This window comes from Mobula birostris, chromosome 21 (genome assembly GCF_030028105.1).
Source record: "Mobula birostris isolate sMobBir1 chromosome 21, sMobBir1.hap1, whole genome shotgun sequence".
In the NCBI taxonomy this organism is placed as follows: domain Eukaryota; kingdom Metazoa; phylum Chordata; class Chondrichthyes; order Myliobatiformes; family Myliobatidae; genus Mobula; species Mobula birostris.
This window is the reverse complement of record NC_092390.1, coordinates 21,358,649-21,502,827: the sequence shown is the minus strand read 5'-3', so window position 1 is coordinate 21,502,827 and position 144,179 is coordinate 21,358,649. Positions and strand designations below refer to the sequence as shown.

General features: G+C 42.1%; 2 protein-coding genes across 8 annotated transcripts; both read right to left on the bottom strand.

Moving 5' to 3' along the window:
* Positions 1 to 47,402: 47,402 nt before the first annotated feature.
* Positions 47,403 to 50,898, bottom strand: LOC140185905 (neuropeptide Y receptor type 4-2-like). Its single transcript, XM_072239710.1, has 3 exons — positions 50,820 to 50,898; positions 50,440 to 50,653; positions 47,403 to 49,268 (listed from the first exon to the last, which is right to left on the bottom strand). The coding sequence occupies exon 3, from the start codon at positions 49,123 to 49,125 to the stop codon at positions 48,010 to 48,012; it is 1,116 nt and encodes a 371-aa protein (XP_072095811.1). The 5' UTR covers positions 49,126 to 49,268; positions 50,440 to 50,653; positions 50,820 to 50,898; the 3' UTR covers positions 47,403 to 48,009.
* Positions 50,899 to 59,730: 8,832 nt separating this feature from the next.
* Positions 59,731 to 118,998, bottom strand: hells (helicase, lymphoid specific). 7 transcript variants are annotated; one of them, XM_072239152.1, is made up of 22 exons: positions 118,898 to 118,998; positions 111,761 to 111,941; positions 110,475 to 110,597; positions 109,604 to 109,648; positions 106,444 to 106,483; positions 101,898 to 101,962; positions 100,920 to 100,958; positions 96,198 to 96,428; positions 91,173 to 91,355; positions 90,934 to 91,077; positions 89,614 to 89,810; positions 88,321 to 88,417; positions 84,355 to 84,513; positions 83,153 to 83,298; positions 80,209 to 80,347; positions 77,930 to 78,013; positions 73,029 to 73,148; positions 71,915 to 72,031; positions 68,995 to 69,154; positions 68,110 to 68,206; positions 66,857 to 66,933; positions 59,731 to 61,295 (listed from the first exon to the last, which is right to left on the bottom strand). In XM_072239152.1, the coding sequence occupies exons 2-22, from the start codon at positions 111,929 to 111,931 to the stop codon at positions 61,189 to 61,191; spliced, it is 2,541 nt and encodes an 846-aa protein (XP_072095253.1). In that variant the 5' UTR covers positions 111,932 to 111,941; positions 118,898 to 118,998; the 3' UTR covers positions 59,731 to 61,188. The 7 variants fall into 7 exon arrangements, with proteins under 7 accessions (XP_072095253.1, XP_072095252.1, XP_072095250.1 ...); XM_072239151.1 differs by lacking the exon at positions 118,898 to 118,998 and adding an exon at positions 118,685 to 118,763; XM_072239149.1 differs by lacking the exon at positions 118,898 to 118,998 and adding an exon at positions 118,679 to 118,742.
* Between the last annotated feature and the right edge of the window lie 25,181 nt (positions 118,999 to 144,179).

The window sequence follows — 144,179 nt, the reverse complement described above, 5'->3', positions numbered from 1 at the left end:
ACAGGAAGGTTTAGAATGAACCTGAGACAACTACCTATCTGTTGAAGTGCAGCATTTTTTTCTTCAGCAGGGAAGAAAGGCATTCAAGTTGGATGAAATTTACAAGCACCAAGTACAGCACAGGTTCATAGACAGTGAGTACCAAGTGATAATAATAATTAATTTTAAGAAAAGCAGAAATAGCTGGCTGCATCAGAAAGATGGACACTTTCAATTGCACAACAGATAACTGGATGATGTATACTGAGCAAATTGAGCTGTATTTTTGAGCAAATAAAATGGCCAATGATAAGCAAGTGCCAGAGTTACTGAGCACAATGGGTGGAAAAGCAAAGTCTGCTTAGAAGTTTAACTGCTCCAATCAAACCAGCCAAAATGAGCTTTGCTAATATCATGAAGATTTAGCTCTGATTTCATAAGCAGAATCAAAAGGAAGGGGATTCCAGTTCAGCTTATGTGCCTGAATTAAAGAAGTTGTTCGAGCATTGTCATTTCAGTGCTGGGCTTAATGGTGCCCTGTGAGATTGCTTTCTTGTAAGATTCCACAAAAGAAACATTCAAAAACAGCTCCTAATTGAAGCACAACTCACATTTAAAAGAACACTTGAAATCACTGTATCAATGGAAACAGCAGCCAGAAACATAATTGAGTAGCAGTCAGAAAATAAAAGTGAGCATGAATAAATTGCATGTCTAAACCAAGGGTTCCCAAGCCAGGGTCCATGGACCCCTCGGTTAATGGTAGGGGTTCATGGCATTAAAAAAAAAAGATTATGAACCCCTGGTCTAAGCAGAAACCTGGCTGGCTGAATAAATTGTGTTGCCATTGTGACAGGGGCTCACATATACCAAACCAATGCAGGCTTACAAGTGAAATTTGTAGAAAATCCAACAAAGTAAGACAACCACAAAGAGCATATCAAGTAGACAGAAATAAATGGTCTGCACAGGGAAGAAAAAAGGATTAAAAAGGTCAAGTTGCAGTTTCAAAAAGAGCACAAATCTGCATGCTGTTGATGAATGAGAAATCTGAGGATAACGAGAGTGACACAGTACTGGGTAGCCTTGAGATTTACAAGGTGAAAATTAACAAAAGACAAGCAATATGGCTTACACCTGAAGTAAACAGTAATTTAATTAAAATGGAATTGGCGTGGCTGTTTCAGTCATTCCATAAAATGAGTTTGAACAGCATTTCAATGATACTGAACTGAAGCCTGCAGATATTCAATTAAAAACTTATACTGGAGAAAAGATAACAGTGGGGATGACAATCATAGCAGTGAAATACAACAACCAACAAGCCACATTAGGCTTTTACATAGTAAAAGCAGGAGGACAGTATTGTGGGGCTGTGATTGGCTGAAACAGCTACAACTCGATTGGAGATCCATCCACTATTTGCATGCCACACCCCCTGCAACAGAGTCAACTGGAAGTGAATTAAGAAAGATACTGGATGATGCCACTGCGGTGATCAAGGATATCATTGAAAATTCAAACATCTCAAAGGTAAAATAGTGTTAAATGAAAATCCAAGCAGTGTATGCTCCAAGGCCAAAGGACATGTTTTTTTTTTGGAATTGTCTAATACTCTAACAGATCCCTGCCAAACATGGCTACTGTGCTCCACCCCTTGAGCTCATCACTACAGATCAGGAAGCAGAGTGAGGTGGCTTTCAAAAAGCTAAAGGAAATGGTGATGCTTGTCACTGTACTCACACATTATGATCCACATCATCCGGTGAAGCTTGTCTGTGACACTTCACCTTATGGTATAGGTGCTGTTGTGCCTCATGTTATGAGTGATGGAAATGAATGCCCCACAGTCTTAGCTTCACCCTCCCTTATTGCTGCAGAGAAAAAAATATACAGATTGACAGAGAGGACTTGAGTCTGGTTCAGTGTGTAAAATGATTTCAACTAGTACTTGATTGGGAGAGAGTTACTGATTATCAACCACTAGTGTCCACTTTCAAATCCACAGAAGCGTGTTCCACTCGTAGCAGCAGAAAAATGCAGAGATGGGCTCTGTTTCTTGGAGGACACAATTACAAGATCAAATTCAAGAGGACAACTAATCATGGAAATGCTGATGGGTTGTTCTATTTTCCTTGGAAAAGGAAACACTTGAAAAGTTGATAAAATAGACAATCCACCTGACGTATTCTCCTTAAATCAAAAGTCTCCCTATTACAGCAGAGATGGTCCAAAGGGAAATCAGAAAAGACCCGACACTATATCAAGACTACATGGCAACCCAATTCAGCTGGAACATGTAGCAGAAATTCTAGCTCACCCATTTTTACCAGTGCTGGGATGAACTTGCCCTTGACAGGAGTTGCCTTGTGTGGAGTTGAGAGTTGTTGTACCATCCAAGCTGAGAGCTAACGTGTTGGAGGAGCTACATTCTGGTCATTTAGGCACAGTCAAAATGAAAGTGTTGGCTTGAAGCTTTGTCTGGTGGCCTGTGGTAGATCAGCAGACTGGCAGATCAGCTTTTTCACCCAGTTACAAATGGCTTGCAAGAAGTTTTGACAGGGTCTAAAGAATGCACTGCAAGCAGTGTCAGCAGAACACCCTACACTAAGTCAGAAGCTTGCCGATTTCCTCTCTGTATATCGCAATGCAGCACACACCACAACCATCAATTCACAAGCTATGCTCTCCCTGAGCCAACCTTTGAGCTCACACTTGGATCTCCTCAAACCCAATCTCAGAGGAATATGCAGGACAAACAGCTGAGACAAACTGAGGGCTCCTCAAACAAAGAGAGTTGATGTTTCACTCCTGGACAAGCGGTCCTGGTGAGGGACTACAGTGATAATCGAAAGATTAAGGACAGAACTGGACCATTCTCCTACACAGTTGAGAATGCATTTGATGCCATCAAGAGAAGACACATCGATCAGTTGAGGAGAGCAGGGTCAATTGTTAGAGAAGAAAGGTGTCCAGATCTCTCAGAACCACTGCCTGCAGTCCCAGAGTCAGCTCCTACAACCGTCAGGGAGGAGGCCCCAGAACCTGAGATTGTTTCACAACCACAAGTCTCACCTGAAAAGCAAAGTGATCCAGCTTGACAGGAAAGATGTTATCCTACAAGAGTAAGAACTCCTCCACAGCAATTAAGTCTTTAGACCTAAATAGGACAATTTAAAATGTACTATGCTGTGGATGTCTATATAGTATTTTGCATATGCATATATTAAAAAAAACAGGTAGTAGACGAGTATCCCAGCTCCTGTCTTTCTTTTGATTAGTTTCTCAATTACAAAACATAGCAGCACCCAATACCTGTACTGGAATTCCAGGTCACGCCACATACCAACAGAACACAACAAAAGCAACAATGGACAAGCTATAATTGCCTAATGTTTCACTTGTTCCTTGTGTTGTGCAATTGAAAATCATTGTTTCCATGCTGACATACAAGAATGAACAATTCTGGATTTCTCTTGTATCACTTATAGAAAACAACCACGCACTCCTGTCATCCATCACCCTTATAACCCCAATCTGGTTTCCACGGCAACATCATACTGGATGATATCATTTACTCTGCACTGCTCCATCCAGAACACTGCAGTGAACAGACCACATTTTTTCCAGGAGCACCCCCACGATTCCCCCAAATTTCCAGGTCACACCCTGATTCATCCAGTCTGCTCCATGAAGCTCTCCTTTGCTGCTGGTGCCAACTCTCCAGCAATCTAATGGTCTCTTCCCCCGCTCCCCTCTGAACCATTCCCTGAAATCCAGTACCCCCAATTCCCCGTAACAATGCTTGGGTTCCTACTTATCCCAAAAACAACAATGGCTGCAATGCACTCCCTCCCCTAAAGTATAGGCCCAGTTTCTGTTCTTGGGAAAGGAGAACCAAGCATCATTTATTTTGGCACTTGCAATGTTCCAGGATGCTTCTATGAGTTTTTCCTTCACCACTAAGTGGAGAAATGTAGAATAACTGGTGCAAGTTTGTGGTGGTAAATAGCAGTGGCCTGCAAGGCTAGTGTATTACTCCCAGCATATCCTGCAGAGGAGTGGGGTTCTAATCGGTGAGTGGACGCTCCAGCAAATAGAATACATTCCTGTGAGTGGGCAAAAGTTTGTCCTAACCGGTATCATTACTGCACCTTCCAATCTGCCAACCGAGTGTGCCTGATGGATAACAGAACTCTGTGTGTGACAGGAAATCTCAGTAATTGCTTTCACGGTGCTGCTTCATGCAACTTAAAAACTCAACGCTACACCAATCAATTTCTAGGCAGTTTCCGCAAATCGGCAAGACCAGTGTTCCAGACCCCTCCTGTTTTCTTTCCGACTGATTGAACTCGCGTTTTCGTTGTGGGTGCATGTGATTGATCAGGAATTCGGGCAAATGTGTGGACTTAATACATATGGCCAGTTAGTATTCTTCTGTAATTAAACTGCATTCAAATTAGAGAGGTTGACGGGAACCGGGTTTTCAGCTCCATTCTGTCCCAACATTGAAATATTGAACCTTAATAGACCATAACATCACAACATTGTAGGAAAAATACTTCAGCATCCAAAGTAAACAACCACATTTGTACAACTCAAGTGCAAGTTGCCAATAAGATAACAATAAATTCACATACTCTCATGGAGGAAGATTAATTGATTTTGCACACTTGAGCAGTTGTCTGGCCACACTCCAGATAGAAGTGAAATCTGAGGCATCATCTAACTGTCTAATCCACAAATAAAAATTAAAGTTTATGGTAAAGTATTCCCAGGTTATTTGCAAGATGATCCTTTTTTATATTCTTGAGTATGACTGTATATTTTATTGCTGTCTTATATGGGCTATATGTGCCTTGTACTGTTATTGGTGTTGTGTTTTGCGCCTTGGTTGTTTCATCTGTCTGTATTCATGTAGGGTTGAATGATAATTAAACTTGAACTATCCCCTTTGTATCACATCAGTAAGTAACTTAGCACTGTAATAGTGCCAAAACTTAATTAATTATCTATGATCAAGATTGGGTTCAATTCACATCACCCTTGCTTTTGACAAGGTCCCACACAGGAGATTAGTGTGCAAACTTAAAGCACGCGGTATTGGGGGTAAGGTATTGATGTGGATAGAGAATTGGCTGGCAGACAGGAAGCAAAGAGTGGGAATAAACAGGACCTTTTCAGAATGGCAGGCAGTGACTAGTGGGGTACCGCAAGGCTCAGTGCTGGGACCCCAGTTGTTTACAATATATATTAATGACTTGGATGAGGGAATTAAATGCAGCATCTCCAAGTTTGCGGATGACACGAAGCTGGGTGGCAGTGTTAGCTGTGAGGAGGATGCTAAGAGGATGCAGGCTGACTTGGATAGGTTAGGTGAGTGGACAAATTCATGGCAGATGCAACTTAATGTGGATAAATGTGAGGTTATCCACTTTGGTGACAAAAACAGGAAAACAGATTATTATCTGAATGGTGGCCGATTAGGAAAAGGGGAGGTGCAACGAGACCTGGGTGTCATTATACACCAGTCATTGAAAGTGGGCATGCAGGTTCAGCAGGCGGTGAAAAAGGCGAATGGTATGCTGGCATTTATAGCAAGAGGATTCGAGTACAGGAGCAGGGAGGTACTACTGCAGTTGTACAAGGCCTTGGTGAGACCACACCTGGAGTATTGTGTGCAGTTTTGGTCCCCTAATCTGAGGAAAGACATCCTTGCCATAGAGGGAGTACAAAGAAGGTTCACCAGATTGATTCCTGGGATGGCAGGACTTTCATATGATGAAAGACTGGATGAACTAGGCTTATACTCGCTGGAATTTAGAAGATTGAGGGGGGATCTGATTGAAATGTATAAAATCCTGAAGGGATTGGACAGGCTAGATGCAGGAAGATTGTTCCCGAAGTTGGGGAAGTCCAGAACGAGGGGTCACAGTTTGAGGATAAAGGGGAAGCCTTTTAGGACCAAGATTAGGAAAAACTTCTTCACACAGAGAGTGGTGAATCTGTGGAATTCTCTGCCACAGGAAACAGTTGAGGCCAGTTCATTGGCTATACTTAAGAGGGAGTTAGATATGGCCCTTGTGGCTAAAGGGATCAGGGGGTATGGAGAGAAGGCAGGTACAGGGTTCTGAGTTGAATGATCAGCCATGATCATAATAAATGGCGGTGCAGCCTCGAAGGGCCGAATGGCCTACTCCTGCACCTATTTTCTATGTTTCTATGTTTCTACCTCTGGTATTATTCTTGGCTCAGCCTAGCAGAAAGGGCTACATGTGTATCAGACTATAGAACAGCATATATACAACAATGAGAAGTATGTCAATAGATCTGTTGCTTAATGCAGTGGTTCTCAATGTGGGCCATATGGCTCCCACCCCAGGGGACCAAGTCAGATTTCACAGGGGCCACGAGTTTTAAAAGAACTAGCTGGAGGGCACAGGAGTTTGTGAGCGTGCCATGATAAGTTTACTGCTTTCATGAAATTTAGAATATATGAGAAATTAATATATGTAATTTACCTTTGTAATTGGAATCCTAAATGAAATGAATGTGAAAATATGCAACGTGATGCAAGTGAGGCAGCAGAACAGCTTAGTCTGTATGTCGGTTGTGTCTGTGTGTTGGAGGAGGGTGTGACACATCAATCATTATCTCTGCTCCAGCCTGACCACGCACAAATCTCCGTTCACACCCTGCAGGCTGGCTACACACACATCCACCCCCTAATCACCAACTACATACTGGGCGGTGGTGTGTACAGCAAGGCCATTCAGTGAGTATGTAGCTGGAAGCTGCTTTTGTTTGCCTCCCACTGACTGGTCCATATTATAATAAGAGCTCTGAAATAGCTTTACTTTTCATCTATACCTCTAACATTACATTTTACATATAATAAAACCAGTAACCTGTTAAAACATAAATATTGACTGCATATTAGGATCATTACTGCGGTTAACCAAAAAAAACTACAACTAGCGAAGACTATGGGAGGGTGGGAGCCACAGAGGTAAATGAAAGTCACAAGTGGGCCACATGCAGCAGGTGGTTGAGAACCACGGGTTTAAAAGATACTGTACCAGGAAAACCAATGGCTGACAAATTTTCCTGCCCAGTGGGGAGGGGGGGGGGGGCGCGCAGGAATCACTCAGTTCCCAAACTGTTGAGTAAACTCACATTGCAAACTAGTGTCATGAAGTCATAGAGCACTACGACACAGAAACAGACCCTTCAGCCCATCTAGTACATGCTGAACCATGAATCTGAATGGACTATAGCCCGGCAAACCCCTGACCAAGCCTTGAGAACCAGAATCAGGTTTATTAGCATTATAAAAATGTCATGAAAATTGTTGTCTTGCAGCAGCAGTACAGTGCAATACATTAACAAATACTATGTTACAATCAGAAATACATAAAAAATATGAATAATTAGTGTAAAAGCAGAGCAAAACAATGAGGTAATGTTCATGGGTTCGTGGGTTCAGAAATCTGATGGTGGAGGGGAGGAAGCTGATGGCTGTAATGAGAAGAAGTCGTTTCCTAGCTGGTGGGGTCCTTAATAATAGATGCTGCCTTTTGGAAGCATCACCGCTTGAAGATGTCCTCGATGTTGGGGAGGCTAGGATCCATGATGGAGCTGGCTGACCTACAACTCTCTGCAGCTTGACTATCCAAATGACGTCCCTCAGAATTCCCTCCAGCAACATCCCTACAACTGAAGTCCAGCTCGCCAGCCTGTGGTCATCTCACTACCCTTCTTGAACAATGGAACATCAGGAGGCACGATCCAATCTTCCAGAACTGTGCCAGTGGCTAACCGGTCCTCCCCAACAGTGCATCCTGTGGAAATGAGGTCATTGCACTGAAAGGAGAGTAACACATCCACATCCAAATTCCCTCCCTGTTCCCCCAGGACAGACTAGATTTCTGACGCTGCCTTGTCTCTAACATTCAATCCACTCCTCTGTCTGCACCCATCGGCGGCTTGCCCAAGGTTATGGGCCTGTCTCTGTGCTGTGTGCCTCTATGACTCTGCGTTTTCTTTGCATAAGCAGCCAAGGTGGTTTTTAAGCAAAAGATTTTGTGGGGCTGCTGACCGAGTTACGGAGTAAGTTTAGCAAATCTTAATCTTTATCTCTGCAACTCGTATTCATTCCTGATCCAGGAGACAGGATTGAAACCTTCTGTCTCTCAGCTTTCTGGCAGACTGCGTAGAAATGTAACCTGAGGTCAAAATCGATTGGGTTAAGTTTGAAATCCACTTGAAGCTCTGAATGGAAAGCTGCCCAATGGACCTTGAATGTTCACCAAGGTCAGAAACGTACATCCTGTTAGAGTGATTGGAGATAAATGGAAATTAGATCAGAATGATGTGTCACTTGGCCGAGAGAAGACTGAGAGTGAAATAAAACTCTCTCTTCCCTGTTAGTTAGTTTTCCTCCCATTCTAACCTAAATGTGCAAAGGCATCAGCCATTCTGTGCTCATAGAGTATGATTTGTCATTTATGCCATGCAGTAATGATGCTAATATAAATGACTGAAGTCATGGCAATGCAAATAAAATCTCAGAAAGCAGCACTGAAATGATAGTGACGGGCCCATTGTCAAAGCAATTTGTTGGTATCACTCATCGGTGAAAGTAGTGGTGAAAAAGTCGGGGGGTGTGGATTTTCCTCTCTTGGATTTAAATACTAGAGAGTTGAAGCCAACAGAGAGATAAACTATTCAGTTTAGCAAGGGAAACTTGCCTGTGTTGACTTACCCAGAGAAGGATGAGGGTGAATGTAAAGGGAGCATATTCTTCCTGGGGGTCAGTGATGTGGGGTGTTCCACAGGGATCTGTTCTGCTCTTTGTGAGTGTTATAAATGACTTGGCTGAGGAAGTGGAAGGGTGGGTTTGTAAGCTTGCAGATGACATGAAGGTTGGTGGAGTTGTAGGTACCGTAGGTGGGTGTCATAGGTTACACCAGGACATTGACAGGATGCAGAGTTGGACTGAGAAATGGCAAGCCAAGTTCAACCCAGAAAAGCGTGAAGTGACTCACTTTGGAAGGTTGGATTTGAAGGTGGAGTACAGGGTCCTTAGCAGTGTGGAAGATCCTTGGGATCTTGGGGTTCATGTCCACAGATTTCTCAAAGTTGTCAAGCAAGCTGAAAGGATTGTTAACAAGATGCATGGTGTATTGGTCTTTATTAGTTAGGGAATTGAGTTCAGGAACCACGAACTAATGTTTCAGCTCTATAAAACCCTGTTTAGACCACACTTAGAGGGCTGTGTTCATAGTCATACTTTATTGATCTCGGGGGAAATTGGTTTTTGTTACAGTTGCACCATAAATAATAAATAGTGATAAAACCATAAATAGTTAAATAGTAATATGTAAATTATGCCAGGAAATAAGTCCAGGACCAGCCTATTGACTCAGGGCTCACCTCACAAGACCATAAGACAAAGAACAGAATTAGGCCATTTGGCCCATCCCATCATGATCATTTATTACCCTCTCAACTACATTCTCCTCCCTTCTCTCTGTAACCTTTGATGTCCTTAATAATTAAGACCCATCAGCCTCCACTTTAAATTTACCAAATGACTTGGCCTCTCTGGTTCTAGAATCTCCCACTTCAACAACATCCTCTGCACATCCACGCTATCTAGACCTTTCAATATTTAATAGGTTTTAGTGAGATACACCATCATTCTTCTCAAGTACAGTGAGTACAGGCCCAGAGCCATCAAACACTCCTCATATGTTAACCCTTTCATTCCCAGGGTCATTCTCGTGAACCTCCTCTGGACCCTCTCCAATGTCAACACATCTTTTGTTAGATTATTATGATTATGACTATGAGGACACGCAGTCCCCTTTTATTGTCATTTAGTAATGCATGCATTAAGAAATGATAAAATGTTTTTCCAGAATATCACGAAAACACATGGCAAACCGACTTAAAAACTAACAAAAACCACATAATTATAACATATAGTTACAACAGTGCAAAGCAATAAAGTAATTTGATAAGAACAGACCATGGCACAGTAAAAGTCTCAAAGTCTCTCGAAAGTCCCATCATCTCATGCAGATGGTAAACCTCCAGCGCCACCAACTTGCTGGTGCAGCATCCCGGAATCCGACCACAGTCCGACTCCGAGTACGTCCGAAAACTCCGAGCCTCCGACCACCTCCCGACACCAAGCACCGAGCACCATCTCTGCCAAGCGCTTCAACCTCGGCCCCGGCAACAGGCAATAGGCAAAGCCGAGGATTTGGGGCCTTCGTCTCCGGAGATTCTCAATCGCACAGTAGCAACGGCAGCGAAGCAGGCATTTCAGAAATTTCTCCAGATGTTCCTCTGCACTTCTCACGGCTGTCTCCATCAAATCCGGATTGTGAACGGCACCCCCAGTTACACATATCCATATGATTCGGAATGGCCGTGCGCGCTGTGTCGCACCACCATCTTCTCCTCCCTCCCTTGCAGGACAAGATAAAGAGCCCAAAACAGCTCACAATACTTCAAGTGCAGTCTAACCAATGTCTTATAAAGCCTCAGCATTACATCCTTGCTTTTATATTCTAGTCCCTCTCGAAATGAACATTAACAATGCTTTTGCCTTCCTTACCACTGACTCAACCTGCAAGTTAATCTAAGGGGTTCTGCATGAGTACTCACAAGTACCTTTGATTTATGAACTTTCTCCCTGTTTAGAAAACAGTCTATTCCTTTATTCCTTGCACTAAAGTACATGACTATGTACTTCCCAATGCTGTATTCCATCTGCTATTTCTTTGAACTTTCTCCTAATCTGTCTGTCCTTCTTCAAACTCCATGATTCCTTAAAGCTACCTGCCACTCCACCTATCTTCATTTCGTCTGCATACGTGGCCACAAAGCCATCAATTCCATCACCCAAACTCAGGTCCTCAAGTCCTGGCAAAATCCTTGCAAATTATATCTGCACTGTTTCATTCTTATTTACATCATCCCTGTACAGTGCCTAAAAAAATATTCTCCTTCTTGGAAGTTTTCCCATTTATTGCTTTACAACATTGAATCACAGGGGATTTAATTTGGCTTATTTTGGCACAGATCAACAGAAAAAGATTACTTCATGTCAAAGTGAAAACAGAACTCTACTAAGTGATCTAAGTTAATAACAAATATAAAACACAAAATAATTGATTGCATAAGTATTCACCCCTTTAATATGACACAGCAAGTCATCACTGGTGCATCTATTTGGTTTTAGAAGTTACATAATTAGTTAAATGGAGATCATTGTGTGCAGTCAAGGTGTTTCAATTGATTGTAGTGAAAATACACCTATACTGTACCCGGAAGATCCAGCTGCTGGTGAGTCAGTATCCTGGCAAAAACTACACCATGAAGACAAAAGAACATTCCAAGCAACTCCGCGAAAAGGATATTGGAAAAGCACAATTCAAGAGATGGATACAAGAAAATTTCCAAGTCACTAAATGTCCCTCGGGATACAGTTAAGTCAGTCATCAAGAAACAGAAAGAATATGGCACAGCTGGAAATCTGCCTGGAGCAGGCCATCCTCGAAAACTGAGTGACCATGCAGGAAGGGGACTAGCGAGGGAGGGGACCAAGAGACCTTTGACAACTCCAGAGGAGTTACCAGCTTCAGTGGCTGAGCTGAGAGAGACTTTGCATACAATAACTGTTGTCCGGGTGCTTCACCAGTTGCAGCTTAATGGGAGAGTAGCAAAGAAAAAGCCATTGTTGGAAAAAACTCAAGTAAAATCTTGGCTAGAGTTTGCCAGGGGCATGCCGGAGACTCCGAAGTCAGTTGGAAAAAGGTTCTATGGTCTGATGAAGCTAAAATTGAGTTTTTTAACCACAGACTAAACATTATGTTTGGCATAAGCCAAACACTACATATCATCAAAAACATGCCATCCCTACTGTGAAGCATGGTGGTGGTTGCATCATGCTGTGGGGATGCTTCACTGCAGTAGGCCCTGGAAGGCTTGTAAAGGTAGAGGGAAAAATGAATGCAGCAAAATACAGGGAAATCCTGGAGGAAAACCTGATGCAGTCTGTAAGAGAACAGTGACCTTGGAGAAGATCTGTTTTCCAGCAAGACTATGGTCCGAAGCATAAAACCAAAGCTACACAGGAATGGCTTAGAAACAACAAAATTAATGGCCTGGAGTGGTCAAGTCAGAGTCCAAACCTCAATCCAATTGTGAATTTGTGGCTGGACTTGAAAAGGGCTGTTCATTCCCGATCCCCATACAATCTAACAGAATTTTTGTAGAAGAATGAGGAAAAACTGCAGTGTCCAGATGTGCAAAGCTGATAGAGACCTATCCACACAGACTCAAGGCTGTAATTGCTGCCAAAGGTGCATCTATTAAATACTGACTTAAAGAAGGTGAATACTTATGCAATCAATTATTTTATATTTGTAATTAATCTAGATCACTTTGTGGAGATCTGTTTTCACTTTGACTTAAAGAGTCTTTTTCTGTTGATCAATGTCAAAAAAAGCCAAATTAAAACCAAGGTTCTCTAAGCCTCTTATCTTTAACTTTTGTTCTGACACAAACATACAAACCCTATGCTACCAAACTTTCACTTTTGAAGACCTCCTACTTACCAAATACACCTTGCCAGAAAACAACCTGTCCCAATCCATACTTGCCAGATTCTTTCTGATATAATCAAAATTGACCTTCCTCCAACTTAGGATCTCAGCCCGAGGCCCAGACCTATCCTTTTCCATAATTACTTTGAAACTAATGGCATTATGATCACTAGATGCAAAGTTTTCTCCTACACAAACTTCTATCACCTGCCCTGTCTCATTCAGGTATCACATATTCTCTCGCTGGGACTTCCGCATATTGATTAAGGAAACTTTTCCGAACAGTTTTGACAAACTCTTCCTCATTCAACCCTTTTACAGTATGGGAGTTGCAGTCAATATGGGGAAAGTTAAAATTAACTACTATCCCGGATGGTATGTTGGGAGGCAACATACCATCCAGGAATCATTCCCATATCAATGAATACAGCTCACCTCTTCTTCCCCTTTCCTTCTGAGCCACAGAGCCAGACTCATTGCCAAAGATCAGTCTGCTTTGGCTTTCTTCTACCAGGTCACCCCCCTCCCCACCCCCGCCATTAGTAATCAAAGTGATACCTGTTAGTAATCATTAGTAATATCTGTTGTTGAGGGAAATGACCACAGGTACTCTGTACTAGTTGCCTATCCCCTTTCCCCCCTCCTGACATCTTGACAGTCACTCAGTTACCTGTGTGCTGCACCTTGGGTGTAACTACCTCCCTATAATGTCCTGTCTATCAACCATCCAGTTCCAGCTCCAACTCCTTAACGTTCACATTCTGTTAAAGCCTCAGCTGGATGCATTTCTTGTAGGTGTAGTCATCAAGGACACAGGAAATCTCCCTGCCTTTCCACATTCCAATATCTTGCCTGGCGTCCCCATTGCAATAAGAAATAAAGAAAGAATAAATAACAAAAACAAAATCTACCGATGACTTACACTTCTGCTCACCAAAGCCTCAACTCCCCACTCCAACACTGGCCCAGTCACACGATGGCCACTTTGCTTAAACCTTAATTCTTTCTATTTGACCTTGCCAAGTGCCTAGTTATGCGCAATCCAATGTCTCTGCAGGAACTGTCTCGTGCAAAATGTGCCAACTGCTCCTGCTCGCTTCTTTTAAACTCTCTCTCCATCTACACAATCCAACGTCTCCTCAGGAACGATAATGTGCAAAAGTGTGCCAACTGCCCCCACTCATCTTCTTTTAAACTCTTGCTTCTTTTAATCTCTCTCTCCCTCTAATCTAATCTAATTAAGTTCAAAGGTCAGGAAGTTGTGTTGCAACTTTATATAACTCTAGTTGGGTCATTCTGGACTATTGTATACAGATCTGGTCACCCCACAATAGGAAGGATGTTGAGACTTTGGAGAGGGTCCAGAAGAGGTTTACCAGGATGCTGCCTGATTTAGAGGGCATGTGCTATCACGAGATGCTGGGTAAACTTGGGTTGTTTTCTCTAGAGCACCGGAAGCCGAGGGGAGATCTGTTAGAGGTTTATAAGATTATGAGAGGTGTGGATAGAGTGGGCAGGAGCATCTGTTTCCCAGGGTCGAAATGTCTTAATGCATGCATTACTAAATGACAATAAAAGGGGACTGCGTGTCCTCTAATCTAACCTATGCAATCCAATGTCTCCCTGAACTATAAAGTACAAAAATATGCTGAATTCTTTTAAACTCTCTCTCCTTCTACGCAATCCAATGTCTCCTTTCTCTTATTTTAGCCTTGTTATGGTGCCAATGAATAACATGACCAAAACCACTTCTTTTACTTCTTCTATCAAGTATGATTCTGCGTGTGTTTGGAATCTGTGATACATTTTGATGATGTGTTTTGGGGCCATTTGAGCGATCTGGAGTCTTGATGTCTCCGAAGGAGTCTGCTGAGGTTCGGAGCGGAGTGCGTGGCCTGGAGCCCTGGAGGCCTGGAGACAATGCATGTGTCCATGATCGGCTCCATTGCCATTCTCCAATTGAGGCGTCAAGCAAGGTTGAAGCTGACGAGGATAAGAGCGGCGCACAGGCAGGTGTTCAGCGCCATTGGCTTACGTTTGACCAGTCTTCTTCCCCCTGCTAATTGCTGTTGGATGAATGTGCAGGAGTCTTGGGATCAATGTTACCAATTGGTCAGCAGGGTGGTGGACTCATTTTGGGGGGTTTTGTGGTTCATATTGCATGTGTCCCTGAATTCTGGTTACTATTATTTTTTGCTGTTTTGAGCAGTTTAACCGCTATAAAGAACGTGGACTGGGGCGCTTCAGTGAAGAATGGCTCAGTGGCTCTGCACTGGCTAGCAGTATGGCACTGAACTGAACTAAACTGAAAACTGCTGGACGCCTGGTTTGGCATTTGATATTCTATCTGTTGTTTGCCTGCTCTTTGCCATTTGTGTAATTTGACCCTTTTTCATGCATTGCCTGTTTCTTTATTTCATGACTGCGTACAGGGAGGTCAAATCTCAGAGTTGTATTCTGTATATATAGTTTGATAATAGGTGTACAGTACTTTGAATCTTTGAACTACAGTGCACAAAATATGCCAACTACCCCCGCTCACTTCTTTTAAACTTTCTCTCTTTCTATGAGGAAAGAGTGGAAAATGCCTCAGGAACTGTAACATCAATTATATGTCATAAGTTTTTAACTGATGAACTGGCGTTGTTGATTTGTTCTGGTGGATTCCAGTTTCTGAGTAGAATGATTGGAGCTCCTCCTTTTAGAGTTATAGAGGCAGGGACTTTATTCCCTGGAACATTTGAGAATGAGAGGAGATTTGATAGAGGTATACAAAATTATGAGGGGTATAGATAGGGTAAATGTAAGCAGGCATTTTCCACTGAGGTTGGGTGAGACTAGAACTGGAGGTCATAGGTTAAGAGTGAAAGGTGAAATGCTGAAGGGGAAACATGAGGGAGAACCTCTTGACACAGAGAGTGATGTGAGGGGGGATCAAGATGCCAATGGAAGTGGTGGACTACATGGATGGGAGGAGTATGGTCCAGGTGCGGTCAGTGGGACTAGGCAGAGTAAGAGTTTGGCATGGACAAGATGGGCCAAACGGCCTGTTTCTCTGCTGTCGTGCTCTATGACTCTAAAAGGAGGAATTCCAATCATTCTACTCAGGAATCAGAATTCACAACAACCTGCAACAACACCAGATTATCAGTTAAAGACTTACAACATATAAGTGATGCTAAAATGGCGACCGACAGTATTGCTGGAGACAATTGCTTTATTCCTCAGATACCACTTATTCCATCTGATTGCCTTCTTAATTCAACTGACTCCCTGTTCAGCTTAGATTTGCTATAGTAGTGTTAAAACGAACCTAAGTTGAATAGTGTTTTCAATTCTGTTAGGAAAATTATTAACACGTGCCTTGAAACTAGAGTTTTCCTAAACGCCGTCAAACTGCAGCTGTCAAACCCCTACTTAAAAAGGCAAACCTAACTACGGGCCTGTATTAAATCTTCCTTCCTGGGCAAGATTATTGAGAAAGTCATTTTCAAGCAACTTAACTTTCTGAATGAGAGTACTATTCTAGAAAAGTTTCTGTCAAGTTTTGGAGCAAATCACAACATGAAGACGGCCCTTAGCAAAATTGTCAGCAACCTTAGGCTCAACACTGATGGCCATCAGAGTCTCAGTTCTAATTGTCTAGATCTAAGTGAGCATTTGACACAATTAACCACAACATTCTCCTAGATTGCCTTGAGAACCGGGTTGGCCTTTCTGGTAGTGCCTTTAATTGGTTTCAGTCATATATGCTACAGAAAAAAAAATTGTCTCTCTTGGAATCCAATTTTCTAGGAGATATGATGTACCCTTTGCTGTTGCTCAGGTCTTAGTTCCCTTCTCTTCTCCCATATACATGCTCCCCTTAGGAGACATCATTAGAGAGCATAATGTTAATTTCCACAGTTGTGCCAATGACACATATTTGTATATCTCAGTTGAGCCTAATGAGGATAACACCCTATTTTCTCTGACTTCTGGTATGGCTACTGTAAACAAGTGGATGAGTAATTATTTCCTAAAACTAAATGAAGATAAAAGTGAAATACTTTTAGTTGGTTCCGAAGCCAAAAGAGATAAACGTCTTGATATACTTGGAAACTTGACTCCCCTTGTAAAATCAGAAGTAGTAAGCCTGGGTGTTATCCTTGATTCAGATTTGAATTTTAAATTCCACATGTAGAAAGTAGCCGTAACGGCATTTCTACACTTGAGAAATGTTGCAAAGATACTTCTGTTTCTGTCGCATAACGATGCTGAGAAACTAATTCATGCCTTTATATTGAATAGACTAAAGTATTGCAACATTGGCTATGTAGCTACCTGCCTCTTTTTTGGCTACGTAGAACAGTCCATGTTCCAAGCCTTCCCCAGCAATGCTCCCCAACTCTCTTCTGCTACATTGACAACTGCATTGGTGCTGCTTCATGCACCCACGCTGAGCTCGTCAATTTCATCAACTTTGCTTCCAACTTCCACCTGCCCTCAAATTCATTTAGTCCATCTCTGATGCCTCCCTCCTATTTCTCAACCTCTCTGTTTCCATCTCTGGAGACAAACTGTCAACCAACATCTTTTATAAACCTACCGATTTCTACGGTTATCTCCACTATAACTCTTCCCACCCTATCTCCTGTAAAAATGCTATTTCCTTTTCTCAGTTCCTTCACCTCCACCTCATCTGTTCCCAGGATGATGTGACTTTCCTTTCCAGGACATCAGAGATGTCCTCTTTCTTCGAAGAATGGGGTTTCCCTTCCTCCCTCATCTCCATTCGGGGCCCCAGTCAGTACTTCCAGGTGAGACAGCACTCCAGCTGTGAACCTGCTGCGATCATCTATTGTGTCTGCTGCTCCCGTTGCAGCTTCCTCTACATTGGAGAGACGCTTAGTAAATTGAGGAACTGCTTCGTCGAGCATCTCTGCTCCATCAGCCAAAAGTGGAACTTCCCAGTGTCCAAACATTTTAATTCTGATTTCCATTCCCATTTCAACATGTCAATCTATGGACTCCTCCTGTGCCAAGATGAGGCCACCCTCAGAGTGGAGCAACACTTTATATTCTTGTCCCAGTAGCATCCGCCCTGATGGCATGGATATCGGATTCTGCTTCCAGTAAAAAAGTTTGCCTCCCCCTCCCCTCCTCGGCTATTCCCACTCTGGCCTCTTATCTCTTCACACCTGTCTATCACCTTCCCTTTGGTCCCCTCCTCCCTCTCTCTCTCCCGTGGTCCACTCTCCTTTCCTATCAGGTTCCTTCTTCTCCAGCCCTTTATCTTTCCAACTTACCCGGCTTCACCTATCACCTTCCAGCTAGCCTCTTTCTCTCCTGCCACCTTTTTATTCTGATGTATTCCCTTTTCCCTTTTAGTCCTGATGAAGAGTCTCAGCCCAAAACATCGACTGTACTCTTTTCCATAGATGCTGAGTTCCTCCAGCATTTTGTGTGTGTTGCTTGGATTTCCAGCATCTGCAGATTTTCTCTTGTTTTTAAAGTTCTCTTACCTGTTTTTAAAGCTCTTAATGGTCAGGGACTGAAATACATCACAGAATCCCTTTCATTTTAGAATCCTGCTCGAGCTCTCGTGTCTTCTTCCACCAGTCTCTTAGATGTAAACCATGTCCCTCAAAAGATAATTGATGTCAGTCTTTTGAACTATGCTCCTAAACTGTGGAATTCAATACTTAAAACTATAAAGGACGCAGACTCACTTTTAAATGCCAGCTCAAAACGGGAGCTAAAGATAACGCCGGAGGGCGATTTCTCCCAGATCATCACCGAAATAGTTAAATTCTTCCTACTCTAATGTCTCTATTTTCCTTTTTAGGGTGGCTGGGGTCCCATCAGGATCTTGATCTACAGCAACATTCAAAACTGCGGTTCTGCACAATGGCGTGTTCTTGTTCTTGGAGCTCATCGAACGGCCATGTTTCCGGATGTCCAGGTTCAGCCTGAAGTCTGGCTCCTTCGGGGCCTGCGCAGCCCAGTGGACACAGATTCTCACTGGTGTCGTGAACTGAAGCTTAACAGGAGCTGGGACATCGGAGACAACAGGAATGGCTGTTGGGGGGTGGGGGTCTGCATTCAGTAATTGAACAATCTCTCTCAATGGTGAGGGAGAATTTGCAGCCTATTCTGGAGTCAGGGAACTTGAAATAAAAAGCAATGATTCAGACTGACTATTATTGAAATAGTGACTGTTGTCTCCCCTCTCACCATGGAAGGAGCAATATTTGTCTCTTAGTGAGGCTACGTCCACACTACGCCGGATAATTTTGAAAACGCCGGTTTCGAGTAAAAACGACAGGGGTCCACACTAAGCGTTTTTCAAAATATCTCCGTCCACATTAGGCAGATATTTGGGCGAATCTCCACCTACTGGGCACGCGCAGGACACACAGAAAACAAGCGAAGGGAAATGGTATACTTACTGCGCGTTTGTCCAGTTATAGAGTAGAAAAACTTTAAATGAATTGCTCTTGGCTCCCGCGCAGGAGGACTTAAAACTTAAAAAAAACAAATACTGGAGCGTATGGAGGCAACCGACAAGGAGTTCACGGACAGTATGACCCGGCTGACGACGAACATTGAAAAACTGACTAACTCTGTTGCATTAATAAAGCACCTTGTTAAATGTATAAAACATGTCTGCATCAGTGTTATCTTGTATTTCCATATAATGTTACATTAGGCTGTTACACATCTATTGTCAGAGAAGTACTTGCATAAATAGGTAAAGCACCTTCATACAAGCAAGGACAGAAAACAGGGCAAAGTGAGTATACTTATTTATTCAGTAAGCTATGGGTCAAAGTATTTGGTGAGTATACTTCTAACCCTTCTGGCTTCAGTCTCGTCCACCTGTTCTGAAATTGTTAGGTGGTTGCGTTCAAGAAAACAACGAACATCTGTTCCGGCACGTCATGACAGTGTTTTTAAATAGTCAAAAAAAGCTCACTTTACAATTTAACTCTCACGCCATTCACACCGACTGCGCGTTATAACAGCCGTACGGCAGTGCTTGCGCAGTACCAAGCAGAAGCAGAAAAAAGCATTGTTGTTGTGGTGTTGTCATGACAACATTTTTAAATCTCTCTGTTTACCCGGTACACACTACACCGGATATTAAGCGTTTTCAGATTTATTCACTCTGGAGAGTGTTTTTGAAAATCTCCGTTCCCGGGGGCTGAAAACGCCAGCTCAGTGTGGACGGGAGGGCAAAACGAAGAGAAAAAGCTTCGTTTTCAAAATTATCCGGCGTAGTGTGGACGTACCCTAAGAGAGGGAACCTGTGAGATGTTGAAATGGTGGAGTGAACTGTTAGTTTTTGATGGACTGTAAACTATGATCTCTCTTTGGGGGTTTTGCTGGTGCTTGCATGTTGAGTGGTTGGAATGCCAATGCTTTATGCTCAGATCAGAGGGGGCGGCTGCTGCTGATTGTTGATGCTTTTGCGTGGAAGGGCAGCAAAGGGCTTTGGGATTTATGTTTTTTTCTGTCATTCATACTTTGGGGGGGTTTCTTCTGTTTCAAGAATGTCTGTGAAGAACAAGAATTTCAGGTTGTATATTGTATACATTCTCTGATAGCAAATTGAACTATTGAACCTATTTAGTTAACCTTGCTTTTAACTAACATCTTTTTGATTTTACTTTCATACCTATTTTTATTTTTTATTTTATTTTCATTTCTGCACTTCACACTTGTATCAAAGTGTAAAGCACTTTGAACTACCGCATCTGTATGAAAAGTGCTCTGCAAATAACAGCTATTATTATGATAATGAGAATTAACAAGGCACAAGTTGGCCTTCATCTCAAAACACATTGCTTTCCCCATGGTCAGCGATTTATTGATTGCTCAGCTGGAGATGAAAATAATCTGTACCTTTTTACACCCTATTCGAAAGAAATAAATATAGCTTATTCTGAAGCATTTCAACTTTGAGCGGAAAAACTTTATAAAAGTAAGCCTAATATCCATGGCAGGTAAGTTACTTGAGAGGTTTCTGAGGATTAAGATACACAGCATTTGGAAAGACATGGGTTGATTAGCGATACTCAGAACAGCTTCCTGTGTGGAAGGTCATGCCTCATGAATTTAATTGAGATTTTAGAAGAAGTAGCCAAGAAAACTGATGCTCCAATGCAGCAGGGAGGGGGAGGATTACAGTAAGTATTCATTTGTGTATTAAATAATTAAATTAAAAATAGTGCAAAACAGAAATAATGTATATAAAAAAGTGAGCTAGTGTTTATGAATTCAATGTCCATTTAGGAATCGGATGGCAGAGGGGAAGAAACTGAATGTGTGCCTTCAGGCTTCTGTACCTCCTTCCTGACAGTAACAATGAGAAGAGGGCATGTTCTGGGTGATGGGGGTCCTTACTAAAGGATGCTGCCTTTCTGAGGCACCGCTCCTTAAAGATACTAATGTAGTTGCAACTGGGGATAGTATAGACACAGTTCTCTTTTGCAAGGATCAAGAACGCCAAAGGCTGTGTTGTCTGCCTAGTGCCTTGGTTCAGGATATCTCCTCTGACCTGCTGAGGAACTTGGAGTAGGAGGGGAATGATCCAGCTGTTGTGGTCCACGTGGGTACCAACGACAGAGGAAGAACAAGGAAGGAGGTTCTGCTGAGGGAATTTCAATAGCTGGAGGCTAAATTAAAGTGCAGAGCCAAAAAGACAATAAACTCTGGATCGTTAGAGCCACACGCAAATTGGCAAAGTATGAATATCATCAGGAAACACAATGAGTTGGCTCAATGATTGATGTGAGAGAAGAGGGTTTGATCGGTTCCAACGGGACACACTCCACCTGAACCCAGCTGGGGCCAGGGTCCTAGAAAATCGCATAACTATGGCAGTGGATAAAGCTTTAAACTAGATAGTAGAGGGTGGGTTCAGCAACTTGGAAAAGTATGAATAACGTTAAAGGAAAGGAGAGGTTACTGAAGTTTCCAGAATAAAGAAAAAGATAAAATTTAGAAAGGATAAGATTTTAACTTCAGGCAACATAGAGTCAAAATTGTAAAAGGTGATGAATACAGAACTGAAGGTGTTATATTTGAGTACTCAGCATACAAATTTACATAGATGACCTTGTAGTGCAGTTAAAAATTAGCAGGTAAGATGTCGCGGGCATCACTGTGCCGTGGTTGAAAGAGGATCACAGCTGGAAACTTAATATCCAAGGTTACACATTGTATTAAAAGGATAGGCAGGGGAAGTGAGTGACTCTGTGGAAAGAGAAATAAAATCACATCCTTAGAAAGACGTGATATAGGATTGGAATATGTAGAATCCTTGTGGATAGAGTTAAGAAACTGTAAGGGTAAAAAGACTTTGTTGGAAGTTATGTACAGAGCTCCAAACACTAACCAATAATAAAAAGGAAGATAGAAAAAGCATGTAAAAAAGGACAGTGTTACAATAGATGTGGGGGATTTCAATATGCAGATAGAGACAGAGTTCACAGAATGCCTACAAGAGAGTTTTTTTAGAACAGCTGGTGGCCACCAGGGAAAAGGCAATTCTGGATTGAGTATTGTGTAATGAACCAGATTTGATTAGGGAGCTTAAGGTAAAGGCACCCTTAGGAGGCAGTGATCATAATATGATACATAGAAACATAGAAACATAGAAAATAGGTGCAGGAGTAGGCCATTCGGCCCTTCGAACCTGCACCGCCACTTATTATGATCATGGCTGATCATCCAACTCAGAACCCTGCACCAGCCTTCGCTCCATACCCCCTGATCCCCGTAGCCACAAGGGCCATATCTAACTCCCTCTTAAATATAGCCAATGAATTGGCCTCAACTGTTTCCTGTGGCAGAGAATTCCACAGATTCACCACTCTCTGTGTGAAGAAGTTTTTCCTAATCTCGGTCCTAAAAGGCTTACCCTCTATCCTCAAACTGTGACCCCTCGTGCTGGACTTCCCCAACATCAGGAACAATCTTCCTGCATCTAGCCTGTCCAATCCCTTTAGGATTTTATACGTTTCAATCAGATCCCCCCTCAATCTTCTAAATTCCAACAAGTACAAGCCCAGTTCATCCAGTCTTTCTTCATATGAAAGTCCTGCCATCCCAGGAATCAATCTGGTGAACCTTCTTTGTACTCCTTCTATGGCAAGGATGTCTTTCCTCAGATTAGGGGACCAAAACTGCACACAATACTCCAGGTGTGGTCTCACCAAGGCCTTGTACAACTGCAGTAGTACCTCCCTGCTCCTGTACTCGAATCCTCTTGCTATGAATGCCAGCATACCATTCGCCTTTTTCACTGCCTGCTGTACCTGCATGCCCACTTTCAATGACTGGTGTATAATGACACCCAGGTCTCATTGCACCTCCCCTTTTCCTAATCAGCCACCATTCAGATAATAATCTGTTTTCCTATTTTTGCCACCAAAGTGGATAACCTCACATTTATCCACATTAAATTGCATCTGCCATGAATTTGCCCACTCACCCAACCTATCCAAGTCGCCCTGCATCCTCTTAGCATCCTCCTCACAGCTAACACTGCCACCCAGCTTCGTGTCATCCGCAAACTTGGAGATGCTGCATTTAATTCCCTCATCCAAGTCATTAATATATATTGTAAACAACTGGGGTCCCAGCACTGAACCTTGCGGTACCCCACTAGTCACTGCCTGCCATTCTGAAAAGGTCCCGTTTATTCCCACTCTTTGCTTCCTGTCTGCTAGCCAATTCTCTATCCACATCAATACCTTACCCCCAATACCGTGTGCTTTAAGTTAGCACACTAATCTCCTGTGTGGGACCTTGTCAAAAGCCTTTTGAAAATCCAAATATACCACATCCACTGGTTCTCCCCTATCCACTCTACTAGTTACATCCTCAAAAAATTCTATGAGATTCGTCAGACATGATTTTCCTTTCACAAATCCATGCTGACTTTGTCCGATGATTTCACCGCTTTCCAAATGTGCTGTTATCACATCTTTGATAACTGACTCCAGCAGTTTCCCCACCACCGACGTTAGGCTAACCGGTCTATAATTCCCCAGTTTCTCTCTCCCTCCTTTTTTAAAAAGTGGGGTTACATTAGCCACCCTCCAATCCTCAGGAACTAGTCCAGAATCTAACGAGTTTTGAAAAATTATCACTAATGCATCCACTATATTTCTTGGGTTACTTTCTTAAGCACTCTGGGATGCAGACCATCTGGCCCTGGGGATTTATCTGCCTTTAATCCCTCAATTTACCCAACACCACTTCCCTACTAACATGTATTTCGCTCAGTTCCTCCATCTCACTGGACCCCCTGTCCCCTACTATTTCTGGAAGATTATTTATGTCCTCCTTAGTGAAGACAGAACCAAAGTAATTATTCAATTGGTCTGCCATGCCCTTGCTCCCCATAATCAATTCACCTGTTTCTGTCTGTAGGGGACCTACATTTGTCTTTACCAGTCTTTTCCTTTTTACATATCTATAAAAGCTTTTACAGTCAGTTTTTATGTTCCCTGCCAGTTTTCTCTCATAATCTTTTTTCCCCTTCCTAATTAAGCCCTTTGTCCTCCTCTGCTGAACTCTGAATTTCTCCCAGTCCTCAGGTGAGCCACTTTTTCTGGCTAATTTGTATGCTTCTTCTTTGGAATTGATACTATCCCTAATTTCTCTTCTCAGCCACGGATGCACTACCTTCCTTGATTTATTCTTTTGCCAAACTGGGATGAACAATTGTTGTAGTTCATCCATGCAATCCTTAAATGCTTGCCATTGCATATCCACCGTCAATCCTTTAAGTGTCATTTGCCAGTCTATCTTAGCTAATTCACGTCTCATACCTTCAAAGTTACCCCTCTTTAAGTTCAGAACCTTTGTTTCTGAATTAACTATGTCACTCTCCATTTTAATGAAGAATTCCACCATATTATGGTCACTCTTACCCAAGGGGCCTCTCACGACAAGATTGCTAATTAACCCTTCCTCATTGCTCAAAACCCAGTCTAGAATAACCTGCTCTCTAGTTGGTTCCTCGACATGTTGGTTCAAAAAACCATCCCGCATACATTCCAAGAAATCCTCTTCCTCAGCACCCTTACCAATTTGGTTCACCCAATCTACATGTAGATTGAAGTCACCCATTATAACTGCTGTTCCTTTATTGCACACATTTCTAATTTCCTGTTTAATACCATCTCCGACCTCACTACTACTGTTAGGTGGCCTGTACACAACTCCCACCAGCGTTTTCTGCCCTTTAGTGTTACGCAGTTCTACCCATATCGATTCCACATCTTCCCGGCTTATGTCCTTCCTTTCTATTGCGTTAATCTCATCTTTAACCAGCAACGCCACCCCACCTCCTTTTCTTTCATGTCTATCCCTCCTGAATATTGAATATCCCTGAACGTTGAGCTCCCATCCTTGGTCACCCTGGAGCCATGTCTCTGTGATCCCAACTATATCATAATAGAAACATAGAAACATAGAAAATAGGTGCAGGAGTAGGCCATTCGGCCCTTCGAACCTGCACCACCACTTATTATGATCATGGCTGATCATCCAACTCAGAACCCTGCCCCAGCCTTCCCTCCATACCCCCTGATCCCCGTAGCCACAAGGGCCATATCTAACTCCCTCTTAAATATAGCCAATGAATTGGCCTCAACTGTTTCCTGTGGCAGAGAATTCCACAGATTCACCACTCTCTGTGTGAAGAAGTTTTTCCTAATCTCAGTCCTAAAGGCTTCCCTTTTATCCTCAAACTGTGACCCCTTGTTCTGGACTTCCCCAACATCGGGAACAATCTTCCTGCATCTAGCCTGTCCAATCCCTTTAGGATTTTATACGTTTCAATCAGATCCCCCCTCAATCTTCTAAATTCCAGCGAGTACAAGCCCAGTTCATCCAGTCTTTCTTCATATGAAAGTCCTGCCATCCCAGGAATCAATCTGGTGAACCTTCTTTGTACTCCCTCTATGGCAAGGATGTCTTTCCTCAGATTAGGGGACCAAAACTGCACACAATACTCCAGGTGTGGTCTCACCAAGGCCTTGTACAACTGCAGTAGTACCTCCCTGCTCCTGTATTCGAATCCTTTCGCTATAAATGCCAGCATACCATTCGCCTTTTTCACTGCCTGCTGTACCTGCATGCCCACTTTCAATGACTGGTGTATAATGACACCCAGGTCTCGTTGCACCTCCCCTTTTCCTAATCGGCCACCATTCAGATAATAATCTGTTTTCTTATTTTTGCCACCAAAGTGGATAACTTCACATTTATCCACATTAAATTGCATCTGCCATGAATTTGCCCACTCACCCAACCTATCCAAGTCACTCTGCACCCTCTTAGCATCCTCCTCACAGCTAACACTGCCACCCAGCTTCGTGTCATCTGCAAACTTGGAGATGCTGCATTTAATTCCCTCATCCAAGTCATTAATATATATTGTAAACAACTGGGGTCCCAGCACTGAGCCTTGCGGTACCCCACTAGTCACTGCCTGCCATTCTGAAAAGGTCCCGTTTATTCCCACTCTTTGCTTCCTGTCTGCTAACCAATTCTCTATCCACATCAATACCTTACCCCCAATACCGTGTGCTTTAAGTTTGCACACTAATCTCCTGTGTGGGACCTTGTCAAAAGCCTTTTGAAAATCCAAATATACCACATCCACTGGTTCTCCCCTATCCACTCTATTAGTTACATCCTCAAAAAATTCTATGAGATTCGTCAGACATGATTTTCCTTTCACAAATCCATGCTGACTTTGTCCAATGATTTCACCGCTTTCCAAATGTGCTGTTATCACATCTTTGATAACTGACTCCAGTAGTTTCCCCACCACCGACGTTAGGCTAACTGGTCTATAATTCTCCAGTTTCTCTCTCCCTCCTTTTTTAAAAAGTGGGGTTACATTAGCCACCCTCCAATCCTCAGGAACTAGTCCAGAATCTAAAGAGTTTTGAAAAATTATCACTAATGCATCCACTATTTCTTGGGCTACTTCCTTAAGCACTCTAGGATGCAGACCATCTGGCCCTGGGGATTTATCTGCCTTCAATCCCTTCAATTTACCTAACACCACTTCCCTACTAACATGTATTTCGCTCAGTTCCTCCATCTCACTGGACCCTCTGTCCCCTACTATTTCTGGAAGATTATTTATGTCCTCCTTAGTGAAGACAGAACCAAAGTAATTATTCAATTGGTCTGCCATGCCCTTGCTCCCCATAATCAATTCACCTGTTTCTGTCTGTAGGGGACCTACATTTGTCTTTACCAGTCTTTTCCTTTTTACATATCTATAATCATTAATAACAACCTGCACTTTCAATTCATCCACCTTGTTACAAATGCTCCTTGCATTGACACACAAAGCCTTCAGGCGCTCTTTTACAACTCTCTTAGCCCTTATACAATTATGTTGAAAAGTGGCCCTTTTTGATGCTTGCCCTGGATTTGTCGGCCTGCCACTTTTACTTTTCTCCTTACTACTTCAATTCACCCTGCAGTTTGAGAGGGAGAAGCCAAAATCAGATCTCACGGTACTACAGTGGAGGAAAGGGAACTACAGAGGCTTGAGAGAGGATCTGGCCAAAGTCGATTGGAAGGAGACACTAGAAGGGATGACAGTAGAACAGCAATGGCTGGAATTGCTGGGAGCAATTCTGAAAACTCATGATGGATACATCCCAAAGAAGAAGATGCATTCTAAGTGGAGGATAAGGTAACTGTGGCTGACAGGAGAAGTCAAAAATGGCATAAAAACAAAAGAGAAGGTGTATAATATAGCAAAAGTTAGTGAGAAGCTAGAGAATTAGGAATTTTTTAAAAACTAGAAAAACAATAAGGAGAGAAAAGATTAAATATGAAGGTAAGCTAGCCAATAATATAAAAGAGGATACCAAAAGTTTTTTCAGATTTATAAAGAGGCATAAGTGGATATCGGAGTGCTGCTAAATGATGCTGGAGAGGTAGTAATGGGGGATAAAGAAATGAAGGATGAGCTATTAAGTATTTTGCATCAGTCTTCGCTGTAGAAGACACTGGCAGTATGCCAGAAATTCAATTGTGTCAAAGAGCAGAAGTGAGTATTGTTATTATTAAGGAGAAGGTGCTTGGGAAGCTCATAGATCTGAAGGTATAGTAAGTACATAGGCAAATCACCTGGAACAGACCTACAACATAGGCTTCTGAAGAGGCAGCTGAAGAGATTGTGGGGGCCTTAGCAGAGATTTTTTTAAGAAGGGAGGGAGGCAAAAGACAAGAAATTATAGGCCATTTACCCTGTCTTCAGTGGTTGGCAAAATTATAGAGTCTATTATTAAAGATGAGGTCCCTGGGTACTTGAAGGCACATGATAAAATAGGTCAAGGTCAGCATTTTTTCCTTAAGGGAAAATCGTGCCTGACAAATCTGTTGGAATTCTTAGACTCAAAGAGTCATTGAGCACCACAGGACAGAAACAGGCCCGTTGGCCAGTCTGCTCCATGCTGAACTAGGAGCAGACCGGCCCATCTGGCAGAATATGGTCTGCCTGAACTAAAGCCTTTCACAGAGTCATAGGACAAAACAGCTCATTTTCTTTAAGGAAATGACAGGCAAGATAGATAGAGTGTAATTTATTTGGATTTTTAGATAGCCTTTGTCAAGGTGCCACACATGAGAAAACTAAACAAGATAAGAGCCTATGGTATTACAGGAAAGATATTAGCATGGACAAAGATTGGCTGAAGAGTGGGACTTAAGGGGTGACCAGTGTTTTTCCATAGGTGTCAGCGTAAGGACTACTTCTTTTCATGTTATATGTCAATGATCTCAGTAACAGAATTGATGGCTGTGTGGCCAAGTTTGCAGGTGATACAAAAATGGTTTTTGAGGAAGCAAGGAGTCTACAACAGGACTTGGACAGATTAGAAGAATGTGCAATGAAGTAAGAACTGGAATACAGTGTAGGGAAGTCTATGGTTATGCACCTTGGTTGAAGGAATAAAGGTGTAGACTATTTTTTTTAAATAGTGAGTGAATTCAAAAATTGAAGCTGCAAGGGGACTTGGGACTCCTAGTGCAGAATACCATAAAAGTTAACTTGCAGGTTGAGTTGGTGGTAAGGAAGAAAAATGGAATGTTAGCATTCATTTCAAGAGGACTAGAATATAAAAGCAAGAACATAATGCTGAGGCTTTATAAAGCATGGGACAGACTGTACTTGGAGTATTGTGAGTAGTTTTGGGCCCCTAAAGGACGTTTACAAGAATGATCCCCAGAATGAAAGGGTTAACATATGAGGAGCTTTTGATGGTTTGGGTCTGTACTCAATAGAGTTGAGAAAAATGAGGAGGGAGTCTCATTGAAAACTATCAAATATTGAAAGGCCTAGATAGAGTAGATGTTGAGAAGATGTTTCCAATAGTAGTGAAGTATAGAACCAGAGAGCACAGCCTCAGAAATAGAAAGATGTCCCAACAGAACAGAGTAATTTCTTTTTTTAGATAATGATGTATCTATTGAATTCATTGCCACTGACGGTTTGGAGGTCAAGTCATTGAATATATTGGAAGCAAAGTTGATGGGTTCCTGATTAGTAAGGGTATAAAATGATACATGGAAAAGGTAGGAGACTGGGGTTGAGAGGAATAATAAATCAGCCATGATGGAATGACAGGGCCAAATAGCCTAATTCTACTCCTAGTGTTTTATGGTCTTATGGAGAGCAGGTCTGTGGACATAATCTGTGTGAACTTTGGTAAGGCCTTTGATATAGTTCTGCACAGTAGAATATCAGTCCACAGGGAATTCAGCGAGAGCTAGCAAACTGGATACAAAATTGGCTTGATGGTAGAAAGCAGAGGGTGATGATGGAAAGCTATTTTACATATTAGTGTTCCCCAGGAGGTGGTGTTTGTCATCTATATCAATGATTTGGATGAGAATGTAGGAGGCATGGTTAGATGACACTAAAATGGGTAGTGTCAGTGAAGATCATTATGAAGTTTTATAGAAAGATCGTGATCAGCTCGGTAAGTGGACTGAGAAATGGCAAATAGAGTTTAGTCTGGATAAGTGGAAAGGGGTTGAATTTGGCGAAGACAAAAGAAGATAGGACTTTCACTGTGAATACTAGGGTCCTGGAGAGTAACATGAAACTGAGAGATTTAGGAGTACAAGTATATGGTTTCTGAAAATAGTTTCATAGGTATACATGGTGGTTTAAAAGGTTTTTGCAGCCTTGGCCCTCATCTGTCAAGGAGCTGGGATGTATGTTGCCATTGTTCAAGATGTTGGTGAGGCCACATTTGAAATATTTATCTTCAGTTTTGGTCACTTGTTGTAAGAACAAGGTGATGGAAGGAATACAGAGGAGATGTTGCCTGGACACGTGCTATGAAAAGAGGTTGAGCAGAATGGTATTTCCTTCAGTGTAGCAAAGGTGAATGAAGTGATCTTATAGAGGTGTATAAAATCATAATTGGCATGGATAGGGTGACTCTACAGTCCTTTTCCCAGGGTTGGGGTACCTAGAACTAGAGGGCATAAGTTTAAGTTGAGAGGGGAGAGATCTGATAGGAAACAGAGGGCCAACTTTTTCACCCAGAAGGGTGATCAGTATATGGAATGAGCCACCAGAGGAAGTGTTCGAGGCAGGTACATTAACAGCGTTCAAAAGGTGTTTGGACACGTACATGGGTAATAAAGACTTAAAGTAATATAGGCTAAATGCAAATGAATGGGACTAGCTTAGATAGGAATCTTGGTTAGCGTGGACCAATTAGACTGAAGGACTTGTTTCCATGGTATATGTCTCCTTGGTTGCATGAAATCAAATAAATTTATTAGATACTGTGTACCTGCCACTGAAGAGCAGATATAAAATGTAGTATGTATGGCTTCACTGGTAACTTTAGTTAAATGGCATAATTTTAAATGGAAATTATATCATTCATGGAATACTTATAAGATATGTGTAACTCTGAAAAAGGATCTAGAGCTTTTCCAGTGTATTTATGAAGAATAAACTATTCTAAGGCTTCCAGCCAGGTACAAGTATCAATTTTAACCAATGTTTCGATGACATCCCTGATGAAGATGGCAGAATTTCTCATTGAAATATCAGTTAAAATTGATACTTGTATCCAGCTGGAAGCCCAAGAAGATTTCGTTTGTAGATGTAACAGTAATAGTGAAAGAGTAATTTTAGCACCAAAAATGTTAACTTGATTACATGGAAATAAATGCAAAATTCACAATTGCAGAATAATGCCAGATATAGCGGGTAGTCGGGAATATTTCACTGCATCTGGCCACTGACATAGAGAATGCAATTATTTTTAGATTATTCAATTACGAAGAAACATAAAGGATATAGTGAACAGCATTTCTAGTTAGCAATTTCCCTTTCCTGGTTATTTTGGGGCCAAAGATGACTGAAAAGGAACGATGACATGTGGGGTAATTAGATAAAGATTGAGTAGTGGAAAGCAGTGTCAGGAAATATGAGATAAAACATTTTAATGAAATAAAATCTAAGTAAGTAAACTCTTAATGGAAACAGTACGGTGCTGTAGAAGTCTGCAAAGTTTAGTAGCCAGAGGTTTAGAATACATTAAGCATAACACCTCAGGTGGAGAAGGCTGTAATGGAATTTGAGGGAATTTTATTAAAGGTGTGAAATACAAAAGCCAAGTGGGAATGAGAAATCTGTGTAAAATATTATTAAGACCATATTTAGATTGTCAGTGCAGAGGTGTATCTGATAAGAAGGTTATTGTATGTGTGCAGCATGGAAATAGAGACAAAAGAAAACATCTGGAAATACTGGGGTTTGATGATGATGTCAAACTCAGGACTTTCTGCAGACATTAGAAATCCAGACCAACACACACTAACAGCACAAGGAACTTAGTAGATCAGGTAGCATCTATGGAAAGGAGTAAAGAGTTGAAGTTTTTGGCTGAGACCCTTCAGCTGTACTGGGAAGGATGCGGGAAGAGGACAGAATAAAGAAATGGGTGGAGGGGAAGGAGTACAAGTTGACAGGTGATAGGTGAGACCAGGTGAGGGGGAAGGAGAATGAGAGGGGGAGTGGAGATAAAGGGAGGTCATGATATTGCAGTTCATGTTCTGTATGTGAACATCCAGAGAGAGTTTATTGGCACAGAATAGGTTTATTCATAAAACTGAAGCCCAAGGAATTAAATGGTAATTACGTGTGGGTATAAAATTGGTTACGGGGCAGAAAGCAGTGGTTAAGTGTCTTTCACAGAGCAGGGAAGTATAAGTGAAGTCCTTCAGGAAATTTGCTGCTTTTAATGTACATGGCTTAGGGAAATGGGACAGTTCAAAATTTAGAGATGGCACAAAACTCAGGAAAATGGAAATTTAAACGACTTCCGGATGAAATACTGTGAACTGATGAATGGACGCATACACGGCAGATTATATCCTCCGAGGATTTCCTATCACACCTACTCCAAGGGCCATCATAGCTTCGGGATATGGAAGGTAACTGAGGCACCCAGAGGAAAACAGCACAGTTACAGGAGGAGCACCTGGATCTCCAGGGACGGGCGACAACTGCAACATCAGCTGTACCAGTGCATCATCGTTGCAGTCAGCCGAAATGCCAAATTATGCTACTTAGCATTTGTTCCAGGTCTGAAGCTGTAAAGATATTCAGGCAAGACTTGTGTCCTACAAGTAATGGGATCTCCATGCCCCTCTGCACTCAAGTCTCTGCTCCAGAAATGCCTTACCCATGCAAAGTAGCTGACTGATTACTTGTATTATGCTCTCAGTTGGGTAATCTGGTGCCTACACTTGATGAGCAGGTTTGAGTCAACAAAGTTAATTTCCAGTGTGTCAGACATCTACCATCTTGGGTTTCCCTAATATGGCTCAACAAATTCACATGTAATTCCTTGGTTAAGATTTCTACTGCTATGCTGTAGGTATTTCATTTCAGCAGGTTTTTCTGCAAAAGCAGTGCATCCTGCTGGTAGAATGTTTTGGTTCTGGCCAGAGATAAGAGCCCTGCTGTTCCGCTTAGGAAGGTTGTGTCAGCCGATCAGGATGGTGGAATTGGGAGTAAGTTCTAGAGAGCTTTGATGAGGGACAGTGTAGTTTGCGGGTCTTTTTGGCAGGAGCTGCAGAGAGGAGAGGAGGGAGGATAGTTGAGAATGCTGTGGGAAGTGTTGTAGTGTGGATGAAATTACCGGAGAGACAGAGCCACTGGTAGATACAAAGCAGCTTCTTTATTCGACACAACAAGCTACAGCAGGCATCTTAACGGACGGAGACACTTTCCGTAGAAAGGTCTGCTAGCTAAATGTGGGCTCGATATTTATATGCTAAACACAAAGGCAATGGCTACTTAAAAGTTATAGACAATGCTTCGACAATGCTTCCTTTTGAAGCTACATACAAACATCATACCTTCAGATTTCATCCTTTCCTTCTGATGCCAACATGTCTGGTTTGGTATCCACAGCCTTTAGTTCAATCCACAACACATTTATTTGGCATTTTACGTGCTAACATAGAAGACAATTAATATTTATAATGTATAGATAATACTGTCTTCAAAACTACGGCATCAGGCACCAGAAGCATCTGGTATTTACACCTTTTAGGAAGCCCATTGTGGTGGACTCAATCCACAGTCCTTTGTCAAACAGTTAAAATAGAAGTCTGGTGGCCAAAGTCATTTAAGTGTAAACAAATCATCTACCCCAAAAAGAAATCCACTCTAACAGGAAGGAGTGACTCCGTTGCACAAAGTGCTTTGTGCATATGGATGACTCCAAGGAGGAAGGGCCAATACTCCCGACAGAGAGCCCATTTGTTCAAGATGGGTTTTGAACAAAGTTCGGAATGTGGTGTGTGCTTTAATGCAGCATGTGGGTCCAGCAGGTGAGTAAAAAGACAACTCCAGGATGAGCTCTAACTTTACGTGCACATTTGGACCAGTTTAACAGTAATGGGTTCTTTTATTTTTCCCCCTACTAACTGTTCAATAAAGCTAAAACTTGTAAAAATACTTACTTTATAATTCTATGCGGTGCACAATCTGTTATTTCTTGCTGACTGACAATTGTGCATGGGCAGTATCGACACCCCAGACCTATATGAACGGTGACGTTCTCGCTGCTGAGTCCCGTGGCTGTTAGCAGAGCTGGCCAACAAGCCAAGTTTGCAAGGAAGCCCCGTGAGGGTGCTCCACGCGGAATCAATCAGGCGATCAGCAGCTGTAGCCCCTGAGCAGAGCTGTTTCTGCTCTCCAAAGCAGGAGGCATAAATAAGATTATGACTTGCACAAGGGTTCTAAAGGAGCTTTATAAACATTTCAAGAAAACTTACTGATTCATTGGCAAGCCTTAAAGAAATGAACAGAGTTTGCAAACACAAATCTGTTTATCTGGCAAGGCCATTGTATATCAAAGCTTTCAAGAAGGAGGCATAGGATACAGCAAGTGAGACTTGTTGAGCACCATATGTGACTTCAGCTGCTCCGTATTTTAGAAAGGATGTTTAGAGGAAGAAGTTGCAAACGAGATGGCACCAGTGATCAGATGTGCGGGAATGTCTGAGGAAGATTTCAAAGAGATGTTCGAAATCATGAATGTAAGAAAATAAGAAAAAAATTATCAGTGGAAACAAATTCAATAATAAATACTTAAAGGGAAACATCTCCAAGGTCTTGATAGAGATAAAAAGGGAAGAGACTGAGACTGATTGGATAGTGCAACAAAGGGCCAATACAAACACAGTCGACCAAATGATTTCCTTCTGAGCTGCATCAGGCTGCAGTCTCATAGATGACTCACCATACATTTCAATATCTGGCAGGTGGATTCCAAGATGGCGACTTGCATGGTCACAGGGTCCTCTTCAGCTCCAATCAACAGTGAAATTTCTTGTCCTGTTTATCTTTTCTGTGACTGAAAGAAACTACTGATCATAAAGAACACTAAAATCTGCAAGTCGACCTCACTGGTGAGTGGGATAATGAAAGTGCTACACAGTTACGATCTAACACGTAGAGTGGGTCCTCGCTGCGACGTGGCCTACTACAGTTACTCCGGGGAGCGGAGGTCAGGAGCGGTGCACAAAGGGGCAGAAGCGTGGTAAGCACACCCATATTCACACAAGACTCCCGTGCTCCCAACGATTCTGCTCACTAACCCCGACCGCCAGAAAATCAGATGGATTACCTGCGTCTGCATCTCAACCAGTGGGAGATGAGTGACTGCTATATACTCATCCCGACAGAAATGTGGCTGCGAAACAGCACAGCCGTGCAGCTAGCAGGCCTAATCTCCTTTTGGGCAGACAGAAATGCTGCCATCTCGGGGTGAGACCCGCGAAGGAGATCTGTATGTCTACTTCGATAAAACTGGTGTGTGAACGCTTCCGAGGTAATGGCCCACTGCCTACTGCACATAGTCTTTAGTGGTGAAGTGCAGACCATTCTACTTACTGAGGGAGTTCGCTGCCATTGCGATTATTGCTGTTTACATACACCCCCCCCCCCGTTCAAGTGCAAGTGTTGAGGAAGCACTGCAGGAGCTCTACGGCGCCACCTGTGGCCTCCAAGACACTCACCCTGATGGTTTCTTTATTTGTGCTGGGACTTCAATCATGCCAACTTAAAAACAGTTCTGCCACACTTCTACAAGAATGTCTACTTTGCAACCAGAGGAGAGAATATATTAGACCTAGTCAATACGAATGTCTGTAGAGCATATAAGGCTGCACCACCCCCCCCCCCCCGCCAACCTCAAATACTTAGACCACAACATCCATCTTGCTAATCCCTGCATACAGACCACTGGCTAAACGAGTCAAAGCAGTTTATAGGGAGATCAGGACCTGGCCAGAAGGCGCTACCTCGGCACTGCAGGACTGTTTCAAAAGCATGGACTGGAGCATATTCCAGGAGGCTGCTACAACGATCACCACGTCAAAGCTGATGACCATGAGGGATCAGTGAATGGCTACATAGGAAAATGCATTGAAGATGCTACTGTGATTAAACACTATGCTGCTAGGGCAAACCAGGAACTATGACAGACTGCAGAGGTTCATGCACTGATTAGGGATCGGGATGCTGCCCTCAGATAGGGAGTTAAGTCGACCTTCAGGTCAGCAAGAACCGCGCTCTCCTGTACCATCGGAAGGCAAAGCAAGAGTACTTACAGAAAATTCTCAGCTACTTTTATGACACTAGGGATATACAGCGCAGGTGGCAAGGTATACGAACCATAACTGATTACAAGTCCACCATGAAGATCAGTGGCAGCGATGCCTCTCTTCCTGCGAGGCTGAATAGCTTCTATGTGCCATTTGACGCAGGGATCAGCAAACTTTTTGCCTCTGTGGGCCAGATCTCGTATTAATGAGTGGACAGTGGGCCAGATAAATGCCTTAAAAAACTTGAAATATGGAAATTATCCATTTAAATACATCTAGTTATGTTTTGCCTCAAATTAATGAATAACACATGCTAGAAAATCATTTGTGCTTAACCAAGGATGCCAGTTAGTAATCAAAGAACTCAGTTTAGTTGCAATTTATTTCAATCAAGGCATCTTCTGAATCTATTAAAAGGACACAAAGGATCTTTTCTTTCTTTTTAAATCTTTTTATTGAATAAGTATACAAAAAGGTAAGCCATATAGGCACTAATACACTGTTAGGATATAATAAAATTACAGGAGATATTAATACAAAAAAATGATACAAACAATGTAATTTAAACATAACGTACCAAGGTAACATAATAGTATACTAATTTTTATATATATATCAATAGAGAAAAGGAAAAAAAAAACCCCAAAAAAAACCCACCGTGCAACTAACTAAAAGCAAAGCAAAGCAATGGGCTAACTTGAAACCAAACAGAGTTAAAAAACTTAAAATCACGTCCTCAATCCCAACCTCCATTAAAAACAGTAAAAAAAAAACAAGGGTATATATTACATTAAATGAAAATATTGAATAAAAGAGGAGCTTTAAACATAAAACATATGAACATGATGCATTGAATGGTGGTAAATTAAGTGTAATAAAAAAGAAAATTTTAAAGCAAGCAGTCAATAACTCAATGTGAACCTTGATGCTATTTGTTGCTTGAAAGCTTCTCAATATTGAGTGTCAGACTTGTTGATGCCAAGAGCAAGACATTATCCAGATGGGCATCAGTCAATCTTGTTCTCAAATGGTTCTTAGTGTGCTTCATTTTTGAAAATAATTGCTCACACAGATAAATGATGCCAAACAATGATGCCAACTTTTTTGCATGGTCCACTAAGTTAGGATACTTTCCACTTGGATGAATATATTTTCTAAAGAAGTCAAGCACTGACACATCTTCAGAATGAAATTTTGAACTCAATATGCCATCATACTGCATCTCAATCAATTCGATTTGAAAAATTTCTGATGCAGTGTCCACTTCCACATCAAATGGAGTAGCAAACAGCTTGAACTCATTTGCAGGCAAGCGATAATCAGCAAAACGAGATGAAAACTCTTTTCTCAATTCTTAGACCATACTCACAAAAATGCCTGGACCTTGTACTTTACTTTTTTTGAAAAGTGGGAAAACGTGCACAATTTCCTTTTTGAAGCTGGTACTCCCACAATTGCAGCTTTCTTTCAAAGGCCACAATATGACCATACATTTCATGTATCAGCTGATTTTTTTCCTTGAAGTTGTAAATTCAAGTTATTTAAATGAGATGTAATGTCCACAAGAAATGCCAAGGTTGCAAGCCAGTCAGGATCACAAAAATATGAAGCATCCTCATTTTTGCTTTCAAGGAATATTGCCACCTCTCATGCAATGCAAATACTCTTTCCCGTACCGACCCTCGGCTAAACCAGCGTACATTGCAGAAATAAGCCAGGTCCCATATTCTGCCTCTGTATCCAACAAAAACTGCTGAAACTGGTGATGATTCAATCCACGAGATAGGATCAGATTCACTGCCTTCACAACAATGTCCATAACATCCTTTAATTTTAAACTCTTGGCATATAATGTCTCTTGGTGGATAATGCAATGAATTTTAACCAGTTTCTGTGCGATTCCAAGGTTTTCCATTTGTCCTTGCAGCAATGCAATGATGCCTTTTTTTCTGTCCCACCATTGCCGGTGCCCCATCAGTTGTGATGCCAATTAGCTTCGACACATTAAGTTTCATTTCTGACATCATTTTCAACAAAGCTTCAAAAATGTCTGCTCCCGTAACCCTGTCCTTCATAGGAATTAATTGAATAAACACTTCAAAAATTTGAAAAGTTGAGGTCACTCTTCGCACAAACAGTACAAGTTGAGCAGTGTCTCTCAAGTCTGTGCTCTCATCAAGCACAATTGAAAAAAATTGCAATTCGTTGCAGGCATCCCTTAAACAACTTTTATTATCTGCTGACATTTCTTCAACTCGCTGTGTGATCGTTCTTGCTGACAGGCTGATGATGCAAATAAAGATTTCTTTTCAGGGCAAACAATATCCACCACTGCCAGTAAACATTCTTTGACAAACTCTCCATCTGTAAAAGACTTCATCTTTTCTGCAATACATTTGAGACTTCGTAGCTGGCACGGGTATTTCCTTCATTTTCACTGCTTTTCTTGGCAGAAAATGACGTTTATTTTTCGAAACTAGCCTTCATTCGCTCAACTTCATCTTTCCTTGCTTGTCCAGTAAACTTGTTAAAATTTCCACCATGGCGGGTCTCGTAATGTCCCCTGATATTTGCCACCTTCTTCACAGCAACATTTTCTAGGCAAATGAGACAAACTGGTTTCCTAGCTTGCTTGATGAAGAAGTAATCTAGTGTCCAAGTGTCTTAGAAATTACGGCACTCTGTGTCGAACTTTCTGCGTTTTGCATTCATTACCATTGGAATTTTTTTCTTCGATTTTATTTCAAAACGCAAGTTATTCAACAAGTATTGTAGCACATGTAAATATCTGGATATCTAGCATGGATTTCTTGTTAAAACACAGTGAGGCTGTTTCTGTTTACAAATTTGAACAATCCCATCTGAAAACCTGCGCGTGCACGGAGAGTATCTAATACATATTAATAAGGTTGTCTGCCTTCCCGTCATTCGTATATACCAGTGTTTGGTTTGGAACAAAATGGAACCTGGGGCCAGTGTAACAAGATGTCATGCACGTCCATCAGTGTGGTCGCCTGAAACACTCAGAATAAGGAAAAATCGCTCATAGTATCCCAATATTTGCTCGCAGGCCTACCCCTGATTTGACACATTGAGTGAAGTGACATTGAAGAAAGCTCCGTCTCCCTGAGGAACAGGCACCCTGTCTGGCTACAGCTGAGATGAGGAGGATCCTACCCAGACTAAACCCACGCAAAGCTGCACGGCCGGCCAACGTACCTGGTCAGGTGCTGAGGGAGTGTGTGGCCCAGCTAACAGAGGTCTTAATGGACATCTTTCACATTTCTTTGAAGCAATCCACTGGCCCTGCCAGCTTCAAGGCAGACACCATCATTCCGGTGCCCGAGAGAGCAATGATAACTGGCCGAAACCATTAATGCCCAGAGGCACTGTAGGTTTTCACAAATTAAACTGCATGAGGCATTTAATGTTTAAGAGAAACTGTAACAACTCTTTTATTGTACTCCAAACACTGAACACAAAAAAAACTTCATCACATCACACCAACCTGTTAAAGTGAATCTCAACTCAATGTCGGTGACTGTGAATTTCATACATTTCCACCAAGTACATAACTCTGCATCACCAACCTCAACGATCATGAAGTGCTATGAATGACTGGTAATGGATCACATAAAATCCTGCCTTCCTGCTAACATTGGACCCTTTCCAGTTCGCCCACCGCTCAAACCAGTCCACTGAAGGTGCCATAGCCTCAACCCTCCACTCTGTCCTGTCCCACCCAGAAAACGATACCTCATTCGGCAGGATGTTGATCATCAACTTCAGCTCGTCGTTTAACATGATCATCCTTCCGAGGCTGGTGGGCAAACTGTCCTCGTTGGGACTCAACACCTGTCTCTGTATCTGGATCTTGGACTTCTTGACAGAAACACCCCAGTGAGTCTGAGTCGGCAGCAACGTCTCGAGCTCCATCGCACCGAGCACTGGTGACCCCCGGGGTAGTGATTTCAGCTGCTGGTGATCACACTCTTGCCAGATCCAGTTCAAACCACATCATCAAGTTTGCTGTGATGCTACAGTGGTTGGTGTCATCAGCAACAATGAGGAGTTGGCATACAGAGAGAAGGTAGAGAGGCTTGTCAAACATTGTGAGAACACAGTCTAAGTCCCAATGTAGACAGGACAAAGTCGATGACCGTGGACTTCATGAAGGCGCAGGTCAACCTCTCTCCATTACACATCAATGGCTCTGCAAGGAGAGAGTGAAAAGCACTAAGTTTCTTGGTGTTCCCGTAATGATGATCTAACCTGGACCCTCAATAACTCCTCAATTGTCAAGAAGACACGGAAGTATCTACATTTTCGGAGGAGACTGAAGCATGCAAGGCTCCCTGACACCCTTGTAAAAACTTTCTACAGGTGCACATTGAGAGTGTCCTGTCTGGCCGATCATTGTGTGGTACTGAAGCTGCAAGGATTAAACCACATTATCCTACAGAAGATGGTAAAAATTGCCGAGAGGATTACTGGGATCTCCCTCCCTGCTATATCTGACTTTACCAAGACGTTGTATACAAAGGACGCTAAGTATTGTTGAGGATCCCTACCACCCACCCCACAATCTCTTTGACCCATTACCATCAGAAGGGAGGTACAAAAGCACCAGGACTAGAACTCCCAGACAGGATTATGGCTTCATCTCCCAGGCTGTGAGACTAATGGATATCCTGCCATCACCAAGGTCTCATCACCAAGACAGTCTGTTTACTATAATGCAGTGGTTCCCAATCTTTTTAAACTAATGCCCTCCTAAAGCACTCTCACACTTGTCAACACCCCTAAAGCACTCTCACACTTGTCAACATCCCCTAAAGCACTCTCACACTTGACAACACCCCCAAAGCACCTTCATACTTACCAACACCCCCGTAAAGCACCTTCACACTTGCCAACACCTCTCTTAAACACAATATACTTTTTGTTGTCCCCATAGTGTAAAAACATGTCTACCATGTGCTAACATGAGAAAAAAGATACTGCTTTAAATTTTTATTTGTCTTTAAGCCTAGCTCACACAGTACCAGTGCGCTGTACAAACTAGTAAGTGATAGATGAAGCCAGGTGGGTGGGGAATGGGAGATGAATTGAAAAGCTGAGAGGTGATGGATAGAAAAGGTAAAGGGCTGGAGAAGAAGGAATCTGATAGGAGAGGGGAGTGGACCATGGGCTAAAGGGAAGGAGTAGGGTCACCAAGAGGTGGTGATGGGCAGGAGAAGAGGTAAGACGCGAGGGCGGGGTATTGAAGAGGAAAAAAGGGGAATAAAGTTACAAGAAGTTGAAGAAATCAATGTTCATGCCATCAGGTTGGAGGCTACCTAGAAGGAACGTGAGGAGTTGGTCCTCCAGCCTGAGAGTGACTTCATAATTGAGAGCATGGACTGACATGTCAGAACAGGAAAGGGGATAGGAATTAAAATGGTGGGCCACCATGCGGATGAAGTAAAGGTGCTCAACAAAGTGGTCCCCTAATCTACGTCTGTCTCACCACGTAGGGGAGGCCACATCAGGAACACTGGTTTCAGTAGACGATCCCAACAGATTCACATATGATGTGTTGCCTCACCTGGAGGAACTGTTTGAGGCCTTGAATAGACAAAGCTGAGGGTTGTGTGGATAAAGTGGATGATTTTGGTCTTTTCCCCAGGATAGGGGAGTCCAAAATGAGAGAGTGTATGTTTAGCATGAGAGGGTGAAGATTTTAAGGGGAACTGAGAAGCAAGTTTTGCCAGTTTCTCTGCTATATTATTCCATGACTATAAGAAGCAGCCTCTATTAATGCCTGCTTCTCTTAATCATTGGGAGTTTTATGCTTTTTGCATTGAATAGGCATATAGGTGTGCTCCAGCAGTAGACTACCCAGACCGATGTCCATTCCCAGCTCTCTGTAATGAATGGTATTGCTGAATTCAGCCTCACATATTCAAATAAAATGTTGTAAATCTGAACTGCTTAAAATGGACTGAACTGCACATTGCAGACGATTCCTTTTCTCAACAGCATTATAAATCCCTGACCAAACTCTGAAGCTCTTGACATCAGATTATTTCTGGTATGTCAGATATTCCTGTTGCGGCTCTGTGCTCTCTGCAGGAACCATACTGAAGCTGCTGTCTTATATCACTGTGCTCACTTAATGTAACTCCGCCAACATAGGATATATAACCATCTGTCCTTGCTTAGTCTCTCTTTTACGTAATGTTGCCTGGGGTGGATGAAACCTTGCTCCTTCCTTTGGTAAACTTGAAGTCAGTTTTTAAATCAATGCAGAATCCATTTGCAATTTCAACATCTTGTGTATCAAATGGAACCAAAACAAATCACTAAAAATTACTGACGAAGCAACACTTTTGAAATTTGGTTAATAGGACTGGATGTTACAATCCCTGAAGTTTCTGCGCTGCAATTGACTTGAGTGGAAGTAGTTCTCAAAGATGACCACTAGATGATGTTACTACCATTACGACGCATCTTCAGTTGTGTACCTCGACATCGCTGGGTGTTTCAGCCTTTTATCACAAGACACCCTCAGCCGAGGCAGGCCCACCACAGGCTGATCGGACCTGGCTGTGTGTCACATGGTTAGTCTCTAGATGGTCACTTGTCAGCCCAGACACCATCCCTTTTCTTCAGCCACAGCCAGTGACTGCTCATTTCAGCGGCATTAGCAAGCGCTTTGATTGCCTTCCTATGGGCCTGCCCTCTGACCCCTACTTCCCTCAGCAGCCTTACGGTGGATCTGGCTACAAAGCCCCTGCACCCCACCTCAGCTGGGCGCACCTTTACGTTCCAGCCTCGGTCCTCTGCTTCAGCTACAAGGTTGGCATATCGCAGCCTTTTCCTTTCGTAAGCCTCATCCACAGCATCCTCCCAGTGGATCGTCAGCTCAATGATAAAGACGCGCCGACAGGAGTTGGACCAAAGGACCAGGTCAGGCCGCAGGTTGGTCATCGCAATTTCAGATGGGAAGGTAAGTTTCTGGCCTAAATCAACACGTATTTCCCAGTCCCTGGCTGCACTCAGTGGGCACGAGTCGTGAGGCAAGGGGTTAGCCCCTGGATGAAGGATGGTAGTTGTGGGTCTGTTGCCTGGGCATTGAGAGGCCTGGAGTTGGTGTTTACTCTCTTACACTCAAGTTCAGCTGCCAAACACCTCAGCACTTGGTTGTGTCGCCAGGTGTATCTGCCTGGTATTAGACTGGTCTTGCAACTGACCAAGATGTGCTTGAGGGATGCCGGAACTGCGCACAGAGGACAGGCTGGATCCTCTCCCAGCCAGAGATTTAGGTTTGTAGGAGAGGGCAGGGCATCATATGTTGCTCTGATGATGAAGCTCAGTCTGTTTGACTCCATGCTCCACAGCTCACTCCATGTGATTTTCCTCCTCGCAACACCCTCCACCTCATCCAGCAGCCTTGCTTGGCTTGGGACATTGCTTTGGCACATCTGGCTGCTTCTTCTGAAGAAAGTTTGCTGTCCAGCGTAATCGCTTGTTTGTCTGTAAATGTTCAGTTGTTTGTGTTCTAACTGATTCTTTCCTTCTTTCGTTACTTAGCCTGAGATGCCATGGCAGTGTAAATCGAGACTGACCTTGTTTTACAGACTATTTTTATTTAATTTTTGATTATTTAGTGATGCAACATGGAATAGGCTTTTCCGGCCCTTACCACGTTGCCCTAGCAACCCCTGACAAACCTGATTAGCCCCAACCTAATCATGGGGCAATTTACGTCGCCCAATTAACCTACCCGGTACGTCTTTGGACCGTGGGAGGAAACCGGAGCACCTGGGAAAAACCTACCCATTCCATAGGGAGGACGTACAGAGCAGCGCCGGAGCTGAACTCTGAACTCGGAACGGCCTGAGCTGTAATAACCTCACATTACCCACTACGCTACCGTAGCGCCCAATCAGAGAAAACTTCCTTATCGAACTAGCTTCAATTAGTTTGCAGTGGCCAGTCTTTTGTTCCTTGCTCTTTCTCCTGCCGTTTTTCTCTTCTTTTGTGTTACTGGGACAGGCTGACCTATCTGACCTATTCACGATGAACATCTGATAAAATGGTTGTAACCACAAGATGTGCACTTCATTCTTGACTACCAAAGAACCTTCTGGACAGAATCATCTCCAGATCCAACAGATATCACAACACAAGAAGCTATTTGGTCCTTAGGACCCATGCCAGTATTCACTAGATCAATCTCATCAGTCCTATTGCAAGTTTTTTTTGAGCCAAAGAGTGGTGAATCCGTGGAATGCTCTGCCACAGACAGTGGTGGAGGCCAAGTCCAGGGTAATATTTAAAGTGGAAGTTGATAGATTCCTGATTGGTTGGGGCATCAAGGGATAAGGGCAGGTGTATGGGGTTGAATAGGATTTGGGATCAGCCATGATGAAATAGCAGAGCAGACTCGATGGGCTGAATGGCCTAATTCTGCTCCTATGTCTTAGGGTCGTAAGTTCTTCGGCCCTCTCACAGAGATTCATGTTGCATTGAGAGAAAATATTAGCCAGGATAAGCTCTTCATTCATTCAGGTACTAGTATGGAATCTTTGGGAATACTCATGGACTGGGAAATGCATGGATGCATTCCTATAACAACCACCATAGGTAGGAAACAATTATTAGGAAATTGGTTCACAATAAGTCAAACTCACATCCCTCAAATGTTCTAGTTGTAATTATTCCTTCATGCACAGTACAGATATTGTGGGCTGAAGGGTCTGTTCTCTTGCTATACTGTTCTAGCTTAAGACCATAAGTCATAAGAGCAGAATTAGGCTATTCAGCCCAGTGAGTCTGCTCCGCCATTCCATCATGGCTGATTTACTATCTTTCACCGCCATTCTTCTGCCTTCTTCCCATAACCTTTAATGCCCTTACTAATCAAGAACCTATCAGCCTCCACTTTAAATATTCCTAATGATTTGGCCTCCACAGCCATCTGTGGCAATTAATTCCACAGGCTAAAGAAATTCCTCATCATCTCTGTGCTAAAGGAACGATTCTCTATTCTGAGGCTGCGCCCACTGGTCCTAGACTCCCCCACTATAGGAAACATCCTCTCAGTGTTCGGTAAGATCACGGCACACTCAGACACAGCGGCCTCTCTCGGTCCAATCACTGGTGTATTTGTTCATCCTGTAAATCTTTGTTACAATCACAAGACACTGCTGGTTATTAAGAGCATCAAGTACAGCAGCTTTATCCCATTGGTGTGTGGCTCAATAGCAATGGAGCAGGACTTATTGTATACCGTTGTTGTGTTGTCGATGTGCGTGGCCCAACAAATGGGAGTGAGTGATTGCCTAAGACATTTTTCTGTGATCGCAAGATCCTGTTGGACATTGTTAACATAGAAAACTGCAGATTCAGTTCACTTGTTCATTAGCAAGACCGGTGGCAGGAGGGCTGTGCTGTTTCGGCTGCGGTACGGACTAAGCCACTCTGGGTGCACTGGAATCCATAAAGAGTTGGGAGCTGGCCCCACCCATCGATGCTGCTCTCCAGTGTCTGCTCTGTGCTAGCCTCCAGTGTTCACTCAGTACTGCCCTCTAGTATTCACTTGGAGCTGCCTTCCTGTGTTTGCTCAATGTTGCTCTCCAGTGTTTGCTCGGTGGAAGAACAAGCTGGACCAGGACTACTTAACCATCAATTTATAGTCATGCCACTCAGGGATTTGGGATTTTTTTTTTTATTTTCTTTGTGACTAAGTTTTTCTGAAATCATAACCATTTGTGCTATGTGCTGTTGTTGATGTGTTTTGTACCTTGGCTCCAGAGGGACTCTTTTTTTTGGCTATGTTCCCATATGGTTGAATGACAATTAAACGAACTTGAACTCTCCATGTCCACCCTATCTAGACCTTTCAATATTTAATAGGTTTCAATGAGATCCCTATTCTTCTACACTCCATCAAGTACAGGCTCAGAGCCATCAAACACTCCTCTTATGTTATTCCTTTCATTCCTGGAATCATTTTTGTGAACCTTCGCCAAAGCCAACACATCTTTTCAAAACTGTTCACAATATTCCAAGTGCGATCTAACCGATGCCTTGCAAAGCCTCAGCATTACATCTTTGCTTTTGTACTCTAGTCCTCCTGAAGTTAATATGAACATTGCACTTGCCTTCCTTACCACTGACACAGCCTGTAAGTTAACCTTTATGGAATCCTGCATGGGGACTCTGGGGTGCCTTTGCACTTCCGATTTCTGAATTTTCTTCCCATTTAGGAAATAGTCTTCACTTTTATTCCTTCTACCAAAGGGCATGATCACAGACTTCCCTACACTATATTCCACCTGCCACTTATTTCTCCATTCTCCTAATCTATCTAAATCCTTCTGCAGATTTCCTGCTTCCTCAGCATTATCTGCCCCTCATATCATCTGAAAACTTGGCCACAAAGCCATCAATTCCATCATCCTAATCAATGCCCCAATGCCGATCCCTGTGGAACACCACTAGCTTTCTACCCAACTCCCAATATCCTCTCTTCAGGTCCTGATCCTTTTTCCTACCCATGTCATTGGTACCAAAAAGTAACACAACTTCCAGCTTTCACCCTTTAGAATCCTGTGGAACCGATCTAAGACATCACTGACTCTGGCACTTTGGACGCGACATACCATCCAGGTGTCTTTTTCATGACAACAGAATACCCTGCCTGCTCCTCTAACTATGGATTCCCCCTCTCTCCTCTGTAGGAGCTGTGTCCAGCCTTTGTATGAAATCTCAGAAGCCAATAGTTTGTCATCTGATGTTTTTTTTAAAAACAACTCTAAGTACCACTCAAGCCATAGAAGTTAAATGATATATAGGCATCTCAAACAATGCTCCTGCATTGAGAATGTTATTGATCTTCAGACAATGGTATTTGTTCCAGGAATAGGAATGATATACATTCCACTTCATTCCCTTCTAACCTAACCTTGTTTCCCACTTACCTGTACCTAGTCACACCTCTTCTCCTACCATATCGTAGGACTCTGCATTCCTTGAATTTTCGCCCCGACATTCTTTGCTCCAATCTTAGCAGACGTGTCTTCCTTCACCCATGCACCCCCTCAGTTTTGCAATTCCCTCCCTATGCCGAAGGTGCTATACAAATCAAAGAAGCACAAGATGATTTGAATCAAATTCCACAGAGATTCTGTGGTAATTCCACCTGACTCATGGAACTAATGAGGTCTTTCTCAGCAGGAACTCAATGCCACTTTGAGCACAAGAGGTATACCAGGTTGTGTTAGTATCAAAACTACACCCGGTGACTCAAACATAGCCACACGGGATGGTTTTAAGAGAAGTAGCACTATCAAAATTTCTTTGCTGGGTTTTGTGATCTGAATGTCTCAGAGAAATGACAGGCAAACATTCAATTTATTATGTGTTTACATAAAATTATGTCAAGTACTATTCTCTGCACAATTCATAGGTATGTTGTCAGGGAAATGGGAAGTCAGCAGTAAAACACAAATCTGCCCAGTCCTGTACCACAAAGTGTAATGTTCCTAGTGTTTAGCAATGTAACACACTGCAAGTGCCTTGTTTCTGACAAACAACTGTTGTGTTTCAATACATTAGCAATTTATTGCTGCAAGTCAAAAACAGATATAGTTTCATCTTAACATTTTCTCTTAAGCATTATAAAATGAGAGCAATGTAAAATACAGCAAACCATTTTATCATAAACAGTGTAACTATTGACGGAATACATAAGTGACTGAATCACATGTGATTTAGTGAACTTTTCAGAAAGAAAATGAGTACTGTACATTACCAATCTGTTTGAACAAAGAACTGTACTTCACAGGCAAAGCTGAAGACTATTTTAACAAGGCACCAGAGAATCTCAGTGATAAATGGTTCCATCTTTCGACAAGTAGAATTTTGATCCTAAATTTTGCCGAAGAATATTATTAACCCACCTGATTTATAACATAATCTAAGATATTTGAGCAACTGTAACATGGCATAATTAACTGGCAAGAGATTTATCATTTATATGAGGGTTGGAATAGGAGACTGATTGAAACATTTTCTTGCCATATAACAATAATATTAGAAATAACTCAAATCAGACAAGGGGAATAAAATTTAACAGTGATAAGTACAAAGTTTATTTGGAAAATTCCAAAGTCTGAAATATTTCTTTATTGGGCAGCATGCTTTTGTCTATTAAACTGGGAAGATGTCTAATTCCAAATTATGACATAGTATTCCTACAACTCAGTCGCAGAGAAGTTTTAGAAAGTTCTGTATTCATGGTGGACAATGGAAAGTGTTCACAGTCCTCCTGCCTGCTCCAGTCACAGTGAACAACGATAGCCCAGAGCTCCTTTTTGAAGTTATTATTCAGGAAGCCGTAGATGATAGGATTGATGCAAGTGGAAGCCATTCCAGCCAAGTGGCAGAGGGAAAAGATGAGATTGTGATCACAATGCATCATTGCTTCCAGGTCCCAGTCTGCAATGAGATTGAATACGTTTAAAGGTAACCAGCAAAGTCCAAATCCAAGAATCAACAGACCAAGTATCATGGTTATCCTTCTGCCTTTTGTCAATCTGGATTTATCTTCAACACCTTTGTCCATTAAGTCCTTCCTTGTCCTTATTCTCATGTATATCCTGCCATAGCACACTGCAATGAAAACAAGGGGTGCACAGTATTGGAATGCAAAGAGCCAAGTCATGTATATCAGCTTTTGTTGCCTGGTTGGCCATGATTCCATGCAGATCGCCTCACTGGCCAATGGTGCTACAGGAGCAGGGAGGTCCATCAAAGGCTCACTTGTTAAAACATGAAAAATCACAAAGGGCAAGGAGATGAAGCAGGCCAGCATCCAGATGGCTAGTATGCTAAGGTAAGCTTGGGTGACACTTGGCTTCCATCCTGTAGGGTTTATAATGAGCTGATGCCTTTCCAGAGCTATCATGACTAAAGAGAGAATGGACACTGTCACTGACAGGCACTGGACGAAGGGGATCATCTTGCACAAAACTTCACCAAAGATCCAATAGTCCATCAGAGTGTAAACGATTGTAAAGGGGAGGCAGAAAACACAAATCATGATATCAGCAAAGGATAGGTTGGCAATGAACATGTTGGTTACATTAGATTTCCCCTTCTGTTTGGCAATCACACAAATTAAGCAAATGTTTCCCAGTAATCCAAACACCATGGCAGCGCAGTAGGAGGCCACTAGGAAACTGGTGAGGGCTGCTGACATTGGGCAGGGATTCCCAAAGTCAGGGAAGTCCCAGGCCGACCTATTGAAGGGGAGGGAACAGTTATCAAACAGGCGGATGCGGCCATCATCCATGGAGCAGTTCCAGTTTCTAGCTAAAGTTTTGTTACTCACAAATACACACGGAACTCTGATGGTTGTAGATTAAAGCTGCAATTTGATTCCATCGTCAAATCAATGAGAAAGCAGGATTCAAATGACATGGCTGATGGAAAGATCTGTTTGGGAAGAAAAATACAAAATAAAAACTGTTTAGGCAAAGAACAATTATATTATTGAATTATCTGGATTGAAAAGCACAGATTAGACAAGCTGGACTTCATCCTGGAAAGAGCTAATGCAATCTTCAACTCAAGTGTATACTGAGCAAAATTACTGAACATTTTTTGATGCAATGTGGACACAGTTTGAAGCTTAATCAAGTATCATATCTGATAATGTTGTAAATCCACCTGTCTCAGTTCTAGTTAATTCAGTGAACCCACCTCTGCCGGTGCTGGTAATACAGTGAACCCACCACTCCCAGTGCTGGTAATACAGTGAATCCACCTCTCCCAGTGCTGGTTAATACAGTGAATCCACCTCTCCCAGTGCTGGTAACACAGTGAATCCACCTCCCCCAGTGCTGGTTAATACAGTGAATCCACTCTCCCAGTGCTGGTTAATACAGTGAATCCACCTCTCCCAGTGATGTTAATATAGTGAACCCACCTTTCCTAATGTTGATTAATATGCTGAATCCACATCTCTCAGCACTGGTGATACAGTGAACTCAGCTCTTCCAGTTTTGGTAACAAACACAGTGAACCCACCTCTTCCAATGCTGGTAATACAGTGAAGCCACCTCTCTCTGCTCAACCCTCCCAAGGCTGGTTAACATAGAGAAGCCACCTCCCCCAGTGCTGGTAACACAGTGAACCCAACTCTCCCAGTGCTAGTAATACAGTGAACCCACCTCTCTCAGCGCTGGCAAAACAGTGGAATCAGCTCTCCTAAAGCTGGTTAATACAGCGAAGCCACCTCTCCCTTGAACTCCTGGCTCTGGGAATATGCATAACAACCATTCTCGCCGTTGGTAATACAACACACTCATCTCTTTCGTTGCTAATTATTTAGTGATCCCGCCCCTCTCGGCACTGCGGTTACAATAAAGTCACCTCTCCACAAACTGGTTAACATAGACCACTGCTCCTGAATTATTAAATTCGCCACCCAGTGCTTCAAATGCAATATTCCTCTGTCTCTCTCTCTGTTCTGCCTTTTTTTTTCTTATCTCTAACGCAGAACCCACTGGCTGGTAATTGTGTTACTGTCATGAGGATTTGATCAGTGGCGGCGCGGGTTTTGATCCATTTCTGCATTGTTACACGTTTCATCCGTAACGCTTACCTGGTAAAGTACAGGTTTAAGATCCTCTCTGGGATGGGACGCTGATAGATGGTGTTCCGTTTTCCGTTCTGTCCAGGTGCTTTTCAGTGCGGGATACAGCGCTGGGCTGGAAGATATTTTTATTATTCGACGCTGTAAGGGCGCTGTTTAAATACTGTTCAATCGACCGTGCGGGTTGGGTGTGTGGAAAATGCGATCGCCCTCTCCCGGGATGCTAAAACAAAAAAATGAATTCCGTTTTTACGGGTCAAATCAATCTTCTCAGAGATCTAAACCTACCGCACTTCTTCCCAATTCTACTTGCCAGTGCTCCGAGAAAAAGGCAATTTTTAAAAAATGACATAACCATCGGGGAACTTTTTTTTATAATCTAACCATACCTTTTGCGGGGTTCCTTTCTCCAAACTGAGATGTGCGAAACCCCGAACCGATGGAGTTGTCTGTAGTGAAGAGTTCTGCTTTATTAAAGGGACCGAACTGTTACAGCTGTTTCTTGGTTGGGTGGTAGGGAAAATTGTTGCTGAAAGAGGCGAATTTTAATTCAAAGTCAAATTTATCAATTAATAAGAAAAAAAAGTGTTGGATTAGTAAAAAGATAATCACTCTGGCAGGGGGTTGGGAACCCGACGGATTGGGCTGAGGATGGGGCAGTCGGTACAGACTAGGTACAATGTGCAGTGAGACTATCGGGGAGGGCAGGCTGATAATAGGACAAAGCAACACTCACAACACGCTGGAGGAACTCAGCAGGTCGGGCAGCATCCGTGGAAACGAACAGTCAACGTTTCGGCCGGGAACCCTTCGTCAGGACTCAGAGTATTTTGTGATAATAGGGCAAATTTGGAATGAGCTGTATTACCAGCACCGGGAGAACTGGGGGTCACTGTGTTAGTTACTAAAACTGGGAGAGGTGGGTTCACTGCACTAACCAGCATTAGGAGAGCTGATATGGTGCCACGCAAGATAAGAGCCCATGCTGTCATTGATAGAAGTTTAGCTAATTGGCAGGAGGCAAAGAGTGGGATTAAAAGGGGCCTTTTCTGGCTGTCGGTGACCACTAGTGTTCCGCAGGGGTCATTCTTAGAACTGTTTCTTTTCACATTATATGTCAATGATTTGGATGAAGGAATTGATGGCTTTGTGGCCAGGTTTGTGGACCATACGAACATTGGTAGAGTGGCAGGTAGTATTGAGGAAGCAGCATATCTGCAGGAGGACCTGAGGCAGATTGGAAGAAAGGGCAAGGAAGTACCAGATGGAATATAGCATGGGAAAATATATGGTCCTGCACTCTAGTAGAAGGAATAAAGGCATAACCTATTTTCTAAATGGGAAGAATTTTTTTTTAAATCAGGGGTGCAAAGGCTTGGGAGAATTCGTGCAGGATTCCCTAACGGCTAATTTGCAGGTTGGGTCAGTGGTTTGGAAGGCAAATGCAATGTTAGCATTCACTTCGAGAAGACTAGAATACAAGAGCAAGGATGTAACGCCGAGGATTTATAAGGCACTGGTCAGACTGCACTTGGAGTATTGAGAGAAGTTTTGTGCCCCTTCTCTGAGAAATCTCTGCCCCACAACGATGAACTTGGGATGGCATTGAGAAGAATCCGTTCATTGGAATACACAGAAGCCCAGTATTAGTAGGGGGATGGAGCACACCACTTTGCAAACTGCCCACCTGCCCAGTCGAGCACACCTCTGCTCCCATCCATAGTGGAGTCTACTGAACTCCATTGTCCTCACTAGCCAGCTCAGAGTTCACACAAGCAGGCCAGCTTGCCTTCATTTTTGGATCCCAAGGGCCAGCCCATGAGAGTACCACCATGTTAAATGGATTTAGGACAATCTTGCTACTTCTTTGCCCTTTCTCTCAATCTGCCTTCAGTCTTGCAGCTTGAAGTCGAAGAGCTAATAAGCCACTGTGAGTAACCAGCAGAGGGCGCTGGATTTCAACACATTGTAACCTTACGCTCCTGCACAACTCTCATTCTATTATCACAGCAAGACACGGGGACAACCCCAAGTATGGAGAGGATGGAAGATATGCAAGTAACAATATACCAAACAATGAAACTCCACCTGGAAGCTACAACACAAATCTGGATACATGTAGAACAGAAGCTGCCTACTTTCTACAGAGCCCTGTCACCTGACAATCACATTGGTTTAAGCTGAGGGGTAGGGCTCGCCCTAGTTCAAGAAATAAGTCTCACGCAATGACAGCAGTAAGTACCAAGAAAGCTGACAACACCAGATGGCAATGTGGAAGATCTGGTGTCCAGAACTAATTATATCACCAGCTATAACTCTGAAACCATTATTTTGCTGCCAGCAACCTAACAAAATAATACCTTCCCCTTGCATCTTGGCCTCATTCCATCAGCCAACTCGCCAACTACCAAGGTGATGGAAAGTGCCATGGACAGCATCTTCAAGCAACATTTTCTCAACATACCTGCTCAAGGGTGTTCAGTTTGGTTTTTGATAGGGTCGCTTGCCTTTACATCATATGACTGTCTTGGTCTGAACATGGACAAGCTTGGGCCTAATTCCAGGTGAGGCAAGGGCAATTGCCCACAATACAAAGGCAGTACTTACCAGACTGTGGAATCAAACAGCCCCTGGTAAAACAGGTGATTTAGAATCCAGAGGAAAACTCCCCACGAAGACAAAAGAACATGAAGTGATCAATTACACCATTTCATCCCTTTAACACAGGGGTCCCCAACGTTTTTTGCACTGCGGACCGGTTTCATATTGACAATATTTTTGCGGACCGGCTGACCCTGGGGGTGGGGGGGGAGGGTAGGGTTGTCAATGGACAAGAGCAGCAGTCAAATACATTGTGTTTACCCAGAGAAAGACTACAATGACCATGAAGCCTTGTGTGGGCAGCAGTGCGCATGCGTGTACCTGCCGATTATTTTCCTGCAAATCGTTTTTGGCAATTCTGTTCAGGGGTGGGGGGTGTTAATCACGACCAGAATATAGGTAATAAGTGGCTAATACACTCAATTTTGTTTCTAAAAGCATTTATCTAATCAATTTAATATTAAACACCGCTCATATTTTCCTCGCATGAATTTAGTGAATAGTCAATTATCAGGGGAGGACAGGGGAGCTTGAAGTAAGTGTTGAACGAACTTCCAGTAGAAGTGGTAGAGGCAGGTTCAATATTATCATTTAAAGAAAAATTGGATAGATATATGGACAGGAAAGGAATGGAGGGTTATGGGCTGAGTGCAGGTCGGTAGGACTAGGTGAGAGTAGCGTTCGGCACAGACTAGAATGGCAGAGATGGCCTGTTTCCGTGCTGTAATTGTTATATGGTTATATAAGTCACTTATAAGTAAATAGCATCATAACATTTTAAGTAACGTTTGGATATTAAACACACAGCGCATATTTTCCCCATATGAACACATAAAATCATTGCAACACACCAATATCGCTGAATCAGTGGGAGCCCTGGGCTTGTTTCCCTGCAACAACATCGAGGGGTGATGGGAGACAGCGATACTCGAAGGGGGTTCCTTATGTCCAGTCTATTCTGCAATTTAGTTTTCATTGCAGAAAACTCCGCTTCGCAGAAAAATGTTGGAATTGGAAGCAACGTTTTCAGTGCTTTCGTGGCTATCTCAGGATATTTAGCCTTGACTTTGATCCAGAATCCCGGCAGAGATATTATGTCAAACATACTTTTCAGCCGGTCGTCATTTGCAAGCTCCAGGAGTTGCTGTCCGTCCCACGCTGACATGGATGACGCGTGGGTAATGACCTCGCGTGCGTTCAAGTTCAACAGTGGGTGTGACAGGGAATGAGGAAAGGTGCAGCTGACTCATATCGCCAAATCATATTGTTTCCTCGCGGCCCGGTGGTTAGGGACTGCTGCTTTAACACAACTGTTTCGTAATGATTCAATCTAAAATTTTATAGTTCTATCACTACACTTTTCATAAAACATAGGATTTTACAGCACAGTACAGGCCCTTTGACCCATGATGTTGTGCCGATCTTTTAACCTACTCTAAGATCTATCTAAGTCTTCCCTACCACATAGCCCTCCATTTTTCTATCATCCATGTGCCTATCTAAGAGTTTCTTAAATGTCCCTTATGGATATGCCTCAACCACCAATCTTGGCAGCACATTCCACACATGCACCACTCTCTGTAAAAAGCTTACCTCTGACATCTCACCGCCACCCCCCACACATACACACACACCACCCACCACATGCTCTATTCCAATTAGCTTTTTGCCCTGGGAAATAGTTCCTGGCTGTCCACTCAATTTATGTCTCTTATCATTTTAAGCACCTTTATCAAGTTAACTCTCATCCTCCTTTCCTCCTAGTTCATTCAACCTATCCTCACAAGACATGGTTTCTAATCCAGACAGCATATAGTAAATCTCTGCACCCTCTTTTCCCCCAACGTGAACCCTTTGCCCCTCAAAACAAAATTCAACCAGAAGTACTTTGACGGGTTTCACTGTAGTTCTGGGCAAATAAAACCATTAAATGTAGCCCTGTACTGGAATGGTCAGATTTCATAGCCAGCCTGGAGAGATGGAACCAAAGATTTTGCTTCCTGAATCTTTTTGGTGTATCTTATGGACTTTGGGCTGCTGATTATGAAATTTCCCTATCATGCACCTTTTTTTTTTTAAATCGCCTATACCTGGGATGCATCACAACCTGGTATGGAAGTTGTCCTGTCCAAGACCGGAAGAAGCTGCAGAAGATCGTGAACACAGCCCAGCACATCACACAAACCAATCTTCCATCCTTGGACTCACCTTACACCGCACGCTGTCGGAGCAGTGCAGCCAGGATAATCAAGGACATGACCCACCCAGCCAACACACGTTTCGTCCCTCTTCCCTCCGGGAGAAGGCTCAGGAGCTTGAAGACTCCTACGGCCAGATTTGGGAACAACTTCTTTCCAACTGTGATAAGACTGCTGAACGGATCCTGACCCCGATCTGGGCCGTACCCTCCAAATATCTGGACCTGCCTCTTGGTTTTTTTTGCACTACCTTACTTTCCCTTTTCTATTTTCTATTTATGATTTATAATTTAAATTGTTAATAATTACTATCAATTTGTACTCCACGGAGCACGAAGAGCAGAATCAAATATCACTGTTATGATTGTACGCTCCAGCATTAATTGTTTGGCGACAATAAAGTATAAAGTATTTGTTATTTCAGTTCATAGTTCAAGTATGAATAACTGATGCCAAGATTAAGGAAGGCATTTTGTTGTTCCACAAATCAAACAGGTCATCAGTGACAGGCAATTTGAAGAACTTCTAGTGGATCTGGCAAAAATCACACGGAAGGTATTCAAGGATGTTGTTGAAAATTTTCTTGGCAACTATAGAGCACCACACTACATGCAGCTAGCAGAGCTGCTGCTCACAGATCTAGTGACCCAGGCTGACCTCATCTTGCAATGTGAGGAGTTTGCACATTCTCCTTGCTGTTACATGAGTTTTCTTCCAACAATATGATACGCACGCAATTGACCACAATAAATTTCCATTAACATGCAGACAATTGGAAGCATCCGGGGGTGGAGAGGTTAACAGGAATGCAGGGACAATAAAAATGAGTGACTAATGGATGGCACAGACTCAGGAACCATCTCTTCACTATTGGTACAGTGACTGTGCTCGGATGTACTCACAGAACCAAGTACAGGCTGATGTAAGGTGCTACTTGGCATCCCATGAATGGAAAGTGTCACCTGCAGGCTAATATTTAGTAGGCAAAGATAAATTATTAATCCTTATTCCACTCTTAAACATATTGCATCAGCATGTCCATAATCCATCAAGTGAATGTCATGTACTTCATGTTGTGGCACTGACCTTCAAACTTGAAGGATCAACCAAAAACATGAACAATTCCTCTCCCCACAGACTTTGCTTGACCTACAGCTTTTCTCTAACAGTTTGCATTTTTGCTCCAGATTCCAGCATCTGCAGTCTATTACGTCAAGGGAAAAGCATGTTGGCCTTCAGGAGCAGTGAGTGCAGCCACCAAGATGTCAGGGCAACATTCAAGTATAAATTAGTGGTATGTTTTTGACATCAAAGTCAATTTATTATCAAAGTTCATATATGTTTCCGTATCAATTTTCTTGCAGATATCTACATGAAAATAAAGAAACACAAAAGACAAAATGTGTAAATAAAAATAAATAATACCAAGAACACGAGTTGTTGAGTCCCTGCAAGTAAGCCTGTAGGTTGTGGAATCAGATCAGAGTTGTGGTGAGTGAAGTTACCTATGCCAGTTTAGGAGCCTGATGGTTGAAGCCTAATAACTCCCTGAACCTGATTGCATGGGACCCAAGGCTCATGTACTTCCTGCCTGATGGTAGTAGCAAGAAAAGAACATGGCCTGGATGTGGTTCCTTGATAATGGATGCTGCTTTCTTAAGGCAGCACTCTTTGTAAATATACTCAATGGTAGGGAGAGTTTTGCCTGTGATGGACTCAGTTGTATCTGCCACTTTTTGTGGACTTTTCAGTTTCTGGATAAACAGGGAATCAAATGAATTTTTCCCCTGCATTGGAGGGGATATCTGAGTGTGTGATGTAACTACATAGAAATGTTGCAAACACACAACTGTTTCCATTGTGCTGCTTGACCTTCTAACATCTCCAATCCAGGATCCTTTGTCACAGACCTTTGACCTGAATTGTTAACAGCTTCTCCTTCCACATGTGCCTCTTACCGAGCATTTCATATTTTGTTTCAGATTTCCAGCAACCTCAGTTCAAGTTTTTCTATTATGTAGCTAGTCCACTTGAGAGGGGAAAGCAGGATACACCTTTCCAAAGAGGAAATGGGAGTTTTATTTATTTATTGAGATACAACACAGGATAGGCCCTTCCAGCCATGCAACTCAGTAATTCCCTAGCCTAATCATGGGACAATTTACAATGACCAATTAACCTTCCAAACAGTAGGACTTTGGACTGTGGGAGGAAACCAGAGCACCCAGAGGAAAGCTATGCAGCCGTAGGGAGAACATACAAATTCCTTACAGACAGTGGTGGAAAATCTGAAGGGCAGATGATTGATTTTTTCACACGTGTGTTAGAATTATCAAGAAAAGGCAGGCAAAGAAATGTACGTCAGCCAGAATGATGTCACAGGGTTGAGATGAATAGCATGAATTTAGCACAAAATGTCACATTATCACAGTACACCCATACTGCCAAATCAGAGTCTCCAATCCAACATGCCCTCTCCTTAGGTCCTATTATCCTAAATCCCAACTCAAGGCCCAGGTATTCTTACTGGCCCTTGAGTTACATCTGACAGAGGTGTACAGGATAAGAGGCATAGGAAGAGTGGATAGCCAGTGACTTTTTTCCTCAGTGTAGAAGTGGCTAATATTGTATAGGAGGATGTTAGAGGTAAGTTTTTGTTTTAGAGAGATGGGTGTGTGAATGTCCTACCAGTAGTGGTAGTAGAGGCAGATACTTAAAGGACATTTTTGAAAAAACTCTTAGGCATGTGGGTGATAGAAGAACAGAGTTCTATGTAAGAAGGAAGATTTTGAAAGGTCAGCACATCATGGGCCAAAGGGCCAGTAGCCTTTTATGTTCTAATTCTTTACAACCAGCCTTGCCTTATTTATCATACTTATGTTTTCAGAACAATTCAGAGCTTAGCTCCATCAAACTGCAGTTCTGGACCTTACAGGACCCATGTGGTTTCGGTGGTAGCTCGTCTATCAAACACGATCAGATCCCATAATAAAACTTGCAGCACAACCTAGACCGTGGCTCCACATTGTCAATAAGCTCCCTTTCAGCCATGTCATTAAACACAATCTTGTCATTCAATGAATACAAAAGCCCTGCAGTACTATTCCTAGTGAACACCATATTGCCTAAACATTTTTGGCTTTGTGAGGAAATATTGTGCACAAATTGGCTATTTATACATAAATGTAGCCCCCCCACCAAAAAAAAATTCATTTGTTTCTTTACAAAATCGCAAGGACAAAAGGCCAAATACCTTTCTCCTTATATTTTTAAAAAAGCCATCTTATAAAGGTGACAATTGTGCAGAACAGAGCAGTACGTTGAACAAGACCAACAGTAATAGTTGGTCGATAAAGAGACCAAGGGATTCAGAGATGAAAGGGGCAGAAAAAGAAACAGAGAAGGAAAATCATAAACACAAGAAATTCTGCGGATGCTGGAAATCGAAAGCAGCACACAAAATGCTGGAGGAACTCAACAGGACAGGCAGCATCTATAGAAATGAATGAACAGTTGATGTTTCGGGCCTAGACCCTTCCTCAGAACTACAGAGGAGCGGGGAAGATGCTAGAACAAAAAGGTGAGGGGGAGGGGAAGGAGGATAGCTTAAAAGGTGATAATAGGTGAAGCCAGGTGGGTAATACAGGGATGGAGAGGAAGGAATCTGAGAGAAAAGGAATGTGGACCATAGGAGAAAGGCAGGTGAGAAGTAGTAAGAGGCCAGAATGGGAGATAGAAGAGGGGTGAGGGAAGGAAATACTTTTTCTTTTTCAGATAGAAGGAATTGAGATTCATGCCATCAGGCTGGAAGCTACCCAGACAAAATACAAAATGCTGCAACTTCACCCCAAGGGTGGCCTCGTCATGGGTTCAAGGAGTCCATGAACTAACATGGTGAAATGGGAATTAAAATGTTTGGCCACTGAAATTGCAGTTTTGGCGGATGGTGTGGAGGTGCTCAACGAAACAGTCCCACAATGTACAGCAGATCTCACCAAGATAGTGGGCGCTGCATTGGACACATTAGACGACCTAAGCAGATTTGTAGGTGAAGCATTGCCTCACCTGGAAGGAATATTTAGGGACCTGAATGTTGGATACGGAGGCTCATGGGGTGGTAGGTAAGGTCAAGAGGGGCTCATCACCATTAAGATTGCGGGAAGAATGTTCGGGAAATGGAGGGGACGTAGGTGAGGGCAGCGTGAATACTGGAGGAAGAGAAAACCCATTCTTTGAAGGAGACCATCTGATGTCCTGGAATGGAAAGCCCAGGGACAGATGCAGAAGAAACTGAGAAAAGGGAATAGCATTTTTACAGGAAGGAAAATGATTGTTTGTTGAAAATGTAAATCTCCCTTTGACCAAGTGTGATAATTTGATTAAAACAGGATTTTTTTTTTAATCCACTGAATTCTCCAGTTTCGATGTAGGCTTGAACATTATAACTCACCTCTGAAACTGGGTTTGCAAAGTGGAGGGGGAAAAAAAGCAGCACATTAACCAAATTTTTAAACTTTATTTCTAATAAAATCCATTTTTTGTACATTTATACAAGAGCATTTAACACACAATAGGGATTGAAGTTGGAAGAAAGTATCCCACAATGCTGAACCTTTTAAGGTCCCACTTTTTTTTAAAAAAAAGCACGACCAGTCATGTATCTGCAGTGGTAGGCATCTATCTATACCAAGCATCCCCTATCAACCAACTAGAATCGCAGTGCACAGGAGCTAAGTCTCTTCGTCAGGTAGCTTCTATCTGTATTTGTTTAACTCCTGTGTTATTACCCAAAATGAAAACAAGAAACTCGTCCAAGGAAATAATTTTCAGATGTTTAACTTCTTAATTTTGCTACAAAATCACCACTAACCAGCCTTTCATTCTTTTCAGTTCAATGTCAGCAGAGTAAAACTCTGCACTAACTGCTCCAATAGCTGGATTACATGATCCTGAATGAATGGAGGTCACATTTATCACCACCCTCCTCTGCAGCCCCTAGATACAAAATGCTCCAAAAAGAGCACAGGTGTGTAAGGCAGTGCTCGTTAACATTTCCATCGTAATTTTTATCTAAAGGCTTTCGAACTAAAACAATAACCACTTGGGTGAGCAAAAAGCTCCACCACAGAGCAATGATCAAATTAAACAACTGGTCTTGACTCAAAGGAATATCCGGGGTAGGGCAGAGAAAGGAAGAAGAACAAAGAAAAACTTGGCAATCATCAGCTTCTCAAATTTCACCATCATTAACCTTGAGCAAAAGGAGAGGAAAACTCCCCTTACAGACAAAAGGATAGAGGGAAGAGAGAAGCCAGATCAACTGACACCATCCCTGGTGCCAATTTAAAACAAAATAAGATTGGTGATTACAATTTGCCCTTTATAAGCAAGGAAGATAAAACTCAAACATTCATTGACGCATAGTCAGATCTTCTAACACCGACTGGTACTAGATAACACAGAAGGCACATAGTGGTGTTCCCAGCAATCTCACCACATGGTGGAACACTAACTTCCTGTTTCTTTTCAACAGGGACTCTGCTGAGACAATAAGTGTGCAAATATTGTGGTAGGGAAGAACACTCCCCCCCCACCCCCCAACACATACTAATAAACTAAACAAAAGTGTACAGGTAAACAAAGAAAAAAGTACTCTTTATTCTCCCATTTCACCTGCACAAGGGTAAAAAAATTTGAAGTCAACCTATTATTCACATTTTAGGCAGCAATAAGTCTCAAAATTGGAAAAAAAAATTGCACCTGTAGTCTACTGTGCCAAACAAAAGCACATTTCAAGAAAGAGCCCCAGTTTAACCATCTTTAAAACAGGAAATCATGTCAGATCAATAACCCTAAGGATGCAGCTTGGAAAGCGACAAAAAAAAAAAGAGGAACTTTTGGGAACTGTTCTCCAGAGGAGTAGCTAACACCGGACTGCAGAGACGTGGCCTGCCACTCCTCACAGTCCATAAAGCTGGATTCCTGCATTTGCCTCATCATTGTCAAGTACTTTGAAGACTTTGTCTGTCTGGCTTTTCATTCTTGAATTCTGTTTCTTTGTTTGTTCTGCAAGAAAGCAAAGATTCATCATGTTATCAAAAGCTCATAAAAGCTGAAGACTTTTCATTGAAAAGTAATTTTTTTAAGGAAGACTTCAGAAGTTCTACAAGGAAATGTAATATCTTCCATGCAACGTTACCCTGTCCTGTTACAGAAAATGGTTTCCAATTGTTGGTAGATATTGAGATGGGGGGGGGGGTGGAGAGGGGCTTTAATTTCTCTTCCTAGTAACTGATTCAAAATAAATTTATTATCAATGTACATATATGTCACCATGTACAATGCTGAGATTCATTTTCACACGGGCATACTCAATAAATCCAATAACCATAATTAGAATCAATGAAAGACCGCACCAACAGCGCAGACCACCAGCGTTCAAAAGACAAACTGTGCAAGTACAAAAAAAAAGAAATATAAACAATAAATATCAAGTACATGAGATGGAGAGTCCTTGAAAGTAAGCCCACAGGTTGTGGGAAACGTTGAGTGACAGGGCAAGTGAAGTTGAGTGAGGTTACCTCCTCCGGTTCAACAGCCTGATATTTATGGGGTAATAACTGTTCCTGAACCTGGTGGTGTGATTCCTCAGGGTCCTGTACCTTTGTACCAACAGCAGCAGCAAGAAAATCATGATCTGAGTGGTGGGAGTCCTTGATGATGGATGTTGCTTTCCTCTCTGTAGATGTGCTCAATGGTGGGCAGGGCTTTTCCCGTGATGGACTGGGCCATATCCACTACTTTTTGTAGTATTTTCCATTCAAGGGCATTGGCGTTTCCATACCAGGCTGTGATGCAGCCAGTCAATAAACTCTCCACCGAACATGTATACAAGGCACAAGGTATAACCATGCTTCCATTCAAATTTGCTCCCCATTTTATACCAAATACCACCATTGCTTATGTCTATCCCTCATCTTTTTCAAACTGCTTAAACATTTTTGCCTTCAAATACTGAAAAAATAATTGGGGAATTTTCTGATAGTGACAAACTAGGAACAGTAGATGAACATAAGAGCATAGGAAATAGGAGCAGGAGTAGGCCATCCAGCCCATCGAGCCTGCCCCACCATTCGGTAAGATCATGGCTGATCCGTCCGTAAACTCAGCTCCATCTACCTGCCTTTTCCCCATACCCCTTAATTCCCCTACTATGTAAAAATCTATCTAACTGTATCTTAAATACATTTAGTGAAGAAGCCTCAACTGCTTCCCTGGGCAGAGAATTCCACAGATTCACCACTCTCTGGGAAAACAGTTTCTCCTCATCTCCGTTCTAAATCTCCCCTCTGAATCTTGAGGCAATGTCCTCTAGTTCTAGTCTTACCTACCAATGGAAACAACTTTCCTACTTCTATCTTATCTACCCTTTTCAAAATTTTGTATGTTTCTATAAGATCCCCTCTCATTCTTCTGAATTCCAGAGCGTATAGTCCCAGACGACTCAATCTCTCCTCATAGGTTAACCCCTTCATCTCTGGAATTAACCTGGTGAACCTCCTCCACACTGCCTCCAAAGCCAGTATACCCCTCCTCAAGTATGGAGACCAGAACTGCACACAGTACTCCAGGTGTGGCCTCACCAGTACCCTGTATAGTTGCAGCATGACCTCCCTGCTCTTGAATTCAATCCCTGTAGCAATGAAGGCCAGTATTCCATTAGCCTTCTTAATAACCTGTTGTACCTGCAAGCCAACTTTCTGTAATTCATGCACAAGCACTCCCAAGTTCCTCTGCACAACAGCAAGCTGCAATCTTTCAACATTTAAATAGTAATCTGCTCTCCTATTATTCCTTCCAAAGTGGTTGATCTCGCATTTACCAGTGTTGTATTCCATCTGCCAGACCTTGGCCCACTCACTTAACCTATCTATATCCCTCTGCAGTCTCTCCACATCCTCCGTACAATTTGCTTTTCCACTCAGTTTAGTGTCATCAGCAAATTTTGCTACGCTACACTCAGTCCCCTCTTCCAAATCATCAATGTAAATGATAAACAGCTGTGGGCCCAGCACCAACCCCTGTGGCACCCCACTCACCACTGACTGCCAACCTAGATGACCAAGGATATGCGAGAATCAGTCTGATGGTCTGGTGGAAGAAGCTGTCCCAGAGCCTGTTGGTCCTGGCTTTTATGCTGCGGTACTGTTTCCTAGATGGTAGCAGCTGGAATAGATTGTGGTTGGGGTGACTGGGGTCCCCAATGATCCCTCAGGCCCTTTTCTCACACCTGTCTTTGTAAATGTTCCGAATCATGGGAGGTTCACAACTACGGATATGCTGGGCAATCTACTCCACTCTCTGCAGATTCCTGCAATTAAGGGCGGTACAGTTCCCATACCAGGTAGTGATGCAGCCAGTCAAGATGCTCTCAATTGAGCCCCTGTAGAAAGTTCTTAGGATTTGGGGGCCCATACCAAAACTTCCTCAAAAGTGACAACCCTTTCCCCATCCAAACTCATCTCCACCATCACCACCCAGCTGGGTAAGATTGTCCTCAGCTAGTTCCAACTATCGCATCTTAACTGAAGTTATCACTAATTTCTCTGTTCTCTAGTGTATCCTCAACCTCATTGTACTTTTTCATATACATGCTGCCCTGCAATGTTAGAACAGACTCCACTTGTGTACAGACAACAGCTGGCTTAGCTCACTACCAGAGCAACATAATGCTAGAGGAACTCAGATGGTTAGGCAGCATCCACAGCAGGTAATAAACAGTCAATTAAATTATTCCCTTCCATAGATTCTACCTGGTCTGCTGAGTTCCTCCAGCATTTTATGTTACTCTGGATTTCCAGCATTTGCAGAATCTTGGGTTTAGCTCACTGCCAGCTCCCTTGGCTCACCTGCCAACTAACACAGCTTGCCTAATGTCTAATATTTAAAAAGCAGAATTATCCTTCCGCCAAATACTCAAAAGACTACAGCTGCCACTTTTAGTTCCTGCTACAAAACCTGTCCTTGACCACCAGTTTGACCTCTCTTTCAAGCAAACAAACTGAAACCAAAATAATTCATAGCCATGCTATTTATCCTGGCCCTCAAAACACAGACTTGCTCTATCCCAGGCTGCCCACTTTCACCTGTCCCACCACAACTTGCACGTTGCTGAAATCTTCAAACATCTGTTTGTATCTCAAGAATGAACTAGTTCAATGATCCCTTGGGCCATCTGTGATCCTCCACTATGCACATGTTTATGAGAAGAAAAAAAAGCACCTGCCACTCAGAAGTAAAAGATGCCCTGTCTACTCATCGTCCTATTGCTAGATTTCAAATTTCTCCAACAGAGACAGTAATGCAGCCAATATAAAAATGAGAAGAGTTGTGAAACAGGGTTGATGAAAAATGAAGAGGGGTGAAAGATGACAGCAGGTCGCACCAGGTTGGGGGGTGGGGGGCGGTGTGCAGGAATCAGTCACAGATGGATGGTAGATGGAGGCAGAAGGAAAATTGAGGCTGTCTCAACCTTCCCATTCTCCTCCCTTGCGTGTCTTCATTGATTATCTCACCTAGTGCAGAACCCTCCCACCCCATCATCTTTCACCCCTCAGTCCACTGGTGACCTCAGGATCCTATCTCACTATCCCCCTTCCCTTTACAAAAGCCATCTTGCCTCTTCCTCCACCCCCTCCCCACCAATGCTAATCAACCTGCCAAGTTCCTCCAGAAAAGTGGAGAAATGCATCACAAAAAAACAAATTAAGCTTTTTGTAAGTCCTGATACTAGTTTTTGTAATGTGGTGTTAGTCTTTGGTCACAAAGTACCTCAGGGCTCTGTTACAAAAATTATGTTGAGGTGCAGCTAAATGTTATTTACTGCAATCTTCTTCTTTGGTTGTCCATTGAAATCCGATGATGATGTCCACTCCTTTGACAGTGAGATCTTTGATGACTATACAGACCTATCCTGGACCCACAAGCTCTATTGCAGATGGGACATGTATATGTGGTAGTGGTGGCAATCATGGCTGCACTTCTCCTGGCTCTCTTCTGGTTGTTCTTTCCATCTCCAGAATACGAATCCCGTCCCTACACAGCTGTCGCCACATGGTATGGTCAGCAGCAACATCCTCCAGGTCCTCGGGTCTGATCTTGCACTTCCTAAAAGCATTCTTCATCTGATCCTTATAGCGCTTCTTCGACCCTCCAGCTGAGTGTCGACCATGATGTAGCTGGCCGTATAACACTCTGCAGGGTAGCCGACATGGGGGCATCCTTATCACGTGCCCCAGCCACTGCAGCTGACGCTGGGTGATCATGGCCTCAATACTTCTGCAGTTGGTCTTTACAAGTATTTCAGTGTGAGGCACCCGCTCACGCCACGTAATTCCCAGAATGTGCTGGAGGCAGCTTATGTGGAAGCACTCCAAGGACTTGATGTGACAGCTGCAGGTTACCCAAGCTTCACAGCTATAAAGGAGGGTGGTGACACAGACCGCTTGGTATACGGCGACCTTTGTAGAGGGTCGAAGTCTCCTGTTCTGTAAGAGTCTATGCCGAGATCTCCCAAAGGCACCTGATGCCTGTTTAATGTGGCTTTGGATGTCGTTGTCAATGCCGCTATCCTCAGAGAGAATGCTCCCCAGATATTTGAAAGATGGCACCACTGACAGCTTTTCATCACCAACAGTGAAGGCAGGTAGAGTGGGTGGGACACTGGTACTCCATTGGCAAACCACTTCTGTCCTGGTGGTATTGACAGTCAGCCCCATTCTGCTGTACGCTCTCACCACCACAGCAAGGACAGTCTGAAGATCCTCCGGAGTATGGGTCACAAGAGCACAGTGGTCTGCATACTGTAGCTCCAGGACCCGCTCTGTACGGAGTTTGGTGGTTGCATGGAGCCTCCTGATGTCAAAGAGGTCGCCATCTAATCTGACATCCACTGCCACACTGCTGCTGTCTTCAATCTCATTGTGGAGAAGTTTGGTAAAACACAAGAGGAAGATGCTGCATGCCGCATAGTGCTCTCTGCTTACAGCTATTGCTACTGGCTAGCCTTCTTAATAGAGGGTGAAAAGAGGAGCCGAGAGTGTAAGCCTCCTCCTGCCAGTACAGAGCCCCTCCACCACCAAGGCTCCTGCAGTGCCTCCTCGGGGCCACACACAGAAACTGGGTATCTTACAGTCCCAGGCTAAACTACAGGGGATCTTGGAGCAGCAGTGGGCCCCAGAGACGTGGTGTGCAGGCCCACCACTGTGTGGACATGCCCTGGCACCTGTCAAACACTGTCCCAGCTATGGGCAAATAGCCCCACTGCCTTGTGGTAAGTCTGTTGAGACAAGGCTAAGGGAGCACACCCTGACAGAAAAGCAATGCGCCGGCGGCGTGCAATAGGTGGGCCTGAACAGACCAAGGACCTGGCAGCCTCCTGCAGCCAAGATGTGGGACCAGTTGTCCTGGGATCACCCTTGCCACCAGGACTTACTTCATCATTTACTGCAATTTACTCAGAAATACAGAGCTAGAAGTAATTATCATGTTAAAACTACTGAAGATTAGCATTATAGAGAGAGGAAAGAAACATGGACAAGGCTGTGGCAATGTGTCCATTCACTTACTGATTAGGTCACTGCGATCCAGGAGAACTCGAAGATCAGTATCACTTATCACTTTCTCAGTGTTTCCTTTCACTACTCTGTTGGGAAAGTTTGAAAGCTGTTAAGTTGGGAAAGTTATTTAACTAGAATAAACCAATTAACTATTAGCCTAAAGATCAATCAATCCTACTCAAGGATGAACCTGAAATCCAATATTTTCTTCCGTTTGGAAACACTGTTATCCTCTCCCATCAAATCATTCTCAGAACCAGGGTTCCAACCTCATTGCAAATCTGCACGTGAAAGGAATACTCCGGACAGTGCACACAATTTAAACTCAATTCATACACACCAAAAAAATCTGGGAGAGATGTGCTATCTTGTGGTCAACAATTTCTGCAAATTGTTTAATTTAACAGGATAGGACTTGAATGTTCCAAACCAACACATGATACAGGATTAATGTACAAGGAGCATTTGATGGCTTTTGGCTTGATGTGGGATCTCATTGAAACATATCAAATATTGAAAGGTCTTTATAGAGTGGACGTGAAGAGAATGTTTCTGACAGTGGGGGAGTCTAGGACCAGAGGGCACAGCCTCAAATGGGCATCCCTTCAGAACAGAGGTGAGGAGAAATTTCTTTAGCCGGGGGCGGTGAATCTGTGGAATTCATTGCCACAGACGGCTGGGGAGGACAAGCCACTGGCTATATTTAAAGTGGAGGTTAAAAGTTTCTAGATTAGTAAGGGCATCAAAGTTTATGGGGAGAAGGTAGGAGAATGGGGTTGAGAGGCAAAAATAAATCAGCCATAGTAGAATGGCAGAGCATACTTGATGGACCAGAAGGCTTAATTCTGCTTCTATATCTTGTGGTCAATAATTTCTGCAAATTGTTTAATTAACAGGATAGGACTTGAATGTTCCAAACCAACACGATATAGGACGAAACTGATAGCTGTTCTTACGTAATTAATGAGATCTGTGAGGTGCTGTACACTTAAACTTGCACAATGATAAGCTCCTAAACAAAAGCAATTTGTGGGGGAAAACAAGAAATCATGCAACAAATTTTGAACCAAAATTGCACAAGTTTAGGGAAGGTGATGAATGCTTTAGCTACACTTTGCAGCTTCAGACCAAAGGGTCAATACTTTAGAAGGAATTCAAGCCACAAGAGGAAACAAAACTACAATTTTGAACTTAATTAAATGGGGGGGGGGGGAGAAATCAGCAAAAAGTTTGTCATACATTCTGCAATTCGTCTACTTTACCTGTCATGATCCCGAGATTTCAGCAACTCCATTAGTTCAGTGGAATCCAAACTACGCCGAGACTGATTCAGACCCAATTTCCCCCCTTTGAATTTATCTAAATAGAAATTAGAAAAAAAAGACACTGAGCATTCTGGATAAGATTTTTTTTAATCAAAGTATGTAAAACTTGACAGCACAGTAAGTTAGTCAAGTTCCTTTTGAGACTCCTGGTTGAAATCCAGGCCACAAATTACCCAACACCAGAAAGTCGGCTCATTTGGTGCTCAGTGATGAAAATGGATAAAATCAATTACTTGTTTAGGTTTAAGATGTCCTCTGAATGGATATCCAAGCCTTTCTCTCCCAACTTCCTTACAGGGTGAGAAAAGATGGCTTCAGATCCCAGCATCACGACACCCCAGGTTAGCCACACAGCACAGTCAAAATGAGCACCTACCCTATCCTATGTCAGTCTAACAGACAGAACCCATGAGATGTTATGCATTCCCAGATCAAGCTTCCTGTGGGCCTCGGCAACAGTGGGCAATGAATGTCATGCCAAAATAGGGAAAATGAAGATACATCCGCTTCCATTTGAAACTGAAACTGACTTTTTTTAATGGAAGCATTACAAAACAGCCAAGGCTTTCACTCACTTTGACATGGATTTGACCTCACTCAGTTACACAAACCAATCCATAGTAACCTTGTGATTCCTTTCCTCACCCTCTTTACCCTTGCTACACCTGCCATGTCAATCATTAATGCAAACACTAAAATGGAAAATGCTTCATTTCAAAATAAAGGCTTTACTACTGAAGAAAAATCATATGAAAACATGGGGCAAGGCAAGCAATCAAAATAAAGTTCCCTCTGAGAGAATGCCGCAGTGAAATTACTAACTTTTATGAATAACCATCTTTTCAAGTTGCCTCTTGGCTGCAGCTTTCTCCACAATCTTCTCATCAATGGTGTTGGCAGTTACCAGGCGATACACCACAACTGGCTTGCTCTGACCAATTCGATGGCACCGATCCTGAGCTTGAAGATCGGCCTGAGGATTCTTAAAAACAAACGAGATGATCAGAGGCTTCAATAGTCCTTCTGGAAATGGGTATTTGAAAATCAAAGCTGTGGGTACTGCAAATCTGAGGGATATGGACCACGTGCAGGCAAAGGGATTAGTTTAGTTTGCTGTCATGCTGAGCACAGACATCATGGGCCGGAAGGTCTGTTCCGTACTTTTCTGTGCTCTATGTTCTAAAATGGAAAATGCTGGAAATACTCTGAGTGAGATAGCATCTTTGGTAATGGAAAAACATTATCTCCGGTCAGACCATTCATCAGAAATAGGAAAGAGAAGATAGATCTGAATTGCACAAAGCGTGGGGTAGGGATAATCAAGGCAGAAATACCTGTAGCAGGGCGAGGCTGCAATGATTCCACTGTTGACAGAGCGTATAGCTTAAGAGTTTAATTTTAAATCTATTTTGGAGAGGAAAGAAAGGGATATCTAAAAAATTGTGAAAGATAGGTCAGAGGTATTGCTGAGAAAAGGGAAATGATGGAAATATGAAGCAGATGCAGTATAAACGTAGAGAGATAAATACAAATTAGTATCGCTGTGCAGAGCACCTCTATTCAGTCCAGTTACAGCCCCTAGTTCCCAATTTACTGTAACCTCTGTTCTCCAACCCACTGACCCATCTCTGCGGCTTCCTGCATTGTTCAAACACAGCTCTAGGAGCTCATCACCCACCTGGACACATCACAACTTACAAGCCTCAATATCTAATACAACAAGATCAAGTACTTTGCTCTTACTGTTTATGCTGGTTCTCCTGTAATCTCATCCTTTAACATTAACCCACTTTTACTCTTTCCACTAACCCTGCTTATCTGCTGGGTACTTCCAGTATTCCCTTGTTAGTTTCAGGTTCAACAGCAGCTCCGACTGCACACTGCAGCTTCAATACTTTTCTTGGCACATTCTCTCTCTGACCATCCATATTAATTAACTCGATAGAGTCATAAACATTAAAACTGTCTCAACAATGCTAACATCAACCCTACTTCTCCTTACAACATAAGGCCATTGGGCCCATTGATCCTATGATGGCTCTTCAAAGCATTTCCAATCCCCCCCCCCACTGGTTTTCCCTGAATTCTACTCTCTCCACATTCCTATTGTCCTCATCCTTGAGATTCTGTTACCCACTCACAACAGGGTCTTTGAACTGAAATATTAACTGTTTCTCCTTCAACAGAAGTTGCCTGCCCAACTGAGCGTTTCCAGCATTTAATGTTGTTATTGGAAATTGATACTGGTTACCTTTTAAAGCTAACACTCAACAATCTGCAACATTCTTCTCAAGTGAGCTGTTTAAAAATTTACAAGTATAGATGTTTCATGTATGGAAGTGTCAGGATCAGATCATGATGTACACAAACTTGGAAAGATGGCTATGAATTATTCATGTTCTTGAAGATAGCTCTGTTTTAACAACTGTATTTAGACTTTAAAATCCAAGGTCAAAGAAAATATATTTAAAAAAAAAACAAACAGCTTCAAGTTCCTGGAAGGTATGAAGATATCAGAGTATCTATCCTAGGCATAACCTATGATGTAATCATGAAGGCAGCATGCTAGCAGCTATATTTCATTCAGAGTTTGAGGAGATTTGGTCTCTCACCAAAGACACCAGCAGATTTCTAAGGATGTACTATGGAGAGCATTCTGGCTAGCAGCATCACCATCTGGCATGGAGGCTCCAACGCACAGGATCAGAAAAGGCTGCAGAGTGCTATAAACAAAGCCAGCTCCATCAGGGCACTACCCTCCTCACCCTCAAAAGGCAGAGGCTCCAGGCACCATCCCTCATTAAGGATCCTCACCATCCCAGAAATACCCTCTTCTCGTTACTACCATCAGGGAAATGGAACAGCAGCTGGAGGATGCACACTCAATGTTTTAGAAACAGCTTCTTTTCCTTCACCATCAGATTTCTGAAAGGTCCATGAACCTACGAACACTATCTCACTATTTTGCTCGCTTACAGTGATAAACATGATTCTGGATCATTCCAATTGGCCAAATCTATGGAAAGGTGGACGTGCTTGACAGAAAATATCAGCACTCTTGGTTTTCATTATCATGATTTCCTGCTGATTCTAATGCCCTATTCCAAACACATTGCAACAACCATGCAAAATACCAAAGACTCCATGCAACATGTTTACTGATTACAGCTGTAGTCACCAACATGTTACAGCAGAAAGCAAATGTGCACCTAGCTATACTCAAACCTGCACCATAGATTACATCACTTTTCTGACCTCCCCTCGGCACCTGGTTACACCTGCCCACAAAACCATTACACGTTCCCACCAATAACCTAGCAGCCTGTCTCATCCCTCTCTCTTATTTCTAAGCACTGGCTATCCTCCCTCAACACCCTCTGTCCTGATGCAGAGTCTCAAAACACTAATCTGACTCTGTCTCCACAGATGCTGTTTGCCAAGCAGAGGTCTTCTTGCAATTTTATCTCAATTTGTCTGTAGGATTACGGTAAACCAGTACCAGTAATATTACACCTTCATATTAAATCAATGTACTCAATACAAGCACAAATCAGCCATCACAGAAAGTCCCGATTGAAGACCCTGAAGGGAGTATACAAATTGCACTTTACCGATAAGCACTATGATCTCCCATGTAAAATACAAATATATTGTTCAAAAATCAATGCCAGTCAAGGTGTCAAAACCAAGATGAACCTGCTGTATCCCGGCCCTGAGCAGATGGTTTGGAAACAGTACTTACCCAGTCACTATCATATATAATGACAGTGTCTGCTGCTGTCAGGTTAATGCCTAAACCACCAGCTCGAGTGCTCAGTAAGAAGAGGAAAACTTCAGGATCATTGTTGAAGTTGTTTATCTAGGAAATAAGAGAGTTAATTATCAACAAATCCCTCTCATGCAGTCCACAACACTCAGATGAATCCCCACGGCAGTAATAGTTCAATACAACTGCAAACTAATCAACTTATGAAGAGCATGAAGCAACAGTATGAGAATTCTCAACCACTTAAATCTTCTTGAACTATCACAAGCTGTTACATTTTTAACATAAACTGTTGTGGATTTAATGGACCAACCCAGTAAATGACAGCATGAAGATCCTGGTGGAGCTGGGAGAAGACTGTCTCAGCTGATTGTCTGATGTACAATATAACTGAAGCAAAACCTCCATACTTTTTCATTCTATTCCTTTAACAATAAACAATGTTCATCGTGTTCACTTCCCTAAGTGCTCGCTGTTCTTGTATACGAGACTTTTGTGAACCTTGCACTCAGTCCCACAGATCCCTCTGCATCTCAAACTTTTGCAGTTTTTTAAAAATAAGTTTTATATAAAAGTCTAGCGAGAAAGGACAAGTCATTTTACCCCATTTCCCAGATCCTTGTCCACTCATTTATCCATATCCTTTTACAGACTCCCTATATCCTCTTGGCAACTTAATTTTCAATTTTCTTTGGGCTATCAGCAAATTTAACTAAGATACTTTTGATGCCTTCATCCAAGTCAGTTATCCCAGACTCATGTGGCACACTATTGACTACATCTTGCGAAGCATAAGAAGACATATTTATGCTTTCTCCTAGTTTCCTGTTGCCCAGCTAATCTTCCAACCATGCCAATATTACCTCTCACACCATGGTATTTTTTTCTTCATTCAGTAACCTCTGAGACAACATGAAAATTCTATTTGGCACTATCCAATGTTAAAAGCAGTGTCTGCTCCACATCCCTTGATTGGATTTATTTTTCTGGTTCAATGACAAATGCCAAAAGATCAACACACCAAATGTTTATCAACAGGTATTCTGACAGAAACTTGAGATTTAAAACACAGCTTTGGAGGGGAACATACATTTTCCTCGCGCAGATTGTAAGGCATGGAACCATCTAATCGGCTGTATTTATAGTCTCTCAGGTAGCAGTAGTCCATCAGGATGTCCAACATCAACGTCATTTGAGAAAATACCAGCACCTGTTTTAAAACAAAATTCAGTGCTTTATCAGAACACAATGCTGCTGAAATTAACTTCAGATTCAAGAAATCGGTGACGTGCTGGGCTAGTTAACTGATGGGTTTCATGTTTATACAAGAAACCAGCGACATCTTGCAGGAGGAAGCAGGCAGAAGTTCTTTGCTCCAGCATTAATTTGCAGCAAGGTGCTCCTGGTGGAACTTCTAAGTCAGCTCTGCAAACATTTCGGTCTTTCGAGGCTTGAGTTTATTTACCTGGTTTAGAAAGGGACGCATTTGTTTTGCTTGCTTACTGACCACCTTTACAAGGTAACAGAATGACACTGCCTTATAGTATTTTAACGTTTACAGAAAATTATAAATTTAAATGTGTAAGTGTTTCACAAGTACTTCACTTTAAAATCCAGCTTTTGGGCCCTGATCTACGGACATTTCTATTTCTTCACATAATGACTTAAATTCCAGGGGATATAATAGTGATTTCTCCTCCTTATCATTCTCCTCTCCCAAAGCTACATTCTATGCTAGCTATTCAAAAGGAAAGGTACGTCGCAGTTTCTCCGGTTAGCGGACGATTTTCCTCCACGCTTCTCTGATGTAGTGGGGACAGCAGTGCTTTGCCATTGCCTTCTGCCGGGTGAGTTTCCAAAGAGGTCACCAGCTCGTAACCCAGCACGGATGGAAAGCGTGCAGGGGAGCCAGCTGGATTCGAACTCGGGACCTTTCGACCCAAAGTCCGGTATCGATGCCACTACGCCACCAGCTGGGTCGTTAGCTATTCAGTCAAACATATATTGCTACTGTTGCCATGCCACATTTTATTAATTTCCCACAACACAGGAGAAAGCCTTTTGGCCCAATAGGTCCACACCAGCTCCCAACAGAGGAATCCACCAGCCATACTACCCACCCCCACCTAACTTCCAAAAAGAATTAAGAAATTTATTGAAAACAGGGACATCAGGTGCCATAGTTCTCCAAAGGACCCTAGGAGTCCTTGCACAACAGCCACTCAAGAATAAATTGCAAAACATTAATTTTATTACAGGAGAATTTAACTACAGAAGGGAGTTTTATTGCAACGATTTTGGGTCTGGGTGAGACTGCACTCAAGGTCTGAGTTAATCTTACCTTAGAAGAAATGCAGCTGCCAGAGAACAAGTAGAGTGAAGATACACTCAACTGGGTTCAGGGACCGTGGGCTTTTGCCACATGATGCAAGATTGGAATAGGCTAGGCTGTATTCTTTAAAAGTTTGTGAGGAGACCTAATTGAAACTTACAAAATACTTCAAGAGCTTCACAGGTTGGAAGATGTTCCTCTGGCTGAAAAGTCTAGGAACCCATGACAATATGTGATAGTAACTGATTGGCTGCTTTGAACTGAGGAGGAGAAACTCAAGTCACCTAGGGGATGAACAGCTATGGAAGGTTCTAACTTAGGATCACCATGGAGTTTAGTTGTTGATTAATGAATATCTGGACATTAAGGAAACCCAAGGATAGGAATTTGCTGGAAAATGACAATAAGTAAAAGGTCAATCGTGATTGTGCTGAATGGCAGGACAGCCTGAAGAAGCAGGTGGTCTGATCCTGCTTTATTCTAGCCTCCATCACGAGCCCATCCATCTGATTTTATTACCACTTACAAGTACACACAAGATTCACTAGAATACCGCCTGGTTTGGAGAAGTCTAATTGTGGGCAAAGATTAGATAAACTGGGTTATTTTCCCTGGAGCAAAGCATGGGTCACCTAACAGAGATGCATAAAATAAGATGCAAAGAACATTTGTTATCAAAGTATTTATAAATTATACAACCTTGAGATTTGCTTGCTTACAGGTAGCCACAAAGGAAGAAATATGAAAGAACCCATTAAAGAAAAAATAAAGACTAACACCTGATGTGCAAGAAAGAAAAGGGGGAAAAAACCCACAAATCATGCAAACAATTGAAGCGAACAACATTCTGAACCAAACCGAGTCCTCAGATCCAAACCCCAAAGCAGCTGAGAGTAGACTCAAAGCTTCGCCTATCAGTTCATCATACCAGCAGGTATAGAGCACTGCAGCTGAGGCAGTCTTCATAGTTTCAGTGCACAGAGAAAGGAGTGAACATCGCAGAGATCCAGTGAAATCAGCTCTCGCCAGGGATCCTGACACCTTGTCTTTTCAGTCCATCTGGGCCAGCATTTAAACTGACCAAACAACGGAACAGCGAAAGGCTCCAGCACATAAATAGTTAGAACCTTGTCCCATGGAAGTGATATCCAAAACGAGGGCTTAGACTTAAGATGACAAGAAAGCATTTTGAAGAGAATTTGAGTTTATTTTTGTTACAGGGAGTGAGTGATATCTGGAACTCACTGCCAGAGGTATGGTGTCAGTCAGATGCATCAAACTTAACAGAAATTTAATCAGGCACTTCAAGTGGCAAGGCAATACACACACATACTCACTCTAATTCAGTTTTTTCTCTACATTTATCATGTATTTCATTGTACTGCTGCCATAAATATTGAATAATTCATTTATTATGCTCTCACTGTTACTGTTGGATGGGAGCAAGGGTTTATTTAGAACATATTAATCAAAGAAAATAGGATGATGTCATCAGAAACAACAAAAAAAAAGCTATTCCCCCCCAAAGCCAAGCCTAAACAGTATGGAGAATATGCAGATGACAACACTCAATCATATTTAAAAACACTCAAGTTTGATGCCATCTAAACCCCACAGACACATCACTAAAGGGCTGTGACCAATGCCTAACTGCAGGGATCAGACAACAGGTATAAACTGTGACATGTTTATACAGAGTAAAATTCCAAAACAGGTTATAGTTTATGAAATACAAAAATCACAGATGTCTAAATTCCTTCAATTACACCGATGGGTTTACTCTTTTCTCTGACCTTTTACCAAGAATCCCACAATTTATTTTAAATATTCCATTTTTCAAGGGCTCAGAGGACATACCTCAATGGGTTAACTCTTTCCCAGGACTCCCTCCTGACCAAACTTCAGTTCTGCCCCAAATCAGCAACCAGCTCAGAGCTCTACTTAATCTCCATACTCTGTTTACAATGACTTGTAAAAAATATTCAGAACCCCAAACCTTTGCTCACATAAATGAATATTACAACCAAGGATTTTCATCAACTTAACCGAGAATTTATATTTGTGAATCATGCTTTTTACCCCACAGCAGAGCCCAAAAATGAGGGAATATTGTAAAGCATGAAAAACTAAAAATTCAGTAACTGAAATGTCGGCAGTGTGCTTTGGATCGTTGTCTTTCTGAAAGACAAACTTCCTCCACAGCTTAAGCTTTCTGGCAGAGGCTAGCAGATATTTATTCAGGATCTCTCTGTATTTAGCAGCATTCATCTTCCCATGAATCCTGACCAGATTTCCAGTCCCTGCTGCTGAAAAACATGCCCACAGCTTGATGCTACTTCCACCATACTTTTACAATAAAGATGGAGATGCCAGCCAGGTGTGCACTATTAGATCTATGCCACACGTACCACTTGTGTTAAGGCCAAAAAGTTCCACTTTTGTCTCATCCGACCACAGGACCTTCCTCCACATCTTCACAATATCTCTAAACTAACCCCTTTCAAAGTCTTTACAGGCAAGGATATACTTTTTCCATCCATCGCACTCTTCCATAAAAACCCTTTTTGTGCAAGGCCTCAGAGACTGCGGAGCCATGAATTTCATCTTCAGTTGCAGGCACTGACTTCTGCAGCTCACTCACAGTGACTGTTGGCATCACAGTAGCCTCTGTTCCAGGTGCCATTCTTCTCCAGTGACAAAGCTTAAAGGGGCAGCCTGAACTTGGCAGTGTGGCTGTGGTTTCATATATTTTATATTTTTTTCACGATGGACTGCACTGAGCTCCAAAGTACTTTCAGTGCCTTTGAGATGGTCTTGTACCCTTCACCAGATTTGTGTTCCTCTATATCATTTCCCTGACTTGTCTTGAATAGCCTTTTCTCTTTATTTTGGGTTGGTCTGTTAAAAATCTACCATACTGTTAGACCTTAGAGAGACAGGGTATTTAATGAGATGATCCTCCAATTTTCTGCATCAATAAATTGGGGTAATTGGTAAGGTAATTATACAGTATTGCACCTGAGGAAAACTAGCATAGTAATTACAAAGAGGATGAATATATTTTCAGCCTTATAATTTTAATATTTAATTTTTAGTAGATCATCGACAGGTTTTGGCATTTTTCCTTTGATTTGACATGATGGACAGTGTTTTGCAGATTAGCTCAAAAAATCCTACTTCAATATATTTAAATTTTTTTTTAAAAATGAGAGTAAAATGTGAAAGTAGCTGTGGGGGCTGAATATTTTTTCAAGGCACTGCACATTAGCAGGAATCACCAAAAATGATGTGCTGCACAATGTACTTTTACATGGTATTTAAAAGTAAAACTTGTAATAAGCACAGATGTAAGATTTAATCAAACTACATCTGCTTATCAAGCTTAAAATTAAACCAATGAGCTTGAGAAAGTAAACCGGAAGAAAGAATGTACTCAAACCTTGTGGAAAGAAACTTAGGATTGCTAACAAGAGGATTTTACAGATGTCAAACTAAAACCTGAGAGCAAACTTCCATTTTTGAAGTGGTCAGGTTTTGTCAGTTGTTTGTAAAGATACTGGCTCCCAAATAAACAATTTCATTTCTGGCTTTTCTCATTTGTTTTATTGTTGTTTGATTTGTCATAGCTGATAAAAGTGAGAAACAAACAGACTCATCACCTTGTGCCCTCTTTTTCTGAGCTCTGGCAGCATTCGATCCAAGATGAGAAACTTTCCAGAACTTTTCACTAACTCTTCATCTATCTGCAAAACATTTCCAAAAAAAAACCCATCCAAATAAGTACCATAAGAATGCACAAGTCAGACAGCATTCTGCAGAGATTAGGTAACTTCAGTATACAAATCTTTAAAAAATTGGAAAATTTGATCATAAAGTAAATTACAAGGCTTTAATCGCACAATTGTATCTAGAGATTTTTAAAAATGCTAAATATATCTATTTGATAGATTAATTAGAAAACCATGCTCCATTTCAGAGTCTTAAAACTAAAAGTTAAGGTCAAGGCAATTGATAATCTGAAAGCAAATTGAGAAAATTTGTGGTAGGAAGCCGTTAAAACAACTCAGAGCAGCTTTTAAGAGGATGAACGTCACTGAAGCTTGAGAAAATAAATCCATGAAGCAGATTCAATAATTAGTATCAATTTATGATGAGAGGTGTTTAAAAAGCCAAATAATCCTTTAAAGTCTGAATGATGGTGGGCAGAAAGGTCTGGATGCCTGCATGCAAAAATGACTAGAAGGTATCAGCAGCTAAGAAGCTATTGCAAATAACTGAGAAAGCAAATGGTATGCTGGCCCCTTTAACAAATGAATTGAATACAGGTGTGGAGACACCTAACTACAGTTAAATAGGGCCTTGGTGAGGTCACATCTGGCACAGCATATTCAGATCTGGTCTCCACATATTTGTATACATTGAAAATACATACTACATTTACAACAGGGATTCTTGTGATAAGGAGTCATATCCTTAGAGGAGAGATTGAGCAGAGTAAACCTATACTCCATGGTGTTGAGAAGAATGGGAGATGACTCAAACATTTATGATTCTTTTAGCACTTGACAAAATAGATGCAAAGCTGATGCTTTTCTCTAGGATGGGATCATGGTCTCTAGGATCAGGATTGAGATAAGAGGAAATTTAATCAGCCAGATCAATGAGTTTTCAGAACTTTCTTCCCAAGGGAGAGACTCAAGACAGAGATTGCTGGAAATTTAGGCGTAAGAGTAATCAAGGGATTTGGAAGTTGGTGTAGCAAAATGGCGCCAGGGCACAACTTGAGATTGCTACTGATCAGCAATAAATGTGGCTGCTAGGATGTGAATTGCCCTTCTAGGAATACTGGAGAGATACTCTACACTCTAGGCCTTAGAAGGCGGTGTCAAATTTGTAGTAGCAAGAAAAATTAAAAATTAAAACCGACTGGAGAAAGATGAGAGAATGGAAAAGATGAAGGTTCCATATAAAACCAAAAATTTAATCAACGTCAAAAATACACCAAATCATTAACCAACTTGATTAATATTTTTGAGGTGAATTACTAAAAAAAAATTACTTTTCCTTACTTCTAAACTGAAAAACATCCCCAAGTTCCAAATTCCCTTACCCAAACTGAGATTTATACACAAATTCTCATGGTTGTAAAATGTTTCTATTTTCATATGGAAAGAGTATATTCAGTGAATCCAGACACCCTATATTACAGATAACATACTGCTGAATCTTCAGATTTTCCATTCCCAACACGGACATTAGCAACAACTCGTGTGTAACCAACCATTAAGGCCCTGGAGAGACAGCACTTCAATCAGATCACAAGTATAAGACTGCTGTTTTAAAATTTTGCGCAGGAAACAGGTGGAATCTCAATCAATTATCAAATTGTTATCATGACAGGAGCTACCACAATCAACTGTCACTTCCTGATTTTAAAGCTGCTTTATCCAGGATATTAAAACATTTAATAATGAACTCAAACAAAGAGGAATGCATGTCCGTTTAGTATAATGGAAAGTGAAATTAATGTTAAAAAGAATAATTAATTTAAGCTGCCAGGATTTCATGGGATTCCATTTTTTTTTCCCCTCTATTCATTCCCTACAGTAAAAATAAAACAGACTTCAGAATTCTAAATTAATATTAAAGAAGATTATAATTTTTAAACAAACCAGGAAGGTTCCAGCAAAGTTCAATTGGCCGATCTCAAATTGGACACAGGCTCTTTCTAATCAATGCACAAGGTAAGAAAAATTTGCCATTTCCCCAAACAGTCAAATACTTGACTCATGTATTAGAACAGATCGCATCATCTTTAGAGGTAGTGCACTTTCAAATGCATACAAAATGTCATTAATACAAGAATGTTAAGAAAATCAATTTCATAACCCATGAGAATTGTGAATGCAACTACATAGATTGTAATTTTTACCATCACCTTAAACTCCTGGGTGCTGCAATCCAAAGGGTACTCAATTAGGTAAGGATGGTTACAACACTTCCTGAGCAGCATCAACACATTTTGCAGTTTTAAGTTAATTTCCTTTTCTTGTGGAACAGAAACATCCAAAACAGGCCTGTTGAGAAAATACAAATTATTGAGAAAAGAGCAAATATTTTACGATACTCATCTTAATTAGATGGCATTTTACAGATGGACTGTTGATTCAAGCCCAATTTTGGAGCATGCAACCGATATTGACAGAAATAGGTTTCCAGATGTTATCTTTCAGTTGTTAAGCTTCAGGCAAAAGACAAGATGACAAGGCACTGTTTCAAAAGTTGTTTTACCTCTGTTCAGATGATGTTTTGATGTTGCTGAACAATCCAATCATTACCCACATTGTCATTGCCTTCTTCACCGTGTACATTATCAATGAGATAACACTTCAGCTGGCTTCACGTGCTCCCTTTCGTCCATTTTCCAGCAGAGGTCGCCAGAGTACACAGGACCAGAGGACTTGGTCCGATTAATTCCTCTGGTCCTATTAATTCTATTCACACACAGGCAGTCGCTCACTACCTGCAATGACTCAACTAGCACTTAAGATTCTGAGGAATGGAATACACCTGAACAAGTATTGTTTAAACCTAAGGTGACCAGTTACCTAAGAGATTGGAAAACTAGTCCCGCAGTACAGACTTGCACGTGTTTATAGATACACCACACACTTGATGTGCACCCGCAAGCTCTCAAACTCCTTCACAATTTCCCAACCCTCTTCCTCAACCATTTTCAATCATCATCCACCTCCAACCCAATCCACACCCTGCTTCAGTCCCTCCTACCCATATCAGTTACCCTCAGACTACATCTCTTTCCCCTTCCTCCCCATCACACCTGAATCCCCTGCAATCACATCCTTCACCCATTTTCCAGATACTAAGCATCACCCCAGGACACCAGGTTCCTCCCTCCACTCTTCCAGCCCACTGACTGCTGATGACCTTAATCCAATGCCCAAAGCCTTTAGCTTGACCGAGATTCCCCAAACGTGCTCCATCGAAGGGATGGAGGAGCACAATGTGGCAGAGAATCTTCAGCCACCTGGAATCAGCAGATGGAGGTCTCCAGGTGCTCTGAGGACATTTTGGAGAGTTCTGGCAGGTGACTTCCCAGCCCGAGGCAAATTCATCTTACAGAAGCAAAACACTTGGCTGCCAACACTACTCAGCACTAGTTAAACTAATAATTAAATGTCCAACTAAACTAACTCCTTCTGTCTGCACAATGTCCACATCGCTTCATACTTGCACATTCATGTGCCTATCCAAGAACCTCTTAAACATCTCTATATTTGCCTCCACTACAACCTCTGGCAGCACCACTGTGTGGAAAAACATGACCTACACACTTCCTTTGAACCTACCCTTCTCATCTTCAAAGCATGCCCTCTAGTATTAGACAGTTCACACTGGAGAAGGAGAGACCAGCCATGGGGCTGTACCCATGCCCCATAACCTTATAAACTTTTATCAAGTCTGCATTGTTCTACAGAAAATCACTCTAACCTGTCCAACCTCTCCCATAGCACATTCCCTCTAAAGCAAACAGCATCCTTTTAAACTTCTGCACCCTTCCAAAGCCTTCATATCCTTACTACAATGGGGCAAGTAGAAACAAATGCAATACTACAGACACATCCTAAGTAAAGTTTTATAAAGTTGCAGCATAACTTTCTGACTCGTGAACATAATAAACAGAAGCATAACATGCACATCCTTCTCTACCTTATCAAACTGAGCAGTCACTTCCTATGGACTCAGAAGATCCCTCTATACATCAACAATTTTAAGGGTCTTGCCATTAACAGTTACTATAGTCTTACACTTGATCTTCCAAAGTGCAACTTTTCACATTTGGCTGGATTAAATACATCTGCCATTTTTCCACCCATTTCTATTTCCTGCTGTATCCTTTGGCAAACTTCTACACCAATCACAACACCACCAGTCTTTATTACGTAGCCTCTAATTTACCTCAACAGAATCGTGATAGATGCCACTGTTTCAAGAAGGCATTAGATCATTTCCTGTGCAAAGATATGAGGAGATGTGAACTTCTGCACCAGACATTCAGCTCTAGGCTCCAATTGTTATAAAGCAACATCTGGACGCAATATTCCAGACTAGAATGACTAACAAACATTTATAATGCCTTCACTTTTTGGAAAAATATTTCCTAAATTAACACTATAATTGTGTTGTCAGAAAATTCATTCCATGTCCAGATTAATAAAATCCCAAAGACTTTTTTTAAAAAGTATTTTATTAATCTGGACATGGGAGAATGGTGGTGGTTTGTGGGGGGTTTTTGGTTAGTGGAAAGAGAGTTCCCTCCTGGCCTATAGCATCCAGAGCAACAGCAAGGTACAATGTAAGCTTGCTACTGGACTCACAAAAGATGAGACCCACCTGCAATCCACAATGGAGCCTTTCCCCAAGGGCCAATGTGACCTGACTGTATGTGGAAAGATGGTATTATCTTTGTGGGGGGAAAAAAAAAATCATAAGATTCTCAACTTCGGGTCAATGCAGTCACTGCCCTTTATAATTCATAGTCCTTCCACTTAATGGCTGGGACCAACGTTTTTTTTTAAACCAAAAAGGTCTGCACTAGCAAATCCATTTGTTGAGTGTTTTGGTCACAGGATGAGAGCAGATTCTCTGCAAGAGTCAAATAAAGATAAATTTCATCCTTGCGCAGGCCGTGTTTGGATTAGCCCTGCTCAGCTGACATTTTCATTTTGTCCCCAGAATTCTGTCGCACCATTTTGTCAATAAAACATTAAAACATGAGATTTTAACAGAAGCAAAAGTAGACAATGGTAATGGATCCGTAGAGACATTGTGGTTGGCCACAGTCTACGCCAATCACCAACCTTTGTTCACAGGTATCCTGCTGTGTGACTGCAATCAGTTTCTCCAATTTATCATCATCATCATAATTTTCTGAATAATTTATATGTTTTCTGCTTCGACGTTTCGGCCGTCCTGAAGAAGTTAGTTGTGGCTTTTCCTGTTCAGACTGTTGTGGGGTGGGGGGGGGAGAGAGAGAGGGAATAAGTAGCAAGCTCAACACCTCATTTCTAGAATACAACAAACGTAATGCCCTGCAACACACACAAAATGCTGGAGGAACTCAGCAGACCAGGCAGCATCTATGGAAAAGAGTACAGTCGATGTTTCAGCCTGAAATATCGACTGTACTCTTTTCCATAGATGCTACCTGGCCTGCTGAGTTCCTCCAGCGTTTTGTGTATGTTGCTCAGATTTCCGGCATCTGCAGATTTTCTCTTGTAATGTAATGCCCTGGTTATGATTTCTACAGCTGTGCTGTAGGCATTCTATTTTAGCAGTTTCTGTAAAAGCAGTGTCTCCTGCTGACAGAATGTTTAGGTTTCAGCTAGAGACAAGAAGCCCTGGTGCTCAACTTAGGAATGCTGTATCAGCCAATCAGGAGACAGTGCAAGAAAGCGGGTGGAGAGATTTGTGATGGACAGTATTATGGTTTGGAGTTTTTTTAAACAAGGCAGGAGCTGTGAACAGGACAGGAGAGAAGATACCACAGAATGCTGTTGGAAGGACATTCCCCATTGCATAAAGTGCTTTGAGCTGATGAATGACTCCAAGGAGGAAGGGCCAATACTCCTGAGAGAGAGCCCATTTGTTCAAGATGATGAGCTCCAACTTCATGTGCACTTTGGACTGATTTAACTGTAACAGCTCTTTTTGTTTTCTTTTCTCTTTCCTATGAACTGTGTGATAAAGCTGAAATTTGTAAATATACTTTCTTTATCATTTTAAGTGGTGTACGATCTGTCATTTCTTGCCGACCAATAATTGTGTATGGGCAGTATTTACACAGCGTTCGTTCAAATCGAGGTTTCTTTAATTGGAACATCACAACGTTTCTGTTTAGTTGAAACCCAAACCATACCAACCCTAGACATATATTGTTTATGAAATGTGGCCTTCTAACTGCTAACAAGCCACGCTTGCTTACAAGCCCGATGAGGGGACTACACAAAGAAAACAGCAACTTAACAAAGTAGTTTCCCACATATCTATACTGTAAGCATACCTCCTGTCCCAGCAGTGTCCTGATGGTCTTATTAACTATAGCCATGTAGAATGACTCTTGCTTCTTGCTCAGAGGTGCATAAACCACGACCTCCCGCTTTGGAGGAATATCCAGAGTGACATCAGATTTCAGCCTTCTCAGCAGGAACGGAGTTAGGATCTGCAACAGTCAAAGTGTTCCACACAGACTTTATTTTTTTTTCCCAAAAGCACCAGAGTATAAAAGGAAGGTGCTGCGTTGATAAAAGCCTCCATTAAGAGGAATGTGCCAACTTTTAATAAGCATAGAGTTCAGAGGGATCCTGGAGGTCAAATTATAAGCACAGCCAAACAGACAGAGGAGCCACAAACGATATTTTTAATACAATTGAATGATAAAAATACCAGAAGTAGAAAGGCCAAAGCATCAAGTCAAGGAAATGCAGCTCATGTATCAGAACAAAAGAAACTAGTAATGTTGTAATCACTAACAAATTAGTCACAGCTTTGGAATCTTAAAGATGTAGAATTATGGAGCTTTCTGGAATCAAAATAAATATATTTTGAGATTGGGGGAGCGGTGATAAGTATACAGCCAAATCTCAGCAAAGAATGATCGGCAAGAGATACAAACTGCAACTTAACTATGACTATAGAGCATTTATGTAGCAAATCTGCCAATGTCTCTGTTTGAGAGACATACAATAGGAATATTAAGGTTAAAATTTTAATATATTTAGTGACATCAAACATTTCATTTTAAATTGCACCACAGTAATGATTTGCCATTTTAGAAATCAAATTCTTCAATATCTTCGTTTCAATTCCACACCCACCCTGCCAAAATGCTCATTGCTGTCATTATTCTATAAATATTAAATATTTTATTTTCCTTTAAAAGAGCCCAAAAACACCAAATGGGAGCAGAGGCTAAAGTGATAATTAGCAGGAAACCTGGCCAACATGTTTTCGGTGTCTGTATCCTGCAATCCAACAGTCTTAACACAGGCAGGACACTTCTGAGATTGAAGTCTTCAAATAAAGAAGATTGTGAAGCCTCCCACAATCACGTGGAGGTGGGGAGGCAAAAATTGTCAATGGCAAGAACTGACAAACCACAAATTAGGAAACACAGAGGACAGGATGCAGTCTCAGACAGTCATTACTGCACAGACCTCCGATGATTCAGGACCCACTACCATTTTGTGTGCAATTGAACGTTTGTGGCAATTTTGGAGTAATTACCAACGGGCCATGCAAGAAGTCGAGGAAACATGAAGGTTGATTTGGGATAGCAGAATATGGCCACATTGATTATATATTTTTATACTTGAAACAAGAGATTCTGCAAATGCTGGAAGAACTCAGCAGGTCATACAGCATCTATGAAAATGAATAAACAGTCAACATTTTGCATTGAGACCCTGCATCAGGACATAATTATATATTTTTACTTGCTCAAAAATCTAAATTAGACAGTATACTTGATATTTCTCCCTATTCAGTATCCTGACTACGCAGCCTTAACTGTTAATCCATGGTAATGCAGCAATGATGGCAGCTGGCATTAACCATTATCCTTGTGATGTTCAGTGTGAAATTCCTGAACTTCTCCATGTGACAAATTTCCACGTCCCTCCAACCCATATGGACACCAATGGCAAGCCTTCACTCAGAATCTCCAAGCCCTGCAACAGGTTACACACAGCACAGGATTTCAGACCATATTGCAATGGTGACAAGACGAAAGTTACTTCATTTTGTGTGCGTTCAATGTTTCACTTGTGCATTTTTAGATTTTAGAAATGTCGTTCAATTTAAAAATGTTCAAAGGTTAACATTTATTAAATAAACAATAGCTCATATTTTGTCAGATATTAAAATGCCAGAATAGTTAGTGCCATTTAGAAACTATTTTAAAATCCCTGACAGTTTTGGCAGCCAGTAAAACAGGATCTGGGCCTTTGACAGCTGTCAGCAGAATGCAGGAGTTACTGCACTATTCAGATCAAGTCCGAGGAGGGAACAGTTTAGATCCCCTGCCACCACCCACACCCCCACACTCCACACCCATTCTGATCAAGCCAGAACAGATCTGGGAAGACCATGTGCACTTGCATTAAAGTGCAGGACTTGGCTCAGTGTTTCATGTTCTGGTAGTTAGTATTTTTATCCAAATTCTGCATTTGCTTCATTTATATGTTTTAGTTGTTTTTATTTGCTATGATATTGTGACCTCCCAAACTAACAGTGAATTGAAGTGTTAAGTTTAACACAGGAATTCAATATGAGAAGCGGAAATACATTTCACTCTACACATTCCATTACTGTGAAAGTCTATTTCCTGTTGCATTTTCCCAGTAAAACTTCAAAATTATATAATGAGAAACTTTAGGGATCAAGGTTATTGTTTGATGCAGTGAACAAAAGGAATCACATCTGTGTTTCCATCATGTGGTCTGGCCTTGAATACAACAGTGCTACATTGGATTAAGGACTAGATGTCCAGACGAGCAATCCAGCGATAAGTTCAAATCTCACTACAGCAGCAGTGGAATTTACATTCATTCCAGGAAGTGTACAATTTTGAGAAAAAAGAAAGTCTCTACAGTGATAATGCTGGATTTTTTTTTTTTCAAACTCTACATGAAGACTTCCTGCCTGGGCTGCAAGGGAACTTCAGCAATATACTTTATGATAACATGACCCCTCTAACTGTTAACAAGCTGTTCAGTTAGTTCACAATTGCTATTCTGAAACAGACAAGATCAAGCAGACCTCCCAGCATTAACCTTGGCTCCAAGTTCAGACATTTAAATGTGGGTTCTTTTTTAACATTTAAGAATAAACTGGACAGATACATGGATGGGAGGTGTATGGAGGGATATGGTCCGTGTGCAGGTCAGTGGGACTAGGCAGAAAATGGTTCAGCACAGCCAAGAAGGGCCAAAAGGCCTGTTTCTGTGCTGTAGTTTTTCTATGGTTTCTACTGCAAAGTCACCCTAATTCAACTGACCTTGCCATACTGCTCCCTCAAACACCTAGAGTCTGGTGTCCACACTGAGAGAGCTGCTAAAATGGGCCAAGCAACAGCCTAACATAGAATCATTCCTTACACTCATCACTCTAGACTCCTCCATCAGAATACTTGGGTACATCCACTGTGAGTATAGTGGTTTACAAGCGAGGTGTTACAATGGGGGGGGGGGGGGGTCTTCAAAATGGCTTGATGCTGCTCCTTGTTGGTTCAGTCAGGAACCACAAATGGACACATTGGGAAAAGCATCAGGCTTATTAAAAATGAGGTGCAAACTGAAAAGAATTATAAGTCCAAACAGCATACAACACAGTTAGCCCAGCCCACACTCGACGCTATGTATCAAATCTCTGCAATCCTATCAGCCATAGTCATTAATGGTGGTGACTATAAAAGACCTGACAGGAGGAAGAAACCTGAATTGGATTAGAGGCAGAGACACTATATTTCAAAATCATAGTGATGCAAATTTTGGAGTGTGTAAACCTGCTAATCCACAAATAGCTGGAAATCAAAATATTTAGTCTTTATTTTATGCAAGGCAATGGAACCTTGGCCCAAAACGTCAACTGTACTCTTTTCCATAGATGCTGCCTGGTCTGCTGAGCTCCTCCAGCATTTTGTGCGCGTTGCTCGGTTTTTCAGCACCTGCAGATTTTCTCTTCTTTATGATTGGATTAAATGGCCTCGTCAGTGACATAAATTTTTGTGATTTTATTTTGTTATTGAATATTTATATAAAAATACTGACAAATAAAATATCTGAAAAAGATACTTCCAGTCATTCAAAAGACTGAAATCCCTTCAATGAACACAACAGTTTCAAAAGAAAATGACGAGGGAATCTAAATAACTGGAGTTGGAAACAAAGAGAAAGAGATACAAGGGGTAAGCAGAATGTTAAACATCTATGTTGAGACTCAGTATTTGTCAATACATAGAGATGATTACCTGGTGAAGCATGTGTAGAATATTTTGTTCCCGTTCACTTGCAACTATATCCTCAACATTTTCTGTGATGGTGGATATATCAAACCAAGATTCAAAACTGGGGACAAAGAACAGATTTAGTATTATCTTACTAATTTAATACTGTACACAGACTTCAATGTGGCATATAGCCTTGACTTTCTAGGCAAGTCACAGAAACACCAAGGCCAATGTGCATAACACATCACTTTATTTTAAATCTGAATTGCTGGTGTAAAGACCGATATTCAGATTCTAAATAGATGAGTTAGTTGCATTAAAATCAATAGATTAATATATAAAACAAGAATGCAATTCACTTGTTTGCCACCGATCCTACACTGAAACTTGCTTCAGTACTAAATTAATTAAGCTGATCTCCCAAACCTGTCCAAATGTTTACTTTCCTTTGCCAGGCTAGGAGGTTAATATGCAGAGCATCTATCAAGGTCAATACAGTGAAATAGAGTTGCCATTTATTTAAACAAAATACAACCAATCATGTAACAAAGGCAGATGACATTAACCATACAAAGTGAAATTTGAGTCAATGAACTAAGGGGACACCTCAAACTCGTGTCTCACTTCTCACTCATCCTTGGCATCTTAGAATATACAATCAAAGCTAACTTCACTCCCCCCACCCCCCGAGAAGAGTATTCTGTGTAATTCTGGGTTTACAATATCTTTCGATGCCATTTCTAAACCTATCAAAAATATTTTTGATATTACATCTGCCAACTTAACTAGCAACCTGAATAACTAAACTTCTGACAGTAAACACATCATTTTTAGCTACAAAAGTTAAATTTTGGATTTTTATGGCAAAGTATGAGTTTTAAGTATGAGTAGAAACTACTCCATTAAGACTTTACAAGGTAAACCAAATGGAGATGTATGCATAGTCAAAAATGCAAATTTTAAAAGAACTAATAGGGATGATAGAAAAGACTGATGCAGCAAAGCTTTCCTTTATCATCCAAATACCAAAGAATAATTGCTTCTGAATTTAGGAATACTTCAAATTCACTTAATGGTAGGGAATTTCAATCTATCTTAATACACGTTACATGGAATTTAGACGGGCTATTACAACAGGCCATTTATTGTGTTGATGTTCAGTATGCACAGGAACGTTATTCTACCCCATAATCGTACAGCAAACTCAGGCAACTGTAAACGAAGTATGCCAAGTGTAACCTAACCCTCTGCTTGAGGTAGATCTTTTAACAAAAAAAAATGAACTGCAGATTAAAATCCCTTCAAAATACAAACCTTTTCAAGTCATCAAAAACATCAGGTAATAGAAAGTTAAGCAATGACCAGAGCTCCGCTAAGTTATTCTGTAGAGGGGTTCCAGTCAACAGCAGCTTGTTGTCAGTGTTGAATCTTTTCAGCTCTTGAATCAGGCGACAGTTTAAGTTCTTGATTCTATGGCCTTCATCCACTATGAGATACTTCCAGTGACAATTCTGTTTATTTTGTGGGAAAAAATACACAATATTAAACTTGATAGCATTAGCACTACAGGAATTAATGAGGCATTATCCCCTTCACTTCTTCTCCAACTGCTGCCCAGCAAGTCTCCTCAAGAGATTCTACAGACGCCATTATGAAATTGAACTCAATGTTCAACCACACACAAGCTGAGATAAAGCATTGGCTAGGTTACCTACATTACACTTCGCAGAGATCACAGGCTGGCCCCAACTAACAGATTTTACTTTGGCAGCAACAATAGGGTGGTTGTCTGATGGTTGATCTGTTCACTTGAAGTCTCAAAATCCAAAATATTAAAAAATAATGAATGCTCAAACATAAAATTTTCCAGTGGCTTGGACTTCAGGACAGGGTAACAGTCGTGAGTTGGCTTGCTCAAACAGAATCTCATCGGTACACAAGACTGGATTATGCGGAACATTTGGCATAGCTTGCTGGCAGTCACAATATAACCCCAGCAATGAAGAAAAGGTAGTTCAGAACTATATTTCAACATCCAAAAGTACAGCAAAGCAAGAATAACAATTGAAAAGTTGTGAAGGGACCAATCACTGCAGATTTTAACTCCTAAAATGAACCAAAAAAAAACACTGAATGCCAATAACGTCTCGCTGGTCAATGAACAGTCAATTAATGATACTCCAGTACTTATCTTTGACATGATAAATTTCCTAATAAAAATTGGTCAGAAGTTTTTCGAATGGCACTCTGGTTATGATTGTAATGACATGAAAAAAATAAATTCATTTATTTTGGTGGTGTGGATAGTAGATGAGTTTACCACAAGTCTGGAAAATTCACTGCTCTTCACTGAGTGTCAAGGAAACACCCACTGAACCAGTCAAAAGGTGGTACAAAGGATGAATAGGACATCCTCAAACCTGCACTGAAAAGACAAGAAGCTTTGCTCAAATTATGTGCCTATCACCATATCCTGCAACAGTTGAATTTGACATCTCTCCTTGAAAATGACCTTGAACCCTCATGTTTTTGGCATCAATCCAAACTATGACCCCCCCCCCAACAACCAAAATTTTAAACAAATTGCCTGCTGGCCTCACTCACTTGGAAATACTTCCTGCTTGCCTCACTCACCTGGAAATACTTCCTGTCTCTCATTGCAATTTCATAAGAAGTGACCACCACTGGTAAGATGTGCAGAGACCCCTGTCGTTTGTGAATTTTACGCAGCTTTTGATGGCGATCCTTTTGGTTCCCATGATAAAGTAGCACAGGAATCTAAAATACAGAGAAAACATCACAATGCACTCTGAAATACACTTGCCAACATGTATCATGCCAACGATCAGGATCAACCACCAAACTAGTCTCACCTCTGGAGTAAATCTCTTGAACTCAGATACCCAGTTTGGGAGTGTAGACAAAGGACCACAGACAAAAAAGGGTCCCGGGACCCCTCGCTCCACCATCATAGCTATCATGGCAATGCACTGGACAGTCTTTCCCAGGCCCATCTCGTCTGCTAGAATTCCATTAATACCATTTTCCCACAGCATCTGGCAGAAAAATACATCAGCATTAGGAAAAGCCTAAGATATCCACATAGATCAAATCCACCTCAAATCAAATCAATTCTTAATCTTTAAAATCCATTGTAAACCTCAGTGGATATTAACTAGACAAACTAAACACAAACAGGTGCAGCAGCTATTTGCAGTCAGTCAGGACAGCTATAATTGCAATGGGAAACTGTACCATCCAGATTTTCTATTCTATATTAAGTCTCAGCAATACTTGTAATAATTGGCATGTGTGATGGCAAATGGCTCCCAACTCCCATTGTTCTGCCCTTCGGGCAATTCATTTGTTTTTAGTGATTAAGCACATTCAGCTTTTACTTTAATGAGCAATTTCGGATCTGTATTAGGTCATTTCCTGTGCAGCCAGGAAGCAGCAAGTATAAAAGTACACTGATTGGCAGTAGGCTAGGTTTATGTCGGGAGTGAAAGTTTCTATCCAAAGCCATCCTGTTGTTTTCCCCATTAAACCCAAGGAGCTAGGAGATTACTTCCTGGCTCTCAAGTCATTTTTGAATGGAATTTGGCTGACTGTCTAGTTGATGTTACAACACCTCAGCGAGGGCAGTACACTATAGGTCAGAAGCCAGAAGAATTTGTCCTGATTAAATGTCTTTGGAACATTATTACAGATATAATATCCTCATATAAAATCTCTGGTTCAACAGTACCAGTCAATCAATCCCACAAAAGAATTCTGTACACCTCTTAGTCATATTTCACACTTTCCCAACTCAGCTATGATCAAGAATATATGTCCTGACCCGTATCACACCTGACATGCAACCCCTTGGTCAATGATTAGTTGTCTATACATTGAATACAGTCATTTTCTACAAGGTGCAATATTCATTCATAAAGGCAGACAAGGAAACTCCAGTCTTGGCAAATAGGATTAAGTAAATCCCAAAGCTTTATACACCTATGTGAAGGACAGGAGGATGTCTAGAATGAGGGTAGGGCCAATCAGGGATAAAAGAGGAAACTTATCTGGAGTTGGAGGAGGTAGGGAAGGTCCTTAATGAATTATTTGCTTCAGTATTCACTAATACAAAGACAGTATAGAACAGACTGAAAGGCTGGAACGTGTTGATATTAAGAAGGAAGATGTGCTGGAACTTTTGAAAAACATTAAGAGAGGCAAGTCCCGGTGCTGGATGGAATAGAGCCCAGGTTACTATGAGAAGTGAGGGAAGAGACTGCTGTGCCTTTGGTGGTGACCTTTATACCCTCAATGGCCACAGGAATAGTGCCAGAGGATTGAAGGGCAGCAAATGTTATTTCCTTATTCAAGAAATGTAACAGGAATAACCCTAGAAATTATAGACCAGTGAGTCTTATGCCAGTGGTGGGAAAACTATTGGAGAGGATTATTAAATAGAATTTATAAGCATTTGGAGAAGCATGGTCAGAATATAGGTCATCAACATGGTTTTGTGAGGGGCAGGTCATGCCTCACGAGTCTGATTAAATTCTTTGAGGAAGTGACAAAACATATCCATGAAGGCAGAATGGTGATATAGTGTACATTGATTTTAGTAAAGCATTCAACAAGGTTCTCCATGGTAGGCTCATTCAAAAAGGTAGAGGGCATTTGCTTTGGAACCTCTGCTCTGTGATTTTTATTAATAACTTGGATAACAAAATTATTATTTAAATAAATGATTTTGACATGAACGCACAAAGCTTGATCAGCAAGTTTGCAGATCACACAAAACTAAGGGGTGCTTTTGATCGCAAAGAAGGCTATTCTTTATAACTGAGGTATCTTTATCAGTCAGGGAAGTGGGCTGAAAAGCAAATGGAATTTAGTAAGTGTGAGGTGATGCATATTAGAAATTCATACAAGCATAGAATGATAGGGCGCCAGGGAGTGTAATGGAACATCAGGACGTAGGAGTACAAGTGCTCATTTCATTGAAAGCGGCACTGCACAGACAGGGTGAAGTAAAAGGAATTAGCACACTGGCCTTCATCGTTCATGGCATCAAGTACAGGAGCAGGGGCATTATGTTGCAGTTGTACAAGTTGTTGATGAAACCACTGTTGAAGTATTGTGCACAGTTTTGGTCACCCTGTTATAGGAAAGATACAGTTAAACTGGAAAGTGTAGAAAACATTTATGAGGATGTTCCCAGGTCTAGGTGGCCTGTGTTATAGGGAGAGGTTGGCCAGACGAGGTCTTTATTCCTTGGAATGTAGGAGTAAAAGGTATAACCCTTTAACAATGTTTAAAATTATGCGAAGAATGTGAATGGAAAGTTATTTCCCTGGAGTAGGGGAGTCCAGAACTAGCAGGCACAGATTTAGGCTCAGAAGATAACGATTTAAGAGAACCGAGGAACAACTTCATGCAGAGTAGGTGGAATGAGCTCCCAGAGAAGTGGTTGACACTAGTTCAAAACTATTATTGGTTGGGTATATGAAGGAGAGGGGCAGGGAGGAATATGGGCTGAACTCAGGAACAGCGCAGTCGCGCAGCAGTTAGCTTAATGCTCTACAGCTCACCTGCAGTCAGACTGGGGTTCAGACCACAAATGCAAGAAATCAGCAGATGACAAAAATCCAAAGCAACACACAGACAGACAGATAGACACACATAAAGACTGTTTACTCTTATCCACAGATGCTGCCTGGCCTACTGAGTTCTTCCAGCATTTTGTGTGGGATTCAGACCACACAGGTTTCCTCCCACATTCCAAAGACGTATGCATTAAGGTGAGTGAGTAGTGGGGATGCCATGTTGGCATCAAAAACGTGGCGACACTTGCAGGCTGCTCCCTGCGCAAGCAACCATTTCATGGTATGTTTCAATGTTTGTGACAAACAAAGTCAATCTCTTTTAAAATTGGGCCTAGCTGAGTGGGCACTGGGGACAGCATGGAATTGATGGGCCAAAGGGCCTGTATTGCTGCTATATTGTTCGATGAACCTGAGTAAATCACACGGAATCTAAGGTGGAATGACGTCATTTAAAACAAAAACAAAATCAAAACTGATTTTAAGTGGTGATTTTGAAAGATCTTGATGTTTTTTGTGCACTACTTATTCCAATTAGACAGGGAGATTTCAGTGAATAACTCAAAAAAGCACAATTTGTTACTTTTACTGCAGAAAATTTCAGAAGGGCCTGGAACAACTACATTTTAGATTAGATTATGAGAACACTCAGTCCTCCTTTATTGTCATTTAGAAATGCATACATGCATTAAGAAATGATACAATGTTTCTCCAGAGTGATAGCACAGAAAAACAGGACAAACCAAAGACTAACACTGACAGAACCACATAATTATAACATATAGTTACAGCAGTGCAAAGCAATAGCATAATCTGAAGAACAAACCATGGGCACGGTAAAAAAAAAGTCCCCAAGTCGATCGACTCCTGAGTTCCCGATAGCAAGCGGCAAAAGAAGGGAGAAACTCTCTGCCTTAAACCTCCAGGCACCATCAACTTGCCAATGCCTTGAAAGCAGCCGACACCGAGTCCGTCCATCCGAAAACTTTGACCCTCCAACCAGCCCTCTGATACAGCCTCCCAAGCACCATTCCCTGCCGAGTGCCTTCGACCTTGCCCTGGCCGCTGAAACAAGCAAAGCTGAGGATTCGGGGCCTTCTGCTCCAAAGATTTGGAGGAATGCCTGCAGGTTTGATTTCCCTATCCAACACCGGAAGCTACTCATGACAGTGGGAGTGCAGCAAAGGTTTACCACACTTATTTCTGTAGAAGCTGGTTTGTCATTAACAAGAACAGGAATAACTATGTACAGTATCTGCATCATCCATCTCCACTCACAAATTACTTCTGCTTCCCATCAGAACCTTCCAGTAAGATGGCAACATGCATGGTCGCAGATGCCTCTCCAGGTCCAAACAAAGGCGTAATTGTCTGTCATTTGTATCTTCTGCACTGGATATTGAGAACATCGACTGCTCCAGGTCTGTCCCACTGGAAACTTGCTCAATGGATTGCGCACCACATTGTCGGCGGCTACATCTACCCAAAGGAGAAAGGCACTGGAGACAGTGTGCAGTCCTACAAAAGGTGCAAATGATTGTCTTGGTTGTTTTTCTTGTGATCTTGTTGAACATTGGGAGTGTAGAATACTGCAAGTCCAGTTCGTTGGCGAGACTGATGGCAGCAGAAGCTGCATGGTTTCAGTTGTTGCGCAGACCAGGCCCTCATGCCACAGGGTCGCCTTTTGCAGCCATTCAGGGACCAGTGAGGGACAGCTGGAATCCATGCTGGGCTGGGGATTGGCCTCACCTGGTGCTGCTCTCCTGTGTTTATTCGGTGGAAGACGAATTGGATTGCGTTCGTCTACAGCTGCACAATCATGCGATGAGCACTGCTGCAGCATCAATCTATAGGCCATGACACACGGGGACTTGCGCTATATATATCATTTTTGTGACTGAACATTTACCGCTATCGTAATTATATATGCTACGTGCTGTGTAAGACTGCCGATACTGCACTTTGTACTCTGGAACCGGAAGAATGCTGTTTCGCTTGGCTGTATTCAAGGGTAATGTTGAATTGCTTAACGACAATTAAACTTAAACTTGACCCAAGCCTTTTCTCAACTAATCTTTGCTCTTTATACAGTTACATAAACATTTAAATTATTTCCTAAACTGAAGGTATAAAATCATAAATAAAAATAATAAATATTTCCAACTCCTGCACATGCAATTCCAATAGAGCCCAGTGCCACAGATCAAAAAAAATAATGGAGTGATCTAGATTTGGTTTTGAATAACCTTTCCCCACCCCAAAAAAAAACAGACTGAAGAAAGATCAGAGTTAAAAACTCACCCTTAGCCACTCCATACCCTCCACTTGGTACCACCTCATCACTCCATTTGTGAAGAGTTTAGGCTGTTGAAATGGAACCGGCTGGCCATTCACCAACCTCACGGGATCCCATAGATGCTGAGAGTTGTGGCGAACTGTCTGGGTCAACCTATCCTTAATTGCAGTATTTGAATCCTGGTTCTTCTCTGTATCCTCAACCTCAAGTTTTTTCTGGGTTGTGGTGTCAAGATTCTGTGAGTGAAGATTTTAAAGAAAATTTACAGAATTCATTCCTTGGTACAGACATTAAACCCAACTCATGGGTTATCATAGCCTAATCAGCTAAATGTGTCCTCTGACAAATTTTGTTCAACAACTGCAGATCTGGAACAAAATTACACTTCACATCATACTAACTTGATGATACAATTGCTGCAAAATGTTACAGCTTTCAATCACCAAAACGTAACGTGCACAGTACATACATTTCTGATCAGCTGTGCTTCTAGGCAATTTCGGCAGTGAACTGCTGTGCTACAGTAAAATCAATTCATTGACCCGCAACAAAAATTCACAAGAAATGTATAAGAGTAAGCTTCTGCAGCGGGGTTGTGCATAGGCCGTGCAGAGGAATTGTAAGTTAGAAGGTTACCATCAGTATATAACCATAACGCTGCTTCTTTTCCTCCTTTCAAATACCTTGTGCAGAAGAATATTTTAGCGACTCTGGTGGTCCTCTGTTACTGAGCTCATAAACAATGATGAGCAATTCAACTGTGCCATAAGGGACAACACTTCCTACCAGAATTCCATAAGATATAGAAGCAGATTTAGGCCATTTGGCCCATTGCGCCTGCTCTGCCATTTCATCATGGCTGATCCCATTTTCCTCTCAGCCCCAATCTCCTGCATTCTCCCCGTATCCCTTCGTGCCCTGACCAATCAAGAATCTATAACTTCTGCCTTAAATATACAGAAAGATGGCTTCCACAGCTGCCAGTGGCAAAGTATTCCAAGATTCACTGCTCTGGCTAAAGAAGTTCCTCATCTCCGTTCTAAAAGGACGCCCCTCTATTCTGAGATTGTGTCCTCTGGTCTTAAGACTCTCCCATTATAGGAAACAACCTCTCCACATCTACTCGAGCAAGGCCTTTCACCATTCAATAAGTTTCAATGAGGTCACCCCTCATTCTTCTGAATTCCAGTGAATACAGGCCCAGAACCATCAAACACTCTTCATATCACAACCCATTCAATCCTGAAATCAATTTTGTAAAACTCCTTTGAACCCTCTCCAATTTCAGCACATTCTTTCTAAGATAAGGGGCCCAAACCTGCTCACAATACTCCAAATGAGACCTCACCACTGCTTTATAAAGTTTCAACATTGCATTCTTGCTTTTATATTCCAGTCCTCTTGAACTGAATGCTAACATTGCATTTGCCTTCCTCACCACAGACTCAACCTGCAAATTAACTGTTGGGGAATTCTGCACAAGGACTCCCAAGTCCCTTTGTACCTCTGTTTTTTTTTTTGTATTTTCTCTGCAATTAGAAAATAGTTAACCTTTTCATGTCTTCTACCAAAGTGCATGACCATGTATTCCATCTGCCATTTCTTTGCCTATTTTCCTAATTGGCCCACATCCTTTTGCAGCCTACTTCCTCAAAACTACCTGCCCCTCCACCTATCTTTATATCGGGCTGCAAACTTCGCAACAAAACCATCAATTCCATCATCCAAATCATTGATATACAATGTAAAAAGAATTGGTCCCCAAACAAACCCTGTGGAATACCACTAGTCACCAGTAGCCAGCCAGAAAAGGCTCCCTTAATTCCTACTCTTCGCCTCCTGCAAATCAGCCACTCCTTTATCCATGCTAGAATCTTTCCTGTAATACCATGGGTTCATAGTTGGTTAAGCAGCCTCATGTGTGGCACCTTGTCAAAGGCTTTCTGGGAATTCAAGTACACAATATCAACCAATTCTCCTTTATCTATCCTGCTTGTTATTTCTTCAAAGAAGGAGATATGTTAGTCAAGATTTTCCCTCAAGGACACCATGCCGACTATGGCCTATTTTATCATGTGCCTCCAAGTATCCTGAGACCTCATCCTTAATAATCGACTCCAACATCTTCCCAACCATTGAGGTCAGACTAACTGGCGTACAGTTTTCTTTCTTCTGCCTCTCTCCCTTCTTGAAGAGTGGAGTGACATCGGCAATTTTCCAGTCTTCTGCAACCATTTCAGAATCTAGTGGTTCTTGAAAGATCATTACTAACGCTGCCACAATCTCTTCCTCCAACTCTTTCAGAACTCTGGGGTGTACACCATCTGGCCCAGGAGTCTCACCTACCTTCAGACCTTTCAGTTCCCTAAGAACCTTTTCCTTAGTAATGGTAACTTCACACACTTCATGATCCCTGACATCTGGAACTTCCATCTTACTGCTAGCGTCTTCCATAGTGAAGACTGATGCAAAATACTTATTCAGTTCACCTGCCATTTCCTTATCCCTGCATTAGTACCTCTCCAGCATTGTTTTCCAGCAGTCCAATATCCACTCTCACCTCTCTTTTAGACTTTGTGTCTGAAGAAACTTTTGGTATCCTCTTTAATAATATTGACTAGCTTACTTTTGTATTCCATCTTTACCTCCTTAAAAACTTTTGAGTTGCCTTTTGTTGGTTTCTAAAAGCTTCCCACTCCTCTAACTTCCCACTAATTTTTGCTCTATTAATGCCCTCTCTTTGGTTTTTATGTTGACTTTGACTTCTCTTCTTAGCCATGACTGTATATTTCCTTTAGAATACCTGTTCCTCTTTGGGATATGTATATATATCCTGTGCCTTCCAAATTGTGTCCAGAAATTCCAGCCATTGCTGCTCTGCCATTATCCCTGCCTATTTTTTTTTTGTTTTCCAATCAATTCTGGCCAACTCCTCTCTCATGCAACTCCCTTTACTCCATTGCAATACTGATACGTCTGACTTTAGCTTCTGCTTCTCAAGTTCCAGGGTGAATTTGATCATATTATTGTAGTATCGAGGGAAGAGAGTGTGGTACCTACTGCCTTGAGGAGCTATGTCACTGCCTTTTACACCTGGGTTGGACTTTGTGCTTTGTATGAAGGATTGGCAAATTATCTCAATGTCATGAGGACATGACTAAATTTGGTGGTTGGTGGGGGGGGAAGAGTGTAACACCCTGGGAAAGGTTTCACTGCTAATATAGTGGTCTTTCTGTAGAAGTAGTATTTGGGTTATGGTTAGAGATAATGGGTGCTTTGGAATGTGAGCCGTCCAATGACAGGAGGGTGTTTTCATGTGGTGCGCCTGACACCATGGTGATCTCGGTCTTTTGTTTGGCAGGAGATGAAGACAGAAGACGCCGGAGCAGAGCTATGACCCAACGAAGGCCAGGGAGATCGAAGGAGGTTTAGTGAAGGGGAAACCATGAGCACCAACTTGTGCACATTAGGCTGTTCCATTAAAATGGGCCCTTTTCTTTTTTTTGCTTTTTCTTCACTAACCCTGTAGTCAAATTAAGAATTATAAAGCTAAGTTGTTTAATTGTATGCAGTGTACTGTCCGTTATTTTGTGGTACTGATTTGTAACAGGGGAACAAATCAAGCAGCATCCACAGAAACGGGGTGGGGGAATCACATCTCAATCTCACCTGTCTGGCAGGGACAGAGATCATCTTCCCTAGACTTATGCAGCCACAGAACCTGAGGGTTACATCATGATCACTTTGCCCTAAGGGTTCTTTTACCTGAAGCTCTCTAATCAATTCTGGTTCATCGCACAACACCCAGTCCAAAATAGCTGATCCTCCAGTGGGCTCAACCATGAGCTGCTCTAAAAAGCCATCTCATAGGCGCTCTAAAAACTCCCCCTCCTGTAATTCAACATCAACACGATTTTCTCAATATACCTGCATATTGAAGTCCCCCATGACTATTGTAACATTGCCCCTTTGGCATGCATTTTCTATCTCTGTTGTAATTTGTAGGCCACATTCTTCTTACTGTTTGGGGGTCTGTAAACAACCCCCATCAGGGTCTTTTTACCCTTGCAGTTCCTTAGCTCTATCCACAATGATTCAGCACCTTCCGACCCCATGTCATCGCTTTTTAATGATTTGATTTCTTTTTTTTTAAACCAACAGAGCCAAGCCACTTCCTGCCTATCCTTTCGATACAATGTGTATCTTTGGACATTAAGCTCCCAGCTATAATCTTCCTTTAGCTATGATTCAGTGACGCCTACGACATCATACCTGCCAACCTACAACTGTGCTGCAAGTTCATCTTCCTTATTCCGTATACTGCACACATTCAGATACAACACCATCAGCCCTGTATTCACCCTTTTCGATGTTGTTGCACCATGCACTACCTTTTGATTCCTAACTTTGTCTGAGGTATTACCAAGATCTGCCTCCACGATCTCTCCACTAACTGCCATCTTCATTGTTCAAAAAAATTTAACTTTCAAGTTTAAAAATTCCCAAGAGACCAGGGAACCTTCACAGTTAATGCCATTTAAGGCTAACCCCAAAACCTTTGCATTGTGATTTACCAGAGTTGAATTATCTCCTCTTCTGAATCCTGTTAGCCCGAGACTGACCGCTGGTTCTAGATACCTCAGCCAAAAGGGACATTCTCCCTGTTAGCATTTTTACCAGAACTTCTTGGTTTACAACGCCACACAGAAATTGTTTTATTGACTTACTTCATCTGTTTTAGCCTTTTTCACTCTTGACAAAATATCCTGTAAATAAGAAAATTTATGAATTTTTAATGATCAAATTGTGATAAATAATCAGTTAACTTTTCTTTAAGGCTAGACTTTGTGAACAGACAAAATGAATGGAACACACAATGTGCATGCAATTCTTTACAGTCAGAGGAATTTGTGTCAGAGGAATTAGAACTTAGAGAAAATAGTGTCTTTTAGAGCCCAGGAAAATTCACTTGACTCAGGTGTCACTGATAACCACTCTGCAATTCAATTTCAATCTAACATCATGGCAGATCACCCTTACCACAGGCCTAGACTGCACACAACTACGCAAAGGACTTTAAACCCAAGACTGGTGAATGGCTAACCAAGTTCATATCATTTCAGCTGCATCACAAACACTAATATTAACAATTGTCTGATGAAAGATAACTTAGAGGATAATTTATAGCTTATAAAAGCTTTTCAAAAAGGGATGGAAAATGGTGCCAAGGTAAAGGTTCATTTAATGTTTGAACTAGCATAAGAATGACAACTTTGTAACTGCATTGCCCTAATTTTACAGATACGATCTCCCTGTGACTATGTGAATTTTTTCTGGGTGCTTTAGCTTCCTCCCATGTTCCATTGATGTACGGTTAGGGTTAGTGAGTTGCAGGCATGATATGTTGGCACTGGAAGTATGGCAACACTTTCGGAATGTGCTGGTCATTGACAAAAAATATCGCATTTCACTGTATGTTTCAATGTACATGCAACAAATAAAGATAATCTTTAAACCTCCATCAGAAGTGAGAACAGTGACAGGTTTTATAGTCACAGTGACTCAAACTGGTGCATTCTCAAAAGGCAAAGTGCAAGAAAATCTACAGTTCAAGAAACACACAACTGAGAGCATAAGAATCCCCTATAAGACACACATCTGGATCAAGAGACTCTGCGCTACTTTCAGTAGAACAAGCCCATTACCTCCTTACTGATGTAATCTGAAATACTGTATGTTGCTTCTTCTCTTCCTCTTTTCTTCTTTAGTGCTAAAGTTTATAAAATCAGAAAGAAAAAAATTACCAGCAGGGTTTTTGAATAATTGCAACCTCTACATTATAGAAACATTAGAACTTGATTAGGTCAAGTAAGAGAGATTCCCCCAAATCACTACTGAGTCCTCACAAATTATCTGTTTCTTCAGAGTAAGCCCCAGGATCAAGGGAATGGATAAGCATTCAACTTCTCAGATTTCTAAAAGGAATAATTATTTTTCAGACCAAGTTCATTAAAAAAAAACTCAGATTTTCCATCTTGGATTCACCAAACAGAAGGCGCTGTAAGCCCCAAGATCACCAGTGCTCCTTTCCGAAAACATAACGACTCAGTCATTTTGACAGGACGTTTTTAACTCTTGTCCCAATAGTTAAAATTATAATTTAACTTCTAGAATTAGGTGAATATTCATTCAGGACCTTCAGCCCACCTTTTAATGTTACCTGGTTACATATTCGTGTCAAAAGATTGAAAGACTGTTTACATCTGTTTGTAAATATTTGCAGGCCAGTTAACATAACTTCAGTGGTGAGCAAACTATTAGAATTCATTCAAGGGACAGTATAAACTTTAATTTAGAAAAGACACACCTTGATCAGGGACAGTTATCATGGATTTTTTTAAAGATAAAGTTGTAAAGCCTCCAACTTTACAACTTTAGTCCAGCTAACGACTAAATTTTTTGAGATTTCTGTCAAGGATGGTTGATGAGAGTGATGCTTAAAAGTTTAGCAGGGGTTTTACAAGTCCCTTGTAGCAGACAGGTCTAAAGTTAGGATCAAAGGGATACTGGCAAATTGAATAAGATTGGCTCAACGGCAGGTAGCAAACAACAATGGTTGCTTGAACATTTATTGGGGCTCAGAGAACGGAAGGTGACCACTTGTGAGTGGTCAACAAGGCAAGGAAATATACAGTAAGATATTAAGTAGTGTGGGAGAGCAAAAGGTCTTGCAGTATAAATGCACAAATCATTCAGCTCTCAGCACCGGTCAATAATGAAGTTAAGTCATGTTGGATGCTTTTCCATTTAAGTCATGGGATAGAATAGGAAATTAGTGAGATGACGTACAATGTTAGTTAGACCACACCATGCAAATCCAAGTCTCTGCAAGTATATGACTGCAATGAAGGGTATATAGAAAACTAGACAACGGGGTGACCCGTTGGGCAGTCTGACGTGACCAGAATGACATTAAATTTTCCTGAATGCTATTGGTATCGCTTTGCTTTGGAAACTGAAGTAGAAAACCTCAGTTTATTAAAGAAGAACGACGCATAGCAAAGCAAATATAGCTCCTCGTTTAACGAAGGACACTTTTGACAGCATCATTTCTGGTTTATCTGCCACCCTCGTGCCTCTCGTTGTCATTCTGGAAACGTGCAGTCCTTTCATCCCCCATCTCTTCAGCTGTTTGTTCTTTGTCTCTGATCCTGGAGACGTGCATTTCTCAGCTCCTTTGTCTCTTCCTCTCTCCTCCTCCTGTGCCTGTTTTGTCATTCTGGAGACGTTCAGCCTTTTCATCCCCCATCTCTTCAGCTCTTCTGCTGTTTGTTGTTTCTCTCTGATCCTGGAGACGTGCATGCCTCTCCTCCTCTGTCTCTTCTTCTCTTATCTTTTTTTGTCCTGAATCTTTGATCCTGGAGTCATGCGGCCCTGGCCTCTTCTGATTCTTGTTCTCCCCCTCTCCTTGCCGCTTCCCACCAACGTTTGGCGTCATCTTTTGACCATAATGTCCCCCTTCCCCTTCTACACGGCATAATTAGGCGGACCATTTTTTTTTTACCCTAATGTTGGATAGAAGATACGAAGCACTAATACCAAAGGATGCTGATTATTCTTGATGATGTGGTTGGTGCTCTCTTAAATGGACGTGATATAGTCACCGCTGTCCTTTGACTGCAGCAAAGGGTTTTATGGGTGTCTCGAAGTGCGTCATTACAATAAGATTTAACTATCTCTTATTGATGGGTGGCCGTTGGATCTGTCCCAATCCTGCACATGCTGATGGTATTAGCAGAATGTGACCCCTCGAAATAGAGCTGCCCTGCCCTTTTGCTCCAGTAGGCGTCGCTGCTGAGGCTGTCGCGTCCCGATTTCCATGATGGCCGATCAGGTCTCGGGTGAAAGCCAGCCTGTTGATTTTTGGCGAATGAGCAATTTTATAGGAATATATAACCCTGAACTTTGCCTGCATTCTCTAAATTAGCGCATTTAAATTCGATTTAGCCAGAAAAAGCTCTGCTGTAATGCACCGTTTGTGCTAATTGGAACTCATAAACAGACAAAGCATGAGAGTTTTAGTAGTATAGAGATTTAACAGGATGTTGCTAGGACTGGAAAATTGAGGAGACTTCGTTGAACTGGCTGTTATCTTTGGAAATAAAAATGGGAGAAATTTATTTAAGTATACAAAATCATGAAGGGCTTGAATAAAGCAAATAGAAGAGACCTTTCTTCTTGGCAGAGTTCAAAAATCAGGGGGAATGGGGAGGAATTGAAGTAACTTCAGGAGAAAAGGAGGAAAAGGCTGTGTTTTACCAGTTTGGGACTCAATGACTGAAAAAGTGGTTACTGAAAACTCCACCAAATTAAAGTAGGAGATAGCACCAGTAGAGCTTCTGCCTTGCAGTGACCAAGATGAAATCCCAATTTCCAGTGCTGTCTTGAGTACCCACATGTTCCCCCTGTGACTGTGGTGTTTCTTCCCACATCCCTATGCGGGCTGGGTTATATCACTCCTGACGTGTAGGTGAGTGGTAAAATCTGAGGAGGGTTGGCAGGTGAGAAGATGGAAAGGCAGAAGACGTGGAGAGAACAAAACAGGTTACAGTAGCATTATTATGAATTTGGTGCTCGATGGTTCAAGTGGACTCGGTAAGCTGACGGGCTTGTTTCCAAGCTGCATCTCATGTTATGACTAGTATACACAGATCTTGCGCTAAAACATTAGTCACTCTTGTATGTTGTCAATTCATAATCTCATAACTTCTCATTGATCTACCTTCAAGTTCCCTCCTCCATATTACCTGAAACCTCTAAATGGACCATTCAGATGCCAGTCTATCCCCACTTTAAAGCACGTTTCAGTAATAGCTAAAATATTTTCCATACATCTGTCCATACCTTCAGCTCATTGGCCTTGCTCACTAAACCCCTTGCATTTACTTATAAACCATTAAGTACTACTCAAAACATGTATAAATATTCCAATTTTATTTGTTCCAATTTTCTCCTTTTGAATTTGAGTTAACCCCTGCCAAATAGTCTAGGCCTTGACAAATAAACTTGCATGCAGACACCTACGCACAAGGCTGTTGACCTTAGATCTGTTGAGGCAAAACCTACCAGGCACATACAAGTCACATTATGCTCAGATCAGAATCAGTTCCAGTGCCTAGAATCTGAACCTCCCACTTCCTGTACCACTTCTTCAATCTGGTTATTACCACCTTTAAGGTCAATTACTATAAAAAAAAGATTTGAACAGGTTCATGGATAGAAAAGGCATTGAGGGATATAGGCCAAATGAAGCCAAATGGGAAAAGGTCAAGAAAACATTTTGGTCAGCATGGCCAAGTTGCACTGTATAACTCCAACTCTAAATCCTCAAATTTAAAATCAATCTTAAATTCTGCAGTTGCCATATTGGGATGTAAACTAGAATCAAAAAGCAAAGTCATTTTGATAACTCAATCTTAAGAGTTGAAGTACAGTAGGTAATAGCTGGACAAGAAAAGCACTTTCTTCTCAACGAACTCTACTAATGAACCAGTAACACTACAAAATCTGCTAGGACCTTCAGCTTTTTATATTGCTGAATCCTCGATCTGCAGTTTGTGGAGAGTGGGAATAGCCATTATTCCCAGATGCACAGGCATTAACCAGTTACTTCTAAATATTGAATGGTCTAAGTAACTCTTCCTGGAGCAAACTTAGTGAGTGGCACTTTCGTGTGCAGTCACACAAAATACAGGGCATGAAGCCACTAAGAGCAACGTTCATCTCTAACAGAATGCCATGTTCACAAACATGGCAAATATATTACCCCAAAGCATGCAATTCCACTTAATGTTGAACGAAGAACAAAGAAATTCAAAACAATGAGTATTTATGCGGTTGAGAGATTCCAGAGACAGACATCCAGAAGTCATCAAATTCAAACAAATGTGATGAAAAATTAGACTATAATTAGATCCATTTATCCAAACACCTCTTGCTTTAGCACAAACTACCAATACCATTATGAATATAAACAGACTTTAATTAAATCTGAAAAGGGCAATAGTCTTATCCAATTTCATTAAAATCCACAGGAACACAGGTGTGTCACATCAAATGCATGGTTCCTTAAAATATAAGTAAGGTAAACATGTGATCAGCTGAACTCTTCAACCAAAAAAGATGCTATCACTCTTTCTAGGAACAAACTGTTCAACAAGATCAAATGTGTTTTTAAAAGCACATACGTACCTACTTTGCTCTCTTCTGTTGATGAGTCATTTGCCTGCACCTTTAAACATACAAAAGGAGTGGTCAAATTTTCACCTTCACCATCCTCAATCCTTTATTTGCTTTCGACTTTTCCCAGCAATGGTGCCCCAATGCAAAACAATGAAACAGTCTGCTTCCATCATGTGCACAATTGGCTGGATCCTACCACTACCCCAGTTTCTCACCCTGTCCCACAAAAAATTCTGTTCTCCAATGTCCAATAATCTTCTGAACCTAACTTTAGGATACGAGTGCTTGCAGCACAACGTCCTTGCAAAACCAAAAATGAAATGGTCCATTACATGTCTGTAGCTTAGGTGCAACTGATTGTTTCTCAGGGGGTCAATTCTGCACAATTCAAGTACATATAATTGCTTAGTTAATATAGAATTTTGGTCAATGCTCCATTTATTGACAGATTTAAACACGGATAGGATAGATAGTCAAGAATCTTCCCACAGCAAGGTATTAAAAACAAGACAGCATTGCTTGAAGTCAAGAGGTAGGAACTTAAAGGAGAACTCTAGGGATAAATGTTTTTTTACTGAAATACAGGGTTCAGAAAATCTAGCACCACTGTAGAATTTTCTCCACTTCTGCATAAATAAGACCTAAAATGTGATCAGATATTCATGTAAGCTCTAAACCTAGATAGAGAACCCAATTAAGTAAATGACACAAAAAAATTATACATGTTCATATATTTACTGAGAAAAATTATCCAACAGTACATGTATCTGTTGGAAAAAGTATGTGAACCTTTGCTTTCAGTAACTGAGTGACCCCCTTGTACAGCAATAACTTCCACCAAACATTTCCAGTAACTGTTGATCAATCCGGCACATCGGTTTGGAGGAATTCTGGGCCATTCCTCCTTACAAAACTGCTTCAACTCTAATGTCGGTGGGCTTTCTTGCATGAGTTACTTGCTTCAGGCCCTTCCACATTTCTATAGGATTAAGAACAGGACTTCGACTTGGCCATTCAAAAACTCACATTTTCTTCTTTTTAAACCATTCTGTTGTGATTTATTCATCTTTCAGAACATTGTCTTGTTGCATTATCCAACTTCTATTAAGCTTCAAGTGACAGACTGCCACCGTGACATTCTCCAGTAAAATGTCGAGACGATTTTGAATTCAATGTTCCGTCAACGTTTACAAGCTGCCCAGGCCCTGAGGCAGTTAAGCAGCCCCAAATCATGATGTTCCTTCCACTATGCCACAGTTGGGATTAGATTTTGGCGTTGGTGTGCAGTGCCCTTTTTCCCCCAAACATAGCAATGTGCATTTCTGCCAAAAAGTTCAACTTTTGTTTCATCTATCTACAGAATATTGTCCCAGAAGTGTTGTAGAACATCCAGGTGGTCTTTTTAGGAGAGCAGTGGTTACCTCTGTGGTGTCCTTCCATGTACACCATTCTTGTTCAGTATTTTTCTTATAGTGGATACATGAGCAGAGACTTTAGCCAAGTTCCAGAGATTTCTGCAGGTCTTTTGCTATTAACCTTGAGTTCTTTTTCACCTCCTTCAGCATTGCATGATGTGTTCTTGGTGTGATCCTTGCAAGATGCCTAGTCCTTGGGAGAGTAGCAACAGTACTGAGTTTCCTTCATTTGTAGACAGTTACTCTTACTGAGGACTGGTGAACACTCAGGGCTTTAGAAATGCTTTTGTAGGCTTTTCCAGCTTCATGCATCTCTACAATTCTTTTAAGGTCCTCTGAAAGTTGTTTTGATCAAGGCATGGTGCACGGAAGCAGATCTGTCTTGAGAAGAGCAGGCTCCGTCAGTAACCTGACTTTGTGCGCCTTTTTTATAGGGCAGGGCACTTCCTCAACCCACACCTCCAATGTCAGCTCATTGACTGGAACACCTGACTCCAAATAGCTTTAGTAAAAGGCATTACCCCAGAGGTTCACAGACTTTTCCTAACAAATACCCGTAATATTGGATCATTTTTCTCAATAAATAAACAAGTGTAATCTTCTTGTGTTATTTATTTAATCAGGTTCTCTTTATCTAGTTTTAGGACTTGTGTGAAGATCTGATTACATTTTATGCAGAAATAGAGAAAATTCTACAGGGTTCAGAAACTTTCTAGTACCACTGTACACAGTGGTTATCATCTTGATCAGTCCCGGTAGTGGAACAGATAAAAGAACAGGTTTTAGTGCCAGAATGGACATGGTGTGCTAAAGGCCTGTTTCAGTGTGGTACTGGGAAAACAAAGGAAAAAAAGCTTTTATCTTCATTACCTCAAACTTGCTGGTCTAAAACCCAGACGTGTAATTTAAAATTTTGAATAAAGACCTGATGGAGTTCCCCACATCACCAAAACAGACAGAATGGAATCTGAAAAACGTTCCTTAAAAATAATGAACTGAATAGAAGGTAGAAAGTTGGGCTGATCCACATTAAAAAAAATTAAGAAATTCAACTTTGAAATTCATAGATTTAATATTGGATATGTTGATACACACTTCGACTACAATGCTCAAAACACTGCAGGAACAAGATCCAAGGTGTCAGATTTGGCTCAAAGATTAAAATCTGATAAAAAAATCAGGAGTCACTATTTGCCCTCGAGGAAGGAAATCCTTGCCCAACCAAATGACATCCCTAGAACCATTGCAACATGGTTAACTCTTAACCTTTTAGATGTGAACCAATAACTGATAGCATAAGACAAAAACTACACTGCACAATGACCTTCATTATAGGAATTGCAGCAATCCAAGGCAGCACCTTCACATGAATGCTACAAATTGGATTTAAATTATGTCCTTGCCAGCCACACCCTCATCCCATGAGTGAATTTCAATATAAATGCAAAACTGGTTCCCACCTGTTCCTACTGGAGAACACTTCAAAAGTATGTATAATAAATATGTTTTTTGTAAAACCCATTTTAGACATAGAATGCTTCTCCACCCTGAGGAGGAATTTCATACCAGAGGTGTTGGAACATGGAATGCAATTGCGGTTATGAATATTTCAATGTTTTATGCAGGCTGCTGTGTATACTGTGGGTTTTTGATAGCACAGAAGTACGAAATTGCAAGTGTCCCAGCATCAACTTTTCACACCATGAATAAACCTCCAACCATGCATTACATATACATTTCTCGTGAATCATTACCAGCAGCTTCTGCTTTTTTTCAAGCTTTTCCTTCCTTTTCTGTTCCTATAAGAAACAAAGACAATGTTTTTCCATCATTTCCACACGAAAGAAAACCTCATCTTTTAAATATGCATGTGCTTAAAAACAAATAAAATGACATATAGAGTTGCCACCCAGCAATGGAGGGGATAACATCAAGTGATTCCTCTAGGGGGTACGACAAATGATCCACTTCTAAAGAGTGTACATATTTGCACACAAACAGTTTCACAGAAATTCCTCTTTAAAAGTGATTCACATGCACAAGTATTTGTCTTAGGGTAGATGCACAACTTGGCTCTGTTTTATCATGCATTTTCCAACAAGGGCCACGGGACAGTAAATTGATTCAGGAGTCCTGGCTGGCTGTTCCTCTGTCTATTCAAAGCCTATAGGATCAACTACCCCCAATTCAGCAAAGACTTGTTTCCAATGATTTAATGACAGAACAAATAACGCTTTTAAATCAACAAACTCAAAGGGCAGATAAATTATTCAAAGATTAGGAGCCTTGAACCAGCAAAATATTTCAATTATTTATCACCTGTACGGGCAGCACTAAGGGAAGAAATGTTAATTTTGATGCAGGAGAGAGCACAAATATGAACTTATCCCTTCAGTCGTGCACATACTCTTGCCATCTATTGAATTCACAGATACAAGTGACTGCATGGCTCTTGGAATCAATTCAAGCAAACCACAGGACATCAAAACATTGGAAGCATTGGAAATGTGATCCTGAGCATTCGAGCTTCAAGCCACCTATTTATCACTGCATTTTCCAGTTCTGGCTAACATTTCCCCGTGACGATGTTCCTTGAGGCACTGAGAATAAAACAAGAGTTGTTACCTCCTGTTGTTGTTGCTCCATCTTCATCAGCAAGAACTTGGAGTAAATATTACTCTTCTCCAGTAAATGTTGTAATCTCTTGTAGCGCATTTCACGCGAGTCTTTTTCCCAAAACATTTTAGCCTGAACAAAGAAACATGTCATTAGGAAGCTTGGAACATAAACAAACGCAGCAATATATCAATAATTTCTAGTTATACTCATTGTACAAAACAATAAATTGAGTCAGGAGATTCATTTATGAATACATAATTCTTTTCAGACACAAATGTAATTTCCTTTCACTGTGGATCAATCCCATTCATTATTTCACTGCACTCCTACCCTGCTCCAATTACTCTCAGTAAAGCCAGCATGGTGTATTGGCAGATGCTCATTTTAAAATTGATCTGCTAGAGTAGAAAGAACAAAATTCTCTCATAATCTTCACCATTATCCCCCCTTCGAGACAAATAGATTAATTATTTATTTCTGAATAAATGGCAACATTCTGTTATAGTTAATTGTTGCAACATACATATTAAATACTCAATATGTATGTTGCAACAATTAACCAGATTTTTCCAAAATTTAGATTTATTTCACTTTCTGGTTTGGAGGTATGCATTTTCACTTACAAAGATGAAGCAGGACACTACATGAATGTTCACACTTTAAAATTATCAGGGGGATGAACCTTTAAGCATAGAAGAGAAAATGATCTCTCAACCCACATCTCCTGATATTCTAAGTGTCCCCACTTTTGCAAAGCCAACAGTGAGTTATCCTACTTTTGTTTTAGGTTGTGGTCCTAAGCAAGAAAGGGAATCCCACTGTAATCAGTCAGTTGTAAATATGTTCAGCAATGACTTTTGAAGACAGTGCGCTGAATTTTCAAAAACTCATTTGGATTTTCAAGACAGTGAGGTGTACAGATGGCTGTGTTCAATGAACAGCCATTGTGCATTACAAAATAAAACAAACTGGATCCAGTCAAGACTTGAAGTCAATTGAAAATTCTAAAACTCAACCTTCCCATTCAATTTGATTTAGTCATAGTCATACTTTATTGATCCCAGGGGGAAATTGGTTTTCGTTACAGTTGCACCATAAATAATAAATAGTCATAGAACCATAAATAGTTAAATAGTAATATGTTAAATATGTTTTGAGCACTCGGAAACTTTTCAGTTGCTCAGAGCTGGCACTGAGTCCTGCCTGATGAATATGGTCAAAGTTGCTAAAGGTTTTCATGTGTTGTGCGGCCACTGATACTATAGATTACAATGCAACTTAAAGATTCCTACCTGTTCCATCAGTTTCTTCTCTTCCTCCTGACCTTCCTCTTCCAGCTGCCTTTCTTCTTCCAACATACTGGCTGTAATGATCTCATTCACCTCAGCCATCTCACCATTCACGTGCTCAGCCATCTCACCGTTCACGTGCTCAGCCATCTCACCGTTCACGTGCTCAGCCATCTCGCTGTTCCTAATTTCATAGCAAGTCACACAGGGCAGGACATTTATTTAGATAGTTGCAAATAAACCAAATTACTCAGCTAAACAAGAGTTTGAGGAGATTCAGTACGCCACTAAAGACTTCAAAATTACCATCGATATACTATTGAGAGCTTTCTGACTGCTTGCACCACAGCCTGGTGTGGAGGCTCTAATGAACAACATCGCAAGCTGCAGAGGGTTGTAGACGCAGTCAGATCCATCACAAGTACAACCCTACCTACCACTGAAGACATTTTCAAGAAGCAATACCTCAAGAAGGTGGGATCCATCATTAAGGACTCTCATTACCTGAGACATGCCTTCATCTTATTTCTACCATCAGGGAGGATGTAGAAGAGCCTGAAGACCCAATGTCAATAATTCAGCAACAGCTTCTTCTCCTCCATCATCAGATTTCTGATTAGTCCATGAACACACTTCATTTTTTTTGGACAACACACATAAAAGTTGCTGGTGAACGAACGCAGCAGGCCAGGCAGCATCTCTAGGAAGAGGTGCAGTCGACGTTTCAGGCCGAGACTCGCTGCTATGTCTATTCATGGCCTCCTCCACTGTCGTAATGAGGCCACACTTAGGTTGGATCAACACCTTATATTCCGTCTGGGTAGCCTCTAACCCGATGGCACAGAGCGTAAATTCTCCGACTTCCAACAATGCCCCCCCCCACCTCACCTCTCCTTCTCCATTTCCCATCCCTTTTCCCTCTCTCACCTCATCTCCTTGCCTATCCATCGCCTCCCCCTGGTGCTCTTCCCCCCTTTCCTTTCTTCCACGGCCTTCTGTCTCTTTCACCAATCAACTTCCCAGCTCTTTACTTCATTCCTCCCCCTTCAGGTTTCACCTATCACCTTGACTTTCTCTCCACACTCCCCCACCCACCTTTTAAATCTACTCCTCAGCTTTTTATCCTCCAGTCCTGCCGAAGGGGCTCGGCCTGAAATGTCAACTGTACTCTTTTTCATAGATGCTGCCTCGCCTACTGAGTTCCTCCAGCGTTTTGTGTCTGTTGCTTGGGATTTCCAGCAGCTGCAGATTTTCTCTTGTTAGTGATGTAGTCAGCTTTTTTCCCCCCCTCATTGTCTATACTTGAACATCTATCCACAGGGAAACAGTGTTCTTTTGCTGCTTATGATAAAACTACCCAATTATGAATAATAACGTAGACAAAATGATCATTTGCCAATCCAAGTTTGCAAAGAAGTGTCCAAAAAGAACAGACTATTCCTGCAAACTGAGTTAAATCAGTAAAGCTTTTCAAACTGCAGAGTGAAGCATCACTGGCCACAGATCCACACTTTAATAGTTATGGCGGCAGGGCTTATAACCAAATAAGATTTTACCGACAGTCAAATCCCTGACAATGGTGGTAAGTAAGTACCCTTTTAAATCAGATTTTTTACACCACCTCAGATAAAACTACCACATGCTCAAATACTAAACACAACTGTTCACTGCACAGCTTTTTACATATTATGAAACTGAAGCAGACACCCATAAGCATCATGTCTGCTCTCTAAACTCCAATCACTTCAGTCCGATTTGTCAGTTTCCTGTCGCTCTGCCACTCTCTCACAGATGCCCATCAAATCCTTTTTGATTATTTTTAAACTATAAACCCAGATGAGCGATTTACAGCAACCAGTGAACCCATCAGTATGGCTTAGATAACACACATCAAAGTTGCTGGTGAACGCAGCAGGCCAGGCAGCATCTCTAGGAAGAGGTACAGTCGACATTTCAGGCCGAGACCCGGCCCGAAACGTCGACTGTACCTCTTCCTAGAGATGCGGCCTGGTCTGCTGCGTTCACCAGCAACTTTGATGTGAGTTGCTTGAACTTCCAGCATCTGCAGAATTCCTCGTGTTTGAGTATGGCTTAGAGATGTGATAGGAAATCAGAGCACCTGATGGAAACCCACGCAATCACAAGCAAAACATTTAAACTCAACAGACAGTACTTGGGGTTAGGATTAAACCCAGGTCCCAGCAACTGTGAGGGAGCACAAAAAGAATGAAAAATACATATGATTAATTACAGAATTTTCAGAGAAGTGGTGCAGATTACAGACATATTTCAAAACATGACAGCATAAAGTACTCTTCTTAAACCAGACCAAAGAAGCTACGATGAGCAACACACATCAAAGTTGCTGGTGAACACAGCAGGCCAGGCAGCATCTCTAGGAAGAGGTACAGTCGACGTTTCAGGCCGAGACCCTTCGTCAGGACTAACTGAAGGAAGAGTGAGTAAGGGATTTGAAAGTTGGAGGGGGAGGGGGAGATCCAAAATGATAGGAGAAGACAGGAGGGGGAGGGATGGAGTCAAGAGCTGAGCAGGTGATTGGCAAAAGGGGATACGAGAGGATCATGGGACAGGAGGTCCGGGAAGAAAGACAAGGAGGTGGGGGAGGACCCAGAGGATGGGCAAGAGGTATATTCAGAGGGACAGAGAGAGAAAAAGGAGAGTGAGAGAAAGAATGTGTGTATAAAAATAAGTAACAGATGGGGTACGAGGGGGAGGTGGGGCCTAGTGGAAGTTAGAGAAGTCGATGTTCATGCCATCAGGTTGCAGGCTACCCAGACGGAATATAAGGTGTTGTTCCTCCAACCTGAGTGTGGCTTCATCTTTACAGTAGAGGAGGCCATGGATAGACATGTCAGAATGGGAATGGGATGTGGAATTAAAATGTGTGGCCACTGGGAGATCCTGCTTTCTCTGGCGGACAGAGCGTAGGTGTTCAGCAAAGCAGTCTCCCAGTCTGCATCGGGTCTCGCCAATATATAAAAGGCCACATCGGGAGCACCGGACGCAGTATATCACCCCCGTCGACTCACAGGTGAAGTGTTGCCTCACCTGGAAGGACTGTTTGGGGCCCTGAATGGTGGTAAGGGCGGAAGTGTAAGGGCATGTGTAGCACTTGTTCCACTTACACGGATAAGTGCCAGGAGGGAGATCAGTGGGGAGGGATGGGGGGGACGAATGGACAAGGGAGTTGTGTAGGGAGCGATCCCTGCGGAATGCAGAGAGAGGGGTGGAGGGAAAGATGTGCTTAGTGGTGGGATCCCGTTGGAGGTGGCAGAAGTTACGGAGAATAATATGTTGGACCCGGAGGCTGGTGGGGTGGTAGGTGAGGACCAGGGGAACCCTATTCCTAGTGGGGTGGCGGGAGGATGGAGTGAGAGCAGATGTACGTGAAATGGGGGAGGTGCGTTTAAGAGCAGAGTTGATAGTGGAGGAAGGGAAGCCCCTTTCTTTAAAAAATGAAGACATCTCCCTCATCCTAGAATGAAAAGCCTCATCCTGAGAGCAGATGCGGCGGAGACGGAGGAATTGCGAGAAGGGGATGGCGTTTTTGCAAGAGACAGGGTGAGAAGAGGAATAGTCCAGATAGCTGTGAGAGTCAGTAGGCTTATAGTAGACATCAGTGGATAAGCTGTCTCCAGAGACAGAGACAGAAAGATCTAGAAAGGGGAGGGAGGTGTCAGAAATGGACCAGGTAAACTTGAGGGCAGGGTGAAAGTTGGAGGCAAAGTTAATAAAGTCAACGAGTTCTGCATGCGTGCAGGAAGCAGCGCCAATGCAGTAAGCAGCGCCAATGCAGTTGTCGATGTAGCGAAGGAAAAGTGGGGGGCAGATACCAGAATAGGCATGGAACATAGATTGTTCCACAAACCCAACAAAAAGGCAGGCATAGCTAGGACCCATACAGGTGCCCATAGCTACACCTTTAGTATGGAGGAAGTGGGAGGAGCCAAAGGAGAAATTATTAAGAGTAAGGACTAATTCCGCTAGACGGAGCAGAGTGGTGGTAGAGGGGAACTGATTAGGTCTGGAATCCAAAAAGAAGCGTAGAGCTTTGAGACCTTCCTGATGGGGGATGGAAGTATATAAGGACTGGACATCCATGGTGAAAATAAAGCGGTGAGGGCCAGGGAACTTAAAATCATTGAAAAGTTTAAGAGTGTGAGAAGTGTCACGAACATAGGTCGGAAGGGATTGAACAAGGGGTGATAAAACAGTGCCGAGGTATGCAGAAATGAGTTCGGTGGGGCAGGAGCAAGCTACCTTCCTGATGGGGGGATGGAAGCTACGATGAGCTTCAATAGAAACAACGGTCATTACTTTTAAAGTACAATCAGTGGAGCAAAGGGAGAAATACTGTAAATGGTAATGCATGCACTAAACTGCAACAAAAAAAAACAATGAGTTCAGGATGAATACTACAGTGCCTATAAAACATTCCCCCTCCCCGGGGAAGTTTTCATGTTTTATTGTTTTTCAGCATTGGATCACAGTGGATTTAATTTGACTTTTTTGACATTGATCAACAGAAAAAGACTCTTTTGTATCAAAGTGAAAACAGATCTCTACAAAGTGATCTAAATTAGTTATAAATATAAAACATAAATAATTGATTGCATAAGTATTTTCCCCCTTTAATATGACACACCAAATCATTACTGGTGCAACCCATTGGTTTTTGAAGTCACATAGTTAAATGGAGACCTATGTGCAGTCATGGTGTTTCAATTGATTGTAGTAAAAATACATATGTGTCTGGAAGGTCCAACTGCTGATGAGTCAGTATCCTGAAAAAAGCTACACCATGAAGACAAAAGAACACTCTAAGCAACTCCTCAAAAAGGTTATTGAAGATGGATACAAGAAAGTTTCCAAGTCACTAAATATCCCTTGGAATAGTTAAGTCAATCATCAAGAAATGGAAAGAATATGGCACAGTTGTAAGTCTGCCTAGATCTGGCATCCTCAAAAACCGAGTGACAGTGCAAGAAGGGGACTAGTGAGAGAAGCCACCAAGAGACCCAAGACAATTCTGGAGCAGTTACAAGCTTCAGAGCTGAGATGGGGGAGACTGCGCATACAATTGTTGCCTGGGTGCTTCACCAGTCACAGCTTTATGGGACAGTGGCAAAGAGAAAGTCATTGTTGGAAAAAAAAGTCAAATGAAATCTCAGCTAGAGTTTGCCAGAAGGCATGTGGGAGACTCTGAAGTCAGCTAAAAGGTGATATTATGGTCTGATGAAACCAAAATCGAGCTCATTAGACTAAACACTGTTTGGCACAAACCAAACAGCACACATCATCAAAAATACACCATTGCTACTGTGAGGCACAGTGTGGGGATGCTTCACAGCAGCAGGCCCTGGAAGGCTTGTGAAGGTAGAGGATAAAATGAATGCAGCAAAATACAGGAAAATCCTGGAGGAAAACCTGATGCAGTCTGCAAGAGAACTGCGACTTGAGAGAAAATGTTTTCCAGCAAGACAATGACCCAAGCATAAAGCCAAAGCTACACAGAAATGGCTTAAAAACAAAGTTAATGTCTAGAAGTGGCCAAGTCACAGTCCAGACCTCAATCCAATTGATAATTTGTAGATGGACTTGAAAAGGGCTGTTCACCCACGATCACCATGCAATCTGACAGAGCTTGAGCGGTTTTGCAAAGAATGGGGAAAAATTGCAGAGTCCAGTTGTGCAAAGCTGTTAGAGACCTATCCACACAGACTAAAGGCTGTAATTGCTGCCAAAGGTGCATCGTTCTCCGCCTGAAACATCGACTGTGCTTCTTCCTATGGATGCTGTCTGGCCTGCTGCGTTCCACCAGCACTTTGTGTGTGTTGCATCTACAAAGTACTGGCTTTAAAGGGTGAGTGATCATGCAATTATTTTGTGTTTAATAATTGTAATAAATTTAGACCAAATTGTAGAAATTTGTTTTCACTTTGACATGAAGAGTCTTTTTGTTTATCAGTGTCACAAAAGCCACATTAAATCCGCTGTGATTCAATGTTGTAAAACAATAAAATATGAAAACTTCCGGGGGGAGGGCTGAATACTTTTTATACGCACTCTGCATCTGAGAACTATGCTGTTGTTTTCAACATTACCAGGGAATTTCAAAATCCATGTTAAAAAGTTTAACAATTCAGCAACAGACAAAACCTCCGACAGTACTGCACTCCTTCAACATGTACCTGGGCAAAATTCAGGCGCTCCCTAGGAATGCGTTCCGGGGAACACGAGGAGGAAAGGAGTCTGGGAATAAGGCCAAGGAACAGAGAATGTAAATACAAACGGGGCATTTTTCCAGCTTCCCAGAGTGAAGCCCAAAAGTAACCAACTCGGCCCCTCTTTCGATAACACAGTTTCAGATTTGTTAATTGGCACATACATGAAGATGCAACCTCTCATGCTCTCATCCCTCTCCTTGTTTCTCTGTCAACCGTCTTTCAGACTGGTCTATGCCTCCTCTCGGTCACTCTACACCACCGCCCGCTGCGGCCGCTCGCCGGCACCGGGAGTCCGCACCGGCCGCTCGCCGGCACCAGGAACCTCACCTCCGCTGCAACCGCTCGCCGGCACCGGGAGTCCGCGCCGCCCGCTGCAGCCGCTCGCCGGCACGGGGAGTCCGCGCCGCCCGCCCGCCCGCCCGCCCGCATGAGACACTACAGGCCGGCACCCGGCTCGACCACCCGACGCTTCTCTTGCCTGCTCCCGGTGTTGCTCCCGCTCTCACCCGGCGCCCACACCACCCGATACATCTCTCGCGCCGTGCTCGGCTTTCGCGCCATTTACCAGCCAGTCCAACTGAGGAGCTCAGGGGAGCAGTTGCTGCCAGATCTAAGATCTGAAAATTAATCCGAAATTGAACTGTACATATTAAGTACAATAAATTACTTATACATTTACAAAGAATAGTTCTTTAAGCCTCCGTCTAATTCCGGCTTCTCCTTTCCGTTGTAAATCAGTCTAACGTCCTAAGTCTCCCTACGTGGAACTTCCGAATGGAAAATGCTTCAAGTTACACAATGAGTGGGAGCGCGCCGCGTGGCCGAGCGTCCGCTGGCCGCGCGCGCGCGCGCGTTCCGGAGCCGCGCGGCACGCGCACACGGTTGAGAGTACCTTCGCCTTCCAGGTGCGGGCGCCTGCCGGTGCGCGGGCGGGGAGAGGGGTCGGGTTTCGGGGTGAGCTGGCGCTCGGGAGGCACCGCGGAACTGGGTGTGTGTGAGGGGGGGGCGCACGTGGCCTAACGGAGCACGCGAGCTGAGCGGAAGCCGCGTGCGCGCGGGGTTGGACCTGTGGAGGCGGCAGTGAGAAGGTGTGCTCTGGTCCGTGTCGGTATTGTACTTCAACCATCTGGTTTACAACGTGTTGTGGCTCAGGCAAGCACTGAGGGAAGCTGTGCTGCTCGGGTAAAGGATCAGCTTTACTCCACATATAACTTTACATCCATTAGACATTTGTTGGCGCAACATTAAACACAAAAGCAACATTCAACAGTTATAAATGGATTTAGAGATTAAAGTACAGGTGTGGAATAAAATGTGCATAACTATATAAATACTGGCAGGTATTTACAATGTAAACAGCAATATAAAATCGTTTTAAAGTGTTTACAGTGCAGTACAGTAGAGAGGACTGGAATGGTTGATCAGATTAACTGCCTGGGGGAAGAAACTTTAAAGATGATGTGAAGTTTTTGTTTTAATAGTCCTCTCTCACTGTCATGAAGGGAGCTTTTGAAAAAGGCAGTTTGCTGGGTGGGTGGGTAACACCTACAATTATTTTTTCCCTGCCTGCTTTTTTGACTGTGAGCCCAAGTACTGCTCCAGTGCCATACTGGCGGCACCGCTGTTGTCGGCTGAATCAAAGGCGGTGATGAATCAGCATGCAGGAGGGAGAATTAGAACCTGGTTGAATCGTGCCGCAAAAACAACCTCTCACTCAATGTCAGTAAACCAAAGAACTGATTATTGACTGCACGAGGAAGAAATCGGGGGTCCATAAGCCAGTGCTCATTAAGGGATTGGAGGTGGAGAGAGTCAGTAACTAAATTCATGGGCATTAACCTGTCAGAGGATCATATAAATGCCATTTCAAGGGAGACACATCAGCACCTCTCCTCTCTACTTTCTCTACAGATTCGGGATGTCATCTAAAACTTTGACAATCTTCTATAGTTGCACAGTGGAGAGTACCCTGACTGGTTGCATCACGGCCTGGTTATGGAAACTCCGGTGCCCAAGAACAGAAAAGCCCAAGTGGTGGATACAACCCAGTTCATCACAGGAAAAACCCTCCCCACCATTGAGCACGTCCACAAAGAGCATTGCCATGAGAAATCCATCATCAAAGACCTCTACCATCAAGTCTATGCTGATCTCGTTGCTATCATCAGGAAGGAGATACAGGAGCCTTAGGTCCTACACAACTGAGTTCAGAAACAGATTTACTCTTTAACCATCAGGCTGCTGAACAGTGTGGACAATTTCACTTACCACACCACTGAACACAATCTATGGATTCACTTCAAAGACTCTACAACTCATGTTCTCAGTTATATTTGCATAGTTTGTCAATTGCACATTGATTACTCATCAGTCTTTGTACTTTTTCCAAAGATTCAAAGTACACTTATTATCAAAGAATGTATAAATTATACAGCCTCTTGTACAATTGCTACAAAGCAAAAAACCCAAAAGGCCAACAGCCAGTGTGCAGAGAAAGAGAACAAAAAACAAATTATGCAAACAATAGAAGCAAGCAGCAGCATTACAAACCATATTGACTCCCTAACTCCGAATCCCTGGAGTAGGCCCAAAGCTTCGGTCTCAACTCATCATACCAGTGGGGCAAATTGACGTGAAGCTTACAGATATGGACTGCAACTGGGACAGACTCCCAGCCTCAGCAGTGCGGAGAGAGTAGTGAAAGCCAGCGAAATCGCCCCAATCTAGCCTCCAGCCCAGACACCTTGCCTTTCCAGTCTGTCTGATCCGGGCTTTTAAATTGTCCAAACAGCGGATCATGCCTCACGTTAGGACCCAGACCCCGCTGCAGCGAAATGCTCTTGGTCTAGACCCCGCCGCCCAGCCCAAAGCTGTTTTCAACCTCGCCAAATTGGCTTGGCACTTTGAGCAATCCAACCTCGCACCTGGTCAGTTGGACGGGCATCAAAACTGCTTTCTAAATCGCTCACATCAACTCCAACTGCACCGATTCTGCAACGCACCAGCATTACTCTTCCCTCAAATTCACTTCACCTTTGCTCCCCTCTTCAATGTTTGCGGCGATAGGTTACCACAATTTACTTCAGAGAAGCTGTTATTAATCATGTTCATTGATTCTGTTATATTTCTTTGCCTGCAGGAAAAAATGAATCTCAAGGTAATATGATGACAGTGTAAGACCAGAAGACATTGGAACAAAATTAGGCCATTCAGCCCATTGAGCCTGCTTCCTCATTCCATTATAGCTGATTTATTATCCCTCTCAACCCCATTCTCCTGCTTTCATCCAAAAATCTTTGACACCTTTATTTATCAAAAATCTGTCAACCTCTGCTTTAAGTATATCTAGTGTCTCGGCCTCCATAGCAATGAATTCCACAGATTCACCACTCTCTGGCTAAAGAAATTCGTCTTCTGTTCTAAAGGGACAGCATTGTATTCTGAGGCTGTGCCCTCTGGTCATAGACTTCCCCAGTATAGGAAGTGACCTCTGCATGTCCACTCTGTCCAAGTCTTTCAATATTCTATAGCTTTCAACACGATTTCCTCCCTCATTTTTCTAACCTCCAGTGAGTACAGGCCCAGAGCCATCAAACGCACCTCACATGTCAGCCTTTTTCAGGATCATTCTCATGAATCTCCTCTGGACCATCTCCGATGCCAGCACATCTTTTCTTAGATCATCATCATCGGGTGCCATGCCCAGTTTGAGCTTTGACTGCCATGGCCGATACACTCCTGTTTCGGGTCAAGTGGATCAATTCATTGTTATTCATTTCTAGTTCTTTGGCTGCTGTCTCCACCATCATTTGTCTTTGTCTTCCTCTTGCTTTCCTCCCTGCAATCTTCCCCATAATTAGCATGCGTTCTAACTCCTCTTTCCTAATCACATGTCCAATGAAGTTACATTGCCTTTTCATGATCTCATACGTTATTTCTCTTTTTGTGTTTGCTCTGTTCATGACATCCTCGTTAGATATTCGTTTCATCCATGATATACTTTGCATCCTCCTCAAAAACCACATCTCTGCTGCTTCAATTCGTTTCCTCATGTTACTAGATATTGCCCAACATTCTGAGCCATATAACATAACTGGATAAACGTAACATTTCAGTACTCTTAAGGCAGGATGTCATGCCTAGTTTAGTATTGGTCAGTATATTCTTCATTCTTGTAAAGGTGTCTTTTACCATCCCTATTCTTTTGATGTCCAAGTCGCACCGGCCATCCGATGTCACCCAGCTTCCTAAGTAGCAAAAGTTCTGTACTTGTTTTATGTCTTCCCCGTTTATTCTCAGCCTGCAGATAGGATTCTCCTTCTTTTTGGATATCACCATACATTCTGTCTTCTTGTAATTGACACATTTTTGCACTTCCTTCAACTGTTATATCAATTAAGTTTTGTAGTTCTTTCTCTGTACTTGCAATTAACACAGTGTCATCTGCATATCTGAAATTACTGATGTTTTCACTGCCAACTTTGATTCCCAAGATGTCTCTTATTTTTTGTAATATTGCTTCACTGTACACATTAAATAAATCAGGGGAGAAAACACACCCTTGTCTAAAACCTCTCTTGATTTTCGTAAACTGACTCACTTCTCCATCTATTCTTACAACCACAGTTTGTTCCCAGTACAGGTTTCTGATTAGGCGGAGGTCTTTCAAATCTAGATTAGAGCTTTCTGTAATATTTCAAATAACTTATTGTGCTTCACTTTATCAAATGCTTTTGTGTAGTCGATAAAACAAACAAATCTTTTTGCACTTGAATAGCTCATTCTGATAGTATCCTTAACATCAATATTGCATTTCTTGTACCTTTGTCTTTCACAAAACCACATTGTTCTTTGCCTATTTCAGCTTGTATCTTACTTTTAGCTCTTGTCATCAAAATTCTTAGAAGTATCTTGGTGATATGACTGATTAAATTTATGGTCCTATATAATTCACATTCTATTACTCCAGGTATCTCAGGAAGAGTGATAAATACTGACTTTTTCATCTCTTCTGGTATTATTCCAGTTACATAAATGTCATTGATTAAATCAGTAAGTTTTTCAATTCCATAATCTTCAGGGTGATAATTTGTTCTATTACTAATTCATCAGGACCTGCTGCCTTTCCTTTCTTCATCTTATTTATTGCATTACAAACTTCAGATTTTAAGATACTTGGACCTTCAATGTTTTTCTTAACTTCTGGTTTTTCGCCTCGATTGTCTTCAAACAATTCCTGAATATACTCAGTCCGTCTATTCATAATCTCATCTTTTTCCATGATAATGGTACCGTCCTTTGCTTTCAAACATCCACCTGAAGAACAGAGGAACTTTTTACCAGTAATATTCTTGATTTGTTGATGTAACCTTTTTGGATCAGTAATAGGGATTCTTTCTATTTGCTCACATTTTTAAAATTTTTTTAATTTTATACACTTTTTTAAATTTTCTTAGATAGGGATCCAAAACTGCTGACGATGCTCCAGTGTAGAATTGTACTGGTATTTTCTGGGGAAAATAGAATTTTACCAACTGCCACAAGAGGTGCATTCTCTACTGAACCTTTTTGTTGATGAAGTAGGTATGTTTTTCCTACATGAGGTCCTATGAAATAATGATGGCTTGGAACTTAAATGTTGAAATGGTACTAACTGTAAAGTTGTTGTTGATGAGTGGATGGAGAGGAGACACATTTCTCCTGAAGTCGATATGCATCTCCATGGTTTTGAGGACATTCAGCTTCAAATTATTGTGATTGCACCAGGACACTAACTCGTTTACTTTCTGGTGGAAGAATAGGATTTTCAGTGATTGTCTGTTACTGCCCTGGAAGCAATGATGAGGAGCTCTCTTTTTCTTGATCTGCTACAGAATGTACTACAGTGGTGATGGATCTAGATTTAATTCTCTCCTTGGCAGCTGGGGAATTAAAATTCAAAGTATTATATCAATATTACATTAAAAAAAAATCTAGCCTCAGTAATGGGAACCATGAACTGTCAGATTGTTAAAAGAAGCCATCTGGTTCACTTATGTTCTTCAGAGAAAGAAATCTACCATCTTTTCTCCCTCTGACTGTTCAGTTCCAGGATAGTTGGCTCTACATGATAAATGTCACCACTCTCCATATCCTGTAAACAAGTAATTTTTTTTTAAATCTGCATCTTGGAGGTAATTGACATGTGTTGTATTTTAGGGAGTTGCAGAATTTTGAGCCACAGTCAGAGGCAAGCAGATACGTTACCAAAACCTGAAGGCTCATTTTGGGGAGTTTTCAACCCATGATCTTTCAGATGCTAGAAGCCATTGGTTAGACAGACATTGCAAAAGAACCAAACAATCAGATCTTCTGAAAAAACCCATTGAGGTAAGCAGCATCTTTCGAAACAAAGGGATGATTAACACTTTGGGTTGAAACCCTGCATTAATATTGGACAGCCCTTTCTAGCTTTTTAACCCTGTCTGGTACTCAGCACTTCAAAAGCAAATGGTGCTTCCACTGTGAAAGAGCTTCGGTGAATGTGTTTTGTAAATTATTTGCAATGTTCGTGAAGGCAAGAATTTAGGCTTTCAATATTGGGAGAGGCTAGGACCAAAGGACACAGCGGCAGACATGGCTCAGGCACCCTTTCAACAGAGACTAGGAGAAATGTTATCCAGAGGATGGTGAATCTGTGGAATTCACTGCAACAAATGGCTGTGGAGGCCAAGTCTTTGGGTATATTTAAAGTGGAGGTTCTTGATTAGTAAGGGCTTCAAATGTTACAGAGAGATGGCGGGAGAATGGGGTGGAAAGGGATAATGAATGATGGCATAGTAGAGCAGACTTGATGGGCTAAATGGCCGAATTCTGCTCTTATGTCTTATGGTTTAATAACTATTGACCATCACTGGACTCGATATTGAAAGCGAAAGTTGATAAGCTCATGATTAGTAAGGGCATAAATGGTTATGGGAAGAAGGAGGGAGAATGGGGCTGAGAGTGATAATAAATCAGCCATAACCGAATGGCAGAGCAGGCTCAATGGGCTGAATGGTATAATTTACTCCTATATCTTATGTTCTAATGGTCAGTCAAGTTTTCTATATTGTTGAAGCTGCTCACATCCAAACTAATGGAAGTATTCCTAGACACTATCAATCTATCACAACAAATGAGTTTCCAAACTTGCATCTGATTTTGCTTCTGATCTCCAGACTTTGCAGTTTTTGATTTAAGTTCCACTTACTCCTGAGCTGTGTTTGCAGATGGTGGGGAGACATGGGGGGTGGTGTGGGGTTGGAAGATACCTCTCCGCAGAATAGGAAGCCTCTGACCTGTTTAATTTGTGCTCAGTTATGACTTCCTAGACTGTTGGTATTCACGAGTGACAATGTGTTTGCAGGGGTTGATATAATTATGTACCTTGATATTAGAGAGATAACTTGCTATTTACTAACTAAAGATTGAGAGTTGTTAGGTTTTGTTGCATGCAGATATGACAGTGTATTCATTGAATTGACTTTACTTCCTGCATCCTTCACATACATGAGAAGTGGAAGTCTTTACGTTAGGTCTCCATCTAAATGTGCAATGTGCAATCATAGTAATTTATAATAAATAGAACAGTCAATGTAATACAGAGTACACTCAAATCAGCGTGCATTCATCAGTCTGATGGCCTGGTGGAAGAATCCGTCTGTCCCGGAGCCTGTTGGTCCTGGCTTTTATGCTGCGGTACCGTTTCCCGGATGTGCTGGAGTAGATTATGGTTGGGGTGTCTCAGCTTCCTAATGATCGTATGGGCCCTTTTTACACACCTGTCCTTGTAACTGTCTTGAATCATGGGAAGTTCACAACTACAGATGCGCTGGGCTGTCCGCACTACTCTCTACAGAGTCCTGTCATTAAGGGAGGTACAGTTCCCATACCAGGCGGTGAAGCAGCCAGTCAGGATGCTCTCAGTTGTGCCGCTGTAGAAAGTTCTTAGGATTTTGGGGCCCATACCAAACTTCCTCAGCTGTCTGAGGTGAAAGAGGTGCTGTTGTGCCTTTTTCACCACACATTTGGTGTGTACAGACCGTGTGAGGTCCTCGGTGACGTGGATGTCGAGGAACTTGAAGCTGTTTACCCTCTCAACCCCAGGTCCATTGTTTTCCATAGGGGTTAGCCCATCTCCATTCCTCTTGTAATCCACTACCTGCTCCTTTGTTTTTGCGACATTGAGGGAGAGGTTGATTTCTTGACACCACTGTCAGGGAGATGACTTCTTCTCTGTATTGTTTGAGATAAGGCCAGTCAATGTAGTGTCATTAGCAAATTTAATTAGCAGATTGGAGCTGTGGGTGGCGATACAGTCATGAATATACAGGGAGTAAAGGAGGGGACTCAGTACACAGCCCTGAGGGCTCCTGTATTGAGAATCAGAGGTTTGGAGGTGAGGGAGCCCACTCTTACAACCTGCTGGCGATCTGACAGGAAGTGCAGCATCCAGCTACACAAGGTAAGGTCTCTGAGCTTCTTGTCGAGCCTGGATGGAACTATGGTTTTGAATGCTGAACTGTAGTCCAAATACAGCATCGTCACATAAGCATCCTTCTTCTCCAGATGTGTAAGGACGGTATGTTAGGGAAGTGGCTATTGCAGAAGTGTTTGCGTCGGTAGGTGAATTGTAGGGGATCCATTCTGGGTGGTAGCAAGCTGTAGATGTAATGCTTGACCAGTCTCTTAACGCATTTGCTTATTATTGAGGTGAGTGCGACAGGATGCCGCTCGTTCAGGCATGTTACTTTGGTCTTTTTTGGTACAGTGACAATGGTGGATAATTGAAGCAGGAGGGCACTCTTCACTGGGAGGGGGAGAGATTAAAAATGTCAGTAAGCACACCTGCCAGTTGTGCTGTGCACATCCTGAGTACTCGCCTTGGGATGCTGTCCGGTCCCGCAGCCTTGCGACTGTCCACTCGTTGGAAACATCTGTGTGCCTCAGCCTCAGAGATGAGCAGGTTGTAGGTTGTAGCGGTGGCTTTCCTCGGAGGCTCAGAGTTAGTGACATTGAACTGAGCATAAAAGTGATTGAGCTCATCTGGGGGAGAGGCCGCGATGGTGGCAGCACCACAGTGCTTGGTTTTGAAGTCTGCGATGGTGTGTAGCCCTCACCACAAGTCACAAGTTACGTTATTATCTGAGCCATGTTGATGGTGCTCAGTCTCCTTAGTAGAGTACAGGGTCAAATAATTGTTTCTGTGTTTTGTAGCCAAGGACGAGGATTGCTTCTGTTTAATGTTCTACCACAGCCTCCAGTGTGTCCAGATTGACTCCTATAACAGAGCCACCATTTCTAATCTGCTTATTGAGCCTGTTGGCATCATTCATGTCGATGTCATTGCTCGAGCACACCGCTGCATAGAAGATTATACTGGCAACAACAGACTAGTAGAACATGTGAAGGAGAGGCCTGCATACTCCGAAGGACCTCAGTCTCCTCGGGAAGTAGAGGTGACTCTGGCCCTTCTTGTACACAGCCTCAGTGTTGGTGCTCCACTCAAGTCTGTCATGAAAGGGATACATTTCTCCTGACGAGTGGAGAAACTGCTTTAATGCAGTGCTGAGCAGAAAACCAGGAAGCTTGACTGAAGTAAAACAAAGAGCTTGAGGGACATTGGGCTTTGCTGACACAGTTTAAAGGCAATCCAAGAATGACTCCATAGTTGGACACAGTTTACAGCAGGTTTTGAATCCCTGAGACTGCATTCACAGAGGAGATTAGTTTCTGACGACATTGGTGCTCAATCCAGTGCAAAAACCTCCATACTTTCTTCTAAGCCTTTAAAATCTTAGACCAGAACAGCGCAGGAACAGGCCTTTTGGCCCACAAATTTTGTGTTGAATTAAATAAACTAGCAATTTAATGCCTAACAAAACTAAACCCTTCTGCCTACACAATGTCCATGTTCCTCTTTTCCCCTACATACTCATGTGCCAAATCTAAGAGTTTCTTAACATCTCTATAGTATTTGCCTGCACTACCAACCCTGGCAGTGCATTTCAGTCATCCACCATTCTCTATAATTGAAACAAACTTTCCACACACTTCTCCTGTGAACTTACTAATGAAGAGAGTCAGCCACTTTAAATTTCTGGGCATTAACATATTGGTGACCTGTCCTGGGCCCAGCAGAAAGATACAATCATGAAGAAAGTGCATCAGCATGTCACTGAACACTCTAACAAGCTTTTACAGAGATACTGTGGAAAGTACCTGACTGGTTGCATTGTGGCCTGGTATGGTGATTCAAATGTGCAGGAATCCAATGAAGAAGCTGCAGAGACTAGAGGACTCAGCCCAATATATTACAAGTACATCCGTCTCCACCATCAGTGGTATCTGCAGGATGCTGCCTCAAGAATTAAATTATATATATTTTTTGTGACGATGTGTTTACTCCTATCTTCTGTGTGCCTTATGCTGTGTATGTCTATTGGTAATGTGGTTTGCACCTTGTCCCCAGAGGCCGTTTCATTTGGCTGCATAGAGGGTATTCATGTATGGTTGGATGACTATTAAACCTGAACTTGAAGTAGGCAACATCCATCATCAAATATCCCCACCATCCAGACCATGCCATCTTCTCACAGCTACCATCAGACAGGAGGTACAGAAGTCCCCATCACAGCTACTTCCCTTCAACCCTTCAGTTCTTGAACCAACGTGCACAACACTACCTCAGTATAGCAGCATTATCAAAATGCTGGAGGAACTCTGCAGGCCAGGCAGCATCTATGGAAAAAAAGTATAGACAACGTTTCGGGCTGAGACCCTGCCGAAATGTCGACTGTACTTTTTTTCTCTAGATGCTGCCTGGCCTGCTAAGCTCCTTCAGCATTTTGTGTGTGTTGCTTGAATTTCCAGTAGCTGCAGATTTTTTTCTTGTCTGTGATAGTGACATGATTCTCTAAAATGGACTTTTTTTTTGTTGTAAATGTGTTCTTTCTTGTAAAAATTGTGAATCCTTTATGTTATGTAAATACAAACATTATAATGTCCATGCTGTCACCCAACTGACAGAAATATTTTTACACGAAGTATCCAGCTGCGTAAGGCTGCCAGTCTACAGCCACTAGCTGGCAGCAAACACATTGTGAATTTGCACCTCTGACCACAATATTTAGATTGCAGGACTCTCACTGCTGCCAGGCGGTTCATTACAAAAGAGTGATTAGCTGCTAATCATTAACATTATAGCAACACACATCAAAGTTGCTGGTGAACGCAGCAGGCCAGGCAGCATCTCTAGGAAGAGGTACAGTCGACGTTTGCGGCTGAGACCCTTTGTCAGGACGGACACTGCTCCCCATCTGTAATTAACATTATAGAGTGGTTTTCATCTCCCTTTCAAAGCATCCCCCAGCACTTAACAGTTAATAAATTTGCCCTCTGTTGGTCATTTCAGTACAGCAAACTGTCATAAACAACAATGTCATAATGAACAAGCATCTATTTTAGAAATCTTGATTGAGTGATTAAATGTTGACTAGGATACCCAAGATCACATCCCTACTCAATGAACAGCAGATCTTTATAATAGTTAGTGTCACTACCCATTACATGGGACACCGAAACTCAATTTCCCTCTCATTGCTCCCTGGCCTTGCACTAATCTCTGGATCATCTGGACAGTAAAGGCACCTATGTCAGACTATTGTTTATTGACCACACCTCTGCCTTCAATGCTATTATTCCAAGCAAATTCATCACCAAACTCCAGACCATGGAAGTTAATGTCTTCCTCTGCAACTGGATCCTTGGCTTTCAAGCTCAAGTTTATTGTCAGCTGATACATATATAACCAGACAAAACAGTGATCCTCTGGACCACATTGCACCCACAAAAAACAACACACCCAGCACATAAACCAAAATATTACCATAAATAAATTAATAATATATAATTCAAAATGCATGCAGTGCACAGCACAGATAAACAATAAACAGCTCACTGTTCTAGAGACAAGACCTCAGTGGTGGCAGGGTATTCATTACTCTCACAGTTTGAGGGAAGAAGCTGTTACCCACCCTGGCAGTCCTAGTCCTGATGCTTCTGTACCTCCTTTCTGATGGTAGTGGGTCAAAGAGACTGTGGGATGGGTGATAGGGATCCTCAATAATGCTTCAGGCCCTTTGTCTACAATGCTTCGAGTAAATGCCATAAATAGGGGCAAGGGAGACCCTAGTGATCCCCTCTACAGTTTTTACTATCCTCTGCAGCATCTTGCTGTCTGATGCCTTGCGGTTTCTATACCACATTGATGTAACCAGACAGGACACTTTCGATGGTACTCAAGTAGAAAGTTGTTAGAATGGGGACAGGGTGCTATTGCACGCCTGAATCTCCTCAGAAAGTGTAGACGCTGCTGTACCTTCTTGACTTGTGAGGAGACGTGGATCCAGATTAGATTGTCCGTTATGTGAACACCAAGGAACTTTGTTCTCTTCATTTTGTCCACGGCAGAGCCATTGATCTGCAATGGAGAATGGTCAGCCTGTGCATTCCTGATGTCCACAATTATCTCTTTTGTCTTGTCCACATTGTTCTCACGTTTGACAAGCCTCTCCACCTTCTCTCTGTATGCTGACTCATCATTGTTGCTGATGAGTCCAACCACCGTAGCATCACAGCAAACTTGATGCTGCAGTGTGAGCTGGATCACGCAGGACAGTCATGAGTCAGCAGAGTGAATGGCAGTGGACTGAGCACACAGCCCTGGGAGGGCACCAGTGCTCAACATGATGGAGCTTGAGATGTTGCTGCCAACTCGGACTGACTGAGGTCTTTATGTCAAGAAGTCCAATATCCAGTTACAGAGAGGAGTGTTGGGTCCCAATGAGGACAGTTTGCCCACCAGCCTCTGAGAGATGATCATGTTAAATGACGAGCTGAAGTCGATGAACAACATCCTGTGTATGAGGCATTGTTTTCTAGGTGGGATAGGACTGAGTGGACAGCCAAGGCAATGGCTTCATTTGAACAGTAATGAACTGGAAAGGGTCCAATGTAGCTGGAAGGTGAGATTTTATACAATCCATTACCAGCCACTCGAAGCACTTCATGATCATTGCAGTCAGTGCCACTGGGCAGTAATCATTTTGTCCAGTTCCCATTGCTGTCTTGGGCACTGGAATAATGGTGACTGCCTTGAAGCTGGCATGGACAGTGGACTATTTCAAAGAGATATTAAAGATATTTGTTAAGATTTCTGGTTGCTGGGCTGCACAGTCCCTCAGCACCTGACCAGGTATGTTGTCGTACCCCAGCAGCTTTGCATGGGTTTACCCTGGCTAGGATCCTCCTCACCTTGACTGTGGCTAGAGAGGGTGCCTGTTTGTCAGGGAGAGGGGGCTTTCCTCGATGTCACATCATAAAATATGTCAGATCATGCATAGAAGACATTCAGCCTATCAGGAAGGGAAGTGTCACTGCCGTTGACGCACAGGGTAGGCTTATAATCAGTTATGGTTTGTATACCTTGCCACCTGCGCCCTATTTCCCTGGTGTCACAAAGGTGTTTGAATCTTTTTTTTGCACACGCTCACTTTGCCTTCCTGGTGGCACAGGAGTCTACAGCCCTTGCTGTTCTTAGAGTCATCCTGTCCACTGATCTGAAGGTAGTGTCCCATTCCCGAAGCAGTGCACGAACATCTGGTTTCTGGTTTGCCCCTGGCAGTATTTAATCACAGTTATGTCCTCAATGCATTTTCCTTTGCAGCCAGTCACCAATCCCGCATATTCATCAATGTTGACGTGATGGTCGTAGGAAGCTGTCTCCCTGAATATGCTCCATGCTTTCAAAGCAGTCCTGCAGTGCCGTGGTAGCAGCTTCTGGCCAGGTCCTGATCTCCCTGTAAACTGCTTTGACTCGTTTAGCTAGTGGTCTGTATGTAGAGATTAGCAAAATGGATGTTGTGGTCTGAGTATCTGAGGTGAGGATGGGGAGCAGCCTTGCAGGATCCACAAACGTTAGTATAAACTAGGTCTAATGTATTCTCTCCTCTGGTTGCAAAGTTGGCATGCTGTAGAAGTTTGGCAGGACTGTTTTTAAGTTGGTATGATTGAAGTCACCAGCAACAATGTAGACACCATTGGAGTGAGTGGCTTTGAAGTTGCAAGTGGCATCGTAGAGCTGCAATGCTTCCTCAGCATGAGCACAGGGACACGGGGGGGTGGGGGGGCGTAAACAGCAATAACCATAATGGCAGTAAGTAGAAGGGCCTGCACTTCATCATTAAAAACTCTACTGTATCTGTGGTGTGCAGTGGGCAGCTAATATGGAGGCATTCACACACCAGTTCTTACTGGCGTAGACACACTGACCTCCTCCATGGGTCTTGTTGGAGATAACAGCATCTCTATCTACCAGAAGGAGATTAGGCCTTTGAGCTGAATGGCCAATTCTGGAGCCGTGCTTCAGTCAGGACGAGTGTGCAGCAGTCCCTCATCCCCTGCTGGTTCAGACACAGACGCAGGTAACCCAGTGATTGGAGGTTAACAGGTTGAATCATCGGGACTGCTTCCCTGCAGGGATCTGCTTTACTTCTCACTTGAATACTGGTGTGTTCACGGCTGTGTTCTCATGCACTGCTTCTGACGGCTGCTTCCCTGAGTAATTATAGTAGACCACAATGCAGAGCTCCCCGCATTAGTCCACATCCGCACAGTATCTTTGTTGTTCCACTCGCTAGTGAGGTAGACTTGCAGATTTTAGTGTTCTTTATGATCAGTCATAGAAAAGACGAACAGGGCAATAACTTTCACTGTTGATTGGAACCGGAGATGCTGCTGGAACCATGTGCGCCACCATCTTCTGGCCCAACAGACTGCAGTCAGTAAGGAGAGGCAGCAAAGGCTCCACACAATTATTGTAAATACTGGTGCCAACAAGACTGTGCCCTTCATTGTCTACTCCACTCAGTGTACACTCTTGACCGTGTGGCCAGAGTCTGCTCTCACTCCATCTACACATTTGCAAATGATATCACTGTGGTGGGCCACACCACAAATAATGATGGGTCGGAGTACAGAAATAAGATAGAGAGCCTAGTGACATGATATTATGACAACAACCTTCCCTTCAATGTCAACAAAGCATAAGAGCTGGTGAATGACTTCGGAAAGGGGGGTGGGGTTGTTGCTCATGCTACTGTCTACATCAGTGGTGTCATGAGAGTTGTCAGCTTCATGTCCTTAAGTGTGAATGTCGCCAATAGTCCTTCCCGGTCCAACCACTTTAATGTCACAGCCAAGAAGCTCACCAAGACCTCTACTTCTTCAAGAGGCTAAAGAAATTCGGTATGTCCCCAATGACTCTTACCAATTTTTATTGATACACTGTAGGAAGTATTCTGCTGGATACATGATGGCTTAGTATGGCGACTGCTGTGCATGTGGCCGCAAGAAACTCCAGTGAACTACTGATGAGTTAACATGTTCTCTCAGCAGTCAGGTGAATTTCCACCAAGTGCTCCTCTTTCCTCACAAATACCAAAGGCATGCTGGCTGGTAGGTTATTTGGTTCAGCAAATTACCCTAGTGGGTGATAAGGGAATGGGTGAAGTTGATGAACATGCAAGGAGGAGATAAGTGAGGAATGGGATTAATCAAAATACTCAAAGAACTAGCAAAGACTTGATGGGCTGAAGGGCCTCTGTCCCAAGAAAGAACTAGTCCTCTGATTGTTTACTTCCATCAAATTGAGCAGACTGAGGCTCGGTGATGCCTTGGATTGTTCAGGTGATAGGAAAGCAAACACCCATGCCATGATGGAACAAGGAGGAAGCCAGAATTTAGAACAAACAGGCAACAAGCTAAGGATTATTAATGGACAACACCAGAATGAAGATGAAATTATAAAACAGAACCATCTCAGATTACAAACATGATTACCAGCTGATATACTATAAGAGTACATTATACCTAAAAGATACTTTACTTATTTGCCTAACTTTCCTTTTTAAGATCCAAAGTAATGCTTATGTATGTATGTAGGTTGGTGAAATTACCATAGTAATTGACCCTCTTATGCTTGGCGGCAACGCAGTGGAATGGTGCTTGGGAGGGGCACGATGTGGTGCAGTCAGCAGAGGCAGTAGATGAACAAGTTAAAAGATCTGTATCAAATGGAAGCCTACTAGTTCCTTCCTCATCATTTTGGTAGCACACATGAACTGTCATTAAAACAGATCATGTAACGTTCCATCAACACTACAATTCACAGTAACATGTGTGATGTGTGATTACTTCAAGTCTTGCCTGCTTTTTCATCCTGATGATGTAAAGTCATGAAACTTTCTAATGGATTGATGTAGTTTTTGGATTAACAATATTGACAACCTCCTCCCTCTTATACAACATAAAAGTGTATGAAACAGGAACAGATCATTTGGCCCATGATATTGTGCCAAATGAAATTAGTAATCAAATGCCCAACTAAACTAATCCCTTCTCATTACACAATTTCCATATCCTTCCATTTCCTGCAAATTCATGTGCCTATCAAAGATTCAAGATTGTTTAATTTGATTTCCAGTACACAAGTGTAAAGGGGAACAAAATAATTGTTACTCCGGATCCTTTGCAGTGCAAAAAAAAAATACAACAAGATAAAAGAATACAATCATTTTTAAAAATCAATAAATATAAATACATAAGATAGCTTACATACATAGTTTGATTGTACTGTGTGTCCATAAAGAGACATTAGGCACAGGAGTGTCTGTATATAAGGTGACTCTGACAAGAAGTGATAGCAAATGCCCTCGTACCCAGGCAACATCCCGGTAAGTCTCTTCTGCACCCTCTCCAATCTCTTCATATCCTTCCTATAGGCCAACCAGATGTTTCTCCAGATGTGGCCCAACTAGAGTTTCATAGAGCTCCAACATAACTTCCTGACTCTTAAACTCAAATTTTTGAATATAAAGATCAGAATGGTATATGCCTTCTCTACCACTCTATCTTGGACTTGAATCCCAAGATCGCTTTGCACATCAACACTGTTAAGGGCCTTGCCATTAGCAATGTACTTTCTCTTTACATATGATCTCCCAAAGTGCAACACTCACATTTGGTGAGGTTAAACTCCATCTGCCAATTCTGCAACTGATCTATATCGCACTGTATCCTTTGGCAGTCTTCTATGCTATACGTAGAAGACTGCCAAAGGATACAGTGCAATCTTCATCTCACCTACAAAGTTACCAACCCCTCTATCTATGTTTTCATCCAGATCATTTATAGGTATCACAAGCAGGAAAAGTCCCAATATAGATCCCTTGGAACACCACTAGTCTCAGACATCCAGCCAGGACATGGCCCATCAACCACTATGCTCTCTTCTATGGGCAAACTCATTTTGAATCCAAATGACCAATTCAGAATCAAAATCAGGTTTAATATCACCGGCATATGTTGTGATATTTGTTAACTTAGCAGCAGCAGTTCGATACAATACATGATAATACAGAAAAAATGAGTAAATCAATTACAGTAAATATAAATATATACATATATATAATAGTTAAATTCAAAATAATGCAGAAGTACTGTGGATCCCATGCATCTTAATCTTCTGGATGAACTTCCCATGAGGGACCTTGTCAAATCCCTTGTTAAAATCAGCTCTTCCTCATCAGTCACCTTTGTCACCTTCTCAAAAGTCACTAACAAGTTAACAAGATATTGCTTGCGCCACACAATGTCATGCTGCCTGTCCCTAATTTAGGCATATTTTTAAATGCTCATAAATCCTATCCCTAGAATCTTCTCCAGTATCTTCCCTATAACTGATGTGAGACTCACCAGTTTATGATCTCCAGGATTCTCCGTCTTTCCCTTCTTGAATAATGAAGCATTAGCTACCCACTGGTCCTCTGGGACCTCACCTATGGCTTCTTTATTTCGAATTGCCCTAGCATATTAGCACTTAACCTGAATGCCTTTTTGAGGGTTTCTCACTCAATTACAAACTGAGCTTCTCAGCTCTGTCTTACATCAACAACATGATACTAGTAAGACGTAGCAATAAGCCAGAGTGTGAGGAGTAGATAAGGTATCAGCAAAGGCCAATAGATATGGATCTCACGGATCATGCATTGAAGACACGTTTGAAAGAATCGCATCTTTGCGAAGGCGCCGAGATTCACATTCTAGATTGTGTCCCAGAGAATTGTGGAGAAACTAGCACCTGTGGTAAGAGAAAGGACTTTTTTTTCATTGTTGATGTTAAGAACATAGCAAATAGACAGTACAGCGCACAACGTTGTGTCAAACTAATTAAATTAGTAATCAAATGCACAACTAAACTAATCCATCCTACCTATGCAAAATCCATATCCCTCCATTTCCAGCATATTCATGTGCTTGTCCAAGAGCCTCTTGATAGCCTGTTAGATATTTGCCTCCAACACCATCCCAGGCTTGTTCCTGCAGATCTTCTTTGAACATACTACATCTCACATACCTCAGGTAGGTTAATTGGTCATTGCAAATTGTCCTGATATTAGGTTAACGTTAAATTGGGGTTGCTGAGCAGTGCAGTTCAAAAGGGCCAGAAGGGCCTATTCCAGTCTGTATCTCTAAATAAATAAATATCACCTTAAATGTATGCCCCTGGTATTAGACGTTTCAATCCTCAAGAAAAAGATGCCAGCTGTCTACTCAATCTATGTCTCCCACAATCTTACAAATTAATATCAGATCTCCCTCAGCCTCCGCTGTTCCAGTGAAAACTATACAAGTTTGTCCAACCTCTCCTTACAGCAGATGCTCTCTAATCCTGGTAAACCTGTTCTGCACCCTCTCCAAAGCTTTGACATCCTTCCTATTATGAGGCAACCAGAGTTAAATGCAATATTTCAGATGCAGCCTAAATAGAGTTCTATAAAGCTGCAACATAACATCCCAAGCCCTGAACTCTATTCCTCAACTAATATAGGCAAGTATGCCACTGCCTTCTTTACCACCCTATCTACCTGTGTACCCACTTTCAGGGGATTAACTCCAAGATCCCCTGTACATCAACACTGTTAAGAGTCCTGCTGTTAACAGAGTGCTGTTGCTTCACAGTTGATCTCCCAAAGTGTAACACTTCACGTTTGACCAGGTTAAACTCTATCTGCTATTCTTCCCCCTTTATAAGCATACCCTGCTGTATGCCTTTCCATTCTTCTACCCTATCCAGCACACCACCAATCTTCTGCACATTTACTAACCCACCATCTATGTTAACATGATATATGGCAGTTTTTCTGGAGACAGTTGGAACCACAAACTGCAGTCTTAAAGAACCAGACTGACTGGCCTAATCAGATGCACTTTTCTTTTTAGTTTTGGGATTAGTTTAGGACAGTCCACTCTGCAACTACTTCAGTACCTGGTAATCTTGATAGCTGTAGATTGAGGGCTTCTACTGAAAAGGAAAAAGGTAGAAATTAAGCTGTTTCTACAGATGAGTTCGAAGGAGTCACTGTTAAGTTCCATTGTAGCTCCACTATGATGTTGTAATCTGTGATAATTCTGTTAGATTCGGGACTTCACCCATTGATCTGTCAGAAGCAGTTGCTTGGCGTGAGGTAGAGACCTTCACCAAGTATTGACTTGTGCAAAAGAAAGCTATACTCAAAATGCTGCAGGAACTCAGCAGTTCAGGCAGCATCTATGGAAATGAAGAAAACATCGGGCCGAGACCTTTCTTCAGGACAGCAAAGGAAGGGGGAAGACATTGTCTATATGGACTTTAGCAACACTTTTGACAAGGTGCCACATGGTCCAGAAAGCAAGATTACACTGGATCTAGGGTCAGCTAGCCAATTCAAGACTTGAGATTCAAGATTGTTTAATGACATTTCCAGTACATAAGTGTAAGGGAGAATAAAATAACTGCTTCTCCAGATCCCATGCACCAACAAGAACATAAGAAATAGGAGCAGGAGTAGGCCATCGAGCCTGCCCCGCCATTTAATAAGATCATGGCTGATCTGTCTGTAAGCTCAGCTCCATCTACCTGCCTTTTCCCCATAACCCTGTTGATACTCTGTTTTGTATCCTGGCCCTGGAGGAACAGGATTTCATCTGGTTGTATTCATGGGTATTCATGTATAGTTAAATGACAATCAAACATGAACTTTAATTTTAAATATGTACCTAAGTTGGACTTTTGAATCTAATAATATTATATGATAATTTATATAACATTATGCAATAATATTTTGAAGGGGTGTCTATAAATCAGACGTTCATAACCTAGGATTGGCCTCTACTGGACTACAATGACAATGTAAGGATTGCTCAGTATCAGCTTCACTCAATCCTCTTTCGCACCTGCTCTCATTCCCAAACATAAGAGAGGAGGAGTCTTTTCAAAGATGCCAGGGTTCAATGTTTCATCACTGCACTTCAACTTTTATCTAGTCATCCCGCTGGAGGTGAATCTCACAAACTATCTAGGAATGTGTGCTTGAATGTGTGAATAGACATGTTCCGGATGAGTAGCTAAATGAAGATGATCAAGCAGCTCGGATTCAGATTCATTTATTCATCATCTGTGAATCGAAACATACAGTGATATACATCATTTGCATTATCAAGCAAAACAACCTAAGGATGTTCTGGAAGCTGCCTGCAAATGTCACCACGCATTCTGGCACAAATATAGCACACCCACAATGTTCAGCAGAACAACACAAGCAACAACAACAGTAGACAGGTCACCAACCCCAGCACAGGCCATCTCCAAGCTTCCAACCTCCATTCCCTGGTCCAGTCTTACAGATATTGGGCCTTTGACTTCCAGACCTGCCAACCCTGGCCTTGACCATTAGGCTTCAACTTCTGGCCTCATTGACTTCAGCCTTCAACCTTAGGTATTGATCCCAGGACTCACCAACTGCGGAATTTTGAGCTTCTTCAGGCAACACATCAGTCCATGGCTTCCTGCTGCAATAAGGCCACACTCAGGTTGGAGGAACAACACCTTATATTCTGTCTGGGTAGCCTCCAACCTGATGGCATGAACATTGATTTCTTGAAACTTCCAGTAATTGCCCCCCTTTCTCTTTCACCATTCCCCATTCCCAGTTCCCTCTCTCACCTTATCTCCTTACCTGCCCAAACCTCCCTCTGGTGTTCCTCCCCCTTCTCTTTCTTCCACAGTCTTCTGTCTTTCCTATCAGATTCCCCCTTCTCCAGCCTTTTATCTCGTACACCAATCAACGTACCTGCTCTACTTCACCTCTCCCCCCTCCCAGTTTCACCCATCACCTACTACCTTGTACTTCTTCCTCTCCTACCCTCACTTTCTCATCTCTTTTTTTTCCAGTCTTGATGAAGGGCCTCAGCCTAAAACATCAACTGTTTACTCTTTTCCATAGATGCTGCCTGGCCTTCTGAGTTCATTCAGCATTTTGTGTATGTTATGGGACTTCGAACTCCATGCCTCAAACACTGGACTCATGCAAGTTTCCAGTCCCAGAACTCAGCAGCCATAGGGTTCATGCCTGCCCGGACTCATAGTCTTGCAGACATCAAGGCTCCGACTTGCAGACATTGGGCCTTGACTTCCAGGCTCACCGACTTCGGTCTTCAGCCCTCATTATCGACCCCAGGACCCGCTGATCATGGGACTCTGAACTCTGGGCTCACACGGCCTTCCAACCATGAAACTCACCGTCCTGGGGAGACTCACCTACCCGAGGGATATGGGGTGGCGGGGGGGGTCACCTGCCCTCATCCTTGTGGCCCGCTGGTCTGTGTCTCAGTGCCTGCTGATCTGACAGGGATCGCACACCTTCTACCGCGGAATTCTTTGGTCTGAATACCTGTTTCACTGTTAATGCAATATTAATTCAGGGATATGAACTGTAGTGAAATTGCTGACCATTCTGTTTAAAAGCAGCTGTAAAGCCCTCAGAGAGGTAATATTGGGGCTAGCACAGGGCTCTGGTCAGTGTGCCACATGAAGGCAGCTCCCTTTTGTTGCTCTATGTTTTAGGATTATAAGATACTAAGCATTAATTTGGTGTCATGAAAAGTTTATCAAGCCCTGTGGTAATTATTACATTAGTAGCAAATAACATATACCACAAATATTTGAAGAAAGTGGCACATTCCTGGTAGGTCAGTCTGCTCCGAGAAGCATATCAATTAAAGATAAAGCAAAGCTTTGCAATATAAAACTCTTATCAGGAAGTCTTTATCATGAAGCAAAATGTAATTAAGTCTATAGAAAAGAAAGTTCAGAGTTACAATTGTTTCAAGTGGTACCAGATTGTACTAAAACCAACAAACCAGAGGTCAAATGTTAATTCCCCGACTCATTTTAAACAGGCTGTAAAAACACAGACTTTGTTGATATGTTAAATCCTCATCAGACAGGAACACATACACAAATTCATCAACTGGAATTTCCTCTTGAATCTTTTCACTTTTTTTTAAGATTCTACAACCCTTTTGATCAAGAGTTTGGTCTCAATCATACCCTTATATGGTTCAATGTCAAAATTTGTTTGATCAGACTCTCCTGAAGCGCCTTGAGGATTTTGCCACATTAAAAGAACCATTAAATATAAATAGTTTTTACTCAGTGAGAGATAATCCTGAAAGGTTATGTTGAAGTGAATATTGAATGCCTGTTCACAATAGTATATGCTTTGTAAACAAAGAGATCAGGATTAGCAAAGCGTAGAATGCATATATCAAACAGAATGCAAGATACATTTGTGAGAGAAATTGTATTGTTGAATATTTGATTTTCATTGAGTCTGAGAAAGTGACAATAATTTTATTCAAACAGCCATGTTGGCCTCTTGGCCTCTGGGCCTCTGATAAAGTCATAGAAAAGTACAGAAACATGCCCTTTGACCCATCTAGTCTATGCCAAGCCATTTAAACATAATCCCATCAACCTGCACCTGAATGGACCTGATATTGAGTCCTTGCAGCCCAGTTCCTCAATGCCCACTCTAGCATGTCTTTTGTCTCAGACCAGGTCAAGACAGAAAGCATATTTGCCCTCACCCTTTAACTCTTGCTGCCAAGGTGCATGTTTTGTTGTTCCTCTCTGTGCCTTGTGGCGTATTGGGCGGCAACTGGTCTGTTTTTTATGAGGCCGGATAGAAAGCATGCAAGGAGCTGGCCAGATTCGAACCTGAGGCCACTTACCCCGAAGTCCCATGAGGATGCCACTGCACCACCAGCCGGCTTAAGGTGCATTCTTTCCTATAATGTAACTACAACAACAACAACAACTCTTCGATGTCTTCACTAGGGACCAAGAATGAGGGAGCTAAAGTTCAACTCATGAATCTAGTCAACAGAGGGACTGAGGAAGCTAAGTTTGGTCAGTCTTATAACATTTAACATTGAAAGAGTGAAAATGGAATTAGATCAGGTGACACTCGTCCTGGGTGAATCCACTCCACTAAGCAGGCTATCACCACCCTACCATCAGAGCACTAGAAGAACACCATCTGCCAACACTGGGCAGCAGCAGATGGTCACTTTAGATTCCACTGAGTTTTGCTGGTGAAGGTCTGTGATCCTTGGGCAGGATGGCAATCAGCAATCCAGGAGGGACGAAACAGGCAGACTGTCAAACCACATTGCTGCTGCCCACCTTATCATGTTAAAGGAATTCATGCCCGGGCATGTTAGAAATGGAGTGGATACAGGTCATCCTCAACCCCTAGTGACTGTCTTGGAAGAAGAACAGAAGAATTTTAACCTTCATGGATCAAATATTCTTCTGACCTTCAATGAATTTACTAAAATGGTAGGCCACAGCTGCCAAGTTTACGATTAATGTATGCTCTTACAGCACCTTCTGTGCATTTGAAAGGGAAAATATAACTACAGCTGTGAAGATCCCTGATGACCCTGTGATCTCTGTCTCAGATGCTGATGTTAGGCTGTCTTTAAAGAGAGTGAACCCTTACAAGGGGGAAAGTCCCTATGGAGTACTTGGTAAGGCTCTGAAAACCTGTGCCAACCAACTAGCAGGAGTATTCAAGGACATTTTCAACCTCTCACTGCTACGGGCAGAAGTTCCCACTTGCTTCAAAAAGGCAACAATTATACCAGTACCTAAGAAGGATAATGTGAGCTGCCTTAATTACTATCGCCTGGTAGCACTCACACCTATAATGATGAAATGCTTTGAGAGGTTGGTCATGACTAGACTGAACTCTTGCGTCAGCAAGGACCTGGACCCATTGCAATTTGCCTATCGCCACAATAGGTCAATGGCAGATGCAATCACAATGGCTTTTCACACAGCTTTAGACCGCCTGGACAGTACAAACATTTATGTCAGGATGCTGTTCATCGACTATAATTCAGCACTTAATACCATCATTCCCACCCCACAATCCTGATTGAGAAGTTACAAAACCTGGGCCTCTGTACCTCCCTCTGCAGTTGGATCCTCAGCTTCCTAACTGGAAGACCACAATCTATGCGGATTGGTGATAACATCTCCTCCTCGCTGACGATCAACACTGATGCACCTCGGGTGTGTGCTTAGCCCACTGCTCTACTCTCTCTACATCCATAACTGTGTTGCTAGGCACAGTTCAAGTACCATCTATAAATTTGCTGATGATACATCCATTGTTGGTAGAATTTCAGGTGGTGACGAGAGGGCATACAGGAGTGAGATATGCCAACTAGTGGAGTGGTGTCGCAGCCACAACCTGGCACTCGACGTCAGTAAGATGAAAGAGCTGATTGTGGACTTCAGGAAGGGTAAGTTGAAGGAACACATACCAATTCTCATAGAGGGATCAGAAGTGGAGAGAGTGAGCAGCTTCAAGTTCCAGGGCATCAAGATCTCTGAGGATCTAACCTGGTCCCAACATATCGATGCAGTTATAAAAAAGGCAAGACAGCAACTATACTTCATTAGGAGTTTGAAGAGATTTGGTATGTCAACAAATACACTCAAAAACGTCTATAGATGTACCATGGAGAACATTCTGACAGGCTGCATCACTGTCTGATATGGGGGGGGGGGGGTGCTACTGCACAGGACCGATAAAAGCTGCAGGGAGTAGTAAATTTAGTCGGCTCCATCTTGAGTACTAACCTACAAAGTAGCTAGGACATCTTTAGGGAGCGGTGTCTCAGGAAGGCAACGTCCATTATTAAGGACCTCCAGCACCCAGGGCATGCCCTTTTCTCACTGTTACCATCAGGGAGGAGGTACAGAAGCCTGAAGACACACACTCAGTGATTCAGGAGCAGCTTCTTCCTCTCTGCCATCTGATTCCTAAATGGATATTGAACCCTTGAACACTACCTCACTTTTTAAATATATATTATTTCTGTTTTTTGCACGATTTTTAATCTATTCAATATATGTGTACTGCAATTGATTTACTGTACTTATTTATTTATTATTATATATTTTTCTTATATATTATGTATTGCATTGAACTGCTGCTGTTAAGTTAACAATTTCACAGCACATGCCGGTGATAACAAATCTGATTCTGATTTAAAACTGGAGGCTTTGCAACGTAATTTCCTATTTGACCTTATTTTAATATTTGGAATATTGCGTTATCTCTAAAGTCAAAATGAACTGAAAAGCAATCAGGTAACATAATAACTGATAGTAATTAAAGATCTATTGCAGAACTCCTGCCTTCATTATCTCCCCTTCCTTACTACCCACCTTCACCTCATGTTCTCTTTCCCATTCTCTACCCACTCTATCTCACACACCGTTATCTTCTCTCTCTCTTACCCTTTCTTTACCCTCCTGCATTATCTCCTCACCCTGCTCTATCTCTTTCTCACTTCTCCTCCAACTCTCATTCTCTGTGGTCTGTCTCTGCCACTCTTTCACTTGCCTCCCCTTCCTCTCTTTTGTATCTCTCCTCCTCTGTCCCTTTCTCCCACCCCATCTCGATTTCTCTACAGTCTTGTTCATCCCACTACTCTCCCTCCCCCTTATCTCACAACCTCTCTCCCTTTCTCCCTCCTTTCTCCCTCCTCTATTGTACCTCTCACATATATTTGCCTTGTCTATCTCCCTACAATCTGTCTTTCTTAAGCTTCAGACCTCTACCTCTCAGTTTCCTGCTCTCCGTTCTCCTGCTCTCACCAACTCTGAGGCTTGTTTTTCCTTTTTCCCTCTCCCT

Bases quoted from the DNA above. Each gene is read 5' to 3' on its own strand.
- LOC140185905 (XM_072239710.1), bottom strand. From the start codon at position 49,125: ATGGATGATGGCCGCATCCGCCTGTTTGATAACTGTTCCCTCCCCTTC.
- hells (XM_072239146.1), bottom strand. From the start codon at position 112,206: ATGTCTTCAGTGGTAGGTAGGGTTGTACTTGTGATGGATCTGACTGCG. The intron at 72,032-73,028 runs GTATGTTCCCCT...CTTATTTCCTAG, and splicing joins ACAATCTGCGCGAGGAAAAT to ATAAACAACTTCAACAATGA. The intron at 66,934-68,109 runs GTAAAGTAGACG...CTTTCCCAACAG, and splicing joins AAATCTCGGGATCATGACAG to AGTAGTGAAAGGAAACACTG.